At 47.5% G+C, this 141,977-nt stretch overlaps 2 protein-coding genes across 4 annotated transcripts; one reads left to right on the top strand and one right to left on the bottom strand.

The window, feature by feature from the left end:
* Window positions 1-15,203: 15,203 nt before the first annotated feature.
* Window positions 15,204-19,763, bottom strand: LOC117005374 (urotensin-2 receptor-like). Of its 3 annotated transcripts, none has more exons than XM_033076953.2 (3): window positions 19,518-19,763; window positions 19,263-19,292; window positions 15,204-16,945 (listed from the first exon to the last, which is right to left on the bottom strand). In XM_033076953.2, exon 3 carries the CDS (start codon window positions 16,802-16,804, stop codon window positions 15,656-15,658), a length of 1,149 nt encoding a protein of 382 aa, XP_032932844.1. In that variant the 5' UTR covers window positions 16,805-16,945; window positions 19,263-19,292; window positions 19,518-19,763; the 3' UTR covers window positions 15,204-15,655. The 3 variants fall into 3 exon arrangements, with proteins under 3 accessions (XP_032932844.1, XP_032932846.1, XP_032932845.1); XM_033076955.1 differs by lacking the exon at window positions 19,518-19,763 and having other exon boundaries at window positions 15,204-15,916; window positions 16,028-16,945; window positions 19,263-19,500; XM_033076954.2 differs by lacking the exon at window positions 19,263-19,292.
* A 1,136-nt stretch (window positions 19,764-20,899) lies between these two features.
* On the top strand, window positions 20,900-83,752 carry LOC117005373. Its single transcript, XM_033076952.1, has 24 exons — window positions 20,900-21,000; window positions 48,349-48,467; window positions 48,934-49,058; window positions 49,482-49,561; window positions 49,753-49,875; window positions 50,008-50,087; window positions 50,186-50,306; window positions 50,567-50,656; window positions 51,000-51,104; window positions 51,316-51,481; window positions 51,948-52,042; window positions 52,457-52,606; window positions 52,792-52,946; window positions 53,284-53,419; window positions 53,497-53,637; window positions 53,836-54,012; window positions 54,245-54,400; window positions 54,858-54,959; window positions 55,250-55,352; window positions 55,626-55,685; window positions 55,765-55,897; window positions 58,406-58,569; window positions 59,937-59,996; window positions 83,684-83,752. Exons 2-23 carry the CDS (start codon window positions 48,397-48,399, stop codon window positions 59,951-59,953), a joined length of 2,550 nt encoding a protein of 849 aa, XP_032932843.1. The 5' UTR covers window positions 20,900-21,000; window positions 48,349-48,396; the 3' UTR covers window positions 59,954-59,996; window positions 83,684-83,752.
* The last annotated feature ends 58,225 nt before the right edge of the window (window positions 83,753-141,977 follow it).

The following is a 141,977-nucleotide window of genomic DNA, read 5'->3' on the forward strand; positions in this document are numbered from 1 at the left end:
TAGCAGGAGTAGGAGTGCTCTTATCCTGCAGGATCCTCTCTCCCAGCCTTCCCAGCCCTGTCAGTGGTCCCACTCCATCAATTAAAACCAGCTCTCGTGGTGGAGGAAAGCAAAGCCAGGCTCAGCAGTGTGCCACCCTGATTCAGTGTGCCAGCAGCAGTGCTGGCAGTGGTTTGTGTCAGGGCAGCGTGGTGCCTGTGCCCCACCGTGTGGGCAGCACTCCAGGGCACAGCTCCTGCCTGTGCTGGGGCTCCTGCTGCTGGACCAGCCCTTCCAGCAGGAGCATCAGGGCTGTCTGTGCTGGCACTGCTCCTGCCCAGCTGGGCTCAGGACTGATGGAACCAGGTCCCTGCTGCCCAAGGGACACCTGGCTCCATCCCTGATCTCTGCAGCATATCCCTAATTCTGCTGGGGTGGGGTCTGACCAATGAAGATAAGGTAGGGACAGCCTCTCCTACTGCTACTTCTGCCTTTTGATATTCTCATTTTCTGCTGGGCCTGCAGCACATCCCTGCCCTTTATTGGGAGCTCAGACTTGCCAGCACGTCAGGGCCAGCAGACCATGGCTCTGAGGAAGGAGGAAACCTGAGTGAGCCCAAACCTCTGCAGAGCCATGGGGGCCCAGTTCAGTGCCACCCCATGAAGTCCTGCCCCTCGATTCAGGTCACCCCCTGGGGAGGGGGACTGCCACATTTGAGCCAGAAAAGATGATTTTTTAATTGCCATAAACCAGCTGGACACCAGAAGTCATGGGAGCTTTAACCATCCTGACCCTGCAACGTGAGATACAAACCAGAATTTGTTCTACTTGTTGGGCACGTAGGGATCAGAATTCCTGGATGCAAATCCTGCTGGAGTGTTTTGGATAGCTGCTGCTTCTGGGAGCAAATGATACTGAGACATTAAATTCTTTCAAATGTCCATTCAGCATGACATCAGTGCTGGCACTAAGATGTCTGTGTGCTCTCTCTCCCACCACTGTCTGCTTTTTCACTCTGCTTTTGGCAGTCCAAAAGCCACTGGAGTTGCTGCTGATTGGAATAAACAAAATGCAGAGTCCCATCAGAGACTTAGGATTACTTAGAGGAAAAAGAGGGGAAAAAAAGAAAGGAAACAAAAACCTGGAGTAAATTTCAGTGCTTATGGGAGATGAGCCCAAGAGCCCTCCCCAGAGCAGGCACTGTGTGAGTTTGGGTTTCTCCCAGTGCTGGGCCAAGCCCTCCTCCTCACAGGGATTTCAGTCTGTGCTCTCTTGGACAGGGAGAGAAATTAAAAACCCTAGTGACTTCATAAGGTGGAAAAAATGTCCACTTATGAAAAAGTTTACACTACCAAGCCCTTCTGAGAAGGCCCCATATTGGATGCCAAGGTAATGTTTCTGTGAAATGTGGCATTGCAGGATGACTCCTAGCTAAAAACTCAGGGATAATAACATCCATTCCTCTGGGGAAGGATACAGATTCCTTTCTTGCCTGATGTGTATGGTTTGATTTCTAAACATCTGTCTACTTAATTCCTTCTCATTGCTGTAGTAGCACCAACAGCCAAAGCATTTACTATCCATCCCCTGACACCATGCCTTGAAATGGTCATTTGTTCCTCATGCTTCAAAAAAGGCAGGGCCTGGATGCTTTCCTCATCCCAGTGTCCTGGCCAGCCAGCCCTGCTGGCAGCAGGGAGGACTTAATTGCTCCTGTGTCTAGTCCAGGGCTTTGGTGGGTGTCTGAGCCTGCTGTCACAGCCCCAGCTCTGCAGGAAGGCTTTCCTCAAAGTGATTATAGGAATTTGACTGATTGGTGATAATTTTTAAGGTCTCTCTTCCTGTCAGTGCAGCTGCCCAAGGAAGTAGGAACCAATTCCCTTCTTTTTCCTTTGGGCAACGCTGAAAAAAATTTGGAGTTATATTGCAGTTTGTAAAATTAGAGGTTGACTTCTCAGACTTGGGATGTGCTTCCATATCTTGAGCTCTTTCTGCTCTCCTTTGAGGCAAACTTGTGCAGGTAAATACCTTGGGTTGATGAGAAGAGCAAAGGGCTGGGAATTAGGCAGGTGAGTGAATGTGTGTGGGACATGGAATAAAGAAGCACATTTGTGGTGATCTACCCAGGATTTTTGCCCAAATTGAGGAAGAGGGAGGAGCTGGGTGTATAATGGAACAAATAGATCTCTTTGTTTTCAAAGTGCTTTGGGGGAGAGTGAAAATCCTCAGAGAAATGTGGTTTGCACCCATCATAGCTATGAGATAAAGCAAATATTTCTGTCCCTGTGTGAGCAGAAAAGACTCTGTCAGTCCTGCCAGCTATTAATGTGCCATTATCTAAGTAGCTTCAGATACAACATCGTTATCTAATAATTTATTTTAAAGTGCTTATTTGAAAGCTTTCCCACCCATGTGCACACCTGCTGTTTCTCCTTATAGCAGCTTTTGAAATTTCTCGTGTACTGAATGCCATAGGGATGGTAAGAGAAAACACCAGTAGTCAGGACAGGGGAGAAAAAAAGGAAAAAGAAAGATTTGCTCCCTCCTGTGTGCTGTCTCCTGCTTTCCCTGCCTGTATCTGTGCCAGAACAGGCAGCATTGAAACAGCCCCAGCTGAAGTGGGGCTCTGGGAGATGTATCCTGTGCTGCAGGTGGGGAGGGCTGGGGCAGCAGTGCTCAGTCCCACGGGAGCAGCAGAGGCAGCAGGGTGCTCATCCCATCTGCAGCAGCCTTTGAACTGGTGCCTTATCCACAGAACTTCAAATAGCAGTGATTTGCTGAAGGGCCTCAGAGCACTCAGCTGCAGAGTTATGTGAAGCTCTTTGATTGTGGTTTGGTCCAGCAAGGCACAATTCTCTGCAGGATAACCACACGCCTTGCAGTGCCAATTACACTGATTTTCTGTGCTGTCCCACAGTGACTGACAGCATTCAGGCCCACCAGGGGGTGGGAGCTCCTGCAATGCTGGTCTGCAGACCTGGTCTTCTGTGGCTTCTGTGCTAGCCACAAAATTGTGAATCAAGTGGAAGGCTCAGATGTGTTGATGCTCTGATGTGACATGGATCTAGCCCAGAGCTCTGTGTGGGGATCCCCACTGGAATCCCCCCAGGATGGGGAGATGTGGAGGCTGTAGGAGGGGATGGACACTGAGGTCACCTGCTTGAAGCTGGGATGGGGTCTCTGGCTCTTAAAAGACTGAGCTTCTGGGCCACATTGGATCTGTCTCTGGGCAGTCTTTACATCCATTTGTGAATTACAGGTGTAATAAAGTGCTTGCAAGTGCTGCTTTCCCCCCTGCAGTGTGTGCAGAGCCCAGGCCTTGTCCCCTTCTGGCTCAGAGGGTTTGCTGGTTGTAATGTGCTCCTGACAAACTGCTGCTGTCGAGGTTTTTCCAATCAAATGGATGCAGAGAAAATAAAAAACTCACTTTATCCCAAGACATTTATCTGTTTCAGGGGTGATGAAGGGCAAATTGTTCCTCCCTGTGGGGGTTTTAGGTGCTGTTATCACCAGGCTCTTGTGTTCCCCTGGCTTGGCTGAGCTGGTTTGGCACAGGAGGTGCTTAGAGGCGTGGAGGTGATGCTAAGCAGATGTGATACAGATGTCTGGGAAAGTCTTGGAAAATTCTATGAGAGAAAGGCAGGGCTGGTGGGTTTTGAATGTCTCCAGTGACCCTTTACCCAAAGAATACACTCAGTCTTTCCAGGACTGAAAGACAGCTCTGTTATCTCTGTGGCAGATCCCTCAGCAATGTTAACACAGTGGGTCAGGAGGAATATGGTGCTTCTGCTCACATGCACAGCCATGAACACCCCACTCATCTGCCTCTGTCAAGCACAAAAGGACCATCCAAACACTTCCATGCTGACATGACCACATTCATGTGCCCACAGCTCTGCATCTGCTCTCCCACGTGGTTACTCTGCTGTCCACAGAGAGTTCTGGGTTCCCCCTCCATGGGCACTGTGAGCCCCTTCACCCTATGCCATGCCAAGCCCTGAACGAGAACTACACATTGACAAGAAGTACACAAATAAATGGAATGGGGACACAGAAATCTCCACAAGAGTGGAGCTGCCTTGGACGGTGCCAGAACAATCCTGTTCTGCATCCCCTGCCAAATTTCACTCTAAAGAAATGTCTGCCATTTAATTCAGCTGGGGTGTATTTTTCTTCCATTTAAAAGAGCACCCTTATAAACATCACTCCAGCTTGGGGGAGACGTGCCAAGCATAACTCAGCGCTGTCGGGAGCTGCAGAGGGCTGAGCAGTGCTCCCATTTCAGCAGTGCTCCCATTTCATCAGTGCTCCCATTGCAGCAGTGCTCCCATTCCAGCAGCATTCCCATTTCATCAGTGTTCCCATTGCAGCAGTGCTCCCATTGCAGCAGTGTTCCCATTTCATCAGTGTTCCCATTGCAGCAGTGCTCCCATTGCAGCAACATTCCCATTGCAGCAGTGCTCCCATTTCATCAGTGCTCCCATTGCAGCAGTGCTCCCATTCCAGCAATGCTCCCATTGCAACAGCATTCCCATTGCAGCAGTGCTCCCATTTCATCAGTGCTCCCATTGCAGCAGCATTCCCATTTCATCAGTGTTCCCATTGCAGCAGTGCTCCCATTGCAGCAGTGTTCCCATTTCATCAGTGTTCCCATTGCAGCAGTGCTCCCATTGCAGCAGTGCTCCCATTGCAACAGTGCTTCCATTGCAGCAGAGCTCCTATTTCATCAGTGCTCCCATTGCAACAGTGCTCCCATTGCAGCAGAGCTCCCATTTCATCAGTGCTCCCATTGCAGCAACATTCACATTCCAGCAGGATTCCCATTTCATCAGTGCTCCCATTTGATCAGTGCTCCCATTGCAGCAGCATTCCCACTTCAGCAGCATTCCCATTTCAGCAACATTCTCATTTCATCAGCATTGCCATTCCAGTAACATTCCCATTTCATCAGTGTTCCCATTCCAGAATATTCCCATTCCAGCAGCATTCCCATCCCAGCAGAATTCCCATTCCAGAACATCCCCATTCCAGCTCTCCTCCCAGGACAGGCTTTTCCTCAGCCTCACCCAGGCCCCACAGCCAGGAGAAGCCAAATCTCTGGGGGTGAAGCTGTGATGCACTTTGCCAGGCAGATGATTTTGGCTCTTGGGCACAGCTCTGAGGTCTCCCTGCTTGCACCCAAATGTTTCTTGCTCCGTTTCCCAACCAGCCTGGCAGATCCTCTCTCTTCTTGGAAATTATTTTGCTCAGAAATAAAGAAGACACAGAGCTGTGTGTTAGTTCATGCCAAAGAGAAGATCTAAGAGGTATAGGGCATACTGTTGCTTCATGCATGGATCTCAGAAGACTTCAGGATGGAAAACAAACTTCTTTTGAGCTTTTCTTTGCCAACAGGAATGCAGCAGCACTGGTTCAAGGCCCAGACATGGGAATGGAGCCCACCTTCCCTCAGGAGAGGCAGAGGGACAGACAGCTCCTCCTGTTTGGAGCTGAGCACTTTGAGAGAGGAGCTCTTCTGGAGGAGTTTGCCAACCCCCAGAGGACACATCCCCAGCCCTTCTCCATCCTGGTCTGGCAGACTGTTACCCCAAACTCCTTCCCTCTGTGCTCACCAACTCGCTGCTCTGTTTCTCAGGTGTGGGGGGAGATTTGGTCACTCTGAGGTCCCCAGGTATTTGCTGAGATTCAGCACAGCACACCAGGAGCTCACAGGCTTGTGTAGAGGAGCCCCAGAAACGACAGTTTCTGGAGTTTTTTCATCCTACACGGCCAGTTTTCAGGTGCAGCTTGCTGGATGGGCTGTGGGCTCACCCAGTGCCGCTCTGGGGAGTGCTGTGCATAACTCAAGCTCCCAAAGCTGCAAATTCAGCAGCTGCTCTAAGGAGAAACAACTGCACTTAACTAATCCTGGGTCATCTGAGTAGCTTGCTTTCCTGACTTATGCCTTTCCTGCAAACTGATAGCTGATCCCTTTGGGCAGCAGTTTTACATGTCACTGATGGATTTACCTGAACAGTCAGAGAAGCTCTAAATATGCCAGTGCAGCTCTTCCATAAGCACATATCCAGAGATATCCATTCCTTTCACAGCAGGGCAGAAAAGCTGCTTTATTATTCAATGGGGGGGGGAAAAAAAAGGAAAAAAAAAGATATTAGCTGCAATGACTCTGGAGGCAGCTCCATAACGTGGTCAGAAGGGCAGAGCCATCTCACAGAGGTGGTAACAAGCACAGGGTGAGGTCAGTCCTGCTGCAGAGATGTGTGCTGTCCCTTCCTTGCTCAGGAACACGGATGGTGGGTGCTGTGGGCACCAGCTTTGTACAGGATTAAAGGCTCTCTCTAGCAAATACCTCTGCTTTTACCATTAGCAGCTGAAATTTGTTGTTTGTGTCACACCGCTTTTGAAGCCACTGGTTACATTTGTGGCCCTGCTGTGCTGAGCATCTGCACAGGCTTTGCAGGAACACTGTGTCCTGGGGAATTTGTGTCCTAAACAGAGGAGAGGGACAGAACTGGAGGAAAGAAAAGGCAGGTTAGTGATGAGCATCTCAAACACACAAAAGTTGATTGATTGGCCTGGCTTCACATGAGAGGCTGTGTTGGGGCCAGTTTCATCAACATTTCTTCAGTTTCATCCAAATGTCTTCACACGTCTCCGTTGCTCCCCTTCAAGCAATGGGGATGTGGATTTCTTCATGTGGGAAGGATAAAATAACCACCTCCTGCTCCTGAGAAGGGTGTTTTGTTCTTCAGGTGCTGGGATAAAAGTTAGACTTTTGCTTTTCATCACCTTTGAGAAGGTTCTTTTCCTCCAGGGAAATGTTTAAAGCAGGTATTTGTGATTCTTAAGCTATACAAGATAATCCTCAATCACTGCAAACCTGGGTTTGAGAGCCTGTGGGTTTCTCTTTTGGGTCAAGGATTTTAATATTCTGGTGTTCCTGCAGAGAGGGAAAAAGAGCTTTTAGGTCTCTGCAGGCTGAGCACAGCAGCTCCATGCACTGCAGTAATTTTTTTCCTTTAAGCTGGACAGGGAGTGCCTGGGTGGGAGCTCCATGGGTGGAATGGAGCCAGCTGGGCACAGATGTGCCCAAACTCCCTGGGCATTACAACCATAAAGAGCAGCTCCAGTGGGATGTGAACGAGTGTCCAAAATCCTGCTGCTTCTGGTTGTTTTCCCTGAGGGGCAATCGAGTTTCAGCTCCATCCATTGATCAGGGATGGCACAAATTAAAGCTGCTCCCTTGCTGCAATGCAGGAGTGTGGCAGCATTTGGTGTTTGCCTCAGGGTTTGTTCTGGTACAGGTTGGCCCCAGCAGCAGATCTTTCCAGACACAGGTTTCCAAGCAAGGAAGAAGTTTTAGACAGCAGAAAACAAATCAAGCCCCAGCAGCTTACAAAGATGTTTTCTTCCTTAATTAGCTAAACTAAATCTTAATCAACCCACCAGTTAGCTTGATAAGTGCCAAAAGGGAAACTGCTTTTACTATTTTTGGTCCATCACAAAGAAGGCAGGGATGATGTTCTAATGATGCCAGATGGCCAAAGCTGCTGTACTGAATCCCAGCCATGGAGGAGGAGGAGGCTGGAACAGCACAGGCTGCCCTTAAAGAGGGGAAAATTACCATTCTCTGATACTCCAAGGACTGGGAAACTTTGGAAATCCCACCTCACTTCACATGGTTTTGCACAGATGCTGTTGTAATGGGGTAGATCTCACTTTTGAATACTAAATGGAGTACCTTGTCCTTCATGGGGTCACTTGATATCTTCTCTGTTACTCACGTGGGCAGCTGAAATGCAGGTTTCCTGGACTCAGACAGTCAAAACTGTTTGGGGTGTTTTTGGTTTTGAGTTTGGGATTTGTTTTTAGTATAAGCTGGTACAACTGCATTGACTCCAGTGGAAACAAACCTACTTTTACTGTTTAGAGACTTGTAGCTTTTCCTTGGAAAATTTGCATGAAATAAGAAATTAATACCCTCAGATGAAAACATGAGATAGGCAGGCTCTGTGCAAAATTAAACATCTGTTTCTTCCAGAAATCTCAGCCTCACTGTGTCAGTCCTGGTTCCCTGTGGCTCATATTCCTCACATTCCCACCTTCTTTTCCTTGGGCTACCTGCACATCTCAGCCAGTGCCAGGTGTGCCCCACCTGCTGCTCTGCTCCTGCCTTGCTCCTCTACAGGTTTTGCAAAGTGTTGCCAAACCACCTGAGGAGTTTTTTCCTCACTAGACTTCAGTGGAGATGCTGCTCTGAGGATCCAGCATTTTTCAGGTGGGGTGGCTGGAATGGAGAACCCCTGACCCACAGGGAGGGGGTCCTGGCAGGGCAGCTGGGTCAGAGACTGCTGGCACCCTGTGCCTGGTGCTCAGAACTGAGCTCTCCACGGTCCCTGCTCTGGATCCTGAAGGAAATTCTCCTCTGAGGTTACCAGAGAGGTCCAGTGACTCACAGATCCACATAAACATTTTGCAGTTCACATAAACATGGAGCAATTCTGTTTGTAGAAGGTTTCAGTTAATGAATTAATTATGTTACACTCTCCTCTGAGCAGCAAGCCATAAACTAAACTAAGCAATCAGCAGGAGGCTTTGCTGCCTGTGCTTCCTGTTGTGTTTCAAATAAACACAAACAGAAAAAGCCAAAGTGCACTTCTGCTGCCCAGTGTGCTCAGATTTGGGCTCCAAATTCAGTATGGAAAGGGAAGCCTTGGAAGGAGTGATGCTACTTGAATTCCCAAAGCATGGGTTGCCACTGGGGTGTGGATGAAACCTCCCTCCTATTAAGATTTTTTTCCCCTTTGTGAAATAGTGATTAAGAATTTGTCATAATATTTGATTCTCATGTTCATAGGGCTCAAAGAATTTCCTTACTGATGCTCACACCTCACTCCTGGCATTGCCTTTCTCTCCCACAAGGATTAATTAATTAATTTATTTCGAGGATCTGTCCATTGGTGGGTGCAACCCTCGTGCTGCCTTTGGCACATCTGAAAAAAAAAAAAACAGGGCTTGTATGTTTTGTGGCTGGAACTGCAGTTGATGCCAATGAAATAACTCTGTTCTGGGACCTCCAGGATGTCTGTGGAAAGGAGATGCCAGAATTAGCCAGGGATGGTTGCAACAGTCAGAGCTGGTGTGGCAGATCCTGTCCTGTCTGCTCCTGTGCCAGGGGATGCCCCACTCTATCACTGAGGCAGGTGATTTCACTGATTTGTGTCATATATTTGCTCTTATTGTGCTATTTTATCATCTTCCTAGACAGCTTTAAACTAATAACAGCAGCTACTTGACATGTAATTAAAACTAATAACAGTTGGGATTATGCATGCTTGAGTGGTTTGGTCTTTGAAACACAAATTGTATTATTTACACTTTTTCTTTTGGCAAAAACATGTGCTTTCCTCGCAGACAGATGGCTTCACAGGTGATCAATTTTTGGGAACAGTGAATTTAGCAGCAAGCCTTCAGTGTGCAAAGCAAACTGACATTTTGGCAGGTGGATTCCCAGATCTTTGAGTATATTGGTGGGGTGTTTGTCCCTGGGAAACCAGAATAAAAGTGAGCTGCTTTCTTATTACCAGCAATGGAATTATCTGCTGCTCAGCTTTCACTCAGAGATGTGGGATTTTTTTTTTTTGCTGCAATGTTTGTAGTGAATTTTCATTTTTACTATGCTGAAAAACTGGGAGTCAGCAATAAATCACCTGCTTTTGCTCTGCCTTGCCATTTCCAGCCCACTTTTAAACACCCCTCTATATTCTGGCAGCATAATCCATTCTCTGCTCTTGCTCTGTCTCCTTGATTGCCTTGATTTCAACACACTCCTGATGTGCCTGGATCAGCATTCTGAGGTGAAAATCAGGTCTAAGCAGGACTTGCAGATAAGATTTTGGTGGTCAGAATAATTTAAAATAGACAGTGTTCTCCGGGATATGGCAGCTCATACAGTAAATAGATGGCAAAGATCCCCATGCAGAGCTGGCCTGGGTCAGGTGCACAGGACAATATTCAGTGTGCCCAGATGTCACCTTAAAGCAAAACTGCCAAGCACAACACAGGGTCTGATATTTTTCTTTCAATGATTTCTTCACTGCTGCACTGGAGAGGCAGCTGGAGTTTGATCTGGAGAAGGAGAGGTGGCTGTGTGGAGGTCTCAGGATTTAATTGTGCATTTTGAGAAAGAAAAATGCCTGGAGCAGTGAGTCTGAGTGGGGCAGATCACTTCAGAGAGACATCCAGCTGTGGCAGCCACAGCAAATGCTGAGGGGCAGCACTGGCAGGAGGAATGTTTTTTCTTGGCCAAGAGTGGATTTGCTCTCCAAGCTCTGCTCAGCCTTTGGCCTCTCCTTTTAATGGCTTGAAGCAAACACTGAATTGAGAAGTTTCTGAGCACACACCCAGAGAAATGAAAAGAATCAATCTGGAAATTGTCACATATCAGTCCTGTGGGGTAATCACTGAGCTGGTAACCAAGAGCTAAAGTCCTCCTCGAATCCTTCTCACCCAGCCAGCCTGGCCCATCCTGAGCTGTAAGTGAACCAAAATGTACAGAATATTGCCCAGATCCTCTCTGGGAGCTTGTGCTGAGGTTTTCCTTGGTGCTTGGAGGCTGAAGAGCTCCTGGGCTGGCTGTGTCCCAGCAGGTGAGGGGGACACTCACAGAGGAGGGGTGGCCTTGCAGACACCAGGCTGCAGGGATGCCTGGAGAGGCTCCCTGGAGCAGAGGTGGGCAGTGCTAAAGGAATAAAGCAGGGATTTATTCCAAGCCCTTCCAAGGATTCACCTTGGGCACTGCAAGAGCCCGGCCGTGGCTCCAGCCAAGATGGAGCCCAGATGGATCCGAGTCACGAGTTCTCACACTTTGATCACTTTGGGGCCATTTCCAGCTTGGCCTTCGTTGTCCAATTCCAGCTGCAGCTTCTGCACTCCCATCCTCCCAGATTCTCTCCTCAATTCGCTGCTCTTTGCACTTTTTGGGGCTGGAGCTGCAGCGGTGTCCTTGGTTCTGGGCTGGAAAAGGATTGTTTTGTGTGCCTGAGCTGGGAGGAGAACTTGTGACACTTTGTATGGAGTTCAGAGTCACACACCAGTGCAGTGCAGAGTCTGGGAATATGAAAGATAAACTTAAGGCATCAGCAGGAGCTAGGAGGGAGCTCAAACTGGGCGTGGGTTTAAGCTTAACTCAGGCTCCATCAGCAGGTGAGGAGGGAGGTTCGTGCCTGTGCTTGCTGTGGCAGGTGGGAATTGGGCAGGGGGTGGCAGCCTGGGGGCACCACCCTGTCCAGGCAGGGTTTGGACCAAGGGATGCACAGCTGCTCTCTGCTTTCCTACTTGGAAAAGAACTTTTGTAAGAGTCCTGTGGTTTGAACAAAATGGAAAAAGGCTTTTTAAAATTAAGTGTAAGCAAACTGATGGGTTTCATCTTGAAGTGAGAAATTGTGTTGTTTTGCCTCCTAAAGGCTGAAATGAGACAATTCAGAATTTGGAAAAAGAAGAAATAAAAGAATTTCCAGAAGGATTCTTAAATTTCTGGGTGGATTTGCAAATCGTTTGGGTAAACATAGACGTCATCCTTTTCTGGCAAAGACCATACCCAGCTGGGAACACTGCCTGGCCCCAGCTGTACTTTGCTGCCTGTTTCAGCCACCAGAGTGGGTACCTGGCCTTTCCTAGCTGTAGGAGCACTGATGTTTGCCTTTTGGAAAACTTTGGAGTATTTACAACTGTACTTTCTGTGGGTTTTGAGAAATTGTTAATACTTCCTGGCTGAAATGGGCAAAAGATTTGGTGTTTTGGCTTCTACTATCTGGAGTTCGGGTGGTGATTCCAGTCTGTGGGGCTTCAAACACCTCAGAGATGGGGAGACTTAAGGATTTGGGATCGTGAAAGAACTCCTGGCATTACCCCAGAGGGGAAAACTAACAAATAGACTCAGGTCTGAGCTATGCAAGTCCACACCCACATGTATACACACTGCTCTTTCACACCAATTTAAGATTTTATTTATGTAAAGGACTACTCTTGGGTTTTTGACTGATGATAAGTTTGTGCAAGGAGGAATAAATAGGGTGCAATAATTTTGTAGCTATCATTAAACACCCAATTAATCTATGTCTTGGAGGAGGCAGCTCCTTCTTTGGCTCTCACTGCTGCTCCTGCTCCCCTGCTAATATTCAGCAGGCTCTCAGGGCTGAGCTGCTGTTTGGTTTCAGGCAGAGAACAGCTCCCTGGTGTTTCTGAGAGTGGCTGGTGCCCTGTAAAGCTAGTTTTGGAAGTGCTCAGAGTCTTGCTTGTACCTGCAGGCTTGGAATAATATTCCCTTGTTGTTGCCTGAGCTGAGTGCTGAAGGATGTGAGTGTTTGAAGGAGCAAAAACCAGCTCCAGCCTGGGGTGGGCAGGGAAAGGATTGAATGAAACATCATTCAGAGAGGACCCAGTGCTGACAGAAGCATCACCTGCAGCCAGTCCCTGACCTGGGGGGGTCTTTCTCTTGGCTTTGTTGTGCTGATTTGACAAACACATCACAAACCCCTGCTGAGGCAGCACAAGCTTCAAAAGAGAAGGGTGGCTGTGCAGCCCAGGGCTGAGGCTGTGTGTCCTTCCAGGGAATCAAGGAATCCCAGCTCCTTTCCCTGGACATCTGGCATGGCCTTGTGCCTTCCACACGCTGCTCATGCTGCTTTCAGGGTGCTCCCTGCGCTGACAGAGCCATGGAAGGTGTTTTGCAGTGCTCTTCTGGGAGATGGATTGCTTGGGGAGGGTTTGGAGAAGAGAATCAGAGCAGAGCTGCTGAGGGTGAAGGGGTCAGACTGAATAATTGAAGGCAGATCTTCTCCAATATCTTTCAGTAGCTTCTGCACTGTCTGCATGGATGTGTGACACCTGGATGAGTTGAGATTGGCAAACCCTCTGTCATTTTGACTGTCTGATTTTAGGCAAGATGCATGGTACTTTTTAAAGGCTCAGGCTGCAGTAGCTTTCCTTCACAACCATGGGAACTGCTTGTCCTGAGCTTGTCTGGTTCTTCCTGGGCAAGAAGCTAAAACTGCCATTTGAAAGAAAAAAAAAAAAAGGAGACTAAACTTTACATTCTGACTCATGATAAACACCTGACTGTAGAAGTGGAAAATTATTTCAGGAATTAGATACCAGGAAAAATTCTTCCATGAAGGAGTGTCAGGCATTGGAACAGCTGGCCCAGGAGGTGTGGAATCACCATCCCTGGATCCTTGGAAGTGTTCAAAATGTGTGTGTGTGAGTGGCACTGGGGGACACGTAGTGAATGAAGTGGTGCTGCTGATGCCTTAAGTTTCAGCTTTCATGTTTTCTAGATTCTGCACTGCATTAGTATATAACTCTGAACTCCATACAAAGTGTCACAAGTTCTCCTCCCAGCTCAGGCACACAAAACAATCCTTTTCCAGCCCAGAACCAAGGACACCGCTGCAGCTCCAGCCCCAAAAAGTGCAAAGAGCAGCGAATTGAGGAGAGAATCTGGGAGGATGGGAGTGCAGAAGCTGCAGCTGGAATTGGACAATGAAGGCCAAGCTGGAAATGGCCCCAAAGTGATCAAAGTGTGAGAACTCGTGACTCGGATCCATCTGGGCTCCATCTTGGCTGGAGCCACGGCCGGGCTCTTGCAGTGCCCAAGGTGAATCCTTGGAAGGGCTTGGAATAAATCCCTGCTTTATTCCTTTAGCACTGCCCACCTCTGCTCCAGGGAGCCTCTCCAGATATCTCTGGGGTAAGGGCTGGACTCAGTCTTGAAGGTCTCTTCCCATCTTTGTGAATCCATAACAAATCTCTTCACCCCATCCTGGGGCCCCCACTCCCTCTCAGAGGGTTGAAGGTGCTTTACTCTCTCTAATGGCCTTTCACTAATGTGTCTCCAAGCCAAGAGGGTCTGAAAGCAAACAGGTACTGTGAGCACAGGAAATGGCCAAGTCCATGGCATTCCTGGCCCTTGGAATCAGGCAGGGGCTGATCCTGAAGTGGGACTTGCTGGCACAGTGCTCTGCAGCAGGGTGCAGGGCCAGCACCCTGACCCCCAGGACCACTGCTGATGGGGTGTGTGGAGGGCTGGGAACACAGCAAGGACCTTCCAGTTCCTGCACCAGGTCACAGCAGAGCTGCATGCACCAGAGCCCTCTCTCATGCTCTCAATCTTCCCCCATTCAGAACAAACCCCAAACCCATGCATGGAAGAGACAATGGCTTGTCCAAGTGTATTCCCCAGGGAGGCTGCATGCAGATCTTGCCCTGTCCCCATGAGCAGTGACCATTTAAACATCTTGAAGGAGAATAGATGGTTAAATCCTGAATTCAGGCTCAGTCTAAGCAAACAGAGCTCACTGCCAGAGGGATTTCACACTGCAGTTCTGATTTTGCTGCTCAGCATTCATTTGGTTCCAATTCTGTTCCTTGGTTGTGTTGGCATTGCATCCTTGTATCCCTGCTAATGAGGTAGCAGGGCTGCTGCAAGCAGAGGGCTCCTGTAGAGATGCTGGCAGCATCCCAGAGAAGGTACTTTTAGCCTCACTGGGGAAGTGCCAGACATCACAGATTACATATTTATACTAATGATGCCTTATCACTGGTGAAAGCCAGGACAGGCAACGTACTCTTGGTGTAGGCAGGACTGTGTTTTTGTAGCAGAAAGGCAAAATCACTTCCAGTGAAGGGAACAAGTTGTCTCCCTAACCAAGGACCAGCACTTTTATAATTGGGAGCATTAAGCACTTCAGAGAACATTGCATTCCCTGGGGAAAATCACATCTCCTCAGTCCCCTCCTCTCCCTCTGTCCTGTCCTCCTGCACTTGGTGGTGGGGGTCTGGTGCTTCAGGCTGGATGCTGCAGTTTGCCAGTGGATGCCCTGAGGACAGCAACATCAGAGGTTCCCAGTTCCTCCTTGGAGGAGGGCAGGGGATGGATGTGCTTGCCCAGGACAGGTGATGCTGCTCCATGTGGGTGATTTGGGGTCAGTGCTGTAGGGGATGCTGAGTGCTCCCTGCATGTGGCACTGTCATGGGAAGCCTGTGCTGTGAGCAAGGACCATGGTGTAACTCCACTGCACACACCTGTGTGACTGGAGAATCCAGCCCAATGCACACACAGGAGTGCAGAATAAATGTGAGTATGACCCAAACCAGGACAGGCAACCCTGGATAAGCCTCATCCACATTGTCCAGCCCTACCCCAAATGCAAACTGCATGGTGTGTCACAAACATCAGCTGCTTTTTCTTTATTTCATTGTCTTCAGTCTTCATACTACAAATTTACAAACTATGAATTTAGCACTACTGCTAAAGAAAAAAAAGAGCAAACTACAGCCATTCATGGGGTAACATAATTTTAAACGCTGTGAGACAGCTGATACTGTTAAAAATCATGGCCCTGTTATGGGCTTTCATTATTGATGGCTACTTGACGAGACATACACTATAAAATATAAAGATAAAAAGTGAAAGGCTATTTAGATAGATGTTTAGCCGAGTGCTGCTAGCATCAAATCAGTGGCACTGGAGAAATGAGAACAGACACACGGCACAGCCTCTGGATAAATGTGTGCCCAGTCTGGGTCTGCCAAGGCTTCGCCTGTGCAATGTACACTTTAAATCAAAGCAACATTGAAGTCAATATTGATTGTTCTTGGAGATAGATTTTACCTTCAGGCACTGCTGTTTCCCAGAGGAGCGTGAGCAAGGACATAAGTCTCTGTGCAGTGCTGGCTGCTCGTGGACAGGGATCTCCCTGAAATCCTCTGGAAACGATTCCTCCTCTGGAAGTACCCACTGCTGCTGCTGAGGGACCTCTGCCTGTTCTTCAGGTACTCCCGGTAGTTTTTGGTGAGCAGGGTGTAGAGGAAGGGGTTGATGCAGCTGTTGCTGTAGGTCAGGCAGGTTGTCAGGTAATTAATGTTCTTCATCACCTTGGGAGATAAAGGGAAGGATTCATAATACTGGAAGAGGAGCTGCCATATCCAGAAAGGCAAGAAGCAAGCCCAGAAGACCAGCACTATGGTGAAGATTAAATAGAGCACCTTCTGGTTGGGCAGCCTCTTGGTCTGCTTGAAGGACGCAGTCTGTGACACCCAGTAAATCCTGGCCAGGCGGATGTAAAGGTAGCCAATGACCACGCCCGGGCCCACGATGCTGGTCCCAAAAAGGATGGTGAGATAGACTTTGTAGGACAGCTTGCTCCAGGTGGGCAGGCAGATGCTTTTGTTGTCCCTTTGCACCAGCTGGATCATGATGAGCATGGGCAGGGTGAGCAGCAGTGACACCAGCCAGATGACCACAGCAATGGCCTTGCGGTAGCTCTTGGACCTCTTCACCGTGTCCAGGGGCTTCAGCACGGCAAAGTAGCGCTCCGTGCTCATGACTGTGAGCGTGAAGATGCTGGCATGCATGGTCAGGAAGTCCAGGCTGAACAGGATGCGACAGCCAACGTCCCCAAAGTACCACTTCTGGATGAAGTAGGTGCCGACGATGAAGGGGATGGTGAGGAGGTAGAGCAGGTCGGCCAGCGCCAGGTTGATGATGTAAATGTACATGGAGGCCGAGGAGCGCAGGTAGTGACACATCACCAGCAGGGTGTAGACGTTGCCTGTGACCCCCACCACGCACATGAGCGACAGGATGGCCCCGATGGTGCAGATGGCAACCATGTCCTCCGTGGAGCCGGCCGCCCACGCGCCCTCCCCGGTGCCATTGGCGGAGACGTTGGGCCTGATCCTGAACACGCTGTCCTCACTTGTGTCTGTCACCATGTAGGGGGTGGCAGAGAAGTGGCTCTCCAGCTCGTCACTGAGGGACATCCTCCTGGGTTTAAAGGCCAGAAGCTTTGCTCATGTCACAGGGGTCTGAGGGGGCTCTTTCTGCTCCGAGAAACGCGGCTGCTGGCAGGTGTAGAACCATTTCTCAGCTGTGTCTCATCCAAGGACCATCTGCACTCTCCACTAGAGGAAAGATATCAGAAACAACATATTAGAAATCTGCCAGAGCAGCACAAAGGATCATTTAGAAGTTACCTGTCCCTGAGCACGTATCTGCACTGCCTGAATGTACCAAAGGTCTTCAGCACTGAGGCCACTCTTGGAGGGTTTGTGCTCTCTTTCCAAGAGCCCAGCTGTGAGGTGTGTCCGTGGAAAAGAGACAAGAAAGATTGTGTGGATCACTGAAACCACTTACTGCAGTCCTTAGTTTGGGGTTGGAGGAGAAAAACATCCTTTCTAAATTCATAACAATGATTTACAGAGCTGTCAGTGTGATTGCTTAAACCTCTTTGCTACTTTCTTAACTCTGAAGGAGCAGAAGGCCCCTAAAAAGGGAAAACAAACTTTAGATTTATCATTTGCAGCCAAATTGTCTGTTCTGTGTTAGTGATGCATTCAAAGTCCTGTCCAGCATTCCTGCAGTGTTTTCACAGAGCAGCTTCCCTTGAATGAGAAGCTCCTCCTCTGTCCTGCAGTTTCAAACATTGAGTGATGGAGAAAAAGGCACTTCATAAAGCAAAGTGTAGTTTCCCTGTGGGATTTCTGTCTGTAAACACAGGGCTTTCCATGCTGTCTGTCTGTGATACCAGAGATGTCCGTGTGTCTGTAAAACAGATCCATTTCAGCCAGAGCTGGGTGTGAACCTGCCTGAACAGCCTCGAGCAGCGAGGTGTGAAGGCAACTCTGTACGTGGGAGCTCAGACTCAGTGCTGCACACATCAGGACTGGGCTGCTTTGAATTCATTCTGAGTGCAGGCAAAAGGAGAGCAAACCTACCTCAGAGAAATGCTGAAGAAGTAGCTAAAATGTCCAGATTTTAAGGCATGCCAAAAGCCTGTGCCATCCTAAAGGTCACTGCATACAGGAGTGGATTTGCACTGTGTGTTTTACAGCGCTCAGATTGTCTTTTTTCCTCTGGAAAATGCTGAGGGGGAGGGGTGCTGGACTGCCTTGTCCTTGTAGGGCACAGCAGGCAGAGACTCCCCTCTGCCTCATTCCACTGGGTATGTTGGATTTGTTTAATCCTGGGAATTTGCAGCTTTTCCCAGTGAATTAGGTGTCCCTTTCCCTCCTCACCAGCTCTGACTCCTTTACTCTTTCTCCCATCTCCTTGGCAGGAGGATTACAGTCCCAGGCCCTCCCCTGCTGCCCTTGTGTCGCCCTGTAAGTGACCTCTGGCACTTGAGGATGGACAATTTTCATCCTCTTCCTGAGCTGCCCTCATCTTCTTCCCATTACACCTGGTGAGGATGAGTGTGCTACAGAGATGTCACAGAAAACTGTGTAAGAGAGGACAATCCAGAGAGAGATTCTCCCTCACTTAGCAGCTGGGATAGAAGTGCAAAAAACCAGAGAAACACAGAGAGCCCATCTCCCACCCCAGTCCCTCCAGCACAGGTGAGAGATGAGCCCGGTTCTGCAGTGGTCAGCGCTCCTTCAGGACAGTGCTGCTCTGGGCTGGTCCCCAGCAGCTCCACCAGCATCAGGATGCATTTCTGGGACCTTGCAACCCCAAATCTGCCTCGTCCTGCTCCTGCTGTGCTGTCCCTGCTGTAGGGCAGGTGTAGCCAGTGCCGCTCCCTCCTCGTCCCTTTGATGGATGTTGGTGTCCGGGCTGTGCTGGCAGTGAGAAGTGAGTCCCGTGGAGGGGACACGGCTGCCCCGGAGCTGTGGCTGCTGCTCTGCCATCGGCAGGAGGGCACAGGAACGAGCAGCTCCGCATGGGATGCTCCAGCTGAGCCCGGGCTGGTCCCGCACGCGGCTCTCGGCTCGGTGTGCTGGGGATAGCTCACTGCCAGCACATTTCCATGGCTCGGGAGCTGCTTCCCTTGGTGTCCCAGGGACGTGTAGCAGATCTGTGCCTGTCTGTGCAGTTCCCTGGAGTGACAGCTCCTGCCGGAGAGAGCCGAGCCCACCGCATCTCCCTGCTCCGCTCCCTTCTGCTGAGCCTGCCTTTTGCTCCATTCATAAAATTCCTACAGCACTAATCCCACTCAGACACTTCGCCCATCTCCAGGCAGGGCTAGAAGAGGAAAATTAAGCCAAATGGGGAGCCCTTGAATAATTTTAAAGTTCGCACCATTGCCGCTGCCGTACACAAACGCACACTCGCACACACGCACACACAATAGACAGATTCTTATTCCAAGCAGCCATTCAAGCATCTTACGGTCCAGACGATTTTCCCAGCCAATCTCGCCTTTCCCTCTACGATACAATCCCACAGGAGTACCATGCATATTTACAGTCGTAAATAGAAATTAATTTCTCCTGCTCAAACCTTGCTTTTAAATCCGGCAGATGAAGTTTCCTACAAGAAAAGAAAGAAAAAAAAATCTATCTAGTAGTATCAAAGCTGAAACTTGAAGAAAGAAAAATAGAAAAAGAGGGGGGAAAAATGGAAATAAGAGAATCCTTCTTCATGGGCAGGGAGTGAGAGATCCCGGTGCTCCGTCGCATCTGGAGCGGCAGGGGCAGGAAGGGAGCGCTCTGCCAAGCCAAGTATGTTTGAAATCTGGGCGCTCTTAATACTCACATTCCCCTCCCTCCACTCGTGCCGGCTATTTTTGCTCCCCGGTGACGTTAGGCATAGCGTGGCTTTGACTGCAGGCAGCGAGGAGCCTGTTTAAAGCAGCAGGGTTGGATAAGCACGGCTGGCTCGGCTGCCTCCCCTGTGCCCTGCAGCAGGAGAGCTCGGGATGGTTCATCCCAGCGCCGGGGAAAGGCAAAGAACGGGAGGGACAGCTCCGAAATCCCGAAATGCCGAAATCCCCGAGGCTGCCTGAGCAAAGGCAGCACGGCTGGGGAAGGAGAGTGGGCCAGGGAGGGTTAAAATCCTGCGGGAGGGTCAGATTCCTGCGGGAGGGTGGGCAGCCCAGGGAAACTGCACAGCTCCTCCATTTGGAGATCAATTCCAAAGCGAAGCCCAAGTTTATTTGGGTTGGATGGCGTATCAAGAGATGAATCTGTGCAGTGGGATCACACACCACAGCAGCTGAGACATTTCAGGCCGGCAGCAACAAAATATTACCTGAGTTGTTTGGGGGTTGGGTGGTTCCCTTTGCCCGGTGACACTCAAAGACAGAGTGAGATCAACCCAGCACCCTGAACAGAGCAGTGTTTGGATGGGGCTGGGGCTGGGAAATGCTGAGGCTAAACTCTGGATTGTTTTGTGAGCAGCTGAGCATTGTGCTGGTTCCTGGCACACAGTGGGATTGCTCTTGCTCCCAGTTTCCTCCTTTGTCTCTGTGGGCTGCAGGGAGTCGCTCCTGATTTGTGCTGGGGGAAGTGAGGGGCACTCACCTGTGCCAGGTGTCTCCTGCAGGACACAGGTGTGTGGGAATGCCTGGCAGCCCCTGCCTGCTTCACTGGCTGGCACTGGCCACCACAGAGGGCAGGTGATGCTTCCCAGCACTGGGATCTGGGGACAAACAGCACCTGGCACAGCCCTGGCCCATCCATCCTGCAGTGCTGCTCCTGAGCACTGTTCCCTCCTCTGCCTCTTTCCCTGGGTACTCATATCATTGCTTCATGTTCTCAACCCTCTGCTCTCTGCAGTCTGGGTGCCTGGAGGTGCATCTTGTGTCTAAGGTGTTGTCCTCCTGCAGTGGAGCCCAGCTCTGCTCCAGCTGCCCAGGGTGGCTGTGGTGGCACCTGCACAGCTTGGAGAGCTCTGGCTCTGCCTGTCCCCACACTGGGGCACCTGGTGGGCAAAGCAGGGCCCTGCTCAGGGACAGGCTTTTGAGTGGGGTGAGGGCTTGGCTTAAGAGCAAATCCATGTGGAAGCTGGATTTTACAGTACAAACAAATCTTATGTTAGCAGCTCTAACAAGGGTTGGCTGAGAAAGCCCAGCCTGAACACTCAAGTGTACAGGTTTTGCTCTGACTTTGCATTTTCTGTTTGGTCCCTAGAAATCTTTGGAGAAGTGTGGGATGGGAGCTGCTTCTCAGGCTGTCTTCTGAGGAAGATCCAGCTCCCCATTGCCTGTGTGATTCCAGGGAGCAGGAACAGTCCCCAGGTGAGCACTGAGAGTGAAGCCATTGGCAAAGTGCTTTATTTGCTCCCACTGGGAGTGAGAATTTCATTGATGTGGCAGTGTCCTCCTCCCAGGCAAAGCAGGAACAACCTGCTGCTCTCCTTGAATCCCTTTGCTGCTGCCTGCATGTGGCCCAAAGGGCTGGGGAGTGCAGAGGTGCTGATGGGGATGTGGGTGCCTCTCTCAGCACCTCCAGCACGTGGTAGGTGTGTCCTGAGTGTCTGTCCAGGCACTTACACTGGAACTGCCACACTCCTGTCACTCCTCTGCCCCAAAGGACCACTCAGGTTGGTGTTTACCCATCCCAGGGAAAGGAAATAGTGGGATGGAGGAAGGGAAATCCATCTGGGCAATCCATCAGTTTTCTGTGGATCCCAACTCAATACTTCCTTTTGTGGCATTTAAACCCTTGAGAGAACATTAAGTCAGTGATTTCATTTATCAGGAAATCTCAGTGCCCACGGGGCTGCCATTAGGGGAAGCTGGCTCCCATGTGTCTGTGTCCTGCTGCAGTCATTAGAGGAGAAGTGGCTGGGAGCAGTGTGGGCACTGTCAGCTTCACAGCCCTGCCTCAAAAGGCTGCTGGTGGTTGCGTTTTTGCTGCTTCTCTTCCCCCTTGTTGCTCATCTTTAAAGCAGGGATCACTGCACTCACTCGTCTCCCAGTGCTCTGAGTTCTAGGGTTTTAATGTTTGTCTGACACTGTCAGAGCTGCAGACAGGGGGTGGCAGCCCCTGTGATCTTGTGTAACAGGAGTAGGAGCTGCAGTCAGTCCTGGGTGAAGATAAGAGTCTTCTAAAATATGAAACGGGTCTGTTTAGTCATTCAGACAACATCCACAGCTACAGGGCTGGAGTTCTGCAGAGCAGCCTTCTGAAGTTACTGCACAGGCAATAACCATAATTATTCTATTAAATAGAGGGCAAATGAGACTCTTTCTCCCCTTTGATGTGGGGATTTATGCCAGTGCTATGTGAATTTAATTGCGTTTGGTTACTCATTTAAACCTCATGGAACCAGTAAAATTTCCAGTGTGTCTTGAGCTGAGCTGTGCCCCCACCAGCTGTTTGCTGCCTTTGCAGGTCTCTGCAGGGCCCTTTGGCATATTCCACTTTTATTGGGGCAGTTTTGAGTCCAAATTTTGCCAACAGCCAAGGGCTTCTTTTTGCTCCAAGCTGGACATATAACTTTGTCTAGGTATCACATTTCAAAAATCTAATAAGGACTGCTACTTCCTTCGAACAAAAATTCTGTACAAATGCAACCAAAATTGATAAAATCAATTTTGATTTGAAAGAATCTCATGATTGTGTCTGCATTGTTGGTCTGGGTCAGGTCTAGAAACGTGCAGGCTCAGGATAAGATGTGATTCCCATTTGCCTGGTTTGGTTTACTCAGCTCCAGACCGTGTAACACACACCAGCACCCACACCAGTACAACATCCATCTTTGGAGTGTGCACTGCCAGTGTTCTTGTGGTCACCCAGAAATTCCAATTAACCCTTGAGAATCTGCCCTGACTTTGGGATCAACCCAGAGGAGAGCAAGGATCTGCAGTGTTGTGCTGAGCTCACATCCTCTGCAGGTGGCCAGGAACACACAGGAATGGCAGCAGCTCCTGAGGAGAGCACTGGTGAGACCTGGCAGTCCCCTGGTGGGCTCTTGTCCCCAGAAAAGTTACATTTAAATCCCTCTGTTCCAACACTCATAGTCTTGGACATATACAAATGTGATATTCAAATTCCCAGCTGGTCCCCAGCTGTTTTCTCCACTCTTCCCACTGTCCCCACTGGTGGGTGAACCACCCAAACTCAGCCAAAGCATTTGCAGATTTCACTAGGGTTTTTTGAATTTTAGTCTCCTTTCTTCCTGTTTTTATTTTTTTTTTTTTTTTGTCCCCCAATGTGAGACTCCAGTTGTCCTTCTGGAGTCAGTGTGACTTTGCACTTGGCTGCTTTGTGTGGAAGTGAAACTCTGGGGGCTGAAATCTCATTTCCCTCATCCAGGATCCCTTACACAAATCTGGGATTTATAGCTGCTGTGCTTTCCCCCTGCTCAGTGGGAACTCCACAGACAGTTCAAGGGCTCGTGCTGAAATAGGATGGAGAGGGCCAGTCCCAGGTTGTTGGTCACCATGTCTGTGGTTTTCTTGGTCCAAGTTCTGTCCCTCTCCAGGGCAGAGGAAGCAACCCAGATATTCCCACCTGGGTGTCACAGGGATGCTCTGAAGAATCCCACAGATCACCTCTGTTCTTACACAAATTACAATTTTTGGACTCCTATGAGAACCAAATCTTGTAGGGTGCTGGGAGGTCCTTTGGGGTCTGTATGGGACTGTGTGGGGCACAGGGGGCCAAACTGCACCCCCAGACTGGTGTGGTCAGGGGCTGCTCCCCATGGTGAGCGTGGGGCTCCCCTGGAGGCTGAGCATTCCCAGGAAGGTGTGATGGGGGTTCCTCAGGACCCTGCATTCCCAGGGAGGTGTGATGGGGGTTCCTGAGGACCCTGCATTCCCAGGGAGGTGTGATGGGGGTTCCTGAGGACCCTGCATTCCCAGGGAGCTGTGATGGGGGTTCCTGAGGACCCTGCATTCCCAGGGAGGTGTGATGGGGGTTCCTGAGGACCCTGCATTCCCAGGGAGGTGTGATGGGGGTTCCTGAGGACTCTGCATTCCCAGGGAGCTGTGATGGGGGTTCCTGAGGACCCTGCATTCCCAGGGAGCTGTGATGGGGGTTCCTGAGGACCCTGCATTCCCAGGGAGCTGTGATGGGGGTTCCTGAGGACCCTGCATTCCCAGGGAGCTGTGATGGGGGCTCATCCATGCCCACCACGGATGGGGGAGTTGGGGTGAGCAGGGGCACGTTGTGAGGTGATGGTGGGATGGGAGCAGCAAGGCTGAGCTGCCTCAGAGCTCCCCAGGGCACAGCTGGGAGTGGGCAGGGACCACAGCTCACTCCTGGGGAGGGCAGGCACAGGGACAGCTCAGGGAACTGTCACTGTCCCCTCTGCCCTGATTGCCCATCCCTCCCAGGGGACTCCAGGCTGTGCTCAGGCCACTCTGGACAGACAAACCTTATTAGGAGTGGATGTTATTCCATCTCCCCAGCTGATCTGCCTCCAGCCCCGAGCTCTGCACAGCAGGCAGGATGGCATTTGCTTTCCTGTGTGACGTGCATGAGTGGGCTCACTTGGCCCCCGTTTGGGCAGCCTCAACATTTGCAGATGGGTCTGAGTCTCTGCAGATCTCCCAGGGCTGTCAGGGACTCCAGAGTTTGTGGTTTCAGAAACTTTCCCCTAAACTGATTACATTTCTGTGCAGACTTTAGAACTCCTTTATTCTGCTCTTTTTTTTCCCTCCTGATCAATCTCTCAGGTCCTCCACCATCACTAAAAATTCTCACAAGACTGCTCAAGTCCTGGATCTGAGACATCAGGAAAAGACCAAGCACCCAGGAGCTGCCCAGAAGTTTCCCTCACTCCTTCTCCACTGCTGTAGGGTTGTTCTTTGGGGTACAGAAAACTGCACAGGCCAGAAGGATGCTGAAGTCTTTGCTAATGAGCCTTATAATGAGTTTTGTACAGGTATAGAGAACCATGAGTGATTTTGTTTCTCCCAACAGTGATTAATGCATCTGTTTATGGATTTGTCACAGTCAAACATGTTCCCAGCCAGGTGGAACAGTGGGTCCTACCTAAGCCTGGCTTAGTCTCAGCTGGTTTTAGGGGAGATTTGAGCAGGGCTAAAGCTCTCTGGGCAGTGCTTTTAGCTGAGTGCTGCTAATTCACATATGCTGGTGACTTTCTGGCAACCTTTTGCATCCTCCAGTGTGGCCAACGTGGCACAGCTGCCTCCTTAAACTTCAAATCAAGCCATCCTGCCAGGTACTCCATGATTTTGTGGAGACACTTGCCCTCTCAGTGTGCACAGCCCCATTTACACTCTTATTTGTGAGGTCTGAGATGTGCTGTTTGATCTTCTTCATCCTCTGACCTCCTCACCCTCTCTTCAGTTCCTGGAAGAGCTGTAGTGAGTGAAATCATCAGGGGGAAAGCAGGCAAGCTGTGGGAGGCAGCAGAGGTCACTGCTTCCCTCCACATGCTGAGGAAAGCTTCCCTCTCACAAATGTCTGTTTGGGGAACCTCTTCAGGGACAGGATTTGGCCAGGGTAATATGTCACATTTTCCTCTCTCCCAGTTAAAACCTGATCATCTCTTTGTCAACAGTTTTTGAGTGCTGGGGTAAGGGTCACAGACAAATGTTACTGAATTCTCTTTATTGCAAAGCATTTGAGATCAACAACAACAGCAGAAATCACAGCAGAATTCTCCTGGAAATCCATCAAATCATTGTCAGGAAGCCATGGGGAGTACAGACCCACTGAGACACACCTTCCATAGGCCAGAAGCTGTTGCTAGACTAGACACAAATGCCTCTTTGCCATTATCTTCTACCCCAAATACCCTGTGCAGCACCTCTGTGCTGTGCTCTGCTCTGCCTGGTGCTGACCACACCATTCCTTTGCAGTTTGGGTCCATGTCCTCAGCCTCTCCTCCTCTGAACAGCTGCCCTGTTCCCTCCTGGGACACTATTCTGTATTTCTCAGCCTGGTTCCTCGTAGCTGGGCATTAGAAGATTTAGGAAAGTGCTCTGGGGCCAGAAGATTGCTAGGAAATGGGCTCCAAAATTCCAGCTAAAGCTCCTGCAGCTGATCCTGGGTGTTTGTTCAGCTGGAGGGCAGCACACATCCTCAGCCAGGCAGCAAAGATTTCTGCTGGAGCTCCCAAAACCCTCTCACAGGAGACAAGAGATGAAGTGTGAAAAGTTGTCTGGCAGTGCATAAAGAGCAGCAAATGTCACCACAGTGAGTCGGTGCCACTGTGGACTCAGTGGTGGCATTTGCCATGCTGCACACACTGGGTAGAGCTGGGGATGGTGACAGCTGCTGCTGGTGTGGCTCACCTCTCTGGAGCAGCAGATGCTCATTCAAATACTCCTTTAAAAAGCTGCTCTTCTACAAAAAAATTACACTCCCACATCATTTATATCCTCGCTTACTCTGATGGGTAACTTCCATTCCTAGTGGTGGTGGCTTGGTGCTGACTTCCTTGAGGAGACAGTAAAGGAGACAATAAAGTCCTTTTTTCCCTCTTGTGGCAATGTCACCAGCTGAGCCAGAGTCCTCAGATGCTGTGTCAGCCCCTCTCTGCTCTGCACTGTGTTCCCTCGAGTCTTTCAGGGCACCAGAAGCATCCAGCCCGTGCCAGCACGTGGTGCCAGGGGCAGTTTGGGGGTCACTGAGCAGGGGCAGGGCTGTGTCCCCTCCAAAAGCCATCCCAGCATGGCTGGGCTGCACAGAGTGGGTGTCCTGGGCCATGGCAGCCCCAGCTGATCCAGCTGCCTGTCCCTGGCCAGGGCTCATCCCCATGGCTCAGTGTGTGGTGTGTGGCCATCACAGTCACACAGGGTGGGTCAGGCTGGAAGGGACCACCATGGCTCATCTGGTGCCACCTCCCTGCTCCAGCAGGGCCATCCCAGAGCTCAGGGCACAGGGTTGTGTCCAGGTTTTGGAATTTCTTCAGTGTGGGAGACTCCACAGCCTCTTTGGGAAATCCAGTGCACAGGGAAGTTCTTCCTCATGTCCAAGTGAGGTTTCTGCCCTTTCCTCTGGTGCCATTGCTGGGCCCAATGAACCTGCTGCTGTGAGCCCTCCCTGCAGAGGTCCCCAGCTTCCCTCACTCCTGTCTTAAGGTTGAGTTGATGGAGATGTTCCTGCCATCACCCCGTGGTGCTGGTGGCACTGGGTACCAATCTGTGCTTAGAGAGGGCTGCAGGACAGGCTGGGTCACCCACTGGCTGGGGACTGGAGTGAGAGAAACTCTTTCCTCTCCTCAAAACCCAGCAGTGAGTCTCTCTCCTCAGGGGTTTGTGCATGAACCTCCTGTACCCTGTGCACTGCTGTGAGCTCCCTGCAGGGGCAGGTGGGAACAGCTCTGTGCAGGGGCCCTGAACACGAAAGACTTGGAGCTAAAAGCACTGCCAAAACTGACAGGTGCTCATTAAGATTAGAAAGTACGAGCCAGTTTTTAAATAAAGCATTTTGCCCTCTCTGGGTTGCTTCCTGGGATGAACAGGGAGCAGATGCCCCCTCTGTGCCAGTCAGACAGTCCCTCTCTGCAGGGACATCTGTGCCACCAGCACAAGGTCTGGGCAGCAGCAAAGGACCCTGCAGGCACGGGGGAGGTGACTGTGCAGTGTTTGTTCAGGTGACTGTGCAGTGTTTGTTCAGGTGACTGTGCAGTGTTTGTTCAGTGTTGGCACTTCTGATGTAGGAACAGGCTGCAGGATGCTGCTGAAGTGAGCAGTGGATGTGGCACTCCACCTGTGCCACACTCCCTTGTGGTTTCTTCTTTCATTTCTCTTCTCTCAGGGTGCAGCACTCCCCTGCCCACTGTCCCTTCCCACCATTGTTTGCTCCTGCATTTTGAAAACCTTCCTTCAGAGGGAAGTGGCTGCTGGCATTTTGTGTGAGAGGGAAATTCCTCTGCAAATGGCTCTAATGTAGAATAAGTGCCTTAATTCCCTGGTCAAAAGCAGTGGGAACACTGAGCAGGTGCCTGGTTCCACAGTAGGAAAGCATGTTTGATTGTCTCAAAATGCTTTTCTTTGCCTTGGTTTGGTCCAAAGTAACACTTTACTTGATGGAGGCTTTTTTGTTTCCAGGTGCTGCCCCACTTAATGGGAAGGGGCTGCTCACAGCAAATGGGGGGGCTGAGGATGGGCTTGGGGTTACTGAGGGCTCACCCCAGCACTGGTGTGAGAAGGGGGTGCAGACCATGAACCTGCCCATTTGCAGCCCAGGCAGTGCCCTTCTGCCCCTGTTACTGACTGCTCTGGTGCAACTCAGTTTATTTTGAATTTGCATCCCTGTGGTGGCCAAAGTCACATCAAGGGAAATGCCCAAGCTGCCCCAGCTGTGCTGCTCCCACCCTGCTCCCTTCCTGCTCTCATCCATGCTGAGCTGCTCTGACAGTGCCCTCTGGGCACCCTGAGATCATTCCCCTCTTATTCCTCAAGCACTTGGTAGCGTTCAAAGCTCCTCTCCTCTCACCTCACTCTGTGTGTGGACACAGCACCTTGCCCGGGTTGGACTCACTGCAAATATTTTATTTTCTGCTGATTTCCCAGCCGTGACACAGAAAAACTTGTGGCAGCAGCCACAAAAAATCACCACAAAGACATTGCATGAAAGCAACAAGAAACTGCAGCACAAAATATCATGGTAGTTCATTTTTATTGAACCAGTGCTGCACGATTGGAGGACTTTAAATTTAAAGCAGACTGTTCTCAGTGGAAACAGTCTTTGCAGTGTTCCATGGCCTTTGGGTGCTTCATATGGCTGAAGATGGGGAGGGGTTTGGTTTTGGGGTTTTGGGAGGGGATATCAAAGCTGTTTTACTGGGACAAAGGCAACACCATCCCTCGTTTTCCAGACTGGTCAAAATGTACAAACACCTGCATTAATGAAAAAGCACCCCAAAGGATAAAAAGAACCCCACTCAGTGCAGAAATCAGCGGTAGTTTGAACTTCTCTTCTGTGTCTCCAGACTTCTTCATTCCCTTCAGGGTGCTGTGGGATGCAGTTTTTTGCCCCCAGATTGAGCTGTTGTCTCTGGAAGTGGCTGCTCCATCTGTACTGGTTTTCTGCTGTTTAATCCTCCTGTTTTGCATCCTGTCTCATGCTGCAGCACCCCAGGGCTGTGCAGATGAAGAGATCCAGGTGAAATGAAGTGCAGCATTTCACATGCTTCCACACCATGGCAGAGCTCACAGCCACCCTGACTGCAGGGGTGTCCTAGGTTACAATGTAAAGATGTGCCCAATAGTTTGTATTCTGTCACCCTCTGCTGAAACCAGGTGGGGCAGTGATCCTTATCTCTGTGGGAGATATCCTCTGCTAATGAGCCACCATTAAAACCAGGTGGGGCAGTGCTCTTTATCTTTTCACAACCCATCCTTCCTGCAGGAGATATCTCCTGTTTATGGCCATTGAGTCCCCCTGCATGACTGATAAAATTCCATCATCCCATTGGGAGATGCTCCACCCAGGGGGAGGAGCCAGACATTTCCCATCTAGATAAAAACAGATTTGGAACATCAGGGCAGCCCTTACTCACTGGTTTCCAGAGGACAAGAGCCACCAGATCTTTCTGCAGGATCACTGCTTCAACAAGACCACTTCATCTGGACTGCTACCACCACCCTAACCAGGGGGTATCAGGTTGTATTCTGACTCTGTCAGTAGTTTTTCTTTTGTACTATTGCTTGTATTTTATTTTTTATTCTTTTTCCTATTAAATTGTATTTCTGACTTGGAGTCTCTCACTGGTTTTGCTTTCAAACCAGTACAACTGGGGAAGGCTGCTCCATGTGTAAACAGGGAGGGAATATTGCCTCTGAAGTGTGTGCTCAGAGCTTCAGGGAGGTTTTCCGGGAGGTTTCTCATCTCCTGGGCTCTGAGCTCTTCAGGCTGTCTGGTTCCCTCCTGAGGCCCTGGCAGAGGGGACCCTGTCCCATCCCAGCCACCCAAATCTCCACAGTTCCTTGTTAGCCCACACCTTGGCTATTTCTATGTTGTCAGAGCTATTTTTAGCAGGGCTGAACAGCCAGCACTGTCTCTAGCAGGGTTTTTGGAATAAGATGATTCTCCAGGCTGGGGCACTGGAGGTGAGGAACAGCCAGGCTCAGGGGCTGGGGCTGGCAGGGCACCTTGGAGCACTTCCCACTCTGCAAGTTTGTGTGTTCAGCATAAATGAGAGAGGCTGGGCACTTGCTGCATGGGAGGATGGTTGTGGGGAGCCTTTAAACACCTCCAGTGTAAAGTGCAAGCAAAACATTCAAGGATTTTTGTGGCTTGAAGCTCCTTTTGCCAGCCTGCATTAGCAGTGCATGACTCAATTCAGTAATGACTGCAATTATTTGACCACAACTTTTTGCAAAGAGGCTCTGGGTGACCTGTGCTGACCTTGGCTGAGTTCCTGTCCCCTTGGGACATTATCCAAGTGATGGTCCAGGACTCTGTGCCAGTGCAACATCTGGCTGTGCCTCCTCCTTACAGCACAGCAAACAGGAATCCCTTGGCTGTGCATGGAAAGCAGTGGGAGCTGACAGAGCTTCACTGGGGCAGAAGGGAAGGGCAGTTTTTTGCCTTTGCTCCCTGTGCCACATCTGCCCAGCAGTTTGAAGCATCTTCCCTTCAAACTTTGATTGCCAGACCTTCCCACAAACTGCTCCTGGCATGGCTGTGCCTTGCCCAGGCCACCCATGTGTTCATGATTTCATTGCAGGGGTTTGTCATGGCCTCTGTAAGCACATTAATTACATTGCCAGGAGCTGACATGGTCTGTGTGAGCATGGAGGAGAATTTGCTGCTGGAGCCCTGCTGTGAGTGCAGCCCTAGCTGGGACACTCAGACATTATCAGGATCAAGAACCAAACAAGTTTAATGTTTCAGTTGGACTTCACTCTCCAGAATCTCTCTATATCATCAGCAAACTTTGTCATTTTTCCCTTCACTCCTTTTTCCCCTGCTCACTTAGGAAGGTGCTGGGTGGCTGGACACCACAGGTGATTGTCTCCTCTGAAAATTGTCATTTACCCCCACACTTCGTTTCTTAACTTTTAACCAAACATATTTTTGTCTGATGACCTCTGCTCTTGGTTTCTGGAAGATCAGCTGTTGGAGGACCTTGCTGACTGCTTTCTGATAATCCAAACTGCTGGAATTAAATTTCTATACCCTTGTGGGCTCCTTGAGAGAGCTCCAGTCTATTCCTGAGGCAGAGTTTCTCTTTCAAGAACCAGAGCTGCCTTTCCCCACTCTGCTTAATCAAGTGCCTGTTTTTCTCTTTACTCCAGTTTCTCCTAATTCACCATCCTTACTCCTCCATAGTCCCTCTACTCATCACTGAAACCTTCTTTGGAAAACTGGCATCACATTCACCCCTTTCTAGCTATTCACTACACAGAACTTGAAGCAAGAAGCAACACTCCAGAGTTAAAGCTGCAGCTGTTTCATCCCTGGGCTTCTTCACAGCTTTTGGGTAAATCCAGTTCTAGCATCCTTGAAACAAGCACATACAGCAGGGGAGAGCATAGTCAGGTGTATTTATTTTATTTTACTTTATTGATTTTCTGGCTTTCAGCTCACTGTATACAAAGAAATCTATGTTTTAAGGCATGTGGTGCTTACACTGAGTTAAGAATACTTGGACTGAAAATGCTTTTAAAATCTATTGAAGATATCAAGTCTGGACTGCTGACCCCAGGTTCTTTCAGAAGTGATAAAGAAGCTGCTAAATGCACCACAGAGCATTCTTTGACATCTGCAGCTCTTAATACATAACCCCTGGTGGGATTTAGAAAGAAAAGGAATAATGAACAGGAAGAAAAATAATAATAAAAATCATCTTTCTGTGGTACAGAACAAATTCTTCTGTGCAAGGGCTGGTTGTGCCCAATCTCTCACTGTTCCAGGCTGCTTTCACAGCTCCCTCTGATCATAAATCTTGTCATGAATTTGAGTGTTTCTGTGTTTTTACACATCCCTAGAGGCATTTTATGTTTATTTTACACACATGAGTCTGGAAAATAAGCCCCCACGGGGTATGTTAATGCAAATTGGTGTGTTTAAGCTGAGGGAGCTTGGGGAGCTGTTTGCTGAGACCCAAGGGCACAATGCAGTGTCCCACTGGGTGGCCAAGCTCTCCTGCTCAGCAGCAGGCAGCTGGAAGGGAGGCAGGTGTGTCAGGTGTCTGCAGCTGGTCCTTCAGCTATCCCTGTGCTGGGAAATCCTTTCTTCCTTGTGTCCCTGCTGGGAAGCTCAGGTTTGCATGAAGAAGCAATCCTCTTTTTCCTTGCACAGTCTCTACCTGTTTCCAGGTGGTTGTGTGCAGGCTTCTGAATGCTGAAATGCTTCTGAGTCATCCTTCTGCTTAAGCTTTCCTGCATTTGTCATTTCTGCTCATCAGTATTTTCTCATTCTCTTTTTTCCATGGTAAGAGAAAGTTGACCCCATGGTTTTTTTTCTTTTGATCCATCTCATCTAAAAGTTCAGCCCTTCATCTCCTGCTGCCTTGGCTCAGATTGTGACAAAGCAGATCAAAGTGCAGGGGCTGCTGTTATGTCAGGGGTGCCTGGGTTTGGATTTAAGCTGGCAGGGTGTCCATGCCCTTGACAGGAATCCTGCTGTGCCTCTGCTGGTTCAGCTTCCCCCCTGTCTGGGAGATGCCTGGATGGGGAAGGCTCCTGGCACTCCTGAGTGGAGTGGGTGAAAAAGCTGGGGAAAAGCCATCCCCTCCCCCAATGGAGCTGATGCTCTCCCTGCTTCCAGCCAGATGAGGCTGGAACAAGAGACATAAACAGATCTGTGTCCCTTCCCACAGGAGCATCCTATGAGAACAGTTTGCCAAAGGAACAAGTAAACTTCACCCTTGGAGCCCTTCCCCAGGGTTGCACTGGATGTTCCCTGGAGCTATAACTCACTGCTGAACAACACAGACCTTTTCCATCAGGATGATTTTTCAAGACTTTAAAATATATAGTGGGAGAAGTGTAGGGGAATGGGTTTTCTCCCATTCTGACAAGAGCTCCTGCCTTTTCTCTCCAAACTGGCAGCAAGTTGTGCAAAAATATCCCAGTTCTCACTGGTCAGCACTCCTTGACAAAGCTTCTTGTCAGGACACTTGATGAGTTGTGATGTGGTTTCTGCTGGTGTGTGCCAGCACCTGGCAGACAGCATCTCTCAAACTCTCTCATCTTTTATCCCTCTTTCCTCTCCCCTGTGCCAGATTCCCACCTCACCTGTTTATCTCTTGTCTTGCACAGCCCTTGCCTTGTGCCAAACTTCTCTATCTCTGTCACTGCTCCTTTTCTGCCTGTGTCCCTGTGTCCTGGTGAGCAAACCCCAAACGTGCTGGTGTGGGGGGGAATTCAGTAACTGCAGCACACACAGTCCCTGAGCCTCCCAGGCCCCCCTTTGTGTGCATCTTTGGACAGCTTTCTGTGGTTCTGTGGATTGCTTTTGATGCCTTGGAGTGGCTACCTAAAACAGAGGCTAGGCAAGATTAAGAGATTAAGAGTAGGCATTTATTAAAGGCTTTCAACTTGGGCAGTGCAAAAGCCTCACAGAGGCTACACCGAAAATGGACAACAGTTGTGAGTTTTTCAGACAGAAATAAGTTTGGTCCATTTACATAGCTGGGGTTAATCCTCCAATTACAGCTTCATGTAATGAAGTCTTATTTCCCCAGTTTGCTCCGCCTCAATTCATTTTTTGCTAATACTTTTTGGGTCCTGAGGCTGTGGGGTGTCCTTGAGTTTCAGGCCCAGAGGGATTGTTTTGTCTGACCAAAATGTGAAGTTAATAATTAACACTTTATATGGAGTTTAGAGTTATGCACTAATGTAATATAGGATCTGAAAAATATAAAAGCTAAAATCTTAAGGCATCATTTTGAGACTTAACCTTGCCAAGAACTGCTGTTCCCAAACCTGTGCTGATCTAGTGGTCCCTGTGTCTGTGACATCTCAGGCAGCAGCAAAAGTCTGGTGCCTTGGTAAATGGGATGTAGAACTGAACAGCTTGTGAGAGAGCATGGAAAAAAATGAGGGTGAAGAGGAACCATGAAGTTATGCAGTGAGGAATGACAGGGGAAGGAGAAAATCTGGTGGGTTCTTCTTTGGGTTGCTCCAGTTCAGAGAGCTGCTCAAATGCCTACTGGCTTCCCTAAAGGTTATTCAAGTTACTCAAATGTTTATTGGATCACTAAAGCCCAGCTAGACCTTGATGAAACCTTGAAATGCTCTTCTCACACAGCTGAGGATAAGTTGGACAGAAGGTTTAGTGCATGGGGACCTGGAGCCTGGTGTTGGGGTCACAGCTTGAGGGCAGGAGGAGCCCCTTGTGTGAACCAGCTGGGCCAGTGATGTCTGTCCTGGGCTGTCCCTGGGGGGCAGGGGGTGGAAGGGAGGGCAATTCTGTGCTGTTTCTTACAGAAGTGTCTGGGATGCACCTCTGCCCTTGGCTCTGGGGTGTGAGGAGCAGCAGGGAGCTCAGAGCTGGCTCTGGCTGTGCCAGGCTCCAGTCCCCGAGGCAGGGCAGGCACAGCAGCTCTGTGTGGTGCCAATTAGCCCTGCTGCTTCACTGGGTGCAGCCTGTGCTGATGTGATTATGCTGCTTCTGGTGCCCAGGCTGGCTCTGTGCTCAGAGTGGAGCAGGGAGGAGTCTGGGGGCTTTATGTACAGAAATGAGAGGGGAACTGCCACAGCACAGACTGAGACTGACACTTTTTCTTCCTGTAGGAATACCCCACCTTTATTCTTCACTATTTATATTTATATTTATATTTATATTTATATTTATATTTATATTTATATTTATATTTATATTTATATTTATATTTATATTTATATTTATATTTATATTTATATTTATATTTATTTATTTTTGGTTTCCCAAAAGCATCATGCTTAGTTCTAACTGGTAGCAATTTGCTGCTGCTCAGTTCATTGGTTAGTAGCTACCAGTGTAGGTGCTTTGCCAAAGAGTTTTTTCTTTAAAGATGTTTCCATTTTTCTCTCATGGGTACAGAATTATTTACACGGATACAGATTCCTTTCTCACAGAATCAGAAGGGTGACAGGCTGATTCTCACAGATATTTGTCAGGCCAGCTGTTTGCTGTACTTAGCCAAAGCAGCAGGCCTGAACCAGGATTTTACAAGGCATTTCTTTGTAAGGTTTTACCTACACAGAGAACTGCAGGAGGGGGAAGATGGAAGGAAAGGAGCCCTTGGAGCAGTCCCTCGGGTGAGGAGTGGCTGGGTTTGATGCTCTGTGTGTGGTTTGTGTGAACAGAAATGTCCCAGCACTGCCCTGGAGCTGCTCAGAACACGGCGCTGTGCTGCTGGGATGGGCAGGCTTCCCATGGAGGGAAAAACAGACAGGCTGGACAGTGTGATACCTTGGCAATAACCCTGTGCACCATAAATTAGGAGCTGGCCTGTCCCTTCACACCACAGCTCGGTGTTGCTCCACTCTGCTGTTGTCAGCCCAAGCTCCCAGCTGTGGGAAGCAGAATTTGCCCAAATCCTCCTGCCACATCTCCTTTGGCCACGCTGTGGCAGTGACAGCTGTGCTGACATCCCACACCTCATTCTCCCATTGCTCAGGTTAATGAATCCAGGTCTCAGCCCTGTGGGCACTGAATAACAGAATAAGCACAGGCTAATTCTTTGCAGACAGTTCTCTTGCATTATTTATAGATGAGGAGTAACACACTCTCCATGAGGGAAACATGTGGACACTTGGCTGTCAGCATGTCATACAGCTTCTGTCTGGCAGCAGCCTGTACTCAGGTCTCTCTTTTTTCCATCTCCTCTTTCCAGTAAAGTTAGCTAAAAAAAAAAAACCAACCAAAAAATGATGAGCTAAAAATGTAGCTAATGAGACTTTGACTTCAAAAGACAAGCCCTTGTCCCACAGGTATTGACTTACCAGCTCACAGCTACCTGTGCAGTCAATGCTGCCTTAGCCTGAAATCCTTCCTGTGCTTACACTGAAATCCCTTCAGCAGAGCACTCCACACATCTCAACTTGTCTCCTTGCTGTAATTCCTGCCTACAGATGATGTAGAGATGACACAAGTGCCCTGCTGAAATGCTGCTTTCCTGCCCTGGGATTTCACAGCTTGGAACTCTCCTGTGGAGTTAATCAGTAATTCATACACCTCCTCCAAAACCCCAGCCTTCTCCAAAGCCTCTTAAAACCACAGATGAGTAATATTAGAGAAAAGAGACTTCTGTAATTAAAAAATGTGCTTCTGATTATATTTTCCATGGTAAATATTGAGACAAGAACTTTCAAAAGTTTTTTTTCCTATTCAAGCCTAAGGGTGTAAGCATTTAGCAAAATACTGTGATTCTGTTGAAAAGAAACATTCAATTTCAAACCTCCTCATCCAGGGCTCCCTAATGTCTTATTTTCCAGCTGACAAGAGACCTCAACATTCCAGCTATCCATTCTTGAATTGAAAGTAATTTCAAATGTCAAAACTTCTGGTTTAAATTCCTTAATTCCTTTTTGGGGCTAAGTGATGATTTTCCTCATAAAAGTTTTCTATGCTCTTTTCTGCTTGGTTTTTACTGATGAGTGTGTGCAAGCATTTCCCTAATCTAAAAAAAATCAGCATCTACAAGAAAATTAATGCTCTTCATTTCACCCAGCACCAGCTTCTGCCTCCTGCTTCCCTGTGGGAATTGTGCTGGCAAGGCTCGTGGTTTTCTCAGCATTAGCTCTAACCAGGGAAACAATCCCATAAAAACAAATTGGTTTATTTAATAGCCTTAATCATATTTTTATATGTAGAGAGACAAATACAAATGCTGTCAAACCCAGCTTTCCTCTTCCCCCTGCACCTGGAGCCTGGCTGATGGATGGTACCTGAAATGCTGGGAGAGAGCTGTGGTGTGCAGAGCCTGTCTGTGCAGCACTGACAGCAGCCCAGACCCTGGTGCTGGGATCTGCAGGCAGGATCCCTTTTCCCATCAGGAATTCTCTCCTCCCAGCTCTCAGTGTGCACAGTGCTCAATTCCATGAGGCATCACCTGCCTGCTAAAGCAAACTGGCCCAGTGGGGACTCACTTCTGGGAGCAGCTCCCTGCATCCAGGTGCTCTGAGTCTCTGGTTTGCTCTGTGTATCTGTTGGGTGATTTTTTTCTGGCAGCTGGATGGGCTCTCTGCCCACTCTGCTGTGCTGGGCTGGGCTCTGTCCAGCTACTTTTCTCTTTGAGGCAGAGATGAGACCGTGACCAAGGGAGGTTTTGTCTGGCTCCTCTAAGGAAAACATCTCTGCACTGATCCATATCCAAGGGAATGTGGAGAGATGATCAAAGTTTGTGCTCTCCTGGCTCCTACTAGCAGAGAAAGCAGGAAAAGAAATGGGACTTAAAGCAGAAAATTATAGTGAGAGAATTTTTAGGAAATTAACAGCTGTTGGACCTTGCTGTTGCTCAGAGTAACTAATGAAGAATTCTTGTCTGTCTGACAAAAGTTTTAAGCTTCTGGGTTGCTCAACTCCCCCAGATCCGTCTCTGTGTCCATGTTTTGGAAACTGCAGCTGCTTTGAGCAGCCAAGACTTTTATCTGTGCTCACACTCTGTGCTTCACACAGGCTGAAGCATTTTGTCTTTCCCTTCTGGAGGTGTTGTTCTGCTTGCCCAGGAGCTGGGAAGGCAGGAGGTCTGAGGGCTGTGGTCCTGCAGGTTGGGCCAGCTGCTGGCAGTGCCCTGGGAGCTTCCCAAAGGCTTTTTCCCACATGTCAGTGCAGGTGGGAATATCACAGGGCAGTCAGGATATGCCACCAAGGGATGTGCATCCTCTTCACCTCACAGCAAGCAGTCCAGAAGTCAAATTTTAACATCTCTCTCAACAGTCTTTCAAAACAGAGTCGTTGCAAACTTGCATCAGTCCAACCTCATGGGGTTTCTCATGAGGCAAATTTGTCCTCTCCAAAAAGGCCACACTGCATTGCAAGGACACTGCTCTTTCCTCACAGGTCCCTTGCAGGCCTGTCAGCTTTGGTATCAGCTGCTGGGATTTGAGTTTATTGTTCTAATGGGAATAACCAGGGAAGGGGAAGATGGGCTTTGCCTTAGCTTATTTTTTTCTGTTTTTCCCCTCAATTTCTCATGACCCTTGTGCTGGCAGAGCAAGGAGTAGCTGGAGAGAGGTTGAGCATCATGTGTGGCAGCTGCTCCTGCTGCTGAGGTGGCTGCAAGGCTGGCTCAGGAGCCAGGCACAGGTGAGGATGCTCAGACTCCCCCTTTTCCAATTTCACAGTTCATTTGGATGCACAGACAGGAGAGGAGATTACTGCAAAGCCAGCCCTCGTCTCTCCTGACTGCAGAATCAGAATGGAATTGCAAATCTCTGAACCTTGAACTGCCTCACTGAAACCTTCTCAGGGTGAAGGACCTGGAAGTATTCCCTGTTCTGCCTGCTCTGGGAAAGCTGTTGAACAGGAGATGTCTCTTTTACTTGAAAAAGAGAAAGATTTTTGAATATTATGCTGGAGGTTTAGCTGCAGCTGGGTCTTAAATGATTTTGGAGTAAGAGCTGACTATTTAGAGTGAGAATCTGCAGTCTGAGCAGGTGGAGGGAGGGTGAAGCGTGGCCATCTCCCTAGAGGGGATTAGAGAAGCTTCCCTGTGTTTATCCTGCCTGTGGAGCAGAGACTGGAAGGAGGGCTGGGAGCTGCTGATACACATTGCAGGGAGGTGAAGGCAAGGCATGGAGAAATATGGACAGACAGACTGTGTGAGTTGATAAATGTATGAGTAGGTGACAGTTTAAGGGTCCCTGGGACATTCCTGCCCCCAGAGCAGTGCCCAGAGGAGGCTGGAGGGACCAGTGGGAGCTGTGCCAATGGCTGAGGTTAATGGATTTACAGCAGCTGTGTGGCTTGGTGTTCCAAGCAGCAGTGCCTTGGTTACCCACCAAGGGGGCTTTGTCTTGGCCAGAGGCATCTGCCAGGTCCTTGCAGGTGTGCCAGATGCTGTGTCCTGGCTCACAGCACCTTCCAAGGGCCAGTGCTGAGCTCAGCAGGGGCTGGGACATCCTCACCTCTGCAGGCAGCAGCTGGGCTAGGATGCTTCACTCTGTGAGTAACTTCTGGGGAAGCTGCTGCATTTTCCTACTGCAGATCTGGGAGTGGTTTGGATCAGGGAGTGCTCCTGGCTGGGGGGAAGCACAGGGCTGCAAATGAGAGCAGCCTGGGCTTGGTACCCCCGCCCTGTATCACACCACAGATCACTCCCTGCCCTGGAACTGCCATCCCAAGAGGACCAGCAGTGCCCAGAGCCAGTCCTGGCACTAGGTCTAACATCTGTGATTGCTCCTTTTCATAGCTCCAAAGGAGTTTGGAGATCTGGCCTCATCTGGAGCTCATCTTGGAGCTCATCTGGCTCTGAATCGTGGCTCATTTGATTGAGTAGTTCCCTTCCTAAACTGGAAAACCTTAATCCAACAGGGCAGAGTGTGGTAGGGAAAGGAATGTGGGGATGGGAGACTTTGGGGTTTGTTTGGTGGGCTGGGTGTTTTGTTTGTTGTTTTTTTTTTTTTCACAGACTTTTCTGTGTTATCAGTACATGCCCAGCAGTGGTACTTGCTTGAGCAGCTATAATTTCCTCATTCCTTCCAGTGTAAACCTGCCCAGCATCTCAATGCTGCCATCAGATGTTTCCTCTGAAGTATGAGAGGCAGCAGCAGTGAAAAAATCATCCTTTATATGGGTAGACCTGGTAGTTAGGATTATGGTATAATCAATTCTTTATTTATCTCTGCCATCTCTTCCAAGGTCAGGATTTACACTATTTATAAAAATAAAAAAAAATTCCCCTCGTTGGTAGATCTGTCTCTGCTTTAAAAAGCCTTGCCAGCATGATATAGCCAGTGTCACTTTGGAAGGTGCTGAATTTGAAGCAGCAGACTAAAGGCACCAAGACATTAATTCTCCTATTTCTGTGCAGTTATGAGCTGGTTGTCAGCAACCTCAAGAAATGCAAACCAGGCTGCTTTTATAAATGCTTGTGAGCATCAAGAAGCAAAGATGCTGTGCTGCCAGCCTAGAACCATCCCTGGGCAGCATCCCAGGGAACAGGCTGTGGTACTTCATCTCACCTGGGCAGATATTTGTGGGATAAAGGCAAAGGCCCCATGGGGCTGTCTGTGTTGTGGCCACCCTTGGGGTGCTGCATTGCTGGCTCTGTGACTTTGACTAGACAAGGATTGTAAGGAGAGATCAAAACTGATCTCCTGTTTTTTGAAGGTTTTACTTTCTTTTGATATTTCTCACTGCTTTGCTGCTGCTCACTGAGCTTTGTAGGGCCCTGCAGGGGCAGCTGGTTATGGGGTGGGGGGATTTGAGGGCTGTAGGGGAAGGGCAGGGCTGTCCCTGCCTCCTGCACATCCATCTGCTGGGGCATGGGGTGTGCTGTGCTTCAGGCAGGAGCTTTGGGTGCCACAGGTTTTGTTGGATCACAGCTCCCAGCTCAAAGCAGCCAGAATCTGAACCTGGTGAAGTCTCTGAAATATCTTGCTGAGTTTCTGTGTGAATACAGCTTCAATCACAGGCAGGCAGCTCCTGGGTGATTGGGATTTACCTCAGCAGCAACTCTGGGTGCTATAACAACAATCACTGCCTAGAGATTGGATATTAGGAAAAAACTCTTCCCTGTGAGGGTGGGCAGGCCCTGGCACAGGGTGCCCACAGAAGCTGTGGCTGCCCCTGGATCCCTGAAAGTGCCCAAGGCCAGGCTGGACAGGGCTTGGAGCAATCTGGGATAGTGGAAGGTGTCCCTGCCCATGGCAGGGACAGGGGGTGGAACTGGATGAGCTTTAAGGTCCTTGCTAATCCAAACCCTTCTGTGATTCTATGATATTCCTAAATAGACAGAGATGAAGATAATGGATTTGATTATAATTCTGCCAGTTTTGTTTTACTCCACCCAGCAGCCCTCCCCTGCTCGAGCTCAGTTTCAGTGCTCCTGGTCTCAGTGGTGCTGTTACTCCAGCTCTGCCTCTCTTGCAGTCTCTTCTATCAATTAACCCAGCATCTGGGAGGCAGGGGAAATTTTAAAACTGAATTATCTTCTTGCATTTTTTTTTAATATAGGAAACACTTCCTCAGGAGGGGCTGTTCTCTTGCAGAGGGCAATTTTTGTGGCTCTGTGCAGTGGTGAAATGAAGCCTCCAATTCAATGTTTCCCATGCAATATTGCTAATGATTCCCCCTGCTAAAATGGGTTTAATTTGATTGACAAAAAATTCCTAAATGTTGTTAGACAGTGAGTTGACAATGGCAAAGTAATCCATAACTAAATCCTTGTGGATTATTCCTGCCTTCAGGATGCCAGCACTCTTGGTATTACTATTTTTACTTTTTTAATGAAGATTTTTCTTGCTGCAGAGAACTCAAGAGGCTGACGTTATGAATGAGGCACCGAGCTGAGACTTGGGAGGTCTGTGCTCAGCTTCCAGCTCTGTTAATCCTTCTGTAAGCCTTATTGAAAAGGATTCAGCTCCTTTAAATTGACTTTGCAAAAGCTCCAGGTCGAGCTGGAGCCTTCAGGTTTTATCCATGAGCTGATGCACAGAGAGAGGAGAGTTTAACAGCTAACTGGGAAATAGAGAGCTCTGTTTTAAAAGCATCAGGCTGCAAATATGTGGCTGGGAGACAGTGAAGCATTCCATGGGGAGTGGTGGGACTTGCATCTCCCTGGGAAAAGGGTTAACACCTCAGTCCTGACATAGCTGTTCCCATATCTGCAGCCCCCCAAAAGCTCTGGGTTGACCCACATGGTGATGATTCCTATTTTGGGGGTGCTGCTTGAAGGGGTGGCTGCTTTGTCTGGCAGCTGAGCTGGGGCAGAGTCACTGGGAACTGGGTGAGGGCTTAAATAGGAGCTGAAATTGTGAGATTCAGTAGGAAATTTGCAGCAATAAATAAAATCTTGTGAGAAATGACCTTGTCATTTGTGTGTCATCTTGTGAGTGATGACCTTCTCAGCAAGAGGAAATCCAATCTGCTCAGTGAATAAACTTTACAAGTTTACATTTCTCTTTGCTAGAAAGGTGAGGGCTACTTAGATTCCTCCTCCCTGGCAAAGTCCTTGGCTGTTCACTGGGGCTGTGCAGAAACCTTTTGGGCACTTGGAGTTTCCTCCAGGTGAGGGGAATCCCCAGAGCAGCACTGCCCATCCCAAGGGAGAAGGAAGAACAGCTCTGATGCCCTCTCTGCCCTGTATTGTGAATAAGGAGGAACAGCTCTGATGCCTTCTCTGCAGCTCTCACTGTGAATAAGAGACAAGAACTCTGAGACAAAGGCTGAGGCTGCAGTGAGCCAAATGGGCTGTAAGTCTTTCCAAGAGCTGCCAAAGGGAAAGGGAAGGAAGGTCCAGATTGTGTGATGATGCTGTCTGAGGCTCTTCCTGTACCTGCTGGTTCCTGGAGGAAGGAACTGGGTCTCTGCCAGGGTTTGAGTCATCTCCTTATCTCAGCTGTGGTGCTGCTCTCTCTGGGCTGCTCTCTGCATGTGGGTGACTTCCCAGTGCCATGGGGACCCTGGAATCCTGTCCCAGCAGGAGTCATTGGGTTCTTATCACCCATAACTGCCCTGTGGCCCTGCGGTGGAAGGCAGAGGGCAGGGAGGAGGAGAAGGCACTGCCTGCAGTGTGGAGGCAGTAATGGGGATAACTGGAAATGGGGTGTGTTTCCTTAGACACTCTTAAGGCTACAAATAAATCTGTCCTTCCCTCTGCACAGCAACCAGACCTTCCCCTGCACAAGGCCCAGGTCCTGTCTCCCTTTGGTTCCTGTGGCACTGAAAGAACACAGGGAGGGCTGGAGAGATGTCCCTGAAGAGCCACATCTGTCCCTGCTCCTTGTATGGCAGCTGTGGATTTTCTGTTTGTTTCTCCTGCTGGGTTATGATGAGCTGGGCTGTGGGGACAGGTCTTGCATCACTGGTGACTCAGCACCCCTCTGAGTCATGGCATTAATATTCCAGAATGAATTAGCACATGGGTAGGAGTGTATACACGGGCCAGGAGAAAGTTATTCAGCAGTGATATGCTAAAGGAGCTGCTCTCATTAGCAGAGTGCTGTAAACATCATTTCCACATTTGGGGAACTACTGAAGTATTTCTGTAGGCCTGAAGGAAAAGTCTGCTGGAGAACAAAAATACCAAATTAATTGCAAGGCATTTGGGTCTTCTACCATGAAGTACAGCAATCCTGATCTGTGATTGTAATGATTATGAGTGCAAGTTATTAAAATAGTTTCAATGTAAAAATAAATTGCATTTATCATGGAGGGAATGATACACTTGGCTGGAGAAGATAAAAATGTCCGTGTTCAATATACATCAACTGCAAATCTTAAAACATTTTTGAGGACCATTCAAGATTCAGGGTGCTCGAAATGCTGCTCCTCCATTACAAGTATTTCTACAAAGGCTTCAGCAGCTCTGAGTTGGTATGTGTGTAAAATCCTTTAGTGGTTTTGCACTTCTGTGACTCACTTTTGAGTCATCAACCTGAGCACCTGTTTAAGTTTTGAGTAGAGATCAGACTCATTTTTACCTTTTACAGAATCCCCCATGGCCTGATGAAGTGAGGTCATCAGTGAGAAAGTGCTGGATCCTGAGAGGATGTGCATCCTTATTATCCTTTTAGATGCATTACTCCATTTTCAGAGCAAGTCACCCATTTGTTTCCAGCTGAATGTCCTTCTTGTTTTAATCTCCTTAAAGTGTTTGTTTTATATTACTGCCCCTCACAGGGGTGTTGCATTGTGCCGTTTGTGCTTTTGCTGATTTGCTGTCCCGTCTTTAATCTCTGTTTTCCTCAGCCTCTGAATTTGGGATGAAACAAGTCTTTCCAATATTGTGTGTTTAGGAAAATGAGATTTGGTCTGCACAGATTCACCTGTTCTTGTAAAGCCACAGCTTTGCTCCTGAGGACACATTCTGCTGATAAACAACTGCCTCTGGCACCCCAGGCTGGGCTGAGCAGGTCTCAGTTGCTGTCACCTCTTCACTGGCTGTGATTTTGATTTGTGGGACTCTGGGACAGCTGCCACATGTATTTAGGACCCTCACTTTATTTGTGTCCCCGTTGGTGTATTGGTTGGTCCATAGCTCTTTCTGTGGGTACAGCCATGAAAGCCTAGAGACAGGTTTGAGCTTGACCATGAGCTGACCTTGGGAAGGGCCAAACAGGGGGAAGGATTTTTCCCTGTGATTGGACATGGTTGAACAAAAACCCACCAGAAAGTGGGAGCAGGTTCTGGGAAGCAAAGTTATTGCTCTGCCTGCATTGTTTATGTTATGACCTTTGTTCCTATTTACTTGCTAAGGACTGAAGTTGTGATTCTTCTATTACTATGTTTCTGAAAGTCATCTGATAAAGGTGTTTTTTTCTTTGGAGTAATGCTTACCTCATTGCTTGCAGATTAATGCTTACAAAGTCATAATGTGAGGAAGTGACTTTGATCTCTAGTGACTAATGTGTTGAATAACTTTTTTCTCCTCGTGCATGAGTCAGTACAGACGTGGTGATGCTGTGCTACAAAGAACTGCAAACACAGGTGGTTCCCCTGAATATCAGGGTTATGGTATGATTAATATTAGAAAGGCCTGGGTTGGAAGGGACATTAAAGCCCATCCAGTTCCACCTGCTGCCATGGGAAAGGGACACCTTCCACTACCCAGGGTGCTCCAAGCTCCATCCTGCCTGGCCTTGAACACTGCCAGGGATGGGGCAGCCGCATCTTCTGGGGCTCCCTTCCTCAGAGAAGCATTGCCCTGGTCATCCTGTGGTCCTTGGCAGTCCCTCCGGGTGGCACTCACCTTGTCCTGGCTTGGTATAGGAAAGAGCAAACTCTTCTTTCACTGCCCTTCTTGTGTGCTGTGCCCAGCAAAGCAGCTGTTTGCAGCCTGAGCTGCCTCCTCTCTTCAGGAATTCTCTGTGACTTGGAAGTGCTGTGTTTGGGAATCAGCAGCATGGATTTCTCCTCTCTTTCCTGGCTCAAAGCAGTTAAAGCATGAGAACTCTAAATCTGTTTCTGCCATGACCTTCTTTAGTGACCTAGGGCAAAAACATTATTTACACTCATCTGATGGCAGCCTCTGTGCAGCCAGCAGGAGTCTGGGCTTGAGCTGCCCATGGGGAGGGAGGACACCTCCTGAGGGAGAAGCCTCTCGAGGCTGGTGGTCTGTGCTGAGCTGACAAATGCTGATGGGATGTCTTTAGTGCACTGAGGTTGTATTGCTGCTCCAGGAGGCAAGCACTGTGCTGTGGTCTGCAGTGTGGTCTCCAGGGACTCACTGAAGGGTTTAATACACTCCTCATAATGAGGTCAGGTACTGCAGCTGTCAACAGCACATTATCCTGGACTGAGCTCGTGAGAGGGAGCACAGGCTGCAATAAATGCTGGGGGAGGCTGCTGAGGCCAAGAAACCTCTCTGAATTCCCCAGCCAGGATCCTCCCAGTTGAACCCAGCTCCTGCAAACTGGAGATGCTCCCCATGAGCTCTGGAAAGCTCTGCTGTCCCAGCTACCAGCAATGCTGCCACAGAAATGAGTGGCATCTTCCCTGGCTGAGCCAGACAGCTGCTCTATGGAGACAAGCACTCCTTTTATGTTACATCCCTGCTTGGAGTGTGGGTTTTCTACCTGTGACTGCCAAAATGTTGAGGGGAGCAGGGGAAGTGAGGGAAATGTCTCAAGCTTTCAAAGCCCAAAGCAGTACATTCTGAATCTCATTCAGCTTTGCTGGGAAGTGTTTACCTGGAAAGCCTTTAGAAAGCAGAAGAAGGCAGCAAAACAATTGCACAGACAGAAACTGTTTTCTTCCCAGCAATAATCTAATTATCAAAAAGGGAACTTTCAGTTCTGTTACTCCTCAGGCTTGGGAAGAGCAGATAAAGCCAAAGCTGGTTAGAAGAGCATGACCCATGTTTCCTCTAACAGCTGCTTCTAATTTCACCTCCTGTTTTCCCTGGAAAGCAAGGAGAATCTTGTTTCTTTTGGACACAATAGATTAAGGGGAAGCCAAAACATTTTAATTTTTCAGTTTTCTGTCATGTTTAAATGTGGAAGTAGCACTGTTGCATGGTGGGAGATGCTTCACCACCATAGTTGGTGACTGAAGCGTGTGGGGCTGAATGTGCTTTGGCAAAACTTTTGGCTGAGTTGTTGGGTCAGGAGAGAGCTGTGGAGCTGGAGGGGTGTTTGGTTTTGGTCCATATCACCCCAGTGCACAAACTGTCATGGGCTGTGCTTTCACAGCTGTGGATGTGCTCCTCCTGAACCAAAATCCTGCTGGTTTAAAGACAATCCCCCAAAACTCTCACAGAGGCAGGCTCCCTGTGTAATAGCACCATGGTGTCTGGAAGTGTTTCTGGCGTTTTCTCTCTGGTTGAAGTTGCAGCTTCTCTCACCCACCTGGCCTGTCCTGCTGGCACCTCTGCAGGTCACTGGAGGGGGATAGGGATTTAAAAAGCACAAGGTAAACTCTGAAGGAGCTGAAGGGCTTTGGCCTGTCCTCTACAGGATGTCTGAGGTGGGGGTGAGTCCCATGAGCCAGATGCCCCCACTGCCCTTGCTGGAGAGCAGAGCCCATGGGGATACAAAGGTGATGGTTCTGGTGGGCAGCAGAGGTGGCAGTTCCTCCCTGGAGATCACTGATTTGGGAGTGTGCTCCTATTTTAAAATTGCTATTTCCTGTTTCCTGTGGAAATATTTCCCCTGCCTCCCATGCTGCCAAAGGAGTGATTGTATTACATGAACCTCTGCTGTGGAGTGAGGAAATGTTTGCGTTCCTCCTTGATCTTCTCACACTCACTGCACAAAGTGGAAGAGCAGCTTTAGCTGGGTGAGTGCTCTGTGTTAGCCTCACAGCAGTGTTAGACATATCTGCTACAAAAGATGTTTATACAAACATCAGTGGTCCTGCAAGAAACCTGACACAGCCATGCCACTGAGGTTTAGCTCTATCAACATCAGGATAAAAAGGAAAGTTAAACAAACAACAAAAAAAGGATGTATCTGAAATTCCTTCATGGATGGGTTCCAGCACAGTTAGCTGGAGCTTCATGGAAAATGAGTTGTGCAGTTGTGTGGTTTTAGGATTATATTGCAGGAAGTCTTTAAGCAGATGAAGCTGCTTTGATGGTGCCTTTCCAGGGAAGAGGTGTTCTCCAGCCTCCATCAGAGCTTGCAATCTCTATCCCTTCTTCATGCTGAGCTACTGGCCTTTTTTTAAAAGTCCCCTTTTCTCCCCCCACTATCCTGGGCACACAGGGGTGAAAGCATGGCCTGATTTATTCAGCTGCTCTCAGTTGGTCCTGAGAAACATGAAGAAGATTCATGACACTATGAGGATCCTGGAGACCACAAACTATTTGATGAGTAGTTAAAAAACTGAAACTGTGAAGCGAAACTTTCCTTTTCCCCCCTTCATTTTAGTGAGACAGCCTATGCCTGTAAGAAGAACTTCTGTCCCTTCCAAAGCTCATGGCTTTCCAAAATCTGTATTTTCATGAGCAGTGGATATTTTTCAGAATGTGTATGAATATTTCACCTGGACTCCTCAACAGTTACTGGTGGCCACTTGCTCTGTATTCCTCTGCTTCACCCACCTGCAGACTCGTCCTCTCTGGGTGTTTCACACTCCAGGCAAGGGAGCAGCCATCCCTAGCACAGGAACTCTCAGGAGTTTCACATCTCTAATGTGCTACAGCACTCCACATGCTGCACAGGTTTTTAATTACATCATTGTGATTAGCAGTCCAGAAAATCACTTGAAACCAATTAAATAATGTTGCACCTAACTGAAGACTGCTGCAGGCTCTGGGGGCTGCTTCAGAGCAGTCACAGTTGATTGGGTTTTAAACAGGGCCTCTTCCCCTCCCTGTAAATTATTGACCTACTTCATTATTTTCTAACTCCAAAAGTAATTGTATTTATAGGTTTAGTAAAGCTGCTATCATTAGAGGTAGCAGTAAAATTTTCTCCTGTATGTATCCCCCCATGTCTGGGTCGAGACCCTAAAGTGAGCTGTGGCTTTTCTGACCCCTGACTCACTGCCTGTGATTTTAATGCTCTCATGCTGAGGTACCACAGGTTCTGCTGCCCAACCTCCCCATGAGTAAATCAGCCCTGCAGCCTAATCTGACCTTGCAATGGAGCAGCAGTTGATGATGGACTTGAGGTCATCACTATTAAATATCCAAACCTCTCCAGGAGCAGGCAGTGGGATTGAGAAGGGAGAGCAAAAGGTGCTTTTCTCCATTTTTTTTCAATATGTAAATACTTTTGCATGAAAATGGTCCCTTCAAGGGTAGATGTTGCTGTCCCTGACCAAGGGAGCTGAGAGCAGCTGGAATGCTTAAGTGGGGTCTGTTTCCTCCCACCCTCCAGCTGCCAAATGAACGGGCTTGGCTGCTCCTGCAGCCTTGGGGACTCCAGCTCAGAGCAGCCAGAAAACCCTCCTGGTCACCCTCCTGTGCAGGACTGCCTGGAACTGTGGCTTGTCCCAGGGCCTGTATTTATTCTTTACAGCTGTTCAGCCACACTTACAAGCTGGTGGAGAAAATCAACACCCCATGTTCTCTGTGGGGGGAATCTGCTCATCCCTTCTGGGTCCCCTGCACAAGGCTTTGGGGCTGCTCCCAGCATCAATGTCTAACTGTCCCTCCTCTGTCCTTGCAGCTTGGTGGAGAATGTGCTGGAGGGCAAAACCAAAAGCCTCCTCTCAGCATGTTTCTCCAGTGTCTTATTGCTTCCCTCAGAAAGGGAAATGCCTCACCAGAGCTGCCCTCTACACCAAGGTAAGTGCTGGCTGAGCTCCAGGAGCCTCCAGTTCCTCTGGGCTGCCCCATGACCAGAGGTCTGAGGCAGCTGAGATCTTGGTATTGTTTCACCCCTGGGTGGCTCTGTTGCCTTCCCATGGGCCTGTCAGGGGACAGCCTGCCCTTCCCTGCCTGGGTGGTGGTCACTGGGACCATTGCTGGGGACAGGTCCTGTGCCAACAAGCACTGGGACCCATTGCTAGGGGCAGGTGCTGTGTCACAGTGGGGCTCTTTGTGACACCCCACTGCAGCTTGGCCAGCCTGGCTGCTGCCCATGGGTATGGTGACAGGCAGGAGCCTGGAGCTGACAAGGAGCCCCCGAGTGCAGCCCATGTCTTGCCCCATCACCCTTGGCAGCCCTGTAGGGCTGAAGTGTTTTGCCAAAGGTTCCCACAACACCACCCCAACACCCACCTCAGGACCCTCCACATCATCTATCCCACAGGATGGAGGAGAAACCCCCTGCCTCCCCCACGGAGGAGTGCGAGGAGGACAGCTCTTCCCAGGAGAGCAACTCTTCAGAGCCCCAGCTCTTCTACGACAAAAGCACGATGCAGCCACTGCAGCTTGGTGAGCGAGGGGCTGGGCAGGGCTGGGGCCCACCAGCGCCCTGCATGATGCCAGGATCCTGTTTTCCTGGCACAATGACAACAGTGATCCTGGGGGACAGGCAGAAGATTACCTGAGTGCCAGGGCAGCTCAGGGCTGGATGCCAGCCCCAGCACAGCTTCTCCCAAGAAAAAAACAGAGTAGAGGGGCTCCAGAGCACGGGCAGTGAGAAGCAGTGGGACTTTGGACCTTTCCTGCCCATATCCCAGCATGTTCCCCAGCTCCAGCAGAGCAGCTCCTCTGCCCACCACATTCAGCCATGAGCTGCTCAGTAAAAAGGCTGTGCCAGGGGCATGGGCACAGGGCTGGGTGGAGGGTAGGTCTCCTTGGCTCTCTCCTGTGCCCACAGCCCCTGCAGCCCTCCCTGCTCTTCCTCTCTGGCAGATGCCAGCTGGTTGCCTGTATACAAAGAAGCAGAGGAAGCTGTGGATTTCATCGTAGCCTTTGTCAGCACGCTTGACAAGGTAACTCTGGCCAGCTGGACAGTGGCTGTGCTGGCATTTGATGCCAGGGGCCTTGCTGGGCTGTGGAGGGGTGCTGGCTGGGCAGAGCTGCCTTCTCACAGGGCACTGCATCCCCAGTGCTCTGGTCCTGCTGGCTGTGTCCATCGTCCCTCCCACACTCCCTGCTTGTGTCTCTGTTCCTTGGCTCCCAGGACTCCCTCAAGTTCACATTTCTGAAGAGCACTTACGTCCTGTGCAAGACTGCCTTGAAGCATGGCTTGACCCAGGGCCTGGATTTATTCTGCCAAACATGTGAAGTGGTAGAGAATATCAAGGTGAAGGGATGGGCACACCCCATCTAGTGCTAGGCACAAGCACCCGTGGCACTGGTACCCTGACACTTCTTGGGTGGGTCAGGGACTGGAGGTACTGGGTGCTGCCAGGTCCATCCTGGTTGTGTTCTGCAGGACCTCCTGGAAAAGGAACCAAGGGACCGTCTGTCCTCGCACATGCGGTATCTCGCCATGATTACCATCGACGAATTATGGTGGGTCCCCTTCCCCAGAGCTCTGAGACAACCTGCACAAGGCCTGGAGGGGCTGCTCCCAGCACCAGTGTCCAACTGTCCCTCCTCTGTCCTTGCAGCTTGGTGGAGAATGTGCTGGAGGGCAAAACCAAAAGCCTCCTCTCTGCATGTTTCTCCAGTGTCTTATTGCTTCCCTCAGAAAGAGAAATGCCTCACCAGAGTGCTGCCCTCTACACCAAGGTAAGTGCTGGCTGAGCTCCAGGAGCCTGCAGTCCCTCTGGGCTGCTTCCTGCTCACCCTGTGCTGCCCCATGACCAGAGGTCTGAGGCAGGCTGAGGCCTTGGTGTTGTCTTTCCATGGGCTTGGTTGCTCTGTCCCAGCAGTTTGTGTATCCCTGTGTCTCTCCAGCAGTCCTCAGGCACTGAGAGTTCAGATCAGACTCCAGGACACGGGAGAAAGAGCAGCAGAATGACAGGCACTTCTCTGTGTTGTTTTTGCAGACCCTGAAATCCATGGACACAATGCTGAAGACAGTGGTGCTCAGCTTTCCTGTCTCCAGTGTCAGCAAGGAGCTGCAGGACATCTTTGAGGTGTGGCACAGGCAGAGTGGGGGTCCCAGGGCTGTTCCTCACCCTGGAGGGAAAGAGTTGCCCAGTCCAGTGCTGAACATGGTGTGGGGAGGATGTTCACCTCCCCTGAGGAAGCAGGGGCTGGCACCAGGCTCCTCTGAAGCACAGTGGCCTCAGAGGGTGGCACCTGCCTGGCCAAAAGGTTGTCCTGGGATCTTTGTCCAGGCCTGTGAGGGACCCCAGGGACAGGCACCCCACTGCAGGCTTTTTATGAGGTCAGAGGAGGCCGTGAGGGATTGCATAAGTCTGGCCCAGGAGCAGAGCTGTGTTTGCTCTTGGTGCTCACTGGCTTCTCTTGTCCCAGATGCTGCTGGACTTCACTAAATCTGAGAGAGAAGTTGTGAGGGACAGGGCTGTGGGGAGGATTGATGTCCTGACCGATTTAATGTCCAGCTATTGCTCACTGAAGGTAAGGACCAGGCACCCTCCAGGCAGGCCATGTCCCCCTCCCTGCCACTCTCCATGCCAGGGCTTCTGCCCAGCTGATTCCTCCAAGAGATGGGGCCATAGAGCCCTGCCAAGCCCAGATTCACCAGGAATCCACCCCTGGCACACTCTTGGGTACAGGTGTTTGGCACCTGCTTCCTTCTCTTAGCCCTTCTCATGCCTCCCTCAACCAGGCCTCTGTCAACTTTGGAAGGGGCAGTTCTGGACCTGTCTGCCCTGAAGACATCACAGTCCCAGCCATAGGAAGGCTGGTGGGACGTCTCATTCTTTTCCGATATTCCAACGAACAAGCAAGCTATACAGCTTTCCATGCTCTTTTTTCCCTCGCTGAATTCCTCTGTAAGTAGAAAAGCAAGAGCAGCTGTGGCCTTCCTCCCTGTGTACACAGACCTCTCTTGACAGATCTGCTTCCTGACTTCCTTTGCCCTCCCCAGCTGCTCCCTGTAGCATCCCAGGTGCCACTTTGCTGCAGAAGCTGAGTGCTCACCTCAAGTCCAGGATCTGTTACTGCTCTCCTTCCCCCCTTCCTTTCAGGACATTGAACCCTGCTGCCTTGTGGCTCCCACAGCCAAAGCTCCAATTGACTCCCAGGTCCCAAAGCTGAGTTATCCCCATTAGAGAAGAGCAGATCCACCACCCTCACTGGTGCCTCTTGCCTGTAGCAAGAAGCTTTTCCTGATGCCCTCCAGAAATCTTGACTGATTCTGTCCTGCTGTCTTGCAAGCAGATCTCAGGGTGGTTTGATGACCTTGCTGGCAAAGCAGCTCTGTCTTACTGACTCTTGTGTATTTGCCCTGCTGTGTAGACAAGGCAAGGCCAAGGGATGGGTCAGACCAATTCACTTGGGAAGCTGTGACCACCTCCTCGCTGTGTTCCCTGAGCACTGGAGACTGTGTCCAGGTAATGATCACCCTCTTAGCTGGGACTCTTGTCCATGGCATCAGCAGGGCACTTGTGTGAGCAAAGTGACCCAGAATCAGTGGGGCTGGTGGGGCCTCACTGCCCTGGCAAAAAGGTTCCTGCCTTCCCTGAGCAAGGACGACACATGGGCTGCACTCTGGTGTCCTGGCAGCAGCTCCAGCCCCAGCAGAAGCTCCAGCTCTCCTGGCTCCCAGCAAGCCCCTAGTTCTCTGTAGGGCCAGCCATGAGGCCCCCACCCCAATGTGGAGGGCTCTCTCCTCAGCCTCTTCCACACAGGGACTGCTGCCAGCTTTCCTGTGGGGTCTGCTGCCAGCACTGCCAGGAGCCCCTGCCCAGCCAAGCAGCACCATCAGGGAACTCAGTGGCAAATGTCTTCCTCCCTTCCTGCCATAGGCCTTTGGGAAATACCTCCACTCTAGGGAGAGGACAGATGTCATCCTCGAGGCCATCGAGGCGATGAGAGATGCCAGCATCCTTGACAAGCAGGTGCCCAGCAGCATGCTGGATGTGGCCATGGAAGACCCGGACTTCTGGCTGACAGATGTAAGTGCCCTGGAGCTGGGTTGCCCTGATCTTCAGGCCTTGTTCCTCCCTCCATCCCCTCCTCACAAATCCAGTTGACTTGGGCATCTGAAGCTGTCCGAAGGCAGCAGAGAGGAATGGGAAGTGCAGCTGAGGACATGGCTGCACTTCAGTTGCAGTGCCATCCTCACCTGTATCCTCTCCAGGTGCCAAAGATAGTGAACTGCATTCTAAAAAAGCTGCCGTACACCACCACAGAGTCAGGCTGTAAGAAAGTGGAGTCACTGTTTCTCCTGATGATCAACAAGTACGGCTCGGCAGTGGTCATCAGCCTGTGTGAGATGGCTCTTCAGGAAGACAGGTACCGGCCTGACCATCTGCAGGGCTTGCTCCATGTGGGGAGAGGGACCCTGAGACTCTGTGGGTGCCAGATCCAAGGAATGCTGCAGGACATCCCATGGTGCCAGGCTCTCCATCCCACAAACCTTTCCAGCTGTCTGGCACGTTGGCCAGGCCTGCAGCAGCCAAAGGCAGCCAAGCCAGCCCAGAGCCAGCTCGGTGCTCCCAGCCCTGCAGAGAGCTCCCCTCAGCCTTGTCCTGCCTCCTGCAGGGCCCCTGGGGACCCCCAGCACGGGCTCTGCTCTGTAGGGCTGGTCCTGGCCACGGTGCCATGGCTGAGGCAGCCCCCTGGCTTCCAGCGGTATGCAGGAGCTGTACAACACCCTGTCCTCCACGCCTGAGATTTTGGACAAGGTCCTAACAGAGTTTGCTGCCTTGCTCCGGAACCAGTGGTGCAACCCTCCCAGAGAAGACAGCCTCCTCTCTCACAGAGCTGTGAGTTCCCAGAAAAGGCCCCAACCCCTTCCTGCGAGCCCTCTGCCAGCCCCTCACGGCTGTGGTTGTTCCTCCAGCCATCCTCGGGCCAGACTGACTTGGAGGAGTTGGATGACAAGCCTAGGGACAGGGACAAGCCTGATCAGGGACATCCCGACATGGCGATGAGTTTCCTGACCCTGGAAGTCCTCGTTGAGCTGTCTGAGAGAGCTGAGATGGTGAGCAGGGTGGTATTGGGGCAGTCATGTCGGCAGCCAGGGCCTGGGGCTGAGTGCAAGGCTTGGCCTGGGCTGGGAATCAGGATGTGGAGTGACTGCTCCAGAAACCCTCCCTGCCGAGGTGGGGCCTGGGGTGGCTGCCCTGGGAGGTCTCCAGACATACCTTTTCAGAAAATGGAAACTCTCTTCCTCATAAAGGCAAAAAAAATTGAAGCCTTTCTGCCAAGCATGATGAAGATACTGGAAGTTGGCAGTGAAGATGAGAAGCTGAAGATCGTTGTGGTCTTCCAAAATGTCCTGGGTCAGCTGAAAAAGTCAAAGGCCAGCTCCATGGCTTTGGCACTGGTGGGGAAAATCCTGCCCCTCTCTAACTCGGTGAGCTGAGCCCTGCCCTGACAGCAGCACTCAGAGCAGGCTCAGCCCTCCTGCAATGGATTCTGGCTTTGCAGCCCAACGCTGCTTGTGCCTGCTCTGGAATCTGACCCGGAGCATCGGCCTCACTGCAGCCAGGGGCATGGAGCTGCTGTTTGCAAACACCTCTGGAACCCTAACCCTGACCCTAACCCTGACCCTGACCCTGACCCTCACCTTCCCTCCTTGCTAGCAGGAGTGTGGCCAGCTGCGAGAGCTCTCCCTCTGGCTCATCAGAGACCTGCTGAGGTCTGTGGTGAGTCGGGATGAGAAGAAGATGAGGAGGCAGATGCAGAGTGCACTGATCCCGCTCCTCTTCCGTGTGAACGACCAGCTCCCCAGTGTGGCCAAGGTGTGGATCTGAAGGCTGAGAACTGGTATGGGGGGGCTGACACCTCCCAGGGATTCTGGGCATTGGGGCATGGGGTGCTCATACTGGGCAGGACTCCCCCAGTGCAGCCCCTGGGAAGGGTTCCTGTGGAACCAGCACAAGCCGGGGTGCACAAGGTGGCTCGGCCATTTTCAACACCTGTCCTGCTTGCTCAGCAGCAGCCCATGGACACTAAGGCAGCACCTGAGGCAGAAACATGTGGCTCCAGAAGCCCAGAGGCTTCTCAGCTTCCCCACAAGTGTTGGGGGCCAGGGCTTCAAGCCTCAGTCAGTCACCCAGGGCTGTCCCCAAGAGACTCCAAGCCATTTGGTCTAGGACAAGTCACAGCTTCCTAAGGGTGGGATCACTGCAGGAATAAAGCCAAGAGGTCTCTTTCCCCAGACCCTGGTGCCGCCTCTGAGCTAATTCTGTTCTGCAGGCTTCTGGGGAAGCCCTTTTTGCTGCTGCAGAGCTTCTCAGATGGAAGGAGCTCAAGAACCTGCTGCAGAAAGAGCGGATGTGGGAGCTTGGAGAATGCTTGGTAAGGACAAGCCACAGGGCCCAGGCTGGGTGAGAGCTGTCCTTGCCCTGTGTCTGTCCCCATGAGAGCCCGGGGGAGCAGAGGCTGCTCACAGGGCTGGGCAGGACCTCGAGGACCTTGTTCCTGTCCTCAAGAACAGAGCCCCAGCGGCTCCTCTCCAGGCCCCTGCTCCCTTGCTGTATCCAGCCAGAGTGAGGGCTCAGCAATGAGGGGTGCTGGCAGGAGGGACTGCTCCAGCCAGCTGGGGCACTCTGTGACAAGTCTGGAGACATCCCTGGCGCTCCCTGCAGTTGACAAAGAAGAGGAGCGGGACTGAAGAGTACATGGAACAGAGCCTGCCCTACCTGAGGGACCCTCAGTCCTCCGTGCGCCTGGCGGCCGTCAGGTTCCTTGGTGAGTCGCAGCCCCTGGCCCCTTTTGGGCCAGCCTGGCCACATCCCTGCCCTGCACTGGCAGCTGTGGATACCCCAACCACCCCACAAAGAACCTCAGCCTCCCTCTGTCCCCATGCCACAAGCTGGGCTTGGTGGTCACCTTGCCCAGTTCCACTCCCATGTGGCTGCTGGTGGCTCCTGGGCCAGCCCTGTGGAGGGGGAGGGTGGCAGGGCTGGGGTCACACTGCTGGGAGCACACTGGGAGTTGGGACTGATGGAGCTCTGTGCTCAGGGAGCGCCACGAGGCTCTTGAGGGACCAGGATCTGGAGACTCAGGCTCATATCCTCAGTGGTGAGTGGTCTGTGGGGAACCCGGGGGGGGGTTCTGCAGACATGTGGCTTCACCTTGGCTCTGCTTCTTTTGGTCACAGCCCTTCAGCCCTTGGAGACAGACAGGGATATCTCCATCAGTTCCCTGGCAGCCCAGACAGGCTCCATCCTGAGAGCTCCAAGGGTGCAGCGAAGATCTTCGGTCATTCTACAAATGCTGTGCTGCTGGTGCCGGTGAGCTCAGCAGAGCTGCAGCTTTCTATGGATCAATAAAGGGGGAAAACATGTCCAAGCCCATGGTATCCTTCAGATGTGTAGTGCCCTGAGTGTGCTGAGCAGACTGTGTCCTTCTAGGCCTGTCCCACAGACAGTGGGATGCTTCCTCCTCACACTCCGTCATTCCAAAATGCCCCACTTGGCCCCAAATTGCAGGCACAGGGCCCTGGGTTTTGTGCAGAGGGACAAATATTGCATCCCTGCTACCCCAAAATGTTCCCATGGACCTTGAATTTTATCTGCAGAGCCCCACAGTGTCCTTGACAGATTCCAAATTCCATTCCACGTATTCCAAAATGCCCCACTGAGTCCTGGAGTGCAGCTGTGGGACCCCAAGTGGTCCCTGGCAGCAGCACAAGGTATGGAATCATGAGGGAATCACTGGGTATAATCACTAGGGCAGCACTAGGTATGGAATCATGAGGGAATCACTTGGTATGATCACTGGGGCAGCACTAGGTATGGAATCATGAGGGAATCACTGGGTATGATCACTAGGGCAGCACTAGGTATGGAATCATGAGGGAATGCTCAGTCCTGAGTGGACCTCAGCAGGTCCCAGAGCTCCTGGGGAGTGCCAGGGGCTTGAAGCTGGAGATGAGTGAAGCACTCTGTTTTAAATGTGACATCTCTTTGTTTTCCACCAAAACAAGCCTCATCCACATACCCTGGGGAAAGCCTCCAGCTCCCCACCACACATCCCGAACAATGAGGAGGTGATGCCATCCCCAGGCACTGGGAAAAATAGCAGAGAAAGGTTTGTAGAGAGAGAAAGAACAGGCAGCTGGGGCAGGAACCAGCGTGTCCCTGCCCAGGTTTTGTTTAAGGAGCAGAACGTGTGCAGGTTGGGGGTTTGGGGTCTTTTCACCAGTGCTGCTGTTATCAAAACCCTCCAAAATCGTTGGATTAAAGACTCCCCCTAACACTATCTTTGAGTCTTAGAGAGGAAGGCGTTGTTTTATTTTTGGCCAACAGGGGTGACTGACAAATTCTGGCCTCCACACTGATGCCAATACAGAACTTTTCCACTTATTTATACATTTTTGGCAAACAAAGAAATTAATGTTCATTGGTTCTAAGTCACATAATTCACTTAATTAATTAGTATTCTATCCTCTCCTGGCAATTGATTTCTTACTCTTTATGCTACTCTGCAACACATTTTTTATCCTTTTATCCTCTTTTTCTTGGATGGGGGGTCTCCAGCTTTCCAGGCCTTCATCTCCATTGTATCTTCTTGTTGATTGTTTTCCCTTGATTGATTGCCTCAGCTGTCCTGTAAGTAGTAGAGTTGTCATGCTTTGTCGCTTAATATTAAATCTGACTTTAGCTCATACCCTTGCCAGTGATTTTTTAAGTGATCTCAAATCTCTCGTTCACAGCACCCAGGTGAGGGGCAGCACCGTGGGGTAGCTGCTCGGGGGTGTCAGGGGACCCCTCTGTTCCTGGCTGGTCAGCTCAGGGTCCCTGCAGGTCCCCAGCCCCGGCTCTGGCCCCGGTGTCCCTCTCCTGCAGAGCAGCATGGCCATCAAGTGGCTGGTGCTGGGACTGGCACAGGAGCTTTTCAACCCAGGCTGCTCCAGGAGAGCATGTAAAATCCCAGTCCTGTTGTGTAGGGAGTGGGAACCAGCAAAGGGCTGCCTCTATCCCAATCCCTGGGGCAAACTCAAATCAACAGCTGAGGGTTCTTCTGGTTTTTCTTCTCCTGTGCATGCTCCTGAGCTGCTGCAGGTGTAAAGCAAAGGGAGAGCAATCCCTGCCCTGAGAATATTGCCCACTCTGGAGATCAGCTGTGTTGGAGTTCAGCTACCAGGGACTTCCAGCAGCTCAAAAGGGACTTCCATCAGCTCAAACAATTGATTCATATCTCATATCAGCGCATATATATATATATAATTAGGAAAAAAACCCCAAATATTTGCTTGATATTGCTAGCTTCTTTCAGTGCCCTGTCCCATGTCTTTCTGTTGGCATCTGTGCCTTGGTGCCCTGTTTGGGCAGTGGTCTGATCAGTGAATCTTGGCATTCCCCTCTGTTTGCCTACAAAAGCATTTTTCATTTTAATGGCACTTGAAAGTTGAGCCCTTGTCCACCATTCTCTGCAATGAGAACAGAATGACTTATGTAAAGCTCTTATGCTGAACAGGTTTATTCTTCTGATTATTTTCCCCAGAAAAATTTACTATTTTTTGGTTTTTGTTTTTTTTAAGCATTACTGTTTTTTCAGACCAACCACAAGCAGAACAGGAAGGAAGCTTCAAGAAGACCTTAGGGCCCTTCCTAAGGCAGTTATGTCCCAAACAGCAGCCCACAAACACATCTATCAGTGGCTTTGGAGCAAGTTCTGGGCTGCTGCATGGAGCAGGCTGATGGCTGGCTGCCCCAGGGAAGGAATATGCTTTGAGTGTGCTGTTGGCACATGGTAGTTACATTACCTGCAAACCTTGTTTCCATCTTCAAACTAAGGATTTCCTCCAGGAGAAGACTCTTCTTGTGCCACAGGTTGAAGGGATGGAAGGTACAAAGCTGCTGGGCAAGTTGCTGGCTGGAGTTTGGATTGCATGGACACAGGGAAGCTGCAGCTCAGGCTCCTCAGAGCTGGAGTAACCCTCTGGATGTGAAATATCTCAGTGAGTGCAGCTGGGATGGGAAGGGAAAGGCTGGGGGGTGGGAAAGGCTGCAAACCAGCAGCTGGAGAAAGGAAATCCAGTTGTGGCACAATTTGGGGAACACAGCTTCCCTCTGTTCCCTCCTGGCTGGGGAGTGAGAGCCCAGGCTGAGGCTGTGCCTGCTCTGTGCTCAGTATTGGACACTGAGCATTGCAGGGACAAGGGTGAGGCTGGGAGCGGGGACAGGAGCTCAGGGGACAGCCTTCAGGTGGGTTTGCAGCAGAGACAGCTGCCACTGAAGAGACACTTGGTATTAGTCCAATTAATACCTCAGATTAGTGCATGCATTGACTGGAAATGCAGCACAGCATCCAAGCTGCACAAGTGCAAGGGCAGTACATGCTTGTGTTGGGCAGTGCATGATTCCAGAAAAAGCCTTAATGGACAACTTCTGTGATGTCTTTTGTATTGACACTTCTTATCTGCTGAGTATTTAGCCTCTCTCCTGTGGGAACCCAAGACATCCCTCTGGCTTCCCTGGATGGTTTGAGACCCTGGCAGGGGCTCAGGAGCCTGGGCACGGTGCCCAAAACCCCTCTGCTTTTGATTTCTCTCCCTGGGAAAAATTACCACCCTTACATGAAGAATTGCAAGTCACAAAAAATAAGCAGAGTGTAAGTTAGATTATTATAGGGTGAAAAGTAGGTTTTTAAGATTGTTTATAATAAGGGTCTGGGGTCAAGATGGAGGAACTTGGGTGTGTTCTGTCCTTCTTCCTCCTTCTTCCTGCATCCATCTTTTAGGTGATGTTGTCACTTTTGGATTGGTTTAGAGCAGAACCAGACTGTACAATATAAGTGATAGGTATTGGAAGATAACTGTAAATAATGTTTACATAGTTTATAGTATAAAAAGATAATCCCACCCCAGGGTGGGCAGTGTGCCTGGGGCTGAGCTGCTGAACGGACCTGGGCTGGGCAGGGAAAGAACTTTTAGATGAGATAAAATAAACAACTCTGGAAACAACAGAAGAGTCTCCTGACTCTTTCTCTGGTGCTTGGGCTGGAACACAGAGACTCTAAAACACACACAGGTGGTCGGCTCAGCTTCCAGAGACACCACCGGCCACAACTGGCGTCCCTGGGTGGGCCCCCAAAGGTGGTCAAGGACACCAGACTGAATTATCAGCTAAATTACAGCCTGAGAAAGGCACACCATCAGAGAAAAGTCTAGGGAAGAAGTTTGACCTCACTTGGTTCCTCACTTGAGGTTCAGAGGACATTGTCCCTTTCTGCTGCTTTTGGTTGTTTTTAATTAAGCTGTAATGATTTCAGGGCTGCTAAATGCAGAAATAAAAGACTGACTGAAGTCGCTTCTAATTTGCACAGTTCTGTATATAATGTGATCCTGTGTCAGGACTGGGACTGCTGCTGTGACACAGAGACCAGGTAGGAGCTTTCTCCCAAACCCTGTAAACACCATTTCACCAAAGTCCTTTCCACATTTTTGGACCCTTTTGAAAAAAGGATAAAAGGAATTGATCCCTTGCAAGCATATTTGTGAAAAATGAATAAAAAACCCATCTTGTGTTGAAGTGTTTTCACCTATAAATGGTCTTAAAGCTCAAAACATTCCTACAGCTGGAAATGCAGGAAAAATTTCAATACATGGATTTGTGTAAATTAAAGCATAAGCAGAATGACAGTGATCTTCTGCCCTTCTGGAGTGAGGTAGGAAGAGGTCATGGAGAGCTGAAAAAGAGGAAAGAACAGCTCTGCCTGGGAGTAAGCTTTTGAATAGCTGGCTTGGCTCTGAGGTTGAAGCAATGAGATTGTACAGTAATTTCACGATTATAAGCCGCACCATTTTGACTAAAATTTTGGTCCAAACCCAAAGTGCGGCTTATAGTCAGGTGCGGCTTATATATGGACAAAGAACGAAAAGTTGCTGTTTTAGTTTGCAGGACTGCTGAGAAAGGCAGGAGCTTCTCTTTGAAATGGAGAAGGTAAACCCCCTCCCTCCAAATTATTATAATTTGGAAATCAAGGGGCTTTCAGGCAAAAATATGGAAATTAGGAATAACAGTTCTTTTCTAGGGAAATCAAAATAGAAATACAGTACTACAAAGAAACAAGCTCCAAACCCTGACAAAGAGTACAACCTGACACCCATCAGGCAGGGTGTTGGTAGCAGTCCCATTAAATGGTGGCTGCATCCTCCTGCAGTGACAGATGTGGCTCAGTTGGAGCAGTGCTCCTGCACAAGGTGCAGTTTCCCTCCGGAGCTCCAGTGGTGATGTGGAGAAATCCGGTTTTCCTCTGGAGTCCAGTGGAGAAAGGGGCTCCCTTCGTGTCCCAAAACCTCTGTTTTTATCTTGGTAAGAAATGTTGGGCTCTTCCCCCTGGCTGGAGCAACTCCCCATGGGATGCAGTAATTTTATCAGTCCCACAGTGGGACTCAATGGGCCATTAGCAGAAAATGACTGGCTGGAGAAAGGATGGGTTGTGAAAAGATAAAGAACAATGCCCTGCCTGGTTTCAATGGATGGCCCATTAGCAGATTATCTGCCATTGAGATAAGGATCACTGCCCCCACCCTCAACAGATGGTGATAGAATAGATACCTTTTATCACACTCTGTATTGTAACGTGCGGCTTATAATCAGGTGCGGCTTATGTATGGACAAAAAACCAAAAAGTTCCTGGCACCCAGAAGTGCGGCTTGTACTCAGTGCGGCTTATAATCGTGAAATTACTGTAAATCATTAACTAGGTGAGAACCAGCCTGGCACAACCCCCGGGTGTTCCAGCAAGATGATCTGTGTTCTCTGACAGCAACACTGCTGCTGCTGGAATTAATGGTTTGTGGCTTGGGAGATGCTGTGTGACTTGGGGAAGGAGCTGGATGTGGTTGGGCTGCTGGAATTTGGGGGTGATGAAAAAAAGGAGTGGGAGGGTTTGAAAGTGAGTTTCTGATGATGGTTGAAGTCCAAAGCCACAGCTTTGCCCCTGCTCCGTCTGAATTAGGTGTTTGGACATGGGACACGAGCATGTTACAATTCTTAGGCTCTGGGCTGCCTCTGCAAAGAATAGAAATCGTCCCGTCTGGGGACCTGGTCAGCAGCTCTGGTGTCTCAGGGGTGGAGGTTTTATTTTAGTCCTTCAGCTAACTTGTTTCTCAGCTTTTATTGCTGCTTCTGTTTACATTAAAGAAATTTCCATTGTGACAAAAACATTGTGAAGGGCACTTACTCCCTGGGAAGGAAAACACAAGCTTTGCCTTTCCTGTATCTAAAACAATCAATTTACAGACTCTCTCTGGGAATGTCAGACATTGTACAGACACCCTAGGCTCTTGATGAAAGCTGATGCTTGGTTTTTTATGAATTATATTATCTTACTCTGCAGGAAACAGACATTTGTGTATTTGATTTTGTTCTAGAAAAAAAGTAATAAGTGATAAAATAGAAACAGCAGAATCTGGGTCCTTTTTTTCTCTGCCAGATGAAATTATCTGCTTTGCTTTTCCTTTTCCTGTTGTCACCTCATGTTATGAATCACCAGGAGTCTCACATTTGGTGAAAAAATTATTCCTGTGGGCTGGCTGGGGCTGAGGGTACCCGAAAGCAGCAGACAACCACAGGCATTCTGCTGGGCCTGAAGGAATATCTGCTCCACACTGGTGACAGTGACACCTTCTGGTGCTAATCTGGACTCAGAAAAGGCATTATTTCCTGCTAGGATGAGAAACACAGACCCACAGGCTGCAATGCTTGCGCTCTGAAGGCATTGTAAGGTTGCAGGAGGTTCTAATTGACACAGATTCTGCAATATGTGGATTTATTCTCCTGCCAGCCCCTGGAGATATACATGTCTTGACCTCTGATCAATGAATGAGCTCTGTGAGGTGGCAGAGCACCAGGCACACATTTGGCAGGCAGGGGGTGCCCAGCAGCTCTGCCATGGCTCCTCTGCCACGTGTGCCCTGTCTGTGCCAGCTGTGACACAGGGCCCAGCCCTGCCAGGTCCTGCAGGCTGCTGCAGCCTGTGCCTCGCTGGCCTGTGTTGTTCATAGAGGTCTTGTGGCTCAGCTGGAGCAGAGAGGAGATTCAAAACCTAAAATACTAAAGGGGACTGGAAATTCCTGTGACCTGCACAGCAGGACTGTGTGCAGCTCCCAGCAGCATCCTGCTGAGCACAGGGAGAAGGGTCCCAGTCACTGATCCATTTTCTCAGAGGGAAGCTGGTGACAGATGTGGCACAATCCTGAGATCTTCTGTACCCCACCAACGAGGCATTTAAAGATCCACAATGTTTTCCAAAGCACATACCATGTCTCTTGTCTGCCTTATGGGCTGGGATCTGTTGGTGGAGCCCTTTCCAGAGCTTTTTGGAGCAGCCCTATCTCCACTACCCTCCTTGATGTGAGTCACAGCCCAAGCTCAGCCTCTCTCTGTGTGACAGTGACATGTGGGGTCATATCAGATCAGGCCTCTCTGGGGCTCTGGCACATGCAGGGTGTTGAGCTTGTGAAATTTTCCTGCTCTAATTACTGCTGGAATTCTGGGGCAGAGATGGTCAGATTGGGGATTGGTTTTGGAAGGCAGACTTAAAAAGTGGAAGTGCACATGTTGTTAGGGTTGTTAATGAGTTTTTCTCTTAGAGCAGGAGCTTGTGCTTGGTCATAAACATAATTTTAAAATAATAAACAAAACAGTTGGAGCAGAAGTTTTTGAAGGGTGAATTGGCTCTACAGCAGGATGGTAATTATAGATTATTTTGGACTCTCTGAGAACAAACATTCACTGTGGAGATTTTGTCTGCCCAGGAGTCAGCACAATAGAAGGAAAGGGAAGTTTAAGAAGTGTGAGTTAAATGGCTGGAGATTGAGGAGACAAAGTGAATATCCTAAACACATAGGAGAGAAACCTGAAACTCAGCTCTGGAATGACAGCAGCGACTTCTCCCTCAGCTGTCCTGGACACGCCATCCTGCACAGGTAACCTCTTCCCTTCATTGATTTTCTTATCTATGGGCTCAGACTCTGGGCAGCCACTGGGAGCAGATCCAGCCCTGGAACTCCCACCCCAGTTTCCTCTTCCTGGAGCTCCAGTAGAGGAGGGTTCAAATGTCCAGGCATTTATGGGAAATCAGCCTAATTCCCAGATATAACTGAACTAAAGAAAAGTGTCCCTTGAAGATTCAGGAAGCTGTATTCTCACAAGCAATTTTAGAGGTCTTATCACATCTTGTCAAAAATGTTATCTCACTATTTCATGATATCAACATGATTGATTTCTCTCTGCTTTTATTATTTTAATATTAATGGCATCAACAAGCTGTGTTGATCCTGAGGTTATGTCATCTATCTATCTAGTCATCTATTCCATGGGTTTCCTATTTCATTGCTAGAACAACAATCAGCTTCCTCAGCAGGGACCAGAGCTCTCCCAGATGAAGCTACATGCCTGAAAACATTTGAACATTACTTAACATTTTGGAGTTTATGAGGTTTTTTTTGACTGCTTGATTTTTTTCTCCCCCAGTCCCACAATAAAAATAAAAATCTTTCAGCAAAACAAAACCAATGATATTTCTTTGTTGCAATGGCCAGTTTGAGCTGTTGCAAAACCATTCTGTGGCCATCTATGGTTTAACTTGCTCAAGAGCCAGGCTGGTGGCTGAGACCGAGTTCTTTTCATCCTGGGAGCTTTAATTCTTTGCAGCTGTGCTCAGTTTGTGCTCTGAATTGGTTCTTAGCAACTGAGATGAAAGGGATAATTTACCTTTTATTACAAAGATTAAAGGGATGATTTCCTGATCACCTGAAGGCAGTGCTTGGTGCCACTGCCCATCCCTCTGGGTCTTCATGAGCTTGGTTGCCTTTGCAAGGGCCAGTAGGTCACAGACTGCTGAGAAAAAGTGGTATTATTCCTGGGTGGAGTAAGGGAGAGTTTAGCATAGAAAAGGATGCGAATGTCTTGTTATGAAACGATTTCCTAGATCTTTCCTTCCTTGGAGCATCTGTGTAAAAGCAGATCTTATTTGGGAGTGTTCTGGGAACTCTGCAGCAAGTCAGAGTTGTGCAAATGGAAGGGATGGTGTAAGGAAACCCTGAGGAGAACCGAGCATGGTCTGAAATAAAAACTCATAACCTTCCTGGAAATGAATCTAAAGGAACTGTGGGGTGTGAAGTTCTGATGTAGACCCTGACTGAATGTTGTGCAAGTGTTTTGCTGCCGTTTTGTGTTACAAGTTTCAGTGACTTGGGTTTGAACCAGCATTGTGTTGAAATAAATGGACTCTGCATGTATTTGGATGTTTCATCAGTATTTTTTAATTATGTAATTATTTTAATGTGTGTTTTTTAATGGAAAACCCCAAATACTGCCTCTTGCTTAATCCCATTCTGTTCCATCCATAATCCTTTAAAAACTAGAGTTGTTTGGATTCAGAGCCTACTGCCTCATCTGTTTCATCCATTTTCCTTCATGCTCTTCTGGGCAGAAAAAGGAACCAAATTAAAACTCTAGGCTCACTTATACTTGTGTTTATTTCAGAGACAAAGAACATCTTGACTTGACACTTGTGGAGGGAAAACCAGCTCTGCTGGCCTGGGCTGGATCCCAACATCCCATTTCTAAGGATGACCAGTGACCTGCACATAGCTGGTATTCCCTGGGATGGTCCTGCTGAGCAGGAGGTGCTGGAGACTCCCTGAGATGGAGCTCACATCAGAACCAAAGTGTTGAAGAGCCCTGCTGCACCTTCCTGCCATGGATCTGTCCAATCCCAAATGTACTGAGAGTTTCTGGGCTGGCACCTGCTCCCACAGCAAAGGGCCCTTCTCTCGATGATGGCTTTTGTGAACCCCACCTTTTTGTCCTGCAGGGACAGGGGAAGTGACATTCCTTATTTCTCAAGGTCATTTACATCTTCATGTCCATGTGTTGCACATCTTTGTTGTCTCCTGTGCCCTTGCTCCTGCAGCCCATGTTCCCACATTGCCCTTTTCCTTCAAATGCGTGTTTTTCAGATCTAGTTTATATTATTGGAGTGTGAGTTAATGGGATATGCTGTGGGTTTAGTTCTGATCTGTGTTTCCTTCCTAGTACTTCCCAATGACAGGACAAAAGGAAATGGCCTCAAGCTGTACCAGGGGATGTTTAGTTTGGACATCTGGAAGATTTTCATCACTGAAAGGATTGTCAGGCTTTGGGAGGTGGTGGGGTCCCATCCCTGGAGATGTCCAAGGAATTCAGTGGTCTGAGCTGGTTAACAAGGCATTGGGCACAGGTTGGACTCAATGACCCAGGTCTTTTCCAACTGCAATGATTCCAGGATTCCATGATAGCTGCAAGTAGCACTGAGCTACAATACTGATGTCTCCGTCTTGAAGAGTTGACTGTGAATTCACTGCTGGTCAGACAGTGGTCAGATACTGGGTTGATTGACCACACTTCCTCAATTCAGTTCCCTTAAGGCAAAACTCCCTTCCTGCTTGTGCCTTCACATCTGGAGAATGAATTTACTGCCATGCTAATAGAAGAAAAAAACCCAGCAAAGAATGTTGTATTTCTATGCCGGTTTCTAAAGGGAATGAAAACATGAAAGGCTTCATTTGTCCCCAATTTAGTTTGTACAGTCCCTGCTGGATAAGCAGTCTTGGGGAGTAATGAAGCTGTGAGTTGCCAGGGTTGTACTGCCTGAAGCCATGTTTCTCTCTGAAACAGTTCTTTTCTGTGTTGCACAACTGACAGGGCTTCAATTGCAAAATGTTAGCAGTAATGAGGAATATCTGTGGTGCGATGATAAATGAATGTTCTGTGGGACTGGCCTGTAGCCTGCCTCATGGAAGAGAAAGACCTCTAGAGAAGACTGAAAGTCAGTGTTGGAGGAAATGGTGTGAGTCCTCAGAGAGCACTAGTTACATCAAATGGAGTTGGAAAATTTAATAAAGCTGTGCCCTAGGCAAGGGTTAGACTTTGGTATGAAAAAGTCAGTTGAGAACAACTAGAATTTGTTTGGATAAACAGTTTCAAGTCATCTTTCTGTTGGGTGGGAAAGAGAAGCTATGCTCAAATAAGGAAGCCTTTGGTTGCAAACCAAAAGAACCCACTGATGTTTCAGAAATGACGTTGCCATCTGCCAGATCCTTTTACACCAAGAGCTGAAGTTGCTCCATAGCTGGAATGGAGACCTCAACAGCAGCGTGGTCCAGGTGGGAGGGCTGGGGGTGAGCACAGCAGAGAGGGAAACACAGCTGGAAAGGGAATTTCTTCTTGGTTTTATTGCCTCGCCTCAAGCAGTGGAACCAATGAGCCTGGCTGCAGTGTCTGTAGGGGAACTGCACTGCAGAGGACGCAATGCCCTGCATGGTTGGGTGTTCCCCACCTGATTCCCCATCTGCAACAGCCACCTGGGGCTGCTGTGAGGGTAACACCTTGTATCTCCTCAGTATGCAGGAAATAGAATAAAGTCACAGACTTGTGATTAAATATCTCTTTTGGAAAAGGAAAAGGGGTTCAAAATCTCCAGATTCCTGGTCCAATGCAATCTATAGTGGTAAGGGAGCACAAGACAGGCCCAGTGGTGTCAAGGTGTCAGATGTTTATGGCATTAAACCCTATGTATATTTACCCTTTGGAACACATACATGCAAAGTGAAAAACACTGCTTCCTCCTTTCCAGCTGGAAGCAGTAGAATCATCTCAGGCCAGTGTGAAAGTCCCTGTGTCACAGGACATAAGACAAGAGATAAGGAAAATTTCCTGGTCTCTCGTGCCAGAGCTGAAATAATTTCCTCCAAGAACAATATCCACATCACAAATCTTCCTTGTTATAAATGGCCAAATTGAGAGCAGTAGAGTTAAATGCAAAGACTAAATCATACGAGGAAGAATACTGAAGGAGGTAACTTTGCATTGTTAACTTTTCCCTCTACCCTCACCTTTTGTGTATATTCTTCTCTGGTTTTGCACAGAACAGTAGGCTGCAGCATGCGAACAGTTTCAGCCTCACGAGATCTTGCAAACTTCTTTGCTGTCTGTGATGTTGTGATTGCCTTCTACTGCTCCTGTTTTATTTTGCAGACTTTAATTCCTTGTGGCAGGTTTGCTTGGTGTTGCTGAGCAGCATGCTTGACTTTTTGCTAGCCTGCAGTAGGACACCTGCAAGGGAATAGGGGTGTAAAAACTCCTGGGTTTTGTGCTGGGAGGAATAATTTAAAAACTTGTTTCACACTGAGCTCCTGGGGGAGTGGCTTTGGCTTCTCAGCTGTTGCTGGGAGGTCTGTAGTGCTGGGACTAGGGCTGAGTATCAGGGACAATAGGATTGAAACTCTGTATGGGTCTTGAGCTGGTTTTCCTGGTTTGCTATTTGGGCAGTGCTCCCTCCCCTCGATGAGCAATCTGCTCCCTAGATTTTACCAGATGTGTCTGGGAAAGATGCCTCCTACCATGTCTCCTGCCTTTTGGATTTTGCTATTCTCTGGGCAACACCTGGATTTAAATTCCTCAGAAGGGATATGAGCTGCCCTGAGATACCAAAAAACGTGTCAGGCCATTGTCTTTTGAGTTTTTAGTTGTGCTCTTTGCTTTAGGGCAGTAACACAACTGTTTGTGTCTACATAAGTAGACATGCTCTGCAATTCCCTTGGTTCCATTTTGAGACAGGAATGCCCAAATCCATAGAATCTGCATCCTACAGATGGAGCCATGAATGTGAACTAGTTTCTTGGCTTCTAGAAAGAAGGTGACTGAGGAGGCAGTGAAGTACCTGTCAGGCACACTGACGAGGAGCGAGCTGGAGCACTTAGTAACAATCCTGGTGGAAGCTTTTCCCTCTGAATCCCAAAGGTGTTTTTGCTGTAGCCAAGGATAAACTGGAATACACTGAGAGGCATCTGGGAGCTGGGATGTGCTGGTGGGTGATCTTGGCTTTTAGGCTTGCAGGCCTCTTGGGTGTTGCAGACTTAAAAAATAAACATACAACCATAAGCAAATATACAACTTTTCTAGGCTGCCAACCCTCCACTGTCCAATAAATGGCTCTAAAGGAAGTTGTAGCTGATTATTTCCAGGGTCTGGACTGGCAGAAGGGGAAAAGACTAAACTGTGTGGCCTGGGCTGGTGTTGCCAAGTCTGGAGCATAGAAGAGCTGTTGCTGCAGTTTCTCTTCTGAGTTATGTTCTTTGTCTGATGAAAGGCAGCTGGGAAAAGCTTGACAGATTAAAGCTGATTTTGCTCTACTTGAGCATTTTCCCTTACAAAGGAAACCCCATCCCACTGCTGCAGGCAGCACTGTGTTTGCTTGGCCTCTGGCAGGGCAGGGATGTGCAGAAAAGCAGTGATTTTTAGCTGGAAGAAGGTGAGTGAACCTCTTTGTGCTGGTGTTGAAACGACTGCAGCACTGTTTTCTCAGACCTGTGAATCTTTTGGTGAGATCCAGTCTCCTACAGAAACCAGGTGAACAAATAAATCTGGAACTGGGGTATCAGTCATTTGGAGCTGCCTCATCCTGTGCCCCATCCTGTCTCACATTGTAGAGGTATCTGCTTTGAAGTATTGAACTTATTTGCTCATTGCTCTTTCTCCCACACAGCTGCTTGTGACTCACTTCAATTAAGAAGCTTTCAAGAATGGTCCCAGATGGGCAACCTTAACTTTCCCAGAGATTGAAAAATTCCCTCTAGGTCATCTTTGTGTGACATCACTAAACTAGCAGTTTTTATGAGCTGGGGCAGGTTGTGGCAGCAATATGCTTGTATTTGGATGATTCCTGTATTAGTTGGCTGGGGTTCAGCATTGTTGTGGCTGCATGTATCACATCTAGTCAGTAAAGCAAAGACAACAATATGTGTTCTGCACTAAACCTTGTCCATGCAGCTCAGAATACAGCAAATACATGAAGGAGGATGAGGCTGGTTGCAAATATTGCTCAGTAGAGACTTTTCCAAGGAGTGCTAAGATTAGGCTATTGACAGTCATACGTTCTAAGAAAAAGTAGACAGATTAAATTTTCCTCTTGGTGGAAGTAGGAACAAGGCTGGGCTTGAAAATAAAAATCATAGAATTGAGTAGGCAGGGTGTGTTGGAAAGGGGTGAGTTGGAATGGCCAAGACACAGCTCCTGGTGCTGGGTACGAGGACAGAGCTGTGTCCTCATAATCAGATGATGTTGCAATGACCCAGGCTGAAAATCTGCCCTGCAGCCATAAACTCTAAGATTGCTTATGTTGCAACAGAAAGCAAACACTGAGAAGAAAAACAACTGGACTAATTGAAGAGGGAGAGAAAAAGAATTGTTTTTTTCTGGAGCTCCTTGGCCCCCAGGGAGTCAGAGGCACCCTGGGCTGTGCTGGGACTCCCCAGGGGTGCCTGGTACCCCATTACCAGCAGCTTGGTGCCCTCTGTGCTGGCATGGTGTCAGTTCTGGCCCTGGCCTTGGACTGTGATTTCCATCTCTAGGGCAAAGTGCACGGGCTGACGTGTGAGTGAGGCCGTGAGACCATGGCTGGGCTGCCTCTCTGTCTGTGTGTCTGTCCCTGGTCTGTCTGACTGCACTGCAGGATGGCTGCTTGGGGCTCCTGTGCATAAACCCGTGTGGATTGTTGGCTGCAGGGCAAACCTGCAAGTAGGAGTAGCTAATCCCAAAGGGCATTAGTTCCCCTCTACACATCCCTGTGTCTTAGGACAACGTGGCCAGGGAAATAACAAATTTATTTAAGATGATTTTGGAAGAAGCTGTCTCCATTTACAGGCGGCTCAGGGGACCCAATTTTTAAAGTGTTAAGATGATTTGTTAATGCATGACAAGGCATGTCATTGTGTGTTATAAAGAAGTCAGAGTGCTGGCAACTGAGAAATGGAATACAACACCAGTTTTTCAGCTGAGGAGGTGTTTTACAACCCACTGTATATCTCAATATGCCACTGGGGCTTATGAGATGTTAAACCATGGTGTCAGGAAAATGAATCCACAAGCACTAGAGGTTTATGTCCAAAAACGAGACAGAGGAGTCCTTTTACTTTATTCAAATAGAGAGAGAGGCCATGGGGCATTCCCCTGGCGTCTCTCAAATTTTTGGAGGACACAGCCTCCCTTTTAATCCTGATTTCTCTGCCACATTTCCCTCTCTCTTTCCCCATGGGCTGAGGTACTTGAGAGGCACAGACTTCCCAAGCACCTGATACCTGAGAGTCCCCTCCAATGTATAATGCTCCCTTTTAATTTTTAATTCTTATGGAATTCATAGTTTTTCCCCATTGCTTCTTTCATCTTTCAATATCCAATTTCATTTATCAGCAAACCTACAGTTTGTTTGTAAAGGCAAATATTTTTTCCTGTTCATCAATCAGTGGAATCTTTCCAACTGTTTCTTTTATCTGTCATTGCTGGTCTTATCTACCAGAAGACCCACAGCTTCTTTGTAAAGACAAATCTGTCATTCCTCTCAATGGCTTTTTTAGGGGTGAGGGGAAAGGGCAGGGAAATGATCCATTAAAACTTATAAATTGATGTCACCATTGAAGAGCATTTATAAGATCACCTACCAAGCTGTTACCTTAAAGGACACTTAGACGAGGGTTAGACATTTGTCTGTCAGGCAGAAACCCTGGGTACAACATCTGCCTCACAGTGGGGATCCCTGGCTGGGGGGGCTGGGGAAGGATGCAGTGTGCTCTGCCTATGCATGGGATGCTGCTGCCTGCCCTAAAAGGTTTATCTGATTTTATCTATCATCTATTTGCAGAAGGCAAATCCACCTGCCTTTGGGTCATGCTCGGCTGATTTTTGATCTGATGGAATAGTAAACAGAAAAGCTGAGCCAAGACGGGAAATTTGGAAAGGAGGAAACACCTGTAGTAACGCTCAACGAAGGTAGGGGGGAAGTACATGTAAGAATATACTGGGGAGTGGTAGTTAATAGTAGTTAATTCAACTATGAGTGTGATTGTTACCTGGGGTCTCAACCATTCTGTCTTTGACGCCCTGAGCCTGGTAAGTGAGTGGAATGGCAGCCAAATGTCCTGGTGATTTACCAATATGAGTATTGGTTTAATACCGATACTCAACTATGACGGACAAGAGACTCTCTAACAGTTTAAAGTTAGAAAGTGAATGTTTGTTCAGCGCTGGGCAGCAGCGTGGGGTAACCCCCTAATAGACACTGCAAAATTACAGGTGGTCACAGAGTCTATTTATTGACAAAAGGTTCAAACAAATACATATTCATAATACCAGCCCCTCCCATCCCTGCTTCCCATGGTAATTAGCTTGAATGGCTATTAAGCATTCATGGTTGGCTTCTTGAATTAAGTCTGGGGTCGTTTTTGTGGGGAGGGGTCTTAAAAGGAGGAAGTAAGGCGAGTCTTCCTCACCCCAAACTATCAATGTTTTCTATCAATGATAATACAAATGGCTTTTGGGGCAACTCCAATTTGGCAAAGAATGAGTTTCTGGTTGCAACTGATTGTGCTCTTTGGACCTACCTACTAGTTTCACCCTTTCCCATTGCAAACACAGCTAAGAAAACAGGCAATCAAATATTTAAGTTTCAGATAATTATCTCAAGCCCAATTTCTTCTAACTTTTAACTAAAATCCTAATTTCTTTAAGATTAGTGTTTCACTGGTGTTGGCTGGAGCATCTCTCTAGGAGGGAAGCTGCAGCCCTGAACTCTGCAGCCAAATTGCTGACCTGGTGGTACAGAAATCTCCGGGAACTGCATCTGCTGCATCTGGGAGAACTATGGCTGAGAGCAGCTCCATTGCTGTCTGCTGGTACACAGGCATTTGGCTGGTGAATTATTTGATCACTTGAATTATAAAAATCACTCTTGTGATGCTGCCTTCACTGCCATAAAAATTTATGGCCCTCATTATATTTCAGCCATAAATTATTCCATGCACTATTTTAATGACATACCAGATTAGCAAGGGAGTCCCTAGGAAACATGAAAGTGGAGGTTCTGCAGGTAAGTGGGATTTGGAAACCAAACACTACATAACTTCTATGCTTTGTCTCATGGGCTCAGACACCTGGTGTTTCAGGAAAAATAAAAATTTCCCTATGTCCTTTTTAGCTGTTGAGAAACAAATATTTGTTAAGGTCACCATGGTGTTTTTTTCAGGGAGTAATCAAAGAAAATGTGGGTCCCATCCTGAATTAATTTGCAGCTTTCTCTTTTAGGATCTTTCTTTTCTTTTATCAAAGGAACAGATCAACAGCTAGCTTTGTTATTACACAATAAGTAAACAACTTACTCTGATAAGTTCAGTTTCCTTTCACAGAAGGCTTCGTGTAGGAAGAGGGATTGGAAGGATAGTACAGAAGGCAATCTCTCCTGATGAATTACTGAGGCATGGAAACATCTGTGCCTGCCCAATGAATTTGGGTGTTATAAAGAGTGGGTTAGCTGGCCAACAATTGCATTTTGAGTTGGAGCTTGAGACTCAGAGTGTGCTGCAGTTTGGGATGGGGGCTGCTGGCTGTGCTGCGAGGAGGAGGGGACATGCAGTTATGCAAAGCACAGATGAGGTAAGAAGATGGTGTGTGTGTGGGACAGACAGGGTAAGGTGGCTGGGAAAGGGACAGGTTGGGGTTTAGGCAGTTATACAGAGAGGGGAGAAGGAGTCAGAGCTGTGTGGAGCTGCCTGTGAGAAAAGAAGTCAGTGTTGTCAGAGAGAAATACACTGAAAGAAGGCGTGGAAAGTTTCTAATGAAGGACTGGTGGTGATGCCAATCCAGTCTGTCTTGACATAATAACTGCAACAGCTTGGAATTTTGTATTAGGTTAGATTGACTTAGATAGAACTGCTTTATCCAAAATCTTGTTGGTTCACAGAATCCCAGAACAGTCTGAGTTGGAAGGGACCCAGGAAGATCATCAATGCCCATTTGGGATCAAACCCAAATCCTTGGCATTATTAGTGCCTACTCTGACAGCTCAGCTGATCTCAGGTTGTGTCTTTGCCAAACCAGAGGTGTTTCGCCTCTCTGCTTCTGTGTATTGTGATCTCTGGGATGCTGTTGGGTCCCAACTGTGCCATAGCAGTCAAAACCAGCTCCCTTGGACATGCACAGTGGGTGCACAAATGCTTGGAGAAGGGAGCTGTTTCTCCTAAAAAGACATCAAAGCATTTTGAGGTCAGATGGTCACGACAGCAGATATGAATCTGGTTTGGCACTCTTGGCAGAGAGTGTTCTAAGAAATGCTCTGCCTTTGAGAGGAAGCTCTTTTCCAGCTTTTGCAGAGGCTTTGGAGCATTGCCCAGCTGGAGCTGCCAACGTGTATTTCTTACAAGACAATGCTTGGTTGTACTCCACACAGTAATTTTCCAAACTGTGGTATTGGCAACAATGCAAAAACAAGACCCAGCTATAGAAGAGAGGTACTTTATTCATGCTTGTGGTATCCCCAAGCAAGAATTCTCTTTCAGAGTGATTCAGCCAATGTCTGTAGTGCTAAAAAGTCGACAGTGAAAAGGAGCACAAGCACAAGTAGTGCATGATCTTGTCTTGTAGGGAGAGCAGCTTCTTGACCGGCTTCAAGATAACTCTCCCACCACCTGAATTTAAAAAAAACCTCATAAGAGAGGCTGCCCTAATACTTGGTAAGGTGACTGGATCATGCTGGAGTGAATGAATGAGGGAGTTTTGGAGGTACAGCTGCTGGGGCTGCTCTGTGTGCCACAGCACAGGCCTGGTGGGCAGCCGCTGGGCTGGGCCTTGCTGCTTTGTGATGTTCAAGGTCACCTTAATTTCTTCCACCCATCCATTTAATTGTGCTGTCAGGTAGTTTTGCTGGAGGAAGTGTTTGTGGTATCAAGATGATGCTGACTCGTCCAGCACCCTGTGGATTTCTGGAGCAGGGGACAGCACATGGGGGACATCAGAGCATTTCCACATTCATCAGAAGGAAAGCTGGTGAAATGTTTGTGCCCTGGCAGCGGAGTTCTGCCCAGCACAGCTGCCCTGCAGCCCTGGGAACTAATGAGGGTGAGGATTCCAGACCTAAAGGGAGCCTGCAAGGGAGGTGCAGGGGACCTCTTACCAGCACATGCACAGGGCGAGGGGGAATGGCTTCAGACTCATGGAGCAGCTTAGATGAGTGATTAGGAGGAAGTTGTTTTGCACTGAGGATGGTGCGGCTCTGGCACAGGTTTCCCACAGAAGCTGTGGCTGCCCCTGGATCCTTGGGATTTTCCAAGGCCAGGCTAGATGGGATTGTGGACAAGCTGGTCTAGTGGAATGTGTTCCTAGGGAGTGGCACTAGTTCCTCTAAGTTCCATTCCAACTCAAACCATTCTGTGATTCTATGATTTACACTGTGCCCAGAGCACGAAGGGATCCCTGAGCTGTGCTACCCTGTGGATACTGCTGGAGGCCAGGGAAAAAGCAGCCTTGTATTTTCTCAGGCTGTTCAAGGAAAGCAGGAGACAAATAGTTATAACCATGAGTAAACACCTGCTGGACGTGTGAGATGTGATGTTTTTGTAAAAGCATGTTTACAAAGGGTGTTGCCTTCCTTGCACCAATGAAATATTATCTATCCTCAGTCCCATGATCTAGTCTAGAAAAGTGTAATTGTTTCTTTAATAGAAGGCTTTTTGCTTGTCTGCTGCAAGAAGGAAGATTGTTGCTATATCCTCTTCACTGCTCTCCTAGCCTGACAGCAACACCACCCCATGGGACACTGAAGAGCAGCTCCTATCTCACCACGGTCTTGAAGTCAAAGAAGTTTGGTCAAATGTTGGACTTCATCATTTTGGAGGGCTTTTCCAACCTTAATGATGCTGTGATTCTAAGCAAAAGTTCAAAATTGTCTGTAGTCTTTCTGTCCTTGGGGTTAAGAAATTAATCTCATTCTTGCCCTTGGTTGCCCTTCTGCCTCCAGGGCAGCTCCTGGAAGCAGAGACTTCCTCATGAGGTGTCCATGGGGCTTAGCACAAGCTCTTTCTGCCTGAAACATCTTGGCTAGCTGTTGATTCTCTCTGCAGTAATTCACTGGTGCCAAGATATAAGAGATGTGTTTTTCCCAGTAGTCTCTCTTCTCACTCTTCTGAGCAAAGCTGAATATGTATGCTCAGATTTGTAGGGTGACTTTTTAACCGAAGGCAGCTTTGGTTTTTCTTGTGGCGCCTGTCTGGTGAATTGCCTGGCAAAAAAAGAGCATTTAATTACTTTACAATGGCTCTAATTAACCATTATGGTTATCCTTTTTATGTTCCAGCCATAAATTTCCTCATTTTCTTAACGTACCAGATTAGCAGGGGAATTCCTCACAATGTGAAAGTGATGATTCTGTAGATAAATAAGATTTGGAAGCCAAGATCAGTGATGAAACACACTGAGACCAGCAGTGTCATGGGGCAAAGGCTGAGCCGGATCCCTGAGCTTCCTTATTGCTTTCCATTTCCCGGAACGTGAAATAGGATATATGAGATATTCCAGTTGCTTGAAAGAAAAAGGAAAATAAGCCCAAAACACTTCTTGTAGTCATGCATATAGCTAAGAAAAACTGAGGTTCTTCTATAGCCATAATATTTGACTTCATATCTTCTGGTTCATTTATCATCTTGAGTTTCTGGGTAAAATTCTGGTTAAAGTTAACATTGATAATTCTGGATTCAACTAGAAGGGATTTTGTGCTTTTAGGAAGGATCAAAGTATCAGATTCCTTGGCCGTGTTGGAGGTTCTGTCTTGGAAGTTGAAATGAAGCCTTGTTCAGGAGTGGAATGTCAGGGATTATTGCAATATAAATACAATTTAATGAGAAGGAGAAACTCCTTACTGAAGATATTAATAACTAATAATTTTTTATATTTATCACACAGTTTACAGTCAAAGGATGCAGTGCAAACTGTACAAACTAAAACTCCTCCAAGCAGTTTTTGGGTACAGAAGATCTTTGCCTGTTCCTGGTAATTCTAAATTAGGCAGCATATGCTACCCCTGATTTTCTGCCCTATGCTTGAAGAAAGATGTTTGAGAATTTGGTATAACTCAGAGGGAACACTGAAAATGAAAAAAAGAAAATCACGTTATGGCAGGGCCAGGGGAACTCAGTGTTGGGTCTCTGAGGAAGAGGCAAATCCGAAACAACTCATGTGGTTTGGTATTACCAAATCCTGTTCTTGGAGATTAACCCTTCCTGTGAAAAACAAATCAAGAAAAAAGAAAAACTAAAAGTTTCAGTCACATTCTCAGAATATGGATGTCTTTAGTGCTGCCAGCACTAGAACAGCTGCTATTTAGGTTGGCTGGGTTTGAGTGAAGGGTTCAGTCCTGTTACCAGTTCCTCCAACCAAGCAATCTTCTGGAAGCCCCCAAACCCCACAAAGTGCCTTTTTTCTGCTACATTCCATAACTGCAGCTCGTTTCCTTGTGCCGATTCACATCACACGTTACAACATGTTAAGGCAGTCCTGGCAGAGCAGCTCAGCTCTGTGGCACCCAGGGAGACTCTGCTGCCTGGTATTGTTTTAGGGTGTGAATTTGGTGGGAGGTGGCCCTGGGGGCTGGTTGGGATGGCCCAGGTTGTTTGTTTGGAGCAGAACTCCCTTGTGAAGTCACTGCCAGCCAGACTGTGCTGAGAGCCAGGGCAGGTGACTGCAGACCCTGGGGCTTACTGAAAGAGTGGTTACATCACCTTGTGCTTCCATTTCTGGAAATGATTACCCACCTCAGGACAATATTCAACTTCTCTAGAGATGTAGAAACCTTATTTTCATGCTGGAAGTGATCCTTTCAGGCCAGGACAAACGCTGCCTGAAGGAAGGGCACGAAATAAGGGAAACAAGAGGTATTGTTGTTGGCTTGTTTGGTTTTGGCTGTGTTTGCTGTTGTGGTGCTTTGGTTTCTTTTTAAGGAAATGTCTCAAATTTAATGTCCAGAGCCTGAAACACAAGAGTGAAATGGTAGACAAATGTCCCAGTTTTGGAGGATTTTTCTAACACAGAGGTGCTGCCCTGAGCTGGGACTGGGAGAGCAAAGCAAGCCACCCACATTCACTGGAGGGGCAGTGTGGGTGTGCAGCACAGTGATTAAATTGAAGCTGATCAGATCTGTATGATGTCTGCTAAATTAAGCCCTGAAATTGATTTTTCCTAAGGGACAGCATCCACATCTTCTCTACAGGTGCTGCTGTGCTCAGCATAAACCAAGCACGTGAATCTTTCCAGGAATACTCCTTTTCTCCTGGAGCAAAATTTGCAAGCAGAAACTCCTGGTTTGGACTTTCTGTGCTGTGAATCACATGATAAAAATAAAGTTGAAAACACAATAAAACAGCGGCTTGGTGAAAGGGTAAACTATGGACTGGGAGGAAACATTGCTATTCTTAGATTCAGCTACAGTTTATGGCAGCCCAGGGCTGGGACTGCTGCTTGGGGCAGGCTGGGTGACAGCTTGCACAGAGTGACATGAAAAAAAATTGTTCTGTATGTCAAAGGCAGGGGCCAAGTCAAGGCAAAGAAATCTTAGGACTCCGTGGAGAGATATGGAGTTGTAGGGCAGAGGGGAAAGGAGAGGGTCAGGCACTCTCCAGATCACTTCCTTGTTGTAACTTGTGCTGCATTTGGTGGGAGTTAAAATCTGTTTTGATAGTTTGATTTGTCTTATCCCACTCCAAGAAACCCCACCCAAAAAAGAGAGAAGAAAGCAGCAGATCTTGCCCTTGTCTGCACCCTGTGCTTACAGACCCTGAACTTCCAGCACACCCTGGGAGCCCTTGCATGGGCAGGCAGTGCCAGACTGGGGAGCAGATCCCAATCCCAGTGACTTCACATCTGTACTGCAGTGCCTGGGGGCACAGGGTGACTGCCAGGGGCTTCCAAGCAGGCTCCTGGCAAGTTTTGGGGTGTGTGATTGTTTTTTTCCATGCTTTACAACTGCAATTGTGCAGTTACAGCACTTACCTTGTTTGCACTGCTCTGTGGCACTGCTGACTCGTGCTCCAGAGTGAAAGTGAAAATTACAATTCCTTATGACATTGGATTATATCAAAGGTGGGAGGAGGAGCCAGTGAAGGGCTTTACCCTCAGAGATCCGATTGACTTCTGCACTCCCTCTGGAACGGGAGCTGAATAAACTGGGATTTGGAAAGGCTGCACAGGCACTGGGAGAAGGAAAGGGAAGAGACATGAAGACACGAACAGCTTCTGAGGTACTGTCTTCTTTTTTATAGAGTCTGTTCTTCTACCCTGTTCTCTTACAAGTTCTTGCTTTCTTGTTTTGAAGTAGACACTCAGAAACAGGCACTGAAATGTCTGTGGCAGGAGTGAAATTATCAGTGTGCTGTACATTTTCTGCAGAGGGAAGAACATGTGTTACTGGTGATCTTTGTGTGTAAATAACACCACAGCTGTAGTGCTGGCACCTTCCAGTGAGCTCAGTGTGAACTCACATGATTGTGTGAATGCAGGAAACCCAAGAGCTTCCTGATGGTGTGTTTATATAAATGTGTGAGGGACCTTGGAAATAATAAAATAGATGCATTAACAGCATTTTCCTGTTCATGTAATTACTCAATTATTTTATGCCATATCCGCTCGCCTTCTTTTTCTTCCTCATAGTTCCTTAGCTTGTTTTGCTAATATCTTCTTTTCCAAAATGCCATCCAGTCATGTTTGCAAATAAGGGAGAATTTGTCAGGAGGGTTGCAGGAGAAATCCTTGCAGCTCTCCTCCTTTCCAAGGAGAAGCTGCCCCCCAAGCTGGAGCTGACCATGCATTTCTCCAGATCCAAGCTGACCATGCATCTTCCAGGTCCAACTTGACTAATGAATAATCCAGCCTCGCAGCTCTGGGTTAGAATGAAGCAAAGCAGAAACAAAACAACCAAAACACGAAGCATTAGTAACTAAGAACAGTGGTTTTAAAGTAGAAGAAGTTAAACCAGTGAAACATTTCGTCCCACTTAATGTACTTCAGGCAGTAAAAAAATGTTGCCATTGTTTTATAATGGTTGCTGTGTAAAATTTTTTTCAGAGCTGGTGGAGGAAAGCCAAAGTGTGCTTTACACTTAGGATGTTTTGCACAGATTTCTCAGCTCAACCACAATGTCCTGCTGGTTGCTGTCTCTGCAATGGCTTGATAGAGCTGTGGATATAAACTGTGGTCATACACTCACTCAGGAAAGAGCTGCTTTGTCCCCTCACATGATTTTGTTTTCTTTTGTTTATTTGTTTTTGTTGCAAAGGCTTGTTGAGAGTGGTATACAGCAGACCAGTGAGTGAAAAGTGACAAAGAAAGTGATACCAAAAATTATCTTGTGTAAATACTTCTCCTTTTCTGGGAAAGAACTTAGAGTAGAAAATACAATCTGTGGGATCTTTAGAAGTTCCCTGAGCTTTATTCTGCTGCAGCCTTTCTTCCTTCAGTTTTATAATTTTCTCCAAATTGACTGTAACTTAAGCCTTCTCCATGGAACCCTCAGGGTGCCAGATAAATCTGTTAGAGATTGTGGGGTCTTGTTTCACCAGGCTGGTTCTGACCATAAACCCACAGACTAAACTTTTTCTATAGATATAGAGCCCAGGGTATGTGGCTGGAAGAGGGAAAAGGGGTGGGAAAATGCAATGTTTTTACAGCTGGAGAGCACCATTGGATTTTGTGTGTCCATGACTGCATTATGGTTTGCTGGAGAGGGGAGAACGTGTGAACCCTGGGGCAGCAGCTCTGCTCTCTGGCTCCTGGGGGGCGTTGGGGGGACTCTGCTTTGGTCACTTTGGGGGTCCCCACTGAACCTGTGCCCGAGGCAGAAAGCCTGAGGAGACACTCTGGAGAGGCAGTTTAGATCAGGTATAACTTGTGCTGGAGTAGGAGAAACATGGGTCAAAGTACTCCAGGTCATAAGATTTTTATCTTTGAGAGAGAACCTTGGCTCTGCTGCAAGTGATGCCATTACATTGGAGACTGAATTTCCTTCTTCTCTTGGCAAACACCGCAGTTATTTATTATTTTGTTTGTTATGATGCTGTGGGGAAAAGGAAAAACCCAAGAGTTTCAGGTAGCAATATTTTCTCAAATAGATCCTTTCAAAAATAAACCAAAGGACCTGGTTATGGCTCTGCAGATTTCCTGTCAAATCCAGTTTTCTGCTGCTGGTGGTTTCAGCTGGGCCGGTTTGTGGGTCAGGTCTGACCTGGGGGAAGCCGACTGTGAGTGGCTGGTGTTTGCTGAAGGAACTCCAGCTCTTCCTGTCTCTTCCTTTACTCACCTGCTTCTTGTTCCTGATATGCTTTTAGGGTCTGGCTTCACTCTGTTACAGCTCTGCAGAAAACTTCAGGAGCTCTGACATGTGATAGTTTGCTTTACTTTGAGAAAGAAAGGGAAGCAGACAAAAAAAAGGATGAAAAATATTTTCTGTCCAAAAAATGTGTTTCACTTTAGATTTGAGGGTTTTATTGAAGTAAGTTGTAAACTGATGGCATGAGCTGGCCAAGACAGCTGGAGAGTCTCAGGATTTTAAGACAGATCAGTGAGGGAGAGCAGAGATTTGGTGGACAGTGTTCTGGCTGTTGAAAAAGAAGAGAGGAGGGGCAGGAGGGAATGTCAGCAGAGAAAAAAGGAAGGGAGATGTCCTTTCACCAGAGGAGAGTGGCAAGAAGACCACATGACAGAAGACCAAATCAATGAGGATACAACGTACAGACCTCAGGCTAAAAAATACTGGGGAAAACCCAAATGTTAATCTCTGGACAAATAACTCTGCCAGATGTGCTGCAGCTGTTCTGTGCAGCAGACATGCCCTGGGGTATAAATCCTCTGGAGGCATTTAAATGACAACAAGAGGTGGCACTTAGGGACATGATCTGAGTGGTGGATTTGGCAGTGCTGTGTTAACAGCTGGACTGGATGGTCTGGAGGGTCTTTTCCAAACTTATGACTCTATGAGTCTGAGACTGATGTCAATCCCTTGGAACTCTGCTCATCTGCAGGGTAGGAGGGACAGGCATTGTTAACTGTGCTCTGCAAATCAGGAAATGGGATAAAGTGATGTGTGAAATATGAATGATCAGGAAAAAACATAATTAAAAAGACAGGATAGATTTTATTTATTTTTTTTTCTAAATGTGTGGGAAGAGGATGAGAAGAGATTGTTAATACTTGGTGGGGCCAGAGGAAATCCTTGCAGGAGTGTCCAGGTGAGCAGGAGGTGGAAGAGCTCGAATCCCTCCTTGGAGGGTGTGCATGGAGCAGTGCTGGCTCTGCCCTGCATTCACAGAATCACCAGGTTGGAAGAGACCTTCAAGCCCAACCCATGCCCTAACACCTCAACTAACCCATGGCACCGAGTGCCACAGCCAGTCTTTTTATAAACACATCAGGGATGGTGACTCCACCACCTCCCCAGGCAGACCATTCCAGAAAGAGTAACAGCTCTTTCCACGGAGCACTCTTCGCTAATCTCCAACCTAATGTTTCCCTTGGCACAGCTTAAAACACTGTAATCTCATTCTGTCAGCGTTGCCTGGAGAAAGCGACCAACCCCAGCTGACCATAAACACCTTTCAGGGAGCTGTAGAGAGTGACAAGGTCACCCCTGAGTCTCCTTTTCTCCAGGATAAACAACCCCAGCTCCCTCAGCCATTCCTCACAAGGGTTTGTGTTCCAGATCCCTCACAGGGTTTGTGTTCCCTCACAGGGTTTGTGTTCCCAGTCCCTCACAGGGTTTGTGTTCCCAGTCCCTCACGGGGTTTGTGTTCCAGTCCCTCACAGGGTTTGTGTTCCAGCTCCTCACAGGGTTTGTGTTCCAGATCCCTCACAGGGTTTGTGTTCCAGATCCCTCACAGGGTTTGTGTTCCCAGCCCCTCCCCAGCCTCGTTGCCTCCTCTGGACACGCTCTACCATCTCAAGGCCCTTCCTAAACTGAGGGGCCGGAACTGGACACAGCACTCGAGGTGTGCCCTCACCAGTGCTGGGTACAGGGTCAGAATGACCTCCCTGCTCCTGCTCACCACACCATTCCTGATCCAGGCCAGGGGCCATTGGCCTTCTTGGCCACCAGGGCACACTGCTGGCTCATGTCCAGCTGCTGTTCATCAGTGTCCCCAGGTCCCTTTCTGCCTGGGTACTGTACAGCCACTCTGTCCCCAGCCTGTAATGGTGCAGGGATTTATTGTGGCCAAAATTCCCTGGATTTGCATCCTGCATAGGGGTGTCGAGAGCCTGAGGTGTGCCAGGTTTTATTGTGTAGGAAATTCTGCTGCTGATCTCAAGAACTGTACCTGCTGGCAGCCTGAATGGGCGTGTCCTGTGTGTTGTGATCTCCTGGGTCACCTGTTTCTGGGAAATGGGTGGAATTCTGAGCTGATCTAGATCAGCACAGGCCTTGAAAGATAATTAACTTATTTCTGTTCAATGTATAGTGTATGACTAATTAGGAAATTTCTTCAAGGTTCTTTTTAGGTATTGATAGAAAAAAAGTTGTTCTAATGAAAGTTGCTAGTGAAAAACTCCCAGGAACAAAGCAATTTCTGTTTTCCAGAGCTAGTCTGGTGAGGAAAGTTAGGTGAATTTTCGATAATTTTTTACTTATTTGGCAAATATTTTACAAAAACATATATCACAGAGTTGTGACACTGTTATTTAAATGGTTGAAAAGTAACTTCTGGGTAAATCCAGGGATGTCCTGAAAAGAAATACCAAGTTATTGTTTGTTCATTTGACTTCAACAGATATTTCCAATCAGAACTCCTAAATTTAAACTAGAATTTGATGTGGCAATAAAAATTTCATCTTAGGCCAAGTGAAACATTCATCCACCATAATCCATCTTCCTGAGTTAATTTTCTGGAAGTGACAGCAAATCAAGTTCTTATTTGCTGCTCCCACTGAGGGGATGATGAGGGCACGGAGCCTGCAGCCCAGCAGGCTCAGCTGGGATTTCCCTCTCCCTGCACAAGGTCCTGGTGTCTCCTCCTGCTGTGTGGAGCCCGAGGTGGACAGGGCTGTGAGTTTGGCCCTGGCAGGGGCAGTAGCAGCTGAGCAGTGTGAGGCTCCTGTGCCTCACTCCCATGGCTGTGCCTGGGCTGGAGCAGCTCTCTGGGGTTTGCTCTGTGAGCTGTAATCTTTCAGTGTGCACAAAGAGAACAGGGAGCACTGAGCACTGCCTTTGATTGCCCACAGGGAGAAGACTGAGGGAGGACCCTGCTGAGCCTGGCCTGGCACTGTGGATGATCTGGGAGAGCTCCAGCCCTGCTGGAGCTGAGCCCCCCGGGCAGCCCCATGGACTCTCCCCAGCTCCTGCACTTGGCTTTGCTGCTCCTGGCTCTTGCTGCTCCCCGTCCCAGTGAGTCTCTGTGTGTGTGAGCTCGGTGCTTTTCCCTGCCCTTCCATAGCTCAGCACCCCTGAACTGTTAGGAGAAAGCTCAGCTGGGGTCAGTTAAAACCAAGACCAGAAAAGTCTAAGGTGGGAAGAGAAATGAAGGAGGTGAAGGTCGATGTGTTTGAGCTGTCACAGTCACCTCTTCTGGGAGGGGTGACTGTGTGGGTCTGTCTGGTGTCACAGGAGGTGAGTCCTGTCCCAGAGGACTGACTCTTTCCCAGGAGAGTCTGAGGGGGGACACCTGGGACACTGCACCCAGAGTGGGCAATGGGCAGCTGAGCTCTGAACTTCAGTGCTCTTGGGATGTGGCAGTGTGCTGGAGGGACACCTGGTGGGATTGGGGCAGGGAGTTTGGGAAGGAAGGAGGGCAAGAACAGATGAGCTCAGCAAGAGAAACATCCTGCAACTCATTTCCCAAGCTGCCAGCTTCCCAGTTAAAAAGACAGTGGAAGCAGTGTGGGAATTCTACTATGTTATTACTCGAAAAATTACCCTGGGAACTGGCCCCATTTCTGTATAAAATTCGCCCCCTTTGCCGTCAATGTCTGCAAAGCCATGACTGAGCTTTTCCACCAAACCGCATCCTGTTATCTGACGCTAAACCGTTGGGTAGAAAATTGGTAGAAAATGTTTTTGTCTTTGTTTTCTGGTTTAGATATTGCCACGTCCATTGCTAGCCCTGCTGAAGGGACAGAAGACTTTTCTACAGTAGTGAATTTCTTCCGCTGTAAGCAATGTAACAGCTGCATATGCACGCCTGACGCAATTGATTTTGAAAAGTACAGAATGATCGCTGACGGACAAAACAAGGCATCTTCAGATGTATCGATAAAACTGATGACCAGTAAAACACACACAACTGTTTGCTTTGAGGAAGAAAATTCCTGTCTTAATGAAACTTACGGAATCTACTGGGAGAGAGATGGGAGACCAGGACTTGCATGTGGCAGCCTGAGTTCTGGAGGTATGTTGTGCTGGGAGCCTGGATATTAACTGATAAAAACATATTTCTGGGTAAGAAACTGAACTGTTCCCTATTTGGGGTGATAGCAAGGCTTATGAGTGAACAAACTAGAATGAATGGATTACTTCTGTGAACAAAAGTCATAAAATAATTCACAAAAGTAAATTCAGTTATTTCAGGTCAAACACTGCTTAAAACTACAGTAGGAGAGATTCAGACAAACACAAGTTACTCTTTTTTATAAAGACACTTTTTTGGGGTTTTTTTTTGGCAACAGCAATTCCCATGGTGAAATTCTGTGCCACGTTGCAATGTGTGAGTCCCACCTGCTTCAGCCAGAACATACCCAGACCCAGGTCCAGCCTCAAGAGCTGCTCTGTGCTGCTCTTCTGTCCAATTCAATAAACACCCAGGAGCATCTTTCCAGCGTCCTCACCAAGCTGCCAAAATCAGGGATTCAAACACCTGGCAGTGCATGGAGCAAGTGGCTCCACCAGGGCAGAGCTTCACCATGGTGGCTCAGGATTCAGGGTGTGACTTGGTTGAGCTCCATCCAAGTCAGTGACTTTTCTGTCTGTAGTTGGTTCTCTGAGGGAAGCTTTTATCACCTCTCCAGTTGGAGTTAGAGCATCCTTTATAATTTTCATGCTGACAGGAAAAACCAAAAAGAGTTCTCCTGTTCATATGCCTTTATTTAGCGTAACAACTTCACCTGTATTTAATTTCTGTCTACCATAAAACATTTCTCTCCTGTATTTATGCTCACCACTGCAAAATATCTACATGCTGTCACTGCTGTGTACAACTTTGGTGGCACTAAAACATTCAAAATGTTAAATCTGGGAATTGCTGTAGACAGGAATGCCTGTATCCCTGAGAGGGGAAGGGTGGATGTACAGGTGAAGGTAGGAGGAGTTTTCCAGATTCTCTTAGAAGAAGAATAAGCTCTGAAATGGCACAGTGGGGTGCAGGGTTGGTAGGAGATGCACTCCAGAGTCTTAGAGATTTACTCAGCTCCTCGACTTGCTTGTTCCTCTTCTTTGGCTCCTGTGGGTAAATGGTAGTGCAAAATCTCTGATTAGTTTTTTATTGCATAAAGGTAATGATAAGCTTTTTACAGATGTTTTGTTATTCTTCATTGCATGTGAAGACTTTCTTACCTTCTTCAAATATTTCTATTCTTGATTCCCAGAACAACTCATCAGGTTTGCTTAGAAGGAAATTTAATGACAATGCTTGATTTGGACTGTTAGGGAACGAAACAGCTCCAACTCATAGCAATCTCCAACACTTTGTGCAACATGATCCACTTTTTAAATTTGCTGACCTCTTTAGCAGCTTCAGCCCTTCACATGAACCATATTTATAATTAAAACTTTTTTACCTTTCACCTTTCTCAGAAAATGGAAGAGGTGACATCAGTACTGAGAAGAGGGCTGTTTGCTGTGAAGCAGAGACAGGTACCAACAAACGCAACCCTGAACTGAAGTGTTTCTACACTGAAATGTCACATCCAAAACTCAACGCACCTCTTGATGCAATTCGTGGTGAAGGAATTCCAGGTTAATCTCTTCTTGTGTTTGTTTGCCTTTTGCTTTGAGAGGGCTTTGTCCAGACAGCTTGATGTGAACAGAGTTTTACATGGGTGGGAAATGTCCTGTACATTCATAACTTGAATCCACACAGGCTGCAGCCATCCAGTCTCAGAGACTTTGCCTTGGCAAATGGGCATGCCCAGCCCTGGAAAGAAATCATCACAGGCTCAGGTTCCTGTAATTTTACGGTGACAGACTCAGGCATGCTGAGGGAAGGGGGCACATCATGGGTGTGCAACAAGTTCCCTAGAATTGACCTTATCTGTAAGTACTGAATAAGTCTTTGCCTCCAGACTAAGTGGACATGTGTCAACGAAAGGTGACACTTACATATTCAAATTTCTTTCATGGTAAAAACCCCTGTCATCTTCCTTAGGTCATGGACAAAAATGTTTTTAAAAGCCAGTCAAAGTGGATTTCCTTGTTTGAACACTTTCTTAAGGATGGGTCTCACACCACTTGTTGGTTATTTCAGATAAGATTGAAGTTCAAAGGTATTTGTTGTGGTAGAGTTACAAGAGTTTGATTTGAATGATGATAAAGTGAGCGTTACACCAGGTACCTTCTGTACGATTAATCAGTTCCTTCTCTCTTTATCAGATGGGGCCAGTTCCCTCGTGTGGTGCTTACGAGGCAGGTCATGGCTTTGTACTCCTGCTTGCTTCACTTGGATGCTCTGTTTTCTTCTGCTCTGCAGGTAACCCTGAATTTCTCACCAGCAAAAAGAACAACATTGGCATCTTGTTTGCATTCCTGTTTGTTGGGGTTGGCGCAGGATGGGGCTCCATGTATTACTGCTTGCGGCTGCGGCGGCGTGGCCAAGGTACAGTCTGACAAATTGAGTGTCGCCTGTGAGTGAAAGTGGAAGTTTTGCCTGGAAGTGGAAAAAACATAAAGGGTTTTCCTCCTGGATCTCATCTTCATTGTCCATACAGTTCTTTAGGTTTTTCACTGGGCTGACAGCTGGAATGAACTCTCCTCCCGTGGCTGCCTTGACAGTGTCCTTGCTGTGGCTTTGTTATGAAAAATAAGCACAAGAGGAATTTCCTCACTGCTTCCTCCTGAAACAAGGGGGAAGCACTGGCAGGGTCAGGAAATCACAGGGCTCAGCCTTCCCTCCATGGGATACTGTTCCTTGGAGCAGTCCCAGAGTGCAGCATTGCTGTGCAGCTGCCCTGGCACACAGAGATGTGTCCCAGCCAGGACACTGATGGACATCCAGCCATGGGCTGCCAGGGCCTTCAGGAGCGTGGTTCCCTCTCTCAGCCCTGCCCACTGCAGTCAGCTTTAATTTAGGAGCGAGTGCTTCCCTACATGCATCCAAGAGGGAAGTTTGTTTTGCAAACCAGTGTGCATGGAGAGAGGTGGATGGGCTCTGTGGACACTTGTACAGACATTTCTTGAGCCTGCCACGAGGCTTTCCCCTCCATCCTGTGTCCATGGGCTCCAGTGTTCTTGGCACCTTGTGTGTGCCCGAGGCTGAGACTCCTCTCAGTTACTGAACTGGTCCATCCCCTAGAATCTGGTGCTGGTTGTTTCTTTCTGATACTCAAAGCATTAAATTTCCAACTCTGCATTTGCTTCAAGAGGAGTTGCACAGGTGCTTGCACAGGCACACCAAGCCAGTGTCACTGTTGTTGTTCCATCAATAGATGAATGGATGTGTTGGTGTGAGGGGTAAGGAATTTACCAGTAATGCCTGCCCTGGGGTGCAAGGTGCAGTGATGTCTCAGGTCTGTTGCAGAGCCCCTCAAAGGCAGAGGCTGGTGGGTCACAGCAGCAGGGCAGGGTCACAGCAGAGCCTTGAACCCACGTTCATGGCCGTGAAGCTGCTCCCCTTGTGGAGCAAGGGCTGGGCCAATATCAGATGGGAGAGGGGAGGTGTCTGGGGGACTTCACAAATACAGGCATTTTGCTTATAGTTCTAACTGCAATGTACCAGTTTCTTTGCTGGCCTCACAGTTTTGTTTTTATTGGTGTTTTTTTTTTCATTTCTACAGCTTTCAGGCAATGCAGACAGGATTCTGAAGGAGACGGCGTCCCACTACATAGAAAAGCATCTACAAGGGAGGAAACCCCTCTGTCAGCACCATCCTCCTCTCTCTCAGAATGCACAGCAACCAGCTGAACACAGACTGATTCTCCATGAGAACTTCTGCTCTTGTATTCACAAACAGTTGTGTTTTCACAAATGTACCTTCACCACATCCACACTTTCCCCAAGCACTGTGACTCTTGTCCAGTTCCAGACCTTTGGAATCAGCACCAGGAGCTCCCATCCTCTGCTGGTGCTTGGCTGCCGACAGCAGGAACCCAGCATGTGTGGCTGGCTCAGCAGCACAGGCTGAAACCAGCTGGATTCTCTCTGGGACTGAAAGTGTGAACTGCTCTGAAACACTTCCCAAGCCCTCTGGCTTTCACTTGGTAATGCCACAGCAGCACCCAGGTGTCTGCATCTTTTAAATTCTCAGGTCCTCTCTGGATTCACCAAAGCCTTTTGCACAGCTGGCTGTTGGTTGAACTGGGAGAGTTTTTTTGAAGAGATATTTGGTTCTGCCCCCACCTGCAGGCTGAGGCCATGTCTGTGTGTTTGTTCCTGGGCAGGGATGGGTGGGAGGCTGTGTCCAGCTCCCTCAGGAAAGGCTTTGGGTCACAGAGGCCTTGGCCTCCCCCAGGCTGAACAGAACTCTGGTATCAATCTTCCTGATGAATTAGGCAAGGTTAGACAGTGTGCAATGAATCCAGCCTCTCAGGAATCCCACTGGGTATTTGGTATCTTGAAATCATTCCCCATTCTCACTTGATTTGAATAAACTCTCAGTTTTTGCATTGGATTGAATTTAGTATCAGACTACTGAGTGAAAGTCAGCGGTAGCACAAGAGGAAAAGCAAATCCCTGAATCAATGTCAATGTTTGCTGAATCATTTTGCTGTGGTTTAGTTCCCCATGATCCTGTAGCTGAAACTTCTGGGAATTAATCCCAAATGATGTAGGATGTTGTTTCCCTCTTCAACTTTGCTGCTGTCAAATCAAATAGGAAAGATTCTTAATGTAAAAGATCCAAATAATTTCAGTAATTAATTTTTAGAAAGAACAAAGGGCCTCTGTGCCTCAATTTACCTTTTGTTTGACAAAGGACTCAATGCTTTTATGGGTTGGAGAAGATTTTTTTCCTCAGTCAGGGGTTTACACTCACTCTTTTAACTCGGTTCTCAGCTGATTTGATGCAAATTTTCTATTTTAATGTGGTGGAATGTAGTCAAATGTTCCTGAAGGGTTAACAATCCAGGTATTTCCAGGCTAGGTATTTACTGAGTTTGTGGCATTGATGATCCAGTTTTCAGCTGTGTTTTATCATGAAGAATGTAATTATCACTCAATAAATCAAAACTAAGGTTGCCTGTAAAAAGACCAGACTCAGAATGAATTGAGAAAGAGAAGGAAAAAGAAATGGAAGGAAAAAGACTTTTCCTCTTGATGTAGCATCTTAACACTAATTGCAATTTGGTTTTTTTCCCCTCAACAAAACTGCTGGAAGGTTTTGACAGAGTAGAGCTGTGTAAGAGGAGTGAGTGACACGTTGGCTGGAGCTGCTCTCACTTTGGCACTACAGCCCCACACTGAGAGTGGGTCACACTCTGGGCACGGATGACCTGAGGTGTGGCTAGAGCAATTGCTCTATGGCCTTTTGGGCAGTCAGTCTGTGCTCTGAGGAGGCAAGGAGGAGGGGGATGCCTATTGAACAGGATAAAAGAGGATTTTTTATTTTGGGGCATTTGGGGGCAAAAGGAATAACACAAGCGTGCAACAGTTGAAATATGGGGGAGGTTCAGAGGGAGAGTACGAATCTTCAGGAAATTGGAGAAATTCTGAGGAGAGGTAAAAGGCAGGGTTCACAAAAGCAATGTCCAAGGAGGGAGGTGGGGTGAGAAACTGGGTCACATGGGCTAATGAAACATCCAGTTTTAGGGAGTTTCCAAAGGGGAATTCCAAGCAGGGGGTTGGCACAAAGTGGGATTGACAGAGCATTCAGGGTAGATTGACAAGGTGAGTGGGAGGGCCCTTAGCATGGGCAGAACATACCCTTAACCAGAAACACCCTGCACCATTGCCCCATTTTCACTTTAAGAAGGAGAATTGTGGCGTTGAGGAATAGATTCCGATTGGGGAACCACACACTCTTTCTTGGCTGATGGATGATCGATGCTTCTGAGGACTGGCTCAGAAGAGTCAGGATCCAAATAGCATTTAAAAACATCTTCTCTGACCTAGAGAATATTCTAGGATGAGTGCACTGAACAAAGAAACAGGACGATGTTCCTCTGGGTAGAAGAATTTAAAGATGGGCTGAGCATTAATTACAGTAATTTCACGAATACAAGCCGCAGCAATTTGACAAAAATTTTGGTGGAAACCCGGAAGTGCGGCTAATACTCGGGGGCGGCTAATATGTGAATAATTTTCTGACATTTACAACCCCAGACGTGCCAGCCAGGGCGCCGAGCCAAGCGCCGGCCAGTAAAAGCTGGCATTCCGCGATTGTTACAAAGTGTTACTCTGTTGCCCTGGCTCCCTGCAGGCAGCACGGGGGGTGGGGAGAGAGGTGAGAGAGCTCTCTTCTTCCCTCCTCTGCCACAGCCCAGGTGAGAGACGGGGGCACCCCGCGCCGCCATTGGCGCGGCTCAAGGAGGAGGAGGGGGCGAGCCTGCGCCGCCATTGCTGTGGCTCGGGGAGGAGGGAGGGGGGTTATGCCCCCGCCCTCCGCCGCCGTGGCGAGAGCAGGGGGTGCTCCGTGCCCAGCCGGTGCCGCGGCAGGAGCGGGGCGTGCTCTCCATGCCCGGCCGGCACCGCGGTGGGAGCGGGGCCGGGGTGAGCGAACCCAGAGGTGGCGGCCAGCCCCGAGCAGCACCACTGAGCAGGGCCACCTGGCCCCGTCAGCAGCCCCTAGCGGGCCGAGCCTGCAAGCCTTAGTTGAGCCAGTAACCCCCCCGCCATGCCGCGGTTCTGTTAGTATTTGGCAACTTTGTTGCACGCGGATCCTCGCTGCGAACGACAGAGCGGCTTATATTCAGGTGCGGCTTATTTATGGACAAAGAACGAAATATTTGCCAACACCCAGAGATGCGGCTTATACTCAGTGCGGCTTGTATTCGTGAATTTACTGTACACTAATTTCACGAATACAAGCCGCACCATTTTGACTAAGATTTGGCTCCCAAACCGGAAATGCAGCTTATACTCAGGAGCAGCTAATATGTGAATAATTTTCTGACATTTACAACCTCAGAAGTGTCAGCCAGGGTGCCGAGCCGAGCAGCTGCCAGTAAAAGCCGGCATTTCGCGATTGTTACAAATTGTTACTCTGTTGCGCCGTGGGTGGAGCCTGGCTCCTTGCAGGCAGCACGAGGGGTGAGGAGAGAGGAGGGAGAGCTCTCTCCTTCCCTCCTCTGCTGCAGCCCGGGGGAGAGACGGGGGGGGGCCCGTGCCGCCATTGCCGCAGCTTGGGGAGGCGGGGGGGCCCCGTGCTGCCATGGACGCGGCCTGGGGAGGCGGGGGGGCCCCGTGCCGCCATCACCGCGGCTTGAGGAGGTGGCGGGAGCCCCGCGTCGCCATGGCCGCGGCTCGGGGAGGAGGCGGGGTGCTCCGTCCCTGCCCGCCTCCGCCGCCACGAGAGCGAGGGGGGCTCCGTCCCTGCCTGCCACCACGGGGCAGCGCCGGGCCGGGCCAAGCGAGCCCTGAGGCGGCGGCTGGCCCCGAGTGGCCCCGCCGAGTGGCAGCGCTGGGCTGGGCCACCAGGCCCTGTCGGCAGCCCCGAGTGGGCCGAGCCTGCACAGCCCAAGCTGAGCCAGTAAACCCCACCATGCCGTGGTTCTGTTACTCATTGGCAACTTTGTTGCACGCGGGTCCTCGCTGCGAACGACAGAGTGGCTTATACTCAGGTGCGGCTTATTTATGGACAAAGAACGAAATATTTGCCAACACACAGAGATGCGGCTCATACTCAGTGCGGCTTGTATTCGTGAAATTACTGTAAAAAACATCTGACATACCATTGGGAAAAGGAACAGTTGGGGACAATTTGACACAGTCAAGTAGGGGATTGGGTTTTCCAGTTCCTTGGCACCAGTGCCTGCAGAGGGAAGCCACAGCTACATCTTTGTTGGACTGCCTAAAGGTGGTACGGACTTGGGGATGTGCGGCTTGACCCTGGACCCATCTCAACCCGGAGGGGATGGACACACAACCATACCCATAACCCCAGGTGATTAACTCAAATGGGCCCTCTACTTTTGCTGTCTCAGGATTTTAAAACTGGGGGGTGTTCTTTCAATTTCAGATGTGTGTTATTTCAGCATTCTCAGCTCTAGATACTACCCCTGCTCCATGTGCTGAATTGGTGACTGGATTAAAAGGTTCAGAAAACCTCTTGAAGGCTCTGATGACTGTGTCTAACTCAGCAATTTGAGGGGAGCCCCCAATTTATCTAACATCTGTCTCCATGCTGAGTTTGAGGATCTTCCAGGTCATCACTGACTTGTGGGATGGTCCGGATGCATCTGTGCAAACTGTCAGAGCATTGAGTGGCTTCCGACTTTGTTTTTCCTTGGGGACTAATTTGAATGCCGAATTAAATAATTTAAGTCCAGAATTGTGAATTGAAATTTGTCCTGGGTAGCTATCTAGAGCAAATTGGAGTGTCTCATTTCCCAAAGCAAGTGCCCCAGAACTTCTTTGGTCAACTCACCTGATGTTAGAGTAAGTGGTAGATGGATGCATGTGAAGTCACACCCCGCCAATTCTTGGATTCTTGTCCTGGCCCTCCGGATCAATTGAGCCATCAAGTCTTGTTAATGTTGTGGCCTGGTGATGCTTTTGGACCACTGCTGACTGAGGAATACCCACTCTATAATCAAGAGTGGATGCTTCTGATCCTGGTCCCACAGGGATATCAGGTAATGGAGATGTGGCAGTCTTCCCAAAACAATAAACTTAGAGGGCAAGCCTGGCAGGCAGCGATGAGCTTGTTTTGCTGCCATCACCTCTTGAGCTTTCTCCAGAGCTAGTTTGGCCTCTTGGGTTAGGACCCTAGAAGAACTGAGCTCCTCTCTCCCTTTCAATAAATTGAAAAGGAGTGCTATATCTTGTGTTGTTAAGCCCAGCCAGGGTCTGACCCACTTTAAGGACCCACACAGCTGGTGGATATAAGCTAAGGTCTTTGGGTTGTTTACAATGGTCAATTTTTGAGGAGTAATGGTCCTCTTGTTGATTTAGAGCACCAGATACCTCTAAGGGGACATACGTTGAACTTTGTCTGTTTGGAGTTCGAATCCTGCAGCAATTAAAACATTGACAATTAGATCAAGCACGTGCTGTAGTTTATCATCGTCAGGAGCACACACGAGCACATCATCCATACAGTGCAGGATGAAGGCTTCCCTCGCTTTGGTGCACACTGGGGACAGCAATGAAGCAATGTACCACTGGCAGATACTGGGACTGTTCTTCATGCCTTTGTGCAAAACTTTCCAATGGTGGTGCTTCATTGGAGCTTCTTGATTGATGGAGGGAACTGAGAAGGCAGACTGTGGGGCATTGGCAGGGTCAAGGGGAATCTGGAAAAAACAGTCTATAACATCAATAACTACCAAATTCCAATTTTGGGGGAGCATAGACGGGGAGGGCATTCCTGGTTGAAGTAACTCCATGTCTTCAATGACTTTGTTAATTTCTCTGAGGTCGTGGTGGAGCCGCCACTTGTCCTTTCCCAGTTTCCTGACAACAAAGACTGGGCAAGTGCTTGACTTTTGATAACTGTTCCTCCATGAGTTCAATTAAGCGGCTTCAATTTTTTTTATTCATTGGCTACTGGCTTACCCAGACTGGGTGGTCAGTTTTCCAGTTCAGCTTCTGGGCAGGGCGCTCATCAGCGGCCGCTATGAAAAATCCCGAGGGGTTTTTAGGATTTCAATTTTCACTCCCCATTGGGACATGGCATCTCTCGCCCACAGGGGACCCTTATAGTCTAAAACGAATGGGTGTAAACTGGCCAATTGCCCATCGAGCCCTTCTCATTGGATGATGCTCTTAGATCGTTTGGTCACTTGGGTACCCCCAATGCCCTGTACATTACCGATCACGGGTTGCAATTCGCGATGTGACTGCCATCTGCTGGTGGGGATGGGCGTCACAGCTGCCCGTGTCCAGCACTGCACCCAGGTGAAGGGAATCTTCACCTTGTCAGAGTCCACACTCTATCCAAGGTTTGGTTTCTCCAATGACTTCTGCCCAGTAGATATCTGATGAAGAATTGTCCACTGGCAGTTCATTTGGCATCGGAATCGTCTGGGTGATGATTTGGCCCTGTGGCATAAAGAAAGGTGGGTGGACACACACGACATGAGAATGAGTGCCTCTGGCTCTGATGGTGTGATTGCCAGAGAGATTTCAATCTCCCATGGTGTGTGCTTAATGTCCCCAGTAACGACATACTTACAGTCCAGGCAAATAAGTCCATGTCAAGTGGGTCAACCGGCACGATTCTCCAGTGGTTTGTTTTGAAGAGTGTGTTTTGTGTCACGACTAGCTTAAAAGGAGCTTGAGGCTTCCAAACTCTCTCTGGGTCCCAGTTTTGACCTGCTTCATTTCTTTCTACATGCAAAGCAGGCCTGTGCTCCCTGTCTAGTTTTTTGGAAGTGGTTGTCCCCCTCCCACCTGTGAATTTATTAGTTTATTTTGCAGAAGTTTTCTTTTTGAGCAAACTTTTGCTATGTGTCCCCCCTGCCCACAGTTAAAACACCAAAAAGGCTGTTGGTGTATTTTTGGAGCTGTTCCGTCTACTGTCTCCTTTTTCTCAAGGCTCTGGGATGGTGACCCTTTGTGCAGGCTTCGATGACCAAGTCGAGTGTCAGAGGCGGTTCAAATGGCAGGCCCAGGATGATCTTCTTGCCAATATCATTAGCATTTGCTGGGGCCACTTCCAATATTATCTGTTCCTGTAGGGGCCGACCCTCAACCTGCCTTTCCACCTCATCTCGGAGCCTTTTGACAAAATCTGTAAGAGGGAGACTGTTTAATATTCACACAACAAATACTCTGTTTGGGTTAGGAGACATGCAAACAAATCCCTGCGATCGTGAGGAATTGGTGTGTTTGAGGAAAAGGTGGCCTTTAGAAGGCCTTTAAAATACATGCTTCTTCTCCCAAACTCCTTCTGAGCAGTGCAAAGCTCTTTTTCATGTTGATAATCAAAAGGTTGCCACTTGGGAGTTCCTCTTGTTCGTGTATAGGTAACAGGTGCAGTGAAGGCAATGGTCTCCTGTGCCAGGTTCTGTATTTTGGGCTCATCCCTTCTGGTTCCCATGACACCATAGGAACCTGAAGCTAAAGAGCAGGAGAGCTGCCAGAGAAGCAGGAGGGAACAGGGGTGGGACAACAACTGGATGGGGAGGTGCTGATTACAGGAGACATTGTGGGAACAGATGGTGTCATGGGAATGGGAGGTGGAGCTGGTGGACAGGAAGGGGAGGTACCTGTGGGGTGGAGTTTGGGGAGAGGAGAAGGAGGGGAGGGGGTGTGGGCAAGGGCTGGTCAGGGGATAAGAAGGAGTTGGAGGGAACAGGGTGAATAGAATTCTTGGAAGAAGAAACACAAGGGAGGGGCTGAGCCACGTGGCTTCCACCATCCTGAGTCTTTCGGGGGTCATTGTGAGTGGCAAGGGAGGACTCGGGAAACTTGGGAATCTCCTTCAGGGGCATCACCTTCAACTGGAGGATTAACAGCTGGAAAAGAGGGGTTTAGGGAAAGGTTCTTGACAGCCAGGCCATCACTATCAAGGCAAGGGTACCAAGCAGGCTGTGGGAGGCCAGGGAGTTGGTGGTTCTCCTGCACTGCATTGCTTTTTGCTTTGCACAGACCTCCCGCTGCAGGGGACAAGGGTTTGGGATCAGGGGACAGTGGAGCTGGGGAGGTTAGTTTGAGCTTTTCCTCCACTTTCCTTTCTTCAACTAACATAGACTGAATTAACACAAATAAGGAAAATAATTTAGCAATCGGTACATCCCCTTTATTTATTAACTCTGTTAATTTGCTTCCAACTTTTTCCCACTAGAGAAGGGTTGGTATTTCATGGGGAAGTCCCTTGGAAAGCAGAGGAAAAGACATTGAACAAACTATTTTAACAACCACTTTGAAAACTTTCTTTTCCCACCCTCCAAGTGCCCACAATTAGCAAATAAATCCCCCTCTGCTGTGCTGACAGTTTGTCACCCATTGGCACTACAAAATCCTCCCTCCACTGCAGCCAAAAGTTAACATACTAAAGATAAGCGTCCAGGGCCAGCTTAAGGGACAGGAGTGTTCTCCAGCCAGCTGTCCTGGCCTGTATGTCTGTGGCTCCCTCTCCATTCCCGGGGATCAGTGCACCCTTCCCTTTACTTGGAGCACGCTCAGCCTAACTTGGGGGTTGTCACTCTTGTTTCTGGCCCACAGGACCGGGGCTGCAGTGAAAATCCTCCTTCAGGGAAGTGTCCCTTGGGTGCCAGAGATTATCAGTTCCTCTGCACAAAAGAGCTGCCAGAAAAAGCTTTCTGGTGGGCTGCACTCAGAGGCAGCTGATGGCGAGAACGTCTTTGGATTATAATGCACAGTTCATCCGTGGGGTTAATTTCTACTCTGTGCCATTAGTTTGGGCTACAGAGCTGGACATGTTTTGAGAGGAAAAGTTATGTGGGCACCTCAGTGAGATCAGTCAGGAAACACAAGTCACAGACTGATTTTGATGTCTCTGTCAAACACTCTTTCCTTTGCATTTCTGTGTGTCATTATGCAGATTGCTATTTTTGGGGACATCCCTACCAACTGTTCCACTTTGCCCCTTTGGAGATGTGTTGTGCTGGTGCACACCAAAGGTGGCACATCTCAGGAAAAGCAGAGAGAACTTGCTTTAAAAATCTACAGTGTCTGTCTTCAGCAACTGCATTTTTCTGTGAATATACACACAGAGCTGGATATTTTACAGCATGCTTACAGGATCATGGAATGGTTTGTGTTGGAAGTGATCTAAAAGATCATTTAATTTTGTCTTATGGATAAAAAAAATGGCAAAGAATACTAAGAGGCCTGACTCACCAAAAGCCATTGTGGGTTCTTTCTTTCCTCTGGTCCCTCTGGCTATCTCTGGACCAGGGGAGAATGTGGAAGCCACATGGACAGAGGTAAAAGACAAAAGAGGCTCCCTTTCCCAGGACAGACTCCAGAAGCTTATTCCCGAACAGATTGCAAGGTAAGAGGGTGTGAGAAAAGATGGCGGGGGAATTTTAACCCCAGGGTGAGGGGCGGGGAATCGAACCGCAGCCAATGGGATCCTGCCAAGGGGGAGGGGCCAGGGAGGGCTGAACCAACGCCACAAACTTGGGGGGGTACAGAACAAACCATTCAGTGCAAACACACAAACCATAGCTTAGTGCAATATAACCGGCCGTAATTTGATAGCTGTTGTTTCATTTGAGGTGTCATAAAAACCACAATAAAGGCTGCTCCTCAAGAAACCAGGAGCTGATAGGGCAGCAGCAGTGCTTGGGAACTGACAGGATTTCTGATGAACTTCAGAGCAGCTGAGCCAGGGGCTGCTCATCAAGGCCGAGGCCAAACGAGCATTTCTCAGATCAAAGCACAGCCTGGAAAAGGGAGGAAGCCCCACCGCACAATGAATAGCCAGTGTTTAAGATAAAGCTTTATTGTGGTTTTTATGACACCTCAAATGAAATAACAGCTGTCAAATTACGGCCTGTTGTATTGCACTAAGTTATGGTTTGTGTATCTGCACTGAATGGTTTGTTCTGTACCCCCCCAAGTTTGTGGCGTTGGTTCAGCCCTCCCTGGCCCCTCCCCCTTGGCAGGATCCCATTGGCTGCGGTTCGATTCCCCGCCCCTAACCCAGGGGTTAAAATTCCCCCGCCATTCCAAAGAACATGGGCCTGTCTGAAATGGAGTCAAGATGAAACTGTTGTGACTAAAGCCCCTCTCTTGTGACCGTATGAACAGGGGTGAAAAACGAGACCCTTGGAGCTCTCCTGGACCAGTGACCTCTCTCTGAATGGGTCCTCTCTGAGCTGGGACCTCTCCTGTTTGCTGCTCTTGGTGGATCCCCAAACAAGGATGGATCCTGGGCTGATCCCCCCATTGCTCCCTTGGGGAGACACAAAAGTATTCAGAGTGAGCATTTCCCCAGCTCTGAGGGGAATTTCTCACAGGTACCTTACACTGACCCTTTATGTCTGTGTGCAGCTGCTTTGGCATGGGAGAAATGCTGCTCTCTTTGATGTCTGAGTACCTGAGATATCTGAGCAAGTTAGGCCTGTAAGTAAGTTTAATACAAGTGTGGTTAAGAGTTTTTCCTCTGCTGAATTGGGATTTGGAAACCAAACCCTACATAACTGTGAGGCTCACCCTCTGGTGCTTTGGACACTAACTTTGCTGGGTTATCTTCCTAAATGAGCAAGCAGCTAATAGTTGCTATAAAGCTGTTTATTGTCAAGACACATCAGTCTCAAAAGCCAAGTCACAGACATTGAAGCCCATGCTTAACCTATTAGAATTCTAGTTTCTCACCCTGCCAGGTTATGAACAAACTACGCATACAGTCTATCGTGTTCTTTCTGAAAAATGTGAGCAATATTCTTACTATAGCTCCATTATGTCTAAAACTACATTCCTGGAGCCTCCACTAAAAACACTAGCATGTTTTTCAACCTTCACTAGAATTCGCACTTCTCCTCTGGCATCTGAACCTTTCATTACGAAAAGCACTAGAGCTCATACTAAAACTTACTGACTCAGTTAATTATCCTAAAACTTAAAGCTATACCTCTACTTCATGTGTGAGTGGCTCAACATACTTCAATGCATGTAAAGGCTTTAATTCAATCCCTGCACTCTGATTTCTCTCTGAAGGACTCAGAGAGACCCCTGACTCACTGATTCCAACACATAACTTCTATTCTTTGTCTCATGGGTTCAGACACCTGGTGTTTCAGGAAAAATGAAATATTCCTATGTCTTCTTTAGCAAGGGCAAACGAATATTTGTTAAGGTCACCATGGTGTTTTTTTCTTATTTAAGGCAGTAATCAAAGAAAATGTGGGTCCCACCCTGAATTAATTTGCAGGTTTCTCTTTTATGATCCTTCATTTAGCAAAGGAACAGATGCAACAGCTTTGATATTGTGCGGTAAGTAAACAACTTACTCTGATAAGTTCAGTTTCCTTTCAAAGAAGGCTTTGTGTAGGAAGACAGGTGTAAAGGACAGTACAGAATTACTGATGAATTACACCTGTACTGGTTACTGAGGTGTGAAAACATCTGTGCCTGACCAACGAATTTGATGTTACAAAAGAGTGGGCTAGCTGGCTAACGATTGTGGTTTGAGTTGGTGCTTGAGGCTCAGAGTGTGCTGCAGCTTGGGACAGACTCTGCTGGCTGTGCTGCGAGGAGGAGGGAATGTAGGGTCGTGCAACGGTCAGATAAGGTAAGAAGATGCTGTGTGTGTGTGGGACAGACAGGGTTAGGTGGCTGGGAAAGGGACAGGTTGGGGTTTAGGCAGTTATACAGAGAGGGGAGAAGGAGTCAGAGCTGTGTGGACTTGCCTGTGAGAAAAGAAGTCAGTGTTGTCAGAGAGAAATACACTGAAAGACAGCTTGACAAGTTTCTAATAAAGGACTGGTGGTGATGCCAGTCCAGTCTGTCTTGACATAATAACTGCAACAGCTTGGAATCTTGTATTAGATTAGATTGACTTAGATAGAACTGCTTTATCCAGAATCTTGTTGGTTCACAGAATCCCAGAACAGTCTGATTGGAAGGGACCCAGAAGGATCATCAAGTCCAGCTCTTAAGTGAATGCCCATTTGGGATCAAACCCAAATCCTTGCTATTATTAGTGCCTGCTCTGACAGCTCAGCTGATCTCAAGTTGTGTCTTTGCCAAACCAGAGGTGTTTTGCCTCTCTGCTTCTGTGTCTTGTGATCTCTGGGATGCTGTTGGGTCCCAACTATGCCACAGCAGTCAAAATCAGCTCCCTTGAACATGCATAGTGGGTGCACAAATGCTTGGAAAAGGGAGCTGTTTCTCCTAAAATAACATTGAAGTGTTTTAAGGTGAGAGGATCATAACAGCAGATATGGATCTGGTTTGGCACTCTTGGAAGAGAGTGTTCTAAGAAATGCTCTGCTTTTTAGAGGAAGCTTTTTCCAGCTATTGCAGATGCTTTGGAGCATTGCCCTGTTGCTGCCAATGTGTTTTTCTTATGAGACCACGGTTTGTTGCACTCCAGTCTGTGACATTTGCAACAATACAAAACCAATACCGAGCTATGGAAGAGAGGTGCTTTATTCACACTTGTGGTGTCCCCAGACAGCATTCTGTTTCAGGGTGATTCAACCAACATCTGCAGCTCTAAACAGAAAATTCTGTATTAATATGTATTAGCATATAATATATAAGTGAGATTTTCAGATTAATTATTTTACTACGTGTGAAAGAGTGAGCCCCTCCCAGTACCACTGTTTGGTTTTACTTATGCTCTATACGAGCCTCAGTTTTACTTGATTACTCATTACCTAATTTTGTATGTATCCAAATATATGTATTTAATACCCTTTGATTGCATTCATTTATATACAATTGCTGCCATAAAGAAAATTGCTGCCAAATTTAATCTTTTTGCTTGATCAATTGGACAAATAGAACATCATTCATAACTGTAGACAAATGTCCCAATTTTGGAACATTTTTCTAGCACATAGCTGCTGCCCTGAGCTGGGACTGCGAGAGCAAAGCAAGTTACCCACATTCACTGGAGGAGCAGTGTGGGTGTGCAGCACAGTGATTAAATTGAAGCTGATCAGATCTGTATGATGTCTGATAAATAAAGCCCTGAAATTGAGTTTCCCTGAGGGTCAGCATGCACATCTTCACTACAGGTGCTGCTGTGCTCAGCATAAACCAAGCACGTGAATCCTTCCAGGAATGCTCCTTTTCCCCTGGAGCAAAATTTGCAAGCAGAAACTCCTGGTTTGGACTTTCTGTGCTGTGAAACACGTGACAAAAATAGAGACAAAAACACAATAAAATAGCAGTATGTTTAAAGGGTACCCTATGGGCTGGGAGGAAACATTGCTTCTGCACTTTATGGCAGCCCAGGGCTGGGACTGCTGCTTGTGACAGGCTGGGTGACAGCTTGTACAGAGTGACACGAATAAAAGAGTAATTTCTCTGTGTCAAAGGCAGGAACCAAGTCAAGGCGAAGAAATCTTGGGACTCTATGAAGAGATATGGAGTTGTAGGGCAGAGGGGAAAGGAGAGGGTCAGGCACTCTCCAGATCAATTCCCTGTTGTAACTTGTGCTGCATTTGCTGAGAGTTAAAATCTGCTTTGATGGTTTGATTTGTCTTATGGCACCCCAAGAAGCCCCACCCAAAAAAGAGAGAAGAAATCAGCAGATCTTGCCCTTGTCTGCACCCTGTGCTTACAGACCCTGAACTTCCAGCACACCCTGGGAGCCCTTGCATGGGCAGGCAGTGCCAGACTGGGGAGCAGATCCCAAACCCAGTGACTTCACATCTGTGCTGCAGTGCCGGGGGCACAGGGTGACGGCCAGGGGCTTCTAAGCAGGCTCCTGGGAAGTTTTGGGGCGTGTGATTGGTTATTTTCCATGCTTTACAACTGCAATTGTGCAGTTACAGCAATTACCTTGTTTGCACTGCTCTGTGGCCCTCCTGACTCATACTCCAGACTGACAGTGAAAATTACAATTCCTTATGACATTGGATTATATCAAAGGTGGGAGGAGGAGTCAGTGAAGGGCTTTACCCTCTGGGATGCAATTGACTTCTGCATTGCCTCTGGAAGAGGAGTGGAATAAACTGGGATTTGAAAAGGCTGCACAGGCACTGGGAGAAGGGAAGGGAAGAGACGTGAAAACACAAACAGCTTCTGAGGTACTGTCTTCTTTTTTATGGAGTCTGTTCTTCTACCCTGTTCTCTTAAAAGTTCTTGCTTTCTTGTTTTGAAGTAGACACTCAGAAACAGGCACTGAAATTTCTGTGGCAGGAGTGAAATTATCAGTGTGTGTACATTTTCTGCATAGGGAAGAACATGTGTTACTGGTGATGTTTGTGTGTAAATAACACCACAGCTGTAGCACTGGCACCTGCCAGTGAGCTCTGTGTGAACTCACATGATTGTGTGAATGCAGGAAACCCAACAGCTTCCTGTTGGTGTGTTTATCTAAAAGTGTGAGGGACCTCAGAAGTAATAGAATAAATGTATTAACAGCCTTTTCCTGTTCATGTAATTACTCAATTATTTTATCCCATATCCACTTGCCTTCTTTTTCTTCCTCATAGTTCCTTAGCATGTTTTGCTAATATCTTCTTTTCCAAAAGTACCATCCTGTCATATTTGCAAATAAGGGAGAATTTGTCAGGGGGGTTGCAGGAGTAATCCCTGCAGCTCTCCTCGTCTCCAAGGAGAAGCTGCCCCCCAAGCTGGAGCTGACCATGCATTTCTCCAGATCCAAGCTGACCATGCATCTCCCGGGTCCAACCTGACTAATGAACAATCCAGCCTTGCAGCTCCGGGTTAGAATGAAGCAAAGCAGAACCCAAACACGAAGCATTAGTAACTAACAACAGTGGTTTTAAAATAGAAGATAAACCAGTGAAACATTTCATTCCACTTAATGTACTGCAGGCACTTAAAAAAAATTTTGCCAAAGTTTTGTAATGGTTGCTGTGTAAAATTTTTTTCAGAGCAGGGGGAAGAAGACCGCAATGTGCTTCATACTTAGGATGTTTTGCAGAGATTTCTCAGCTGAACCACAATGTCCTGCTGGTTGCTGTCTCTGCAATTGCTTGATGGTGCTGTGGATATAAACTGCAGTCATACACTCACTTGGGAAAGAGCTGCTTTAGCCCCTCACATGATTTTGTTTTCTTTTGTTTATTTGTGCTTATTACAAAGTTTTTTGAGAACTGTATACAGCAAGCCAGTGAGTGAAAAGTGATAAAGAATGTGATTCCCAAATTATTTAATGTAAATACTCCTTTTCTGGGAAAGAACTTAGTGTAGGAAATAAAATCTGTGGGATGTTTAGAAGTTCCCTGAGCTTTATTCTGCTGCAGCCTTTCTTCCTTCAGTTTCATAATTTTCTCCAAATTGACTGTAACTTAAGCCTTCTCCATGGGACCCTCAGGGTGCCAGATAAATCTGTTGGAGATTGTGGGGTCTTGTTCCACCAGGCTGGTTGTGACCATAAACCCACAGACTAAACTTTTTCTATAGATATAGAGCCCAGGGTATGTGGCTGGAAGAGGGAAAAGGGGTGGGAAAATGCAGTGTTTTTACAGCTGGAGAGCACCATTGGATTTTGTGTGTCCATGACTGTGGTTATGGTTGGTGGAGAGGGGAGGACGTGTGAACCCTGGGGCAGCAGCTCTGCTCTCTGGCTCCTGGGGGGCGTTGGGGGGACTCTGCTTTGGTCACTTTGGGGGTCCCCACTGAACCTGTGCCCGAGGCAGAAAGCCTGAGGAGACACTCTGGAAAGGCAATTTAGATCAGGTTTAACTTGTGCTGGAGTAGGAGAAACATGGGTCAAAGTAGTCCAGGTCATAAGATTTTTATCTTTGAGAGAGAAGTTTGGCTCTACTGCAAGTGATACCATTGCATTGGGGACTGAATTTCCTTCTTCTCTTGGCAAACACTGCAGTTACTTATTCACTGGAGTTACTTATTGTCTTGTTTGTATGATGACATGGAGAGAAGGAAAAAACTGAGAGTTTCAGGTAGTAATGTTTTCTCAAATAGATCCTTTCAAAAACAAACCAAAGGACCTGGTTAAGGTTCTGCAGATTTCCTGTCAAATCCCACTTTTCTCTTGATGTTGGTGTCAGCTGGGCTGGTTTGTGGGTCAGGTGTGACCTGGGGGAAGCTGGGTTGTGAGTGGCTGGTGTTTGCTGAAGGAACTCCTATTGATGTCAGTCCCTTGGAAGTCTCCTCATCTGCATGGTAGGAGGGACAGGCATTGTTAATTGTGCTTTGTGTATCAGGAAATGGGATAAAGTGATTTGTGAAATAGGAATGATCAGAAAAAAAACATAATTAAAAAGTCAGGATACATTTTTTTGTTTTGTGGGAAAAGGATAAAAAGAGATTGTTGTTAATACTTGGTGGGGCCAGAGGAAATCCTTGCAGGACTGTCCAGGTGAGCAGGAGGTGGAAGAGCTCGGATCCCTCCTTAGAGGGTGTGCATGGAGCAGTGCTGGCTCTACCCTGCATTCACAGAATCACCAGGTTGGAAGAGACCTTCAAGTCCAACCCATGCCCTAACACCTCAAGTAACCCATGGCACCGAGTGCCACAGCCAGTCTTTTTATAAACACATCAGGGATGGTGACTCCACCACCTCCCCAGGCAGACCATTCCAGCAGGAGTAACAGCTCTTTCCACGGAGCACTCTTCCATAATCTCCAACTTAATGTTTCCCTTGGCACAGCTTAAAACATTGTAATCTCATTCTGTCAGCGTTGCCTGGAGAAAGAGACCAACCCCAGCTGACCATAAACACCTTTCATGGAGCTGTAGAGAGTGACAAGGTCACCTCTGAGTCTCCTTTGCTCCAGGATAAACAACCCCGGCTCCCTCAGCCGTTCCTCACAGGGTTTGTGTTCCAGACCCCTCACAGGGTTTGTGTTCCCAGCCCCTCCCCAGCCTCGTTGCCTCCTCTGGATGTGCTCGAGCATCTCAAGGTCCTTCCTAAACTGAGGGGCCAGAACTGGACACAGCACTCGAGGTGTGCCCTCAGCAGTGCTGAGTCCAGGGCAAGAATGACCTCCCTGCTCCTGCTGGCCACACCATTCCTGATCCAGGCCAGGGGCCATTGGCCTTCTTGGCCACCAGGGCACACTGCTGGCTCATGTCCAGCTGCTGTCCATCAGTGTCCCCAGGTCCCTTTCTGCCTGGGCACTGTCCACCCTCTCTGTCCCCAGCCTGTAACAGTGCAGGGAGTTATTGTGGCCAAAATTCCCTGGATTTGCATCCTGCACAGGGGTGTCGAGAGCCTGAGGTGTGCCAGGTTTTATTGTGTAGGAAATTCTGCTCCTGATCTCAAGAACTGTACCTGCTGGCAGCCTGAATGGGTGTGTCCTGTGGGTTGTGATCTCCTGGGTCACCTCTTTCTGGAAAATGGGTGGCATTCTCAGCTGATGTAGACCAGCATATGAGAGATAATTATTAACTTTCTGTTCAATGTATAGTGTATGACTAATTAGGAAATTTCTTCAAGGTTCTTTTTAGGTATTGATAGCAAAAAAGTTGTTCTAATAAAAGCTGCTGGTGAAAAACTTCCAGGAACAAAGCAGTTTGTGTTTTCCAGAGCTAGTCTGGTGAGGAAAGTTAGGTGGATTTTCTATAATTTTTTGCTTATTTGGCAAATATTTTACAAAAACATATATCACAAAGTTGTGACAGTGTTATTTAAATGGTTGAAAAGTAATTTCTGGGTAAATCCAGGGATGTCCTGAAAAGAAATACCAACTTATTGTTTGTTCATTTGACTTCAACAGATATTTCCCTTCAGAACTCCTAAATTTAAAATAGAATTTAATGTGGCAATAAAAATTTCATCTTAGACCAAGTGAAACATTCATCCATCATAATCCATCTTCCTGAGTTAATTTTCTGGAAGTGACAGCAAATTCTGGAAGTGACAGCAAATCAAGCTGTAATTTGCTGCTCCCACTGAGTGGATGATGAGGGCACGGAGCCTGCAGCCCAGCAGGCTCAGCTGGGATTTCCCTCTCCCTGCACCAGGTCCTGGTGTCTCCTCCTGCTATGTGCAGCCCGAGGTGGACAGGGCTGTGAGTTTGGCCCTGGCAGGGGCAGTAGCAGCTGAGCAGTGTGAGGCTCCTGTGCCTCACTCCCATGGCTGTGCCTGGGCTGGAGCAGCTCTCTGGGGTTTGCTCTGTGAGCTGTAATCTTTTAGTGTGCACAAAGAGAACAGGGAGCACTGAGCACTGCCTTTGATTGCCCACAGGGAGAAGACTGAGGGAGGACCCTGCTGAGCCTGGCCTGGCACTGTGGATGATCTGGGAGAGCTCCAGCCCTGCTGGAGCTGAGCCCCCCGGGCAGCCCCATGGACTCTCCCCAGCTCCTGCACTTGGCTTTGCTGCTCCTGGCTCTTGCTGCTCCCCGTCCCAGTGAGTCTCTGTGTGTGTGAGCTCGGTGCTTTTCCCTGCCCTTCCATAGCTCAGCACCCCTGAACTGTTAGGAGAAAGCTCAGCTGGGGTCAGTTAAAACCAAGACCAGAAAAGTCTAAGGTGGGAAGAGAAATGAAGGAGGTGAAGGTCGATGTGTTTGAGCTGTCACAGTCACCTCTTCTGGGAGGGGTGACTGTGTGGGTCTGTCTGGTGTCACAGGAGGTGAGTCCTGTCCCAGAGGACTGACTCTTTCCCAGGAGAGTCTGAGGGGGGACACCTGGGACACTGCACCCAGAGTGGGCAATGGGCAGCTGAGCTCTGAACTTCAGTGCTCTTGGGATGTGGCAGTGTGCTGGAGGGACACCTGGTGGGATTGGGGCAAGGAGTTTGGGAAGGAAGGAGGACAAGAGAAACATCTTTCAACTTACTTCCCAAGCTGCCAGCTTCCCAGTTAAAAAGACAGTGGAGGCAGTGGGGCAATTCTACCATGTTACTACCCCAAAAATCTACCCTGGAAACTGGCCCCATTTCTGTATAAAATCTGCCCCTTGGCATACAATTTCTGCAAAGCCATGACTGAGCTTGTCCACCAAACCCCATTCTGTTGTCTGATACTAAACCTCTGGGCAGAAAATTGGTATAAAATGTTTTTGTTTCCCTTTTCCAATTTAGATATTGCCATGTTTATTGTTGTCCCTGCTGAATGGACAGAAGACTACTCTACAGAAGTGTTAGTCTACCGCTGTACGGACTGCAACAGCTGCACATGCAAGACTTTGGATAATGGTTTTGAAAAGTTTAAAGTAATAGCTGACACACAAAACGAGATATTTTCAGATCAAATTATAGAGCTGGTGATCAATAAAACACAGATCAGTGTTTGCTTTGAGGAACCAAATTTGTGTCCCGAAAGAATTTATGGCATCTACTGGGAGAAACCTGGGGCATTAGGAGTCTCGTGTGGCAACCTGAATTCTGGAGGTATGTTGTGCTGGGAGCCTAGTTACTAACTGATGAAAACATATTTCTGGGTAGGAAACTGAACTGTTTTCTATTTGGGTAAATTGCAAGGCTTATGAGTGAATATACTGGAATGAATAGGTTTCTTCTGAAGAAAAAAAAAGTCATAAAGTTATTCACAAAAGCAAATTCAGGTTTTCAGGTCAAACACTGCTTAAACTGCAGTAGGAGAGATTCAGATAAACATGTGTTACTCTGATTTATAAAGATATGTTTTTATTTTTGGGTTTTTTTGGCAATAGCAATTCCCATGGTGAAATTCTGTGCCATGTTGCAATGTGTGAGTCCCACCTGCTTCAGCCAGAACACACCCAGACCCAGGTCCAGCCTCAAGAGCTGCTCTGTGCTGCTCTTCTGTCCAGTTCAATTAACACCCAGGAGCATTTTCCCAGCGTCCTCACAAAACTGCCAAAATCAGGGATTCAAACACCTGGCAGTGCATGGAGCAAATGGCTCCACCAGGGCAGAGCTTCACCATGATGGCTCAGGATTCAGGGTGTGACTTGGTTGAACTGCATCCACGTCAGTGACTTTTCTGTCTGTAGTTGGTTCTCTGAGAACAGCTTTTATCACCTCTCCTGTTGGAGTTAGAGCATCCTTTCTAATTTTCTTGCTGACAGAAGTAAACAAAGAAAAAGAGTTCTCCCCTTTGTATGCCTTTTATTTAGCCTAACATCTTCATCTATATTTAATTTCTGGCTACCATAAAACATTTCTCTGCTGTATTTATGCTCACCACTGCAAAATATCTACATGCTGTCACTGCTGTGAACAACTCTGGGGATGCTAAAACCTTCACAGTGAAATCTGGAAATTGCTGTAGACAGGGATGCCTGTATCCCTGAGAGGGGAAGGGTGGATGTACAGGTGAAGGTAGGAGGAGTTTCCCAGATTCTCTTAGAAGAAGAATAAGCTCTGTAATGGCACAGTGGGGTGCAGGGTTGGTAGGAGATGCAGTCCAGGGTCTTATAGATTTACTCAGCTCCTGGACTTGCTTGTTCCTCTTCTTTGGTTCCTGTGGTTAAAGGCAGCTGCAAAATCCCTGAATAGTTTTTTATTGCATAAAGCTAACGATAAGCTTTTAACAGATGTTTTGTTATTTTTAATTGCATGTGAAGACATTTTACTTTCTTCAAATATTTCCATTCTTGATTCCCAGAACGACTCATCAGCTTTGGTGAGGAGGGAATCTAATGACAGTGCTTGACTTGGACTCCTAGGGAATGAACCATCTGCAACTTGTGGCAATCACAGCAATCTCCAACTTTATGCAACGTGATCCACTTTTTAAATTTACTGACCTCTTCAGCACCTTTAGGCCTTCAGTGAAGATCTTCTACATGAACCGTATTTGTAATCAAAACGTTTTACCTTCCACCTTTTTCAGAAAATGGAAGAGGTGGCATCAGTACTGAGCAGAAGACGATTTGCTGTGAAGCAGAGATAGATACCAAGAAATACAACCCTGAACTGAAGTGCTTCTACACTGAGATGTCACGTACAAAACTCACCTCACCACCTGATGCAATTTGTGGTGAAGGAATTCCAGGTTAATCTCTTCTTGTGTTTGTTTGTCTTTTGCTTTGAGAGGGCTTTTTTCAGACAGTTTGATGTGAACAGAGTTTTACATAGACAAGGAGATGTCCTGTACATTCATAACTTGAATCCACACAGGCTGCAGCCATCCAGTCTCAGAGGCTTTGCCTTGGGAAATGGACATGCTCAGTCCTGGGCAGAGATGTCCACAGGCTCAAGGTTCCTGTAATTATCCATAGATAGACAGAGGGATGCTGAGAGAAGGGGGCACATCATGGGTATGCAACAAGTTCCCTAGAATTTACCTTGTCTATAAGTGTGAAATAAGTCTTTGCTTCCAGACTAAGAGGACATATGTCCAGTAAAGGTGACATTTATATTCAATTTTCTTTCATGGTAAAAACCCCTGACATCTTCCTTAGGTCATGGAATAAGAAGTATTTAAAAACCAGTCAAAGTGGATTTCGTATGTGTGCACTTCATCAAGGCTGGGTCTCACACCATTTCTTGTTGGTTATTTCAGTTAAGATTGATGTTCAAAGGTATCTGTTGTGATGGGGTGGCAACAATTTGCTTAGAATATTGATAAAGTGAGCACATTATGCCAGGTACCTTTTGTAAGATATGATGAGCCAGAGGCTCTTTGTTCTCTCATTCATCAGTTCCTTCTCTCTTTATCAGATGGGGCCAGTTCCTTTGTGTGGTGCTTACAAGGCAGCTCATGGCTTTGCATTCCTGCTTGCTTCACTTGGATGCTCTGTTTTCTTCTACTCTGCAGGTAATCCAGATGTTCCCACCTGCGAAATCAACAGCACTGGCATGTGGATTGGCATCTTGTTTGCAGTCCTGTTTGTTGTGGTTTGCACAGGATTGGCCACCATGTATTACGGCTTGTGGCTGCAGCGGCGTGGCCAAGGTACAGTCTGACAAATTGTGTGTTGCCTTTGGTTTAAATGGAAGTTTTACCTGGAAGTAGAAAAAGCATAAAGGGTTTGCCTTCTGGATCTCATCTCCATTGTCCATGCAGTTCTTGATGATCTTCACTGGGCTGACAGCTGGAATGAACTCTCCTCCTGTGGCTGCCTTGACAGTGCCCTTGCTGTGGCTTTGTTAAGAAAAATAAGCACAAGAGGAATTTCCTCACTGCTTCCTCCAGAAACAAGGGGCAAGCACTGGCAGGGCCAGGAAATCACAGGGCTCAGCCTTCCCTCCATGGGATGCTGTTCCTTGGAGCAGTCCCAGAGTGCAGCATTGCTGTGCAGCTGCCCTGGCACACAGAGATGTGTCCCAGCCAGGACACTGATGGACATCCAGGCATGGGCTGCCAGGGCCTTCAGGAGAGTGGTTCCCTCTCTCAGCCCTGCCCACTGCAGTCAGATTTAATTTAGGAACGAGTGTTTCCCTACATGCATCCAAGAGGGAAGTTTGTTCTGCAAACCAGTGTGCATGGAGAGAGGTGGATGGGCTCTGTGGACACTTGTACAGACATTTCTTGAGCCTGCCATGAGGCTTTCCCCTCCATCCTGTGTCCATGGGCTCCAGTGTTCTTGGCACCTTGTGTATGCCTGAGGCTGAGACTCCTCTCAGTTACTGAACTGGTCCATCCCCTAGAATCTAGTGCTGGTTGTTGCTTTCTGAGAGTCAAAGGATTAAATTTCCAAGTCTGAATTTGCATCTAGAGGAGTTGCACAGGTGCTTGCACAGGCACACCAAGCCAGTGTCACTGTTGTTGTTCCATCAATAGATGAATGGATGTATTGGTGTGAGGGGTAAGGAATTTACCAGCAATGCCTGCCCTGAGGTCCTGCCCTGGGGTGCAAGGTGCAGAGATGTCTCAGGTCTGTTCCAGAGCCCCTCAAAGGCAGAGGCTGGTGGGTCACAGCAGCAGGGCAGGGTCACAGCAGAGCCTTGAACCCACGTTCATGGCCGTGAAGCTGCTCCCTTTGTGGAGCAAGGGCTGGCCCAGTAGCAGATGGGAGAGGGGAGGTGTCTGGGGGACTTCACAAATACAGGCATTTTTTTATAATTCTAACTGGAATCTACCAGTTTCTTTGCTGGCCTCACAGGTTGTATTTATTGGTGGGTGGTTTTTTTTTTTTTATTTTTACAGCTTTCAGGCCATGCAGACAAGATCCTGAAAAAGATGTCGTCCCACTAGGTAGAGAACCATCTACAAGGGAGGAAACCTCTCTGTCAGCAGCATCCTCCTCTCTCTCAGAATTCACAGCAACCAGCTGAACACAGACTGATTCTCCATGAGAACTTCTGCTCTTGTATGCACAAACAGTTGTATTTTCACACATGTGCCTTCACCACATCCACACTTTCTCCAAGCACTGTGACTCTTGTCCAGCTCCAGGCCTTTGTGAGCAGCACCAGGAGCTCCCATCCTCTGCTGGTGCTTGGCTGCAGAGAGCAGGAACCCAGGGTGTGTGGCTGGCTCAGCAGCACAGGCTGAAACCAGCTGAATTCTCTCTGGGACTGAAAGTGTGGACTGCTCTGAAACACTTCCCAAGCTCTCTGCTTGGCTTTCACTTGGTAATGCCACAGCAGCACCCAGGTGTCTGCATCTTTTAAGTTCTCAGGTCGTCTCTGGATTGACCAAAGCCTTTTGCACAGCTGGCTGGTTGGTTGAACTGGGAGAGTTTGTTTTTTTGAAGAGATATTTGGTTCTGCCCCCACCTGCAGGCTGAGGCCATGTCTGTGTGTTTGTTCCTGGGCAGGGATGGGTGGGAGGCTGTGTCCAGCTCCCTCAGGAATGGCTTTGGGTCACAGAGGCCTTGGCCTCCCCCAGGCTGAACAGGACTCTGGTATCAATCTTCCTGACAAATTAGGCAAGGTTAGACAGTGTGTGATGAATCCAGCCTCTCAGGAATCCCACTGGGTTTTTGGTACGTTTACATCATTCCCCATTCTCACTTGATTTGAATAAACTCTCAGTTTTTGCATTGGTTCAAATTTAGTATCAGTGTGGCCTCTCTGAGCTGGGATCTCTCCTGTTTGCTGCTCGTAGTGGATCTCCAAACAAGAATGGATCCTGGGCTGATCCCCCCACTGCTTTCTTGGGGAGACACAAAAGTATTCAGAGTGAGCATTTCCCCAGCTCTGAGGGGAATTTCTCACAGGTACCTTGAACTGACCCTTTATGTCTGTGTGCAGCTGCTTTGGCATGGGAGAAATGCTGCTCTCTTTGATGTTTGAGTACCTAAGATATCTGAGCAAGTTAGGCCTGTAAGTAAGTTTAATACAAGTGTGGTTAAGTGTTATTCCTCTGCTGAATTGGGATTTGGAAACCAAACGCTACATAACTGTGAGGCTCACCCTCTGGTGCTTTGGGCACTAACTTCGCTGGGTTATGTCCCTAAATGAGCAAGCAGCTAATAGTTGCTATAAAGCTGTTTATTGTCAAGGCACATCAGTTTCAAAGCCAAGTCACAGTCATTGGAGTCCATGCTTAGTTTTGGCAGAGAGTCCCAAATAAAAGTAGAAGCTGCTCTTGCCAATGCCCCGGGAAGCTGATGTTTCTGCGGAAGCTCCTGTCTTCTTCTTGGGTGTTGATGAAGGCAGTGAGAGCAAAACAAAGCAAAAAGCGATGGCAAAAAGCAAATGGCAAAAAGTGCCAGCTCTTCCTAATGCATGCTCCTAGCTCGTTGGGAAGATACTATATAAGGCACAAACTTGCACCCCTACTCCTTAACCTATTAGAATTCTAGTTTCTTAGCATGCCAGGTTATGTATAAACTACGCACAGAGTCTATAATCTTCTTTCTGAAAAATGTAAGCAATATTCTTACTATAGCTCCATTATGTCTAAAACTACATTCCTGGAGCCTCCACTAAAAACACTAGCATGTTTTTCAACCTTCACTAGAATTTGCACTTCTACTCTGGCATCTGAACCTTTCATTATGAAAAGCACTAGAGCTCATACTAAAACTTACTTACTGACTCACTTACTTATCCTGAAACTTAAAGCTGTACCTCTACTTTATGTGTGAGTAGCTTAACATACTTCAATCCATCTAAAGGCTTTAATTCAATCCCTGCACTCTGATTTCTCTCTGAAGGACTCAGAGAGCCCCCTGACTCACTGCCTCCAACACATAACTTGTATCCTTGTCTCATGGGCTTAGACATCTGGTGTTCAGTAAAAATGAAATTTCCCTATGTCCTCTTTAGCTGTTGAGAAACTAGTATTTGTTAAGGTCACCATGGTGGTTTTCTTAGGGAGTAATCAAAGAAAATGTGGGTCCCACCCGGATTTAATATGCAGCTTTCTCTTTTATTATCCTTCATTTAGCAAAGGAACAGATGCAACAGCTTTGATATTGTGCGGTAAGTAAACAACTTACTATGATAAGTTCAGTTTCCTTTCAAAGAAGGCTTTGTGTAGGAAGACAGGTGTAAAGGACAGTACAGAATTACTGATGAATTACACCTGTACTGGTTACTGAGGCATGCCTGCCCAATGAATTTGGGTGTTATAAAGAGTGGGTTAGCTGGCCAACAATTGCATTTTGAGTTGGAGCTTGAGACTCAGAGTGTGCTGCAGCTTGAGATGGGGGCTGCGGGCTGTGCTGCGAGGAGGAGGGGACATGCAGTTGTGCAAAGGACAGATGAGGTAAGAAGGTGCTGTGTGTGTGGGACAGACAGGGTTAGGTGGCTGGGAATGGGACAGGTTGGGGTTTAGGCAGTTATACAGATAGAGGAGAAGGAGTCAGAGCTGTGTGGAGCTGCCTGTGAGAAAAGAAGTCAGTGTTGTCAGAGAGAAATGCACTGAAAGAAGGCTTGAAAAGTTTCTAATAAAGGACTGGTGGTGATGCCAATCAAGTCTGTCTTGATATAATAACTGCAACAGCTTGGAATCTTGTATTAGGTTAGATTGACTTAGATGGAACTGCTTTGTCCAGAATCTTGTTGGTTCACAGAATCCCAGAACAGTCTGAGTTGGAAGAGACCCAGAAGGATCATCAAGTCCAGCTCTTAAGTGAATGCCCATTTGGGATCAAACCCAAATCCTTGGCATTATTAGTGCCTACTCTGACAGCTCAGCTGATCTCAAGTTGTGTCTCTGCCAAACCAGAGGTGTTTTGCCTCTCTGCTTCTGTGTCTTGTGGTCTCTGGGATGCTGTTGGGTCCCAACTGTGCCATAGCAGTCAAAACCAGCTCCCTTGGACACGCACAGTGGGTGCACAAATGCTTGGAAAAGGGAGCTGTTTCTCCTAAAAAGACATCAAAGCATTTTGAGGTCAGTGTGTCACGACAGCAGATATGAATCTGGTTTGGCACTCTTGGCAGAGAGTGTTCTAAGAAATGCTCTGCCTTTGAGAGGAAGCTCTTTTCCAGCTTTTGCAGAGGCATTTGAAGCATTGCCCAGCTGGAGCTGCCAACGTGTATTTCTTACAAGACAATGCTTGGTTGTATTCCACAAAGTAATAATCCAAACTTTGGTATCAGCAATGATGTAAAACCAAGACCCAGATATGGAAGAGAGGTGCTTTATTCACACTTGTGGTGTCCCCAGACAAGAATTCTGTTTCTGGCTGATTCAGCCAATGTCTGTAGTGCTAAAAATGTCGACAGTGAAAAGGGGCACAAGCACAAGTAGTGCATGATCTTGTCTTGTAGGTAGAGCAGCTTCTTGACAGGCTTCAAAATAATTCTACCACCACTTGAATTTTAAAAAAAAAAGTCATAAGAGAAGCTGCCTAATACTTGGGAAGGTGACTGGATCATGCTGGAGTGAATGCATGAGGGAGTTTTGGAGGTACAGCTGCTGGGGCTGCTCTGTGTGCCACAGCACAGGCCTGGTGGGCAGCTGCTGGGCTGGGCCTTGCTGCCTTGTGATGTTCAAGATCACATTGATTTCTTCCCCCCATCCATTTAATTGTGCTGTCAGGTAGTTTTGCTGGAGGAAGTGTTTGTGGTATCAAGATGATGCTGACTCGTCCAGCACCCTGTGGATTTCTGGAGTAGGGGACAGCACATGGAGGACATCAGAGCATTTCCACATTAATCAGAAGGAAAGCTGATGAAATGTTTGTGCCCTGGCAGTGGAGTTCTGCCCAGCACAGCTGCCCTGCAGCCCTGGGAACTAATGAGGCTGAGGATTCCAGACCTAAAGGGAGCCTGCAATGGAGGTGCAGAGGGACCTTTTGCCAGCACATGCACAGGGCAAGGGGGAATGGCTTCAGACTCATGGAGCAGCTTAGATGAGAGACTAGGGCGAAGTTGTTTTGCACTGAGGATGGTGAGGCTCTGGCAGAAGTTTCCCAGAGAAGCTGTGGCTGCCCCTGGGTCCTTGGGATTTTCCAAGGTTTGGCTAGATGAGATTCTGGAAAACCTGGGTTAGTGAAGTGTGATCCTAGGGGGTGGGACCAGATCTTTATCTACACTGAAACACTAATCTTCAAGAAATTAGGATTTTAGTTAAGAGTTTAGAAGAAACTAGGCTTGAGATAGTTACCTGAAACTTAAATAATTGATTGCCTATCAATTGATGTTTGCTTATCTGTGCTTGCAATGAGAAAGGATGAAACTCGTAGGTAGGTCCAAAGAGCACAATCAATTGCAATCAGAAACTCATTCTTTGCAGAATTGGAGTTGCCCCAAAAGCCATTTGTATTGTCATTGATAGAAAATGTTTAGAGTCCAGGGTGAGGAAGACTCGCCTTACTTCTTCCTTTTAAGACCCCTCCCCACAAAAACGACCTCAGACTTAATTCAAGAAGCCAACCACGCATTAGTAGCTATTCAGGCTAATTTCCATAGGAAGCAGGGATGGGAGGAGCTGGTATTATGAATATGTTTGTTTGAACCTTTTGTCAATAAATAGACTCTGTGACCACCTGTAATTTTGCAGTGTGTATTAGGGGGCTACCCCAAGTTGCTGCCCAGCGCTGAATAAACATTCACTTTCTACCTTTAAATTGTTAGAGAGTCTTTTGTCCCTCACAGTTTTAGTATCAGTATTAGAGCAATACTCGTATTTTGGTCAATCACCAGCTCTCTTTTCCCTTCCAACCCAAACCTTTACATGATTCTATGATTTACACTGTGCCCAGGGCAGAAGGAGATCCCTGAGCTGTGCTACCGCATGGGACACTGAAAAGCAGCTCCTGTAGCAGAGGAGGCTCAGCCCTGTGGTCGCATCTCTGGTACTGACCACGGTCTTGAAGTCAAAGAAGTTTGGTCAAATGTAGGACTTTATCATTTTGGAGGGCTTTTCCAACCTTAATGATGCTATGATTCTAAGCAAAAGATCAAAATTGTCTGTAGTCCCTCTGTCCTTGGAGTTAAGAAATTAATCTAATTCCTCCCCTTGGTTGCTCTTCTGCCTCCAGGGCAGCTCCTGGAAGCAGAGACTTCCTCATGAGGTGTCCATGGCGCTTAGCACAAGCTCTTTCTGCCTGCAACATCTTGGGTAGCTGTTGATTCCCTCTGCAGTAATTCACTGGTGCCAAGATATAAGAGATGTGTTTTTCCCAGTAGCCTCTCTTCTCACTCTTCTGAGCAAAGCTGAATATGTATGCTCAGATTTGTGGGGTGACTTTTTAACCAAAATCGGAAAACAGCTTTGATTTTTCTTGTGCTGCCTGGCTGGTGAATGGCTTGGCAAAAAAGGGAGTATTTTATTACTTTACAATGGTTCTCATAAACCATTGTGGTTATCCTTTTATGTTCCAGCCATAAATTTCCTCATTTCTTAACGTACCAGATTAGCAGGGGAATTCCTCACAACATGAAAGTGATGGTTCTGTAGATAAGTAAGATTTGGAAGTCAAAATACAGAATTTTCTGGAAAGCGCCTCCTAGTTTCTGTTCCTAAAGTCGATAACACTGTGTCGTGTTGCGCATGCTCCACTCGTAGTTAGGGGTCTCTCATCCTTTCGGGGGTCTTATTTCCAATGAATCCATGATAAGGCTAAAGAGGGTATTTGGTGCTCAAAGACTACAGTCTATATAAAATTGGCATGAAATGTACCTTGGCACCAAAGGGGGGCGTAATTTTTATATGTACAGTGGAAAATTATGTTTTATAGCATTTCTGTTTGAAATACCAATTTAAAATTGCTTCGAGAGGTGAATTTTTGAAATTTAAACATTTTGGTTTGGCTACTGACTGCAACCTTGTTGAGCCTGGAGGCAGAACAGTGCTGATGAAAATCAATTGGACGGCTTCTTGATCAATGGTAACAGCCCTGATGGACTGAAAAGTTCCTCAGGAGCCTCTGGTAGTCAACATTAACTCATTTATTTGAGGAGCTGCAACTCTAGAAAAGGAGACTGGTAACACCTATTATTGAGAAGGTTCAAAACCAATTAACTCACTGGGAATGTACGAACCATAACTTCAAGTCACCCATGAATTTGTGTTGTTTGCACCGGTTGTTTTAATTCATGGTGAAAAGTAACTAGGGTGCAAAAGAAAGACAATTGATTTGTTTGTTTAGGTTTTGTACATGAACAGCTAGCTTTAGAAAAACTTTTTAATCTTTTTTTTTTTGGAACACCATTAAGACAAGAAAATGGGACCTTTTATGCAGCAATTCGACTAATAGAAAACCAGAAATAGGAAAGATCAATGAATCGTTGCCATGTTAGCTTTTGTACAGGCTAGAGAACAAACAATCCATAATATTATAGAACAGTGTATCAAAATTAACAATTTTTGTGGGGAACAAATCTATGTGCCGCGCTATAGACTCGTTTCTGATGTGGATTGGCATCGCGAGTGTGTCTGTTGGTGGCGATGAAGATTTAATAACCAACCCTGACTTCACAGTAAAAAAAAAAAGACCTAGCAGAAAAAGAACCCGTAAAGCAGACTGTTAACTAAAGTCGTGTGAAAACAAATCTTGTTGTAGCTGGCTTATCTCTGGGGTTTTAGTGGATTAGGAAAAATAACTTATCAGCCTACGGAGAGAGATAGGCCAGTGCTGCAGAACTACAAACAATTTGTGCCATCTTTGGAACAAAAACCTAGAATAGCTGATACGAACTTTATAAGGCCAAGGGTACCAAAGAGAAACAAAACCCAGGATAAAAGCTTTGCTACCAAAAAAATTGATATCTCGACCCGTGGTTGCAACACAAGGGGCCTTAAGAAAGGTAGAAAGTTAAAATTCCTGAGAATTAATTTCACTGTGCTATTGTGATACCCTTGGTAGCTGGCCAAAGCCATAAGACTGCATCAAAAAATGTATTGAGTAAGGAGGAATTTAGATTTTAATGGACGTGCTCCATATCCTAACTGTGATCAATCAGGTTTTTTGGTTTAAAAAAAAATTTTTTAAAAGTTCAACAAAACTTCCTTTTGTTGGAAAACAAAAGGAAATAAAAGGGGATAAGAAAAAGATCAGAGGGAAAGAGCTAAGGGAACTAAATAAGTTGTATAAACAAAAAAAACGGCAATATAGCTACTAGGGTTTGCCAATTTTAAATAAAAACCTTTTTGTAGATTTGATGCAAGAAATTGCCATAGAATTGGGAGTATCCAAATGTTGGATGTTCTGTCTTAGGATTGTTGTTCTTGCCCTGTATGATACACTGTTTTATTAGACTGATACACGCAGTAATTCAAGGAATGCAACTTACAGCAATGCCCATAAATCCAGAATAGACAGCAAAAGGAAAACTAAATTCCTTGATAATATTAAAAGCAGGATCCACTTGCTCTCAAAGGAAAGGCACCGAAAAAATGTTGACTGGGTGAAAAGAAAATACACTAATAGAACAAAAAGTCTTAACAAAATTTGAGAAACAGTGTGAAAAGCTGGATGCAGCATGAGAAATATTAAAAAAATTAGAGTCTGATATGAGAGAAAATGAAAACCAGAATTATTGGGGATATAGAGAACACCAAGATGCAGCTTTTTAAAGCATGAATCAATACGATCAAAGAGAGAAATGGGGGAAATAGTGTTAAATATGATTCGTGCTGACTAAATTGTAACTATGTTATCAAAATCGTACTTAATTGTTACAAAGAAAAAAGGCAATGGGACAAAGCAGATGGAATCCTCCAGATGTTCAGTGGGAGTAATAATAGGACGTAGGTTTGATAAGCAGCCTTTAGAAATAAATAGTTTTGACCTTGGAATGGGCCAATTTGGGATGCTTCAAGGCATTGGACACTGGAATAGGATTTTATTGTGGGCACATAGGCTTAGTTACAGAGCCCCAAGCTTAGTGCCCTTGCGCTGTGTGCGAGGTCTCTGAGCGGACACGATGAAGACAAAGAACCTTCATTGGAAATAAACACCCCTGAAAGGATGAGAGACTGCAACTACTGGTGGAGCATGCACAACATAACATAGTGAGGTAAATTTTAGGAATATAAACTAGGAGGAGCTTTTCAGAAAATTCTGGATTAAAACGTATTAGCATATAGTATGTAAGTGAGATTTTTAGATTGATTGTTTTGGTATGTGAGGAAGGGCAGGCCCCTCCCTGTACCACCAATTGGTTTTACTCATGCTTTATTTGAACCTCAATTATACTAAATTGCTGCCAAGTTTTGTTTATACTCAAATATATGTATTTCATATACTTTGTATTCATTTATATACTATTTCTGATATTAAAAAGAATTGCTGCTAAATTTAATCTTTTTGTTTGATTAATTGGATAAATAAAAGGGCTTTTTCCTCTGAGATCCCATTGAATTCTGCATTCTCTTGGAACAGGAGCTGGATAAACTGGGATTTGGAAAGGCTGCACAGACATAGGGAGAAGGGAAGAGGCATGAAGACTTCCTTGGATGCAAACAGCTTCTGAGGAACTCTCTCCTTCTTTAGAGGGTCCTGTCTTCTACCCTGCTCTCTTACAAATTCTTGCTTTCTTGTTTTGAAGTAGACACTCAGAAATGGGCACTGGAAAGTCTGTGGCAGGAGTGAAATTATCAGTGTGCTGTACATTTTGTGCATAAGGAAGAACATGTGTTACTGGTGCTGATGATCTTTGTGCATAAATAACACCACAGCTGTAGCACTGCACCTTCCAGTGAGCTCTGTGTGAACTCACATGATTGTGTGAATGCAGAAACCCAACAGCTTCCTGATGGTATGTTTATATAAATGTGTGAGGGACCTTGGAAATAAGAGAAAAAATGTATTAACAGAATTTTCCTGTTCATGTAATTACTCAATTATTTTATGCCATATCCATTAACCTTCTCTTTTTTCTTTGTTAAAGCTCCTTACCATGTCTTCCTAATACATTCTTTTCCAAAATGCCATCCTGTTATGTTTGCAGATAAGGGAGAATTTGTCAGGAGGGTTGCAGGAGAAATCCCTGCAGCTCTCCTCCTCTCCAAGGAGAAGCTGCCCCCCAAGCTGGAGCTGACCATGCATTTCTCCAGATCCAAGCTGACCATGCATCTTCCAGGTCCAACTTGACTAATGAACAATCCAGCCTCGCAGCTCTGGGTTAAAATGAAGCAAAGCAGAAACAAAACACGAAGCATTAGTGGAACAAACAGTGGTTTTAAAACAGAAGATAAAGCAGTGAAACATTTCATTCTACTTAATGTACTGCAGGCAGTAAAAAAAATGTTGCCAAGGTTTTGTAATCGTTGCTGTGTAAAATTTTTTTCAGAGCAGGTGGATGAAAGCCAAAATGTGCTTTACACTTAGGATGTTTTGCAGAGATTTCTCAGCTGAACCACAATGACCTGATGGTTGGTCTCTCTGCAATGCCTTGTTGGAGATGAGGATTCAAACTGAAATCAGACACTCAATCAGGAAAGAGCTGCTAAAACAAGCAAAGAAGTTGTTTAATGAAAGCTACTGGTGAAAAGCTCCCAGAAACAAAGAAGTTTTTGTTTTCCAGAGCTAGTCTGGTGAGGAAAGTTAGGTCAATATTCTAGAATTTTTTTTCTTATTTGGCAAATATTTTACAAAATCATACATCACAAAGTTGTGACAGTGTTATTTAAATGGTTGAAAAACAACTTTTGGCTAAATCCAAGGATGTCTCTAAAAGAAATACCAACTTATTGTTTGTTCATTTGACTTTGACACATCAGATCCTTTAAATTAAAAATAGAATTCAATGTATCAATAAATATTTCACCTTAGGCGAAGTGAAACTTCATCCACCATGAACCATCTTCCTTACTTAATTTTCTGGAAATGTCAGCAAATTCTGGAAGTGACAGCAAATCAAGTTCTTATTTGCTGCTCCCACTGAGGGGATGATGAGGGCACGGAGCCTGCAGCCCAGCAGGCTCAGCTGGGATTTCCCTCTCCCTGCACAAGGTCCTGGTGTCTCCTCCTGCTGTGTGCAGCCCGAGGTGGACAGGGCTGTGAGTTTGGCCCTGGCAGGGGCAGTAGCAGCTGAGCAGTGTGAGGCTCCTGTGCCTCACTCCCATGGCTGTGCCTGGGCTGGAGCAGCTCTCTGGGGTTTGCTCTGTGAGCTGTAATCTTTCAGTGTGCACAAAGAGAACAGGGAGCACTGAGCACTGCCTTTGATTGCCCACAGGGAGAAGACTGAGGGAGGACCCTGCTGAGCCTGGCCTGGCACTGTGGATGATCTGGGAGAGCTCCAGCCCTGCTGGAGCTGAGCCCCCCGGGCAGCCCCATGGACTCTCCCCAGCTCCTGCACTTGGCTTTGCTGCTCCTGGCTCTTGCTGCTCCCCGTCCCAGTGAGTCTGTGTGTGTGAGCTCGGTGCTTTTCCCTGCCCTTCCATAGCTCAGCACCTCTGAACTGTTAGGAGAAAGCTCAGCTGGGGCCAGTTAAAACCAAAACCACAAAACTCTAAGGGGAGAAGAGAAATGAAGGAGGGGAAGGTCGATGTGTTTGAGCTGTCACAGTCACCTCTTCTGGGAGGGGTGACTGTGTGGGTCTGTCTGGTGTCACAGGAGGTGAGTCCTGTCCCAGAGGACTGACTCTTTCCCAGGAGAGTCTGAGGGGGGACACCTGGGACACTGCACCCAGAGTGGGCCATGGGCAGCTGAGCTCTGAACTTCAGTGCTCTTGGGATGTGGCAGTGTGCTGGAGGGACACCTGGTGGGATTGGGGCAAGGAGTTTGGGGAGGAAGGAGGGCAAGAACAGATGAGCTCAGCAAGAGAAACATCTTTCAACTTATTTCCCAAGCTGCCAGCTTCCCAGTTAAAAAGACAGTGGAAGCAGTGGGGGAATTCTCTCCTGTTTCTACTCCTAAATTCTACCCTGGGAACAGGCTCCAGTACTGCATAAAATTTTCCCATTGGCAGACAACGTCTGCAAAGCCATGACTGAGCTTTTCCACCAAAACAAATTCTGTTCTCTGATGCTAAACCTGTGGGTAGAAAATTGTTGTAAAATGGTTTTGTTTCTCTTTTCTGATTTAGATATTGCTGTGTCCACTGTTGGCCCTGCTTATGGGACAGTAGACTATTCTACAGCGGTGACAGTCTATCGCTGTAAGGACTGCGACAGCTGCGCTTGCAAGACTTCACAAAATGATTTTGGAAAGTTTGAAAAAATTGCTGACACACAAAATGAGATATTTTCAGATGAAATAATAGAGTTGGTGACAAATAAAACACACATCAGTGTTTGCTTTGAGGAACCAGATTTCTGTCCTGGAAGAATTTATAGGATCTTCTGGCAGAAACCTGGGGGATCAGGACTCTCGTGTGGCAGCCTGAGTTCTGGAGGTATGTTGTGCTGGGAGCCTGGATATTAACTGGTGAAAACATATTTCTGGGTAGGAAACGGAACATTTCTCTATTTGGCTATAATGCAAGGCTTATGCGTGAATACACTGGAATGAATGGGTTTCTTCTGGGAAAAAAAGTCATAAAGGAATTCACAAAAGTGAATTCAGTTATTTCAGGTCAAACACTGCTTAAAACTACAGTAGGAGAGATTCAGAAAAACATGTGTTACTCTGATTTATAAAGATATGTTTGGGTTTTTTTTATTATTTTTTTTTTTTTGGCAACAGCAATTCAGCCAGAGCACACCCAGACCCAGGTCCAGCCTCAAGAGCTGCTCTGTGCTCCTCTTCTGTCCAATTCAATAAACACCCAGCAGCATCTTTCCAGTGTCCTCACCAAGCTGCCAAAATCAGGGATTCAAACACCTGGCAGTGCATGGAGCAAATGGCTCCACCAGGGCAGAGCTTCACCATGGTGGCTCAGGATTCAGGGTGTGACTTGGTTGAGCTGCATCCAAGTCAGTGACTTTTCTGTCTGTAGTTGGTTCTCTGAGAACAGCTTTTATCACCTATCCAGTTGGGGTTAGAGCATCCTTTATAATTTTCTTGCTGCAGAAGAAACCAAAGAAAAAGAGTTCTCCTGTTTGTATGCCTTTATTTAGCCTAACAGCTTCACCTGTATTTAATTTCTGACTTCCATAAACCATTTCTCTTCTGTATTTATGCTCACCACTGCAAAATATCTACATGCTGTCACTACTGTGTACAACTTTGGGGACACTAAAACATTCACAGTGAAATTCTGAAATTGCTGTAGACAGGGATGCCTGTGTGCCCTGAGAGGGGAAGGGTGGATGTACAGGTGAAGGTAGGAGGAGTTTTCCAGATTCTCTTAGAAGAAGAATAAACTCTGTAATGGCACAGTGTGGTGCAGGGTTGGTAGGAGATGCAGTCCAGGGTCTTACAGATTTACTCAGCTCCTGGACTTGCTTGTTCCTCTTCTTTGGCTCCTGTGGGTAAACGGTAGTGCAAAATCTCTGAATAGTTTTTTTATTGCATAAAGGTAATGATAAGCTTTTTACAGATGTTTTGTTATTCTTCATTGCATGTAAAGACTTTCTTACTTTGTTCAGATATTTCCATTCTTAATTCACAGAACAACTCATCAGGTTTTCTTAGAAGGAAATCGAATGACAGTGCTTGATTTGGACTGTTAGGGAATGAACAGCTCCAATTCGTAGAAATCACAGCAATCTCCAACACTTTGTGCAACATGATCCACTTTTTAAATTTACTGACCTCTTCAGCACCTTTAGCCCTTCACTGAAGATCTTCTGCATGAACCATATTTGTAATTAAAACTTTTTTACCTTCCACCTTTCTGAGAAAATGGAAGAGGTGACATCAGTACTGAGTAGAAGACGATTTGCTGTGAAGCAGTGACAGGTATCAAGAAATACCCTGACCTGAAGTGCTTCTACACTCAAAAGCCAAAACTCAACACACCTATTGCAATTCGTGATGAAGGAGTTCCAGGTTAATCTCTTCTTTTGTTTGTTTGTCTTTTGCTTTGAGAGGGCTTTGTCCAGACAGCTTGATGTGAACAGAGTTTTACATGGGTGGGAGATGTCCTGTACATTCATAACTTGAATCCACACAGGCTGCAGCCATCCTGTCTCAGAGACTTTGCCTTGGCAAATGGACATGTCTGGTCCTGGACAGAAAACATCACAGGCTCAGGTTCCTGTAATTTTGTAGTGATGGATACAGGGATGCTAAGGGAAGGGGGCACATGATGGGTGTGCAACAAGTTCCCATGAATTGACCTTATCTGTTAGTGCTGAGACTTTGCCTACAGACTAAGTGGACATGTGTCAACTAAAGGTGACACTTATATATTCAAGTTTCTTTCATGGTAGATACCCCTGTCATCTTCCTTAGGTCATGGACAAAAAGGTTTTTAAAAGCCAGTCAAAGTGCATTTCCTTGTTTGAACACTTTATCAAGGACGGGTCTCACAACACTTGGTGTTGGTTATTTCAGATAAGATTGAAGTTCAAAGGTATCTGTTGTCTCCCCTGGAGACAAGAATTTGCTTTGAATGTTGATGAAGTGAGCCTTATGCCAGGTACCTTCTGTAAGATTCATCAGTTCCTTCTCTCTTTATCAAATGGGGCCAGTTCCTTTGTGTGGTGCTTACAAGGCAGGTCATGGCTTGGCACTCCTGCTTGCTTCACTTGGATGCTCTGTTTTCTTCTGCTCTGCAGGTAACCCTGAATTTCCAGCTGGCAAGGCTGACCTCAAGGGCACATCAATTGGCATCCCAATTGCAGTCGTGGTCTTAGTGGTTTGCATGGCATTTTGTTTATAATTCTAACTGGAATCTACCAGTTTCTTTGCTGGCCTCACAGATATATATTTTTTTAAATTCTGCAGCTCCTAGTCAAGACACACAGGCTCCTGAAGGAGAAAATATCCCACTGCCAGAAAGAGAACCATCCTCCTCTCTCTCAGAATGAACAGCAACCAGCTGAACACAGACTGATTCTCCATGAGAACTTCTGCTCTTGTATTCACAAACAGTTGTGTTTTCACAAATGTACCTTCACCACATCCACACTTTCCCCAAGCACTGTGACTCTTGTCCAGCTCCAGGCCTTTGTGAGCAGCACCAGGAGCTCCCATCCTCTGCTGGTGCTTGGCTGCAGAGAGCAGGAACCCAGGGTGTGTGGCTGGCTCAGCAGCACAGGCTGAAACCAGCTGAATTCTCTCTGGGACTGAAAGTGTGAACTGCTCTGAAACACTTCCCAAGCTCTCTGGATTTCACTTGGTAATGCCACAGCAGCACTCAGGTGTCTGCATCTTTTAAATTCTCAGGTCCTCTCTGCATTTACCAAAGCCTTTTGCACAGCTGGCTGGTTGGTTGAACTGGGAGAGTTTGGTTTTTTTGAAGAGATATTTGGTTCTGCCCCACCTGCAGGCTGAGGCCATGTCTGTGTGTTTGTTCCTGGGCAGGGGTGGGTGGGAGGCTGTGTCCAGCTCCCTCAGGAATGGCTTTGGGTCACAGTGGACTTGGCCTCTCCCCAGGCTGAACAGAACTCTGGTATCAATCTTCCTGATGAATTAGGCAAGGTTAGACAGTGTGTGATGAATCCAGCCTCTCTGGAATCACATTGGGTTCTTGGTACCTTGAAATCCTTCTGCATTCCCACTTGATTTGAATAAATCTCAGTTTTTGCATTGGATTGAATTTAGTATCAGACTGCTGAGCAAAAATCAGTGGCAGCAGAACTGGAAAAGCAAATCCCTGAAGCAATGTCAATGTTTGCTGAATCATTTTTCTGTGGTTTAGTTCCTCGTGATCCTGTAGCTGAAACTTCCAGCAGGAAATCCCAAAGGATGTAGGATGTTGTTTTCCTGTTGAACTTTGCTATAGTCAAATTGAAAAGGAAATGTTCTTAATGTAAAGATCCAAATAATTTTAATAATTAATTTTTAGAAAGATTGATGGTCCTCTGTGCTTAAATTTACCTTTTGTTTGGCAAAGGACTCAATGCTTTAATGGGTTGGAGAAGATTTTTTTCCTCAGTTAGGGGTTTACAGTCACTCTTTTAACTCGCTTCTCAGCTGATTTGATGCAAATTTTCAATTTTAATGTAGTGGAATGCAATCAAATGTTCCTGAATCATTGCCAATCCAGATATTCCAAGGCTAGGTATTTACTGAGTTAGTGGTATTGATGATCTGGTTGTCAGGTTTGTTTTATCATGAGGAATGTAATTGTATTTCATTAAATCAAAACCAAGGTTGCCTGTAGCAAGGCCAGTCTGTGAATAAACTAAGAAATAGAAAGATAAAGACTTTTCCTCTTTATGTAGCATCTTATTATAATTGCTCTTTGGTTTTTATTTTTTCCCCTCAACAAAACTGCTGGAAGGTTTTGACAGAGTAGAGCAGTGTAAGAGGAGTGAGTGACACGTTGGCTGGAGCTGCTCTCACTTTGCCACTCCGGCCCCACACCGAGGGTGGGTCACACTCTGGGCACAGATGACCTGAGGTGTGGCTAGAGCAATTGCTCTGCAGCCTTTTTGGCAGTCAGTCTGTGCTCTGAGGAGGCAAGGAGGCGGGGGATGCCTATTGAATAGGATAAAAGAGGATTTATTACTGTGGGGAATTTGGGGGCAAAAGACAAAAGTGAAAGGGTGCAAAAGTTGAAATATGGGGGAGGTTCAGAGGGAGGGTATGAATCTTCAGGAAATTGGAGAAATTCTGAGGAGAGGTAAAAGGCAGGGCTCACAAAAGCAATGTCCAATGAGTGAGGTGGGGTGAGAAACTGAGTCACATGGGCTAACGAAACATCCAGTTTTAGGGAGTTTTCAAAGGGGAATTTCAAGCAGGGGGTTGGCACAAAGTGGGATTGACAGGGCATTCAGGGTAGATTGACAAGGTGGGTGGGAGGGTGTAGTTTGGGCCCTTACCTTGGGCAGAACATACCATTAATCAGAAACACCCTGCACCATTGCCCCATTTTCACTTTAAGAAGGAGAGCTGTGGCATTGAGGAATAGATACCGATTTGGGGTTCACATTTTTCCACCAGGATTGCTGTGTAGATACTGCTACATGATTGACTTCTTTGGTAGGAGAGTCTTTAAGACAACTTTCTTTAAAATGGAAAAGGCAATTAGAATAAGAAATACAACTAAGAAAATCAACAAAATGGTCCTGACAATAGAAGCTATCCATCCTGTCAGTCTCCATCCTTTGAAGATGGAACTCAGCCAGTCCTCGGTTTCTTGTTTGGTGTCTCTGATGAGTTCTTGCATTTTATTGATGGAAGTGCGGATTCTTTTGGATGTTAAGTTAAAGCAACAGAGCCCTTCAAAGTCTTCCCACCCATGGCCATGAGCAAGAAGCAAGAAGTTAATGTCATCATGATTTTGTAAGGTAATATTCCTGGTTATTTCCTCGTTATCTACTAAGCCACTGAGAGTGGCTGATGTTAAATTTGCTGGTTTTGCAACCCAACACTCTAAGTGTCCCAATTCACTTAGAGCTTTTGCTGAGGCTACCTGAGGCAAAAAGAGGGAGACAGCAGATCTTTTGAGGTGTGACCAATGAACAATTTTGGAATCGCAATCTTTGTCCAAATCATTAATACTTTGCTTTTGGATGACTGAAAAATTATTTTTCTTTTGCCTATTCATAATTTGGGTTTTGTTGGGAGAAAACAGCAACAGCCGCCCCAAACTACATGGGCCTCTGAGAAGTGGAGAGGGAATTCCTGCCCACACCCAATTACTGCAAGTTAAGAACATGCCTTTGTCTGACTTTAGGGGATGGTAAGTTTTGGTGGGAGCCATTTTTATATGGATGATTACTTGGCACCAATTGGAAGCAATGTATTCTTTTTTATACTGAATAACTGAAATGAATTGTTCTTTTTTTTTGTGGTGTGGCTGATGCACAAACTGAATGCAATAAGGGGAAAAGGAGGATCCCAAAATTTCAAGCTCTTGGGGTTCTTTTTTATCTACTTGATCCAATTTCTTGATCCAATCTCTCCATAAAATAAGAGGGTTTTTTCATGGGCATTTTTATGGAGTAAAGTTACTATCAGAATGAGAAAGTTCAACAGGAGTTTGGTGGGAGTTTTACAGGAATTGATCTCTGTGTGTAGGGTTTTAAAACATTCTAGGTATTTGTTAGGTTTAAATGGAATCCCCACCAGGAGGTTGGCAATGGGTCATCGCGGCTGCCATCGACAGGCACATGTGATCTTGCTTTAGGGCCTGGGCTAGGGTGACCCACGCACTCTTTCTTGGCTGAGGGATGATCCACCCTTCTGAGGTCTGGCACAGGAGAGTCAGGATCCAAATAGCATTTAAAAATATATTCTCTGACCCAGAGAACATTCTAGGATGCATGCACTGAACAAAGAAACAGGATGATGTTCTTCTGGGTAGAAGAATTTAAAGACGGGGTAAGCATTAATTAAAAAACATCTGACATATCATTGGGAAAAGGAACAGTTGGGGACAATTTGACACATTCAAGTAGGGGATTGGGTTTTCCAGTTTCTTAGCAGTGGTGCCTGCCGAGGGAAGCCACAGCTACATCTTTGGTGGACTGACCTAAATATGGCACGGACCTGGGAATGTGCGGCTTGAGTCACTTTTGAGGGACCCTGCTCAACCCGGAGGGCGTGGACACACAACTGTACCCACAACCCCAGGTGATTAACTCAAATGGGCCCTCTACTTTTTCTGTCTCAGGATTTTAAAATTGGAGTGTCTTCTTTCAATTTCAGCTGTGTGTTATTGTTGAAATGCCAGACAACACGTGGGTTCAGGTGTTCAAATGAGGAGTTAAAATAATTAATGGCAAACAACACCTTACAGAGCTTAATTTGTGGTGGATTACTGGTGGTATTGCTCTGCTGCTGCTCTAGAAGTCTCTTCAGCAACTGATATGTTCATTCAATAATGGCTTGGCCTGTGGGGGAGTGGGGGATGCCTGTTTTATATTTCACTCCCCATATCTGCAGGAACTCCTGGAAGGCCTTGGAGGTATATGTGGGACCATTATCCATTTTAATTTTGTGAAGGATTCCCAACAGAGAGAAGGTTTCCACAAAGGCGTTTTCGTGCATCTCTGGTCTTCTCCCCTGTGTGGGCAGAAGCAGAGATCACTCTGGAGAAAGTGCCTACAGAAACATGGACATAATTCAGCCTGCTGAACTGTGGAACATGGGTCACATCCATCTGCCACAGCTCACGGCTTGGATTTACACGAGCACTTGAGGTCAGTACTGTGTACCTTTGGACACTGGGACATGGAGCTACGATGGCTTTGGCCTGGTCCCTCGTTAGATGGAATTGGTGTAGCAGGCCTGGTACTTTTTGATGGAATTGTTAATGGCTCAGCTTTAACTGCTGAAAGATGTCTGGCAGGTTGGCCATCTCGTCTGGGGTGGCCAGGGCACCTGCTCTTCTGTTCCCCTCTGTGATGAAACCTGGCAGGTCGGTGTGTGACCTCACATGCATCACATAGGAAGGTGGGAAACAAGATAAACAAATCTTGATAGCAACTGAAAGAGGTTGGGATTGGAGACTTCCTTTAAAACAGCATTCTTGGCTCTAGATACCACCCCTGCTACATATGCCAAATTGGTGACTAGATTAAAAGATTCAGAAAACCTCTCGAAGGCTCTGATGACTGCGTCTAACTCAGCAATTTGAGGGGGGTCCCCAATTTATTTAATACCTGTTTCCCATTGATGAGTTTGAGGATACTTCCAGGTCATCACTGACTTGTGGGATGTTCCAGATGCATCTGTGAAAACTGTCAGAGCATTGAGTGGCTCCCAACTTTGTTTTTTCTTGGGGATGTATTTGAATGCTGAATTACAGTAAATTCATGAATACAAGCCGCACGGAGTATAAGCCGCACTGCTGATGTGTTGGCAAGATTATTGCCTTTGTTAATAGATAAGCCACACCCGGAATATTAGCCGCACTTTAGTTCGCAGCGAACTTTCACAAAGTCGTCATTTAGTAACACAATCGCGGATTGCCGGGGTTTACTGGCTTACTGCCGACCTCGGAAACATTGTTTCCAAGTGAAAAAAGACACAGACCATAGCTGCGGCACCATTCCCTGCAAGTTTTATTTACAAGCCGAAAAAGACACGAACAATAGTGTGGTCATTTTGCGAGCATTCCCAACGGATCCGCGTTGCCTTTAAACAGCCGCTGAGCCACGCGGGCGGGCAGCCAAGCACCGAGCGGAGCCACATCTCCGTGCCGGCACGGCCACCCGCTCAGCCCCGTGGGCGAGCGGCCGAGGTCCCCGAACTCAGCCCTTTCCCCCCACACGCATCGGCGCGAACCCGCCTGTCCTGTGAGCTCAGCGAGCGCCGCCCTGCCACCCGCCCCCTCAGCCCGTCGGGCGAGCGGCTGAGTTCCCCAAACTCAGCTCTTTCCCCCCCACACGCATCGGCGCGAACCCGCCTGTCCTGTGAGCTCAGCGAGCGCCGCCCCCCCCGCCCGCTCAACCGCCCCGCCCCTGCCCGCTCAACTGTCCCGCCCCCGCCCGCTCAGCCGCCCCCCCCGTCCTCCGCGTGAGCCCAGCTACCCGCGCAGCCGCACAAGGGCGGCCAACCGCGCAGCCGCAGAAAACTGAAAACACATAAAAAACCACAGAAAAATATCACACTTTTATTAAACTTTTAAACAGTTTCATTTTTCATTCATCAGCCGCTTCATCAGCGGCTTCATCTTCCGTGAAACCGTCGAAGTTTTCGTCCTCCGTATCGGAAACCAGCAGTTGGGCAATTGTGGGATCCAGCGAACGTGAGGCGGTTTCGCCCGCACCTTCACCATCAGAGTTATCACTTTCGGTACTCCCGATGGCTTTGCTGGTCAGTCCAGGAATGATGTCGGCTTTGGCGAACCCTCGGCTGATAGTTCGGGTAGTTACTTTACCCCAGGCATCCAGTATCCACTGGCACACTGTAGCGTAACTTGCCCTGCGCAGCCTCCCAGTGTTGGTATAGGAGTGTTCGCCTTCCAACATCCACTCTTCCCACAGAGATCGCACTTTAGCCTTGAAGGAACGAATAATACCTATGTCCAGCGGCTGCAGTTCTTTGGTCAAGCCACCCGGTATTACAGCAAGCTTCGTCTTCTTTATTCTCACGATTTCTTTCACGGTTTCCGTCGTATGGGCACGCATGGAATCCAAAATTAGCAGTCCTGGTAACTGATTAAAGAACCTATGCAATGTGCCACCGTAAACTTCCGTTAGCCAAATCTGCATTGCGTCCTCATCCATCCAGCCTTTTGAATTAACATGAACCTTTATTCCATTTGGAAATCTGTCTTTAGGGAGGGTTTTTCTTTTAAAAATGACCATGGGGCGTAATTTCTGCCCAGCTAGCGAAACGCCGAGGACGACCGTAAACTATGTCTTTTCATTCCCTGTGGTTCTTACCGGCACCGTCGGTGTTCCGGTGTGCTCCACGGTCCTCGTCAGCGGCATATCGAACGTGAGGGGTACTTCGTCCATGTTAACAATACAATGCGGCTGTATATTATTTTCAGAGATCTTGTTCTTGCAGTAACTCCGGAACCTGGCTACCTTTTCTTTGTAGTCCGCCGGCAACCGCTGACACACCGTGGTCCGTGTACGGACAGAGAGCTTCTGTCGCCTCATAAAGCGGAAGCACCAAGACACTCCTGCTTGAAATGCTTCTATATGCAATTGCTTTGCAATTGCTTTGACTTGTATCCGAATGGCAACAGTAGATACACTTCGGCCAGCTGCCCTTCGCTCAGAAATCCACTGATAAAGTCTTTCTTCCAGCTCTGGCCATTGTGCTCTGCAGCCACGGAAACTTTTCTTTGTCTTCCTTGCGAGACGAAGTTCGTCCTCTTGCTGTCTCCATCTGCGTACCATGCATTCATTAATGTGGAATGCTCTAGCTGCAGGTCTATTCCCATGTTCTTTTGCATAGCTAATCGCTTTCACTTTAAACTCCGCGTCGTACGCTACTCTCTTCTCCGCAGCCATGCCGAGGGAAGAAGTCGCCGAGGGGAGAACGAGCCGAGAAGAGAACACACTGAGGGCAGAGCACGCCGAAAAAGAACGAGGCGTGGGAACTCATCCTGCTAAATACCCCCCCGTCCCCCAGTAATGCCGTCATCCACAGGCAGACAATAAGCTGTTCTCTGATTGGTTCATCGTCGGAACACCGGGAAACCATGGATTTCAGACTGTTTTGGCTCGGGACTGGACCAGCATGATACTAGGTAAGGGCAGATATCACATTTTTGTCCATAGATTAGCTGCACCGGAATATTGGCCGCATTTCCAGGTTTCCACCAAAATTTTAGTCTTCTCGCTGTGGCTTGTATTCGTGAAATTACTGTAAATAATTCAGGTCCAGGATTGTGACTTGAAATTTGTCCTGGGTAGCTATGTAGAGCAAATTGGAGTGTCTCATTTCCCAAAGCAAGTGCTGCAGAACTTCTTTTGTCAACTTACCTGATGTTAGAGTAAGTGGTCGATGGATGCATGTGAAGTCACACCCCACCAGTTCTCACATTCTTGCACTGGCCTTCTGGATCAATTGAGCCATCAAGTCTTGTGGCCTGTGATACTTTTGGACTGCTGGTGACTGAGGAATACCCACTCTGTAATCAAGAGTGGATCCTTCTGACCCCGGTCCCACTGGAAAATCAGGCCATGGAGGTGTGGCAGTCTTCCTAAAACAAGAAACTTAAAAGGCAGCGATGAGCTTGTTTTGCTGCCATCGCCTCTTGAGCTTTCTCCAAAGCTAGTTTGGCCTCTTGGGTTGGGACCCTAGGAGTACTCAGCTCCCCTCTTCCTTTCAATAAATTGAAAATGGGGGCTAGATCCTGTGTTGTTAAGCCCAGCCAGGGTCTGACCCAGTTGAAGGGGCCACGCAGCTAAGATTTTTGGATTGTCTCTGATTGTCAGTTTTCGAGGAGTAATGGTCCTCTTGTTGATTTGGAGCCCCAGATACCTCCAAGGGAGCATCCCTTGAACTTTGTTTGGAGTTGGAATCCTGCAGCAATTAAAACATTGACAATTAGCTCAGGTACATGCTGTAGTTTATCATCGTCGGGAGCACACATGAGCACATCATCCATACAGTGCAGGATGATGGCTTCCCTCGCTTTGGTGCACACTGGGGACAGCAATGAAGCAACGTAAGGCTGGCAGATACTGGGACTGTTCTTCATGCCTTGTGGCAAAACTTTCCAATGGTGGTGCTTCATTGGGGCTTCTTGATTGATGGAGGGAACTGAGAAGGCAAACCAAGGGGCATTGGCAGGGTCAAGGGGAATCTGGATGAAACAGTCTCTTATATCAATAACTACCAAATTCCAATTTTGGGAGAGCATCGATGGGAAGGGATTCCTGGTTGAAGTAACTCCATGTCTTCCATGACATTGTTAATTTCTCTGAGGTCGTGGAAGAGCCGCCGCTTGTCCTTTCCCAGCTTCCTGACAACAAAGACTGGGCAAATGGTTGTCTTTTGATAACTGTTCCTCCATGAGTTCAATTAAGCACCTTCAGTTTTTGTTTATTCAGTGGCTACTGGCTTACCCAGACTGGGTAGTCAGTTTTCCAGTTCAACTTCTGGGCAGGGCACTCATCAGCGGCTGCTATGAAAAATCCCGAGGGGTTTTCAGGATTTCAATTTTCACTCCCCATTAGGATGTTACATCTCTCCCCCACAGGGGACCCTTATAGTCTAAAATGAATGGGTGTAAACTGGACAATTGCCCATCCATCCCTTCAATTTGGATGATGCTCTTAGATCGTTTGGTCACTTGGGTACCCCCAGTGCCCTGTACATGACCGATCACGGGCTGCAATTCGCGGTGTGACTGCCATCTGCTGGTGGGGATGGGCGTCACATCTGCCCGTGTCCAGCACTGCACCCAGGTGAAGGGAATCTTCACCTTGCCAGAGTCCACACTATATCCAGGGATTGTTTTCTCCAATGACTTCTGCCCAGTAGATATCTGGTGAAGAATCATCCACTGGCAGTTCATTTGGCATTGGAATTGCCTGGGTGATGATTGGCCCTGTGGCATAAAGAAAGGTGGGTGGACACAATGGATCATGAGAATGAGTGCATCTGGCTCTGCTGTTACGATTGCCAGAGAGATTTCAATCTCCCATGGTGTGTGCTTAATGTCCCCAATAACGACATACTTGCAGTCCAGTCTGGCAAATAAGTCCTTGTCAAGTGGGTCAACTGGCACGATTCTCCAGTGGTTTGTTTTGAAGAGTGTGTTTTGTGTCACGACTAGCTTAAAACAAGCTTGTGGTTTCCAAACTCTCTCTGCGTGCCAGTTTTAACCTGCTTCATTTCTTTCTACATGTAAAGCAGGCCTGTGCTCCCCATCTAGTTTTTTGGAAGTGGTTGTCCCCCTCCCCCCTGTGAATTTATTAGTTTATTTTGCAGAAGTTTTCTTTTTGAGCAAACTTTTGCTATGTGTCCCTCCTGCCCACAGTTAAAGCACCAAAAAGGCTGTTGTGTATTTTTGGAGAAGCAGCAGCAGCTGTTCCGTCTACTGTCTCCTTTTCCTCAGGGCTCTGGGATGGTGACCCTTTGTGCAGGCTTTGATGACCAAGTCGAGTGTCAGAGGCGGTTCGAACGGCAGGCCCAGGATGATCTTCTTGCCAATATCATTAGCATTTGCTGGGGCCACTTCCAATATTATCTGTTCCTGTAGGGGCAGACCCTCAACCTGCCTTTCCACCTCATCTCGGAGCCTTTTGACAAAATCTGTAAGAGGGAGACTGTTTAATATTCACATAACTTTTCTTAGGTTCTTGCGTGGGCATAAGGATAAAGGCCTTCTTGGCAGCTCTTTTCTTCACCTTTTCTAACACAGGTTGTTCTATTTTTTCAGCTTGCGTTCTTGCTTGTGACCAATTCCCTTCACTGCACACGTGGTCCATTGAGATATTGTTGTTATCTGCATCAATGGCACAGCCAGGGTTTTGCAAGAGCTCAAGAAGTAGCTCCTGTAGCAATCTCTTCCATGTCCTCTCTCACAACAGATACTCTGTTTGGGTTAGGAGACATGCAAACAAATCCCTGAGATTGTCAGGAACTGGTGTGTTTAAGGTGGCCTTTAGAAGGCCTTGAAAATACTCACTTCTTCTCCCAAACTCCTTCTGAGCATTGCAAAGCTCTTTTTCATGTTGATAATCAAAACGTTGCCACTTAGGAGTTCCTCTTGTTCGTGTATAGGTATCAAGTGCAGTGAAGGGAACTGTAACTGCTTCTGTATTTGGGCTCCTCCCTTCTGGTTCCCATGACACCACAGGAACCTGAAGCCAAAGAGTGGAGAGCTGCCAGAGAAGGAGGAGGAACAGGGGTGGGACAACAACTGGATGGGGAGGTGCTGATTACAGGTGACATTTTGGGAACAGATGGTGTCATGGGAATGGGAGGTGGAGCTGGTGGACAGGAAGGGGAGGTACCTGTGGGGTGGAGTTTGGGGACAGGAGAAGGAGGGGAAGGGGTGTGGGCAAGGGCTGGTCAGGTGGAGGGAACAGGGTGAAAGATTCTTGGTAGAAGAAAAAGAAGGGAGGGGCTGAGCCATGTGGTTTCCACCATCCTGAGTCTTTCGGGGGTCATTGTGAGTGGCAATGGAGGACTCAGGGGAAACTTTGGAATCTGCTTCAGGGACATCACCTTGAACTGGAGGATTAACAGCTGGAAAAGAGGGGTTTAGGGAAAGGTCCTTGACAGCCTGGCCATCACTATCAAGGCAAGGGTACCAAGCAGGCTGTGGGAGGCCAGGGAGTTGGTGGTTCTCCTGCACTGCATTGCGGTTTGCTTTGCACAGACCTCCCGCTGCAGGGGACAAGGGTTTTGGATCAGGGGACAGTGGAGCTGGGGAGGTTAGTTTGAGCTTTTCCTCCACTTTCCTTTCTTCAACTAACATAGACTGAATTAGCACAAATAAGAAAAATAATTTAGCAATTGGTACGTCCCCTTTATTTATTAACTCTGTTGATTTGCTTCCAACTTTTTCCCACTAGGGAAGAGTTGGTATTTCCTTGGGGGAGTCCCTTGGAAAGCAGAGGAAAAGCCATTGAACAAACTGTTTTAACAACCACTTTGAAACCTTTTTTTCCCACCCTCCAAATGTCCACAATTAGTAAATAAATCACCCTCTGCTGTGCTGACAGTTTCTCACCCATTGGCACTACAAAATCCTCCCTCCACTGCAGCCCAAAGACACAAGTTAACAAACTAAAGATAAGCGTCCAGGGCCAGATTAAGGGACAGGGAGTGTTCTGCAGCCAGCTGTCCTGGCCTGTAGGTTTGTGGCCACCCCTCCATCCCCGGGGATCTGTGCACCCTTCCCTTTACTTGGAGCACGCTCAGCCTAACTTGGGGGTTGTCACTCTTCTTTCTGGCCCACAGGACCGGGGCTGCAGTGAAAATCCTCCTTCAGGGAAGTGTCCCTTGGGTGCCAGAGGATATCAGTTCCTCCGCACAAAAGAGCTGCCAGACAAAGCATTCTGGTGGGCTGCACTCAGAGGCAGCTGATGGCGATAACGTCTTTGGATTATAATGCACAGTTCATCCGTGGGGTTAATTTCTACTCTGTACCATTAGTTTGGGCTACAGAGCTGGACATGTTTTGAGAGGAAAAGTTATGTGGGCACCTCAGTTAGATCAGTCAGGAAACACAAGTCACAGACTGATTTTGATGTCTCTGTCAAACACTCTTTCCTTCACATCTCTAATTTCTGTGGTTCATTATGCAGATTGTGATGTTTGGGGACATCCCTACCAACTGTTCCACTTTGCCCCTTTGGAGCTGTGTTGTGCTGGTGCACACCAAAGGTGGCACATCTCAGGGAAAGCAGAGAGAACTTGCTTTAAAAATCAGCAGTGTTTGTCTTCAGCAAGTGCATTTTTCTGTGAATATACACACAGAGCTGGATATTTTACAGCATGCTTACAGGATCATGGAATGGTTTGTGTTGGAAGTAATCTAAAAGATCATTTTATTTTGTCTTATGGATAAAAAAAAATGGCAAAGAATACTAAGAGGCCTGACTCACCATAAGCCATTGTGTGCTCTTTCTTCCCTCTGGTCCCCCTGGCTATCTCCGGACCAGGGGAGAATGTGGAACCCACATGGACAAAGGCAAAAGACAAAAGGAGGCTCCCTTTCCCAGGACAGACTCCACAAGTTTATTCCCGAACGGATTCCAAGGTAAAAGAGCGAGAGAAGATGGCGGGGGAATTTTAACCCCAGGGTGAGGGGCGGGGAATCGAACCGCAGCCAATGGGATCCTGCCAAGGGGGAGGGGCCAGGGAGGGCTGAACCAACACCACAAACTCGGGGGGGTACAGAATAAACCATTCAGCGCAGATACACAAATCATAACTTAGTGCAGTACAACAGGCTGTAATTTGATAGCTGTTGTTTCATTTGAGGTGTCATAAAAACCACAATAAAGGCTGCTCCTCAAGAAACCAGGAGCTGATAGGGCAGCAGCAGTGCCTGGGAGCGGACGGGATTTCTGATGAACTTCAGAGCAGCTGAGCCAGGGGCTGCTCATCAAGGCCGAGGCCAAACGAGCATTTCCCAGACCAAAGCACAGCCTGGAAAAGGGAGGAAGCGCCACCACACAATGAATAGCCAGTGTTTAAGATAAAGCTTTATTGTGGTTTTTATGACACGTCAAATGAAATAACAGCTGTCAAATTACGGTCTGTTGTATTGCTCTAAGCTATGGTTTGTGTATCAGCACTGAATGGTTTGTTCTGTACCCCCCCAAGTTTGTGGCGTTGGTTCAGCCCTCCCTGGCCCCTCCCCCTTGGCGGGATCCCATTGGCTGCGGTTCAATTCCCCGCCCCTCACCCTGGGGTTAAAGTTCCCACAACATTCCAAAGAACATGGGCCTGTCTGAAATGGGGTTAAGATGAAACACTGTTGGGACTAAGGCCCCCTCTCTTGTGGCCCTATGAACAGTGCTGAAAAACGAGATCCTTGGAGCTCTCTTGGATCAATGATGTCTCTCTGAACAGGGCCTCTCTGAGCTGGGATCTCTCCTGTTTGCTGCTCTTGGTGGATCCCCAAACAAGGATGGATCCTGGGCTGATCCCCCCACTGCTCCCTTGGGGAGACACAAAAGCATCCAGAGTGAGCATTTCCCCAGCTCTGAGGGGAATTTCTCACAGGTACCTTGCACTGACCCTTTATGTCTGTGTGCAGCTGCTTTGGCATGGGAGAAATGCTGCTCTCTTTGATGTCTGAGTACCTGAGATATCTGAGCAAGTTAGGCCTGTAAGTAAGTTTAATACAAGTGTGCTTAAGAGTTATTCCTCTGCTGAATTGGGATTTGGGAAGAACCAAACACTACATAACTGTGAGGCTCACCCTCTGGTGCTTTGGGCAATAACTTCGCTGGATTATCTTCCTAAATGAGCAAGCAGCTAATAGTTGCTATAAAGCTGTCTATTGTCAAGGCAGTCTCAAAAGCCAAGTCACATACATTGAAGTCCATGCTAAGTTTTGGCAGAGAGTCCCAAATAAAAGTAGAAGCTGCTCTTGTCAAGGTCCCAGGAAGCTGATGTTTCTGCGGAAGCTCCTGTCTTCTTCTTGGGTGTTGATGAAGGCAGTGAGAGCAAAACAAAGCAAAAAGCGATGGCAAAAAGGAAATGGCAAAAAATGCCAGCTCTTCCTAATGCATGCTCTTATATAGAATCTTCCCAACGAGCTAAGACACAAACTCACACCACCACTCCTTAACCTATTAGAATTCTAGTTTCTTAGCATGCCAGGTTATATATAAACTATGCACAGAGTCTATCATGTTTTTTCTGAAAAATGTAAGCAATATTCTTACTATAGCTCCATTATGTCTAAAACTACATTCCTGCAGCCTCCACTAAAAACACCAGCATGTTTTTCAACCTTCACTAGAATTCGCACTTCTACTCTGGCATCTGAACCTTTCACTTACAAAAAGCACTAGAGCTCATACTAAAACTTACTTACTGACTCACTTACTTATCCTAAAACTTAAAGCTATACCTCTACTTTATGTGTGAGTAGCTTAACATACTTCAATCCATCTAAAGGCTTTAATTCAATCCCTGCACTCTGATTTCTCTCTGAAGGACTCAGAGAGACCCCTGACTCACTGCCTCCAACACATAACTTGTATCCTTTGTCTCATGGGCTTAGACATCTGGTGTTCAGGAAAAATGAAATTTCCCTATGTCCTCTTTAGCTGTTGAGAAATGAGTATTTGTTAAGGTCACCATGGTGTTTTTTTTTAGGGAGTAATCAAAGAAAATGTGGGTCCCACCCTGATTTAATACACAGCTTTCTCTTTTATGACCCTTCATTTAGCAAAGGAACAGATGCAACAGCTTTGATATTGTGCGGTAAGTAAACAACTTACTATGATAAGTTCAGTTTCCTTTCAAAGAAGGCTTTGTGTAGGAAGACAAGTGTAAAGGACAGTACAGATAGCAATCTCTCCTGATGGGTTACACCTGTACTGGTTACTGAGGTGTGGAAACATCTGTGCCTGCCCAACGAATTTGGTGTTACAAAAGACTGGGCTAGCTGGCTAACGATTGTGGTTTGAGACTCAGAGTGTGCTGCAGTTTGAGATGGGGGCTGCTGGCTGTGCTGTGAGGAGGAGGGGACATGCAGTTGTGCAAAGGACAGATGAGGTAAGAAGATGGTGTGTGTTGGGGGGACAGACAGAGTTAGGTGGCTGAGAAAGGGATGGATTGGGGTTTAGTTATACAGAGAGGAGAGAGGGAGTCAGAGCTGTGTGGAGCTGCCTGTGAGAAAAGAAGTCAGTATTGTCAGAGAGAAATGCACTGAAAGAAGGCAGGGAAAGTTTCTAATAAAGGACTGGTGGTGATGCCAGTCCAGTCTGTCTTGACATAATAACTGTAACAACTTTGAATCTTGTTGTAGATTAGATAGAACTGCTTTATCCAAAATCTTACTGGTTCACAGAATCCCAGAACAGTCTGAGTGGAAAGGACCCAGAAGGATCATCAAGTCCAGCTCTTAAGTGAATGCCCATTTGGGATCAAACCCAAATCGTTGGCATTATTAGTGCCTAGTCTGACAGCTCAGCTGATCTCAAGTTGTGTTTTTGCCAAACCAGAGGTGTTTTGCCTCTCTACTTATGTGTATTGTGGTCTCTGGGATGCTGTTGGGTCCCAACTGTGCCATAGCAGTCAAAACCAGCTCCCTTGGACATGCACTGTGGGTGCACAAATGCTTGGAAAAGGGAGCTGTTTCTCCTAAAAAGACATTAATGTGATCTGAGCTCAGTGGTGCACAACAGCAGATGTGGTTCTGGTTTGGCACTCTTGGCAGAGAGTGTTCTGACAAATGCTCTGCCTTTGAGAGGAAGCTCTTTTCCAGCTTTTGTAGAGGCTTTGGAGCATTGCCCAGCTGGAGCTGCCAACGTGTATTTCTTACAAGACATTGCTTGGTTGTATTCTGCAAAGTAATTATCCAAACTTTGGTATCAACAACGATGTAAAACCAAGACCCAGATATGGAAGAGAGGTGCTTTATTCACGCTTGTGGTGTCCCTAGACAAGAATTCTGTTTCAAGGTGATTCAGCCAATGTCTGTAGTGCTAAAAAGTCGACAGTGAAAAGGGGCACAAGCACAAGTAGTGCATGATCTTGTCTTGTAGGGAGAGCAACTTCTTGACCGGCTTCAAAATAACTCTCCCACCACCTGAATTTAAAAAAAAACTCATAAGAGAGGCTGCCCTAATACTTGGGAAGGTGACTGGATCATGCTGGAGTGAATGCATGAGGGAGTTTTGGCGGTACAGCTGCTGGGGCTGCTCTGTGTGCCACAGCACAGGCCTGGTGGGCAGCTGCTGGGCTGGGCCTTGCTGCTTTGTGATGTTCAAGATCACATTGATTTCTTCCCCCCATCCATTTAATTGTGCTGTCAGGTAGCTTTGCTGGAGGAAGTGTTTGTGGTATCAAGATGATGCTGACTCGTCCAGCATCCTGTGGATTTCTGGAGCAGGGGACAGCACATGGGGGACATCAGAGCATTTCCACATTAATCAGAAGGAAAGCTGGTGAAATGTTTGTGCCCTGGCAGTGGAGTTCTGCCCAGCACAGCTGCCCTGCAGCCCTGGGAACTAATGAGGGTGAGGATTCCAGACCTAAAGGGAGCCTGCAAGGGAGGTGCAGAGGGACCTTTTGCCAGCACATGCAGTGACAGGGCAAGGGGGAATGGCTTCAGACTCATGGAGCAGCTTAGATGAGAGACTAGGAGGAAGTTGTTTTGCACTGAGGATGGTGAGGCTCTGGCAGAAGTTTCCCAGAGAAGCTGTGGCTGCCCCTGGGTCCTTGGGATTTTCCAAGGTTTGGCTAGATGAGATTTTGGAAAACATGGATTAGTGGAGTGTGATCCTAGGGGATGGGACCAGATCTTTAACTACACTGAAACACTAATCTTCAAGAAATTAGGATTTTAGTTAAGAGTTTAGAAGAAACTAGG

The sequence above is a fragment of the Catharus ustulatus genome, chromosome 20 (genome assembly GCF_009819885.2).
Source record: "Catharus ustulatus isolate bCatUst1 chromosome 20, bCatUst1.pri.v2, whole genome shotgun sequence".
NCBI classification, from domain to species: Eukaryota; Metazoa; Chordata; class Aves; order Passeriformes; family Turdidae; genus Catharus; species Catharus ustulatus.

Excerpts from the sequence above, each read along its gene's own strand:
- LOC117005374 (XM_033076954.2), bottom strand. The coding sequence starts at position 16,804 with ATGTCCCTCAGTGACGAGCTGGAGAGCCACTTCTCTGCCACCCCCTAC.
- LOC117005373 (XM_033076952.1), top strand. The coding sequence starts at position 48,397 with ATGTTTCTCCAGTGTCTTATTGCTTCCCTCAGAAAGGGAAATGCCTCA. Across the intron at positions 55,353-55,625 it reads GGCGGCCGTCAGGTTCCTTG|GGAGCGCCACGAGGCTCTTG; the intron begins GTGAGTCGCAGC and ends CTCTGTGCTCAG. Across the intron at positions 55,686-55,764 it reads TCAGGCTCATATCCTCAGTG|CCCTTCAGCCCTTGGAGACA; the intron begins GTGAGTGGTCTG and ends TTTTGGTCACAG.